Genomic DNA, 144,179 nt, shown 5'->3' on the forward strand with positions numbered 1-144,179 from the left:
CGCTTCCACTGCAGAGGGCACAGGTTTGATCCCTGGTTGGGGAACTAAGATCCCACGTGCCATGTGGCACAGCCAAAAAAAAAAAAAAAAAAAAAGAGAATAATGCCTGCCACGTACACATTTGGAGTGAAATCTAAGAGATAACAGATGTAGAGGTCCTCACTCTGTTTCTGGTGCTCTATAAACATCCCTGCAGCCTTCCTCCATCTCTAAGTGCTGCCGCAACACACAAACCTATGTGTACACATATGCCCAGCACACCTTTGCCAAGTCCTCATTGCATTTCCCCACTCCCTGCGAGCCCTTTCTTCCTGTCCTGTCCCCGGGACCAGTGTTCAGACCATCCCCTGCCGTCCCCTACACTTCTGGACTTTCTCTCCTGTTCCCCTTCCCTCTCCCCTGCACCCACACCCAGACACTCATCTTCCTTCTGACGCCTTCCTCCTCTCCTTCCTCCCTCTCTCCCTCCTCCAATAACAACTGTCTTACGTGACAGCCTCAACCTCCTTCCCCGCATCTGTAGTTATCACTGAAATGCTGAGCACAGCTTGATTTTCAAAGCCAATGGTTAACTGCAGGGAGCTAAGGGTGACCCAATGGCAGTTTCAAGTATTTAGAGTGTGAAGTAATGAAGATGCTGGTGAGCAGACAGCCTGAAAATCAGCATACAATCCCCTTGAATAGTTTCCAAGGGTTCTGATGAAAGTGCCTCTCCCCAGCTGGTAAGGCTTGTGCTTGAGCTGGGAGGCAGACAAGAGCCAAAGACCACCCCAGGGAGACGCACGGTGGGGAGGGTGCATCCTCAGACCTACAGGAGGATTTTGATAACTTCCCCAGTTACCATAGCAGCTGGGCTCAGAAAGGATTACACAGGAACTAAGCAGCAAAATCTTTAATGGGGTGATGACCTTGAGGGCCTAAGTCTCCCCTCACCAGACATAGTGGTCCCCTCCACCCCATCACCATTAATGAGTGACCCCATTAACACCCCTCACACAAAGAACAGGCCTACCCTCCCCCATGGATGGAGAGGGAACCTGATCAAATATGTCATATCCCAGCTGAGAGTTCTGAAAACCTTGAGAACAGTCAATCTGTGCCCCTATCATAACTTTCTTTGCCTAATTCACAAATATTCAGACCACAATGGGTAGATAATACCCAAGGAGTATCACCATATTACTCTATGGGCCATCATACGGTCGTATGGGTTTATCTGAATGGAGGGAAGTTTCCTGAAGAGTCTTCAACTTTTAAAATGCAGCAGTTTTTTAAGTATTTACTCTACGTCAGCCCTGGGGACAAAGCAATGAAAAACCTAAGGCCCCTGCAAAGAGTTCATCATCCAAGGAGGAGAAACAGAAACAAACAAGCAGTTTTAACAGTGAGGTAGGCCCAGGAAGTGTGGGGACTGGGGAATGAAGAAAAATGCTTACCTCGTGACAAGTGTTTGAGAAAAGATTTAATGTAAATGAATTTTTTAACTGTGGAAATCATCAATAACTGGAACAACACAACAAGTACCTTCCTACGACAGGGCATTTGCAGCTTCTGTTCCTCTGTTGGCAATACTCTTCCCGCAGTGACTACTGTATGAGTTTCCTGTTGCTGCTGTAACAAACTTCTATAGACTTAGCAGCTTAACACAACATAAATGCATTCGTTTACCGTTCTGGTGGCTGGAAATCTAAAATCAAGGAATCAGCACGGCTTCATTCCTTCTGGAAGCTTCAGAAGCAAATCTGTCTCCTTATCGTTACCAGCTCCTAAAGGCCGCCTGCATTCCTTCACTCCTGGTACTTCCTCACATCACTCCAACCTCTTAGTTTGGTTGTCATATCTCCTATGACTGACTGTGACCTTTTTGCTTCCCTTTTATAAAAATCCTTGTGATGACCTTGGGTCCACCAAAAAAACTCAAGATACTCTCCCCATCTCAAATCATTAATGACATCTGCAAAGTCCCTTCCACCAGGTAAGGCAGCATAGTTCCAGGTTCTGGGGACTAGGGTGTGAATATAATTGGGGGGCCATTATTCAGCTTTCTGAAACCCTCATGACTCCTGTTTTTGTTTTTGTTTTTTTTTTTGTGGTATGCGGGCCTCTCACTGTTGTGGCCTCTCCCGTTGCGGAGCACAGGCTCCGGACGCACAGGCTCAGCAGCCATGGCTCACGGGCCCAGCCACTCCACAGCATGTGGGATCTTCCCGGACCAGGGCACGAACCCGTGTCCCCTGCATTGGCAGGTGGACTCTCAACCACTGTGCCACCAGGGAAGCCCCATGACTCCTGTTCTTAACGTCTCTGCTTAGACACTACTTATTTCTGAGGGTTTCTTGGCCAGTCTAGCATCAAAGCAACATACTACCTGTCCCTATGGCACTCCCTTGTCTTCCTTACCCTGATTGATTTTTCCCCTTTATTTACTCCCATCTGAAATACTATGTCTTTACTCATTTATTATGTATTGCTCACTCCTGCCAATAGAATGTAAGCTGCATGAAGGCAGGAACCTTGTTGACTCTGAATGTCACCAGAGCCTAGAACAGTGCTTAGTACTTAATAAATATGTGTCAACTAAATGAAAGCCTATAAGCTATAGAGGAGATGGCACTGACGGTGAGGGCTAGTAAAGGGCTAGTAAAGGGCTAGTAAAGGGCTAGTAAAGAGAAAAGGGGGGTAGGGAAAGTTGCAGGCACAGAGAAACCATGAGCAAGGCAAGAAACATCATTAGCTCCAGAAGCATAGAGAGATTAACTATCACTCTAAGGTGGACAGTGTTGGTTGCCCAACAGTAATCCATTCTCCCATTTCTCTTCAAATGGAACCCCAGCTCTGAGCGTAAACCCATGACTCATATACGACACCGCACATACACTGACCTGATGCTTTGTCCTATGTCACACAGCCCCTGGCCCCAATGGGCTGCATTTCCCAGGTTCCCACATCGGCCATTGACTTGGCCCATGGAGGTGCTGGTAGGAGATAGGAAATGTAATGGACTATATTATGTCCCCTCAAACTTCATATGTTAAACCCTTCCTCCCAATGTGACTGTACTTAGAGGTGGGGCCTTTAAGGAGGTAATTGTGGTGAAGTGAGATCGAAAGGGTAGGACCCTAATCTGATAGGACTGGAGTCCTTATAAGAAGGGGAAGGGACACCAGAGTGTGCTCTCTCTCTCTGCACACACAGAGGAAGGACCATGTGAACACACTGTAGGAAGGCAGCAGTTTGCAGGCCAGAAAGAGAGGCCTCATCAGGAACCAACCCTGACAGCACCTTACTCTTGGACTTTTAGCCTCCAGGACTATGGAAATAAATGTCTGTTGTTTCAGCCACCCAGGCTGTGGTATTTCCCTTACGGCAGGCTGAGCAGACTAAGATAGGAAGGAAAGAGAAGGAAAAAGCCGGGATATTTCTCTCCCTTCTTCCCTGACCCAGACAGCTCTGTCTCATCAGGGGCTCCTGCTGGACAGGCCCACGTGGTCCCTGCTTCTGCCAGGTGACCGAAGCCCCATCTGTGGCCTTTGTCCCTACACCTATGACTCTCTGCTGGCTAATCTCTGGGTGGCCACATCATCCCTGGATGGCTTCTCAGCCCTTTTTTGCCTGTCTGATCAATTCCCTGCATTCAATCCCCTCTGATTTAAGAATTCACAAGGGTTCCTATTTTCCTGGTGGGACCTTGCTTGACAACTCTTATGGCACGTAAGGTGTGTGTGAAGGAAGCTGCACCAAAGGATGCTAGAGGGTATTGCGGGGGCTAGTTCACCAAACTCCTTGCCCATCAAATTGCCGGCGGCAACGTCAGAGCTCAAGGTGGGCTGTATCCAGGAAGCAATAAAGGTCAACAGAGAAGCATTTGTAGCAGGGGGAGGACCATTCTCAGGGCTCCATTTTAGAAAGATCATGTCACAAAAGTCATCTACCTGAAGCACCTGGAGGATTATTCTTCTCTGGGGCTTACATTTTCCACATGGTTTCTCGAATGCTGTAGAGACACTACCTAAGATATCTCTCCCAAAAGGAATGATAGTGCGCAGGAGAGGAGAGGCAGCACAATGATTAGAAGGTGAGAGCTGGCCCTCCCACTGTCTCTGGACCCAGGCATTCTGACTCGTAAACTGTGTCTAACTCCTAAATCTTGACTAAACCACAGCTGACATGGTCGGGCATGCAGTGGAAACAATAGTGTCCCCATATCCACCGTTCCTCCCTTTACAAACCCCGAATTCTTGTGCTTAAAAGCCAAGAACAGTAGGGGCTGAAAAATGCAAGCAAGAAACTCCCCGATCAGCACTTTGAATACAGGATTTATCGGTTCCAAGTAAGGGCGTCATATGGGTGATACAGCAAATACCAGCTGGTAGCTGTAACTCAAAGGGCCAACATTTTGATCTGTACAATCAATCACATGAAGCAAGTAGAGGCCTATTTGTTTTTTGTCATCCTTCAGCAAAAGTTCTCCAGTTGATACACTTTTCTCCCTCTCTTTCCTCAGCTCTTTCCTTCTCATTCTTTTCATTTGTTTGTTTGTTTTTTTAATATTCTTGGAAATGCTTTTCTGCCAATCACTGTCAGCAGCTACTCAGGCCTTGGTAAAGCAACAGCAGATGCACATGAGATATACAGACTTGGAAATGAGCTACGGAGGGTGCGTGGGAGGGAGTCTTCCCCACAAAAAAGAGCAGATAAAACACTAGAGGCTAATACAGCCTAAGACAAATTCTAATCTAATAAGAAACATTCTTCAGGTGCACAGATGGGCAGAAAACGGAATTGAACGCTTCATCATGCAGAACTGATTTCTTTTAATATTAGAAATGTTATTTTCCTCCAAAGGAAAGCTGCTGAGATTTATACGTATCGCTAATATATTTAAGGCAGAAGAGGACAAGACAACAGCCTTCAACAGGGTCACGGGAACTAAATGGAAACAAACAACATCAGAGCTCAAGGTGGGTCCTCCTGTCCCGAGAGGCCAGGAATCATCTGAGATGCTCTAATGTCAGGTGCCCTTGATTATCAAGGTCAGCGAATCCAGCTGGGGTGAAGAGATGAAGGAAAACAGGTTTTAAGGACATTACCCTATTTTAGAAATCAGCTACGGTTTAAAGAGTTTAAGAAAAGCCATGGATTTCAGAAAAAGGCTCAAAAGAAATCTGGACGATCTCCTGGTCCCTCTCACTCAACACCGTTCTGCATGAACCTGTTTGTCAGTGTACACGAGCCGTCCTCTGCCATCTACACCGAGCCACCCACATGCCGAAGACTCAACAGGGCCTGTGGCTAGGAGGTAGCAGGGTTGGGTGGACACGATGCCATTGGCCTCATGCTTGGACTCTTGCTGTCCGTCTCCAAACATCAGCGTGTCATAGTGTGTCCCTGAGATACACTCGCAAGACTAATTTTATAACCTGTTTTGGCATTTCATCATTTTTTAATAGAGATCATTGGGACTTCTCCTAACACCAAGAGGCCCTTGGTATCAAGGATTTGATAAAGTCTCATCAATAAGACCTGCATGTCCCAATGCCCCCCGAGAAGCAGATAAACCCAGACTTCTTTGATACTTTATGTACGAGGTCTGAGGTGGGTCTCCTTAGAATGTATGCTTGGGGTGGGAGTGGGAGTCTTTTTCCTGGAAAAAAAAAATGGAACCACTGAATCCCAAAGGAGAGAACATGAGGGAATAGGAATAATTCTTTTTTAAACCCCCAGAATTTCTATGACAATTTGTCAGACATCATCTCTGCTATCTCTACCCTTCTCTCTTTTCTATTCTCTCCCTCTCTCTCTCCCACACCCCTCCCGAAGGTCCATAGCCCCAGCCTCTCACTCTCTCTGGAATACTCTTCTAGCCCCTCTTTACCTGGCCAACTACTGCTTGTCTTTCCACCCTCAGCCCCAGGAAATCCCTTCCTCCAGGAAGCCTTCCCGACTTTCATAACAGCAGGCTCTCTGTGATACCACCTTGTGGTCTCCTATACTTCTCCTCCGTGGCTCTAATCACAATTGCAAGTCACTGACTGCTTACGTGACTAGTTGTTTAATGCCTGTCTCCCCCTCCAGACTGTCCATGCCAGGAAGGCAGTGTGGTAGCCCCTCAGGTCTCCTGCTGCAGGGAGGGTGAGTGACTGCTGGCCCCAGCTGCTGTGCTCATCTGCATCCACCATGGTGTTGCACCAAGGCCTCGCTTCCCATGGGCTGTTCCCAGCCACTGATCAAGGTCAGCACGAAATGCAGGTCGTCCCTGCCAGATGTGGGACTCCTCCGACAGACGACTTCACTCCAAGGGCTCCCTGTTCACCTGGCCAAAACTTTCTCAGAACCGGGCTGCAGTCCGAGACTCTTGCTACCCTGTACTCCCCACTGCCCTCTCCCATTCACAAGCCTATCGGAAATTTCTCCCCACCCCTCCAGCTCCCTCCTCTTCCTCTCTCGAAGGGCATCTGCTTCCTAAGGACCTGGAGGACTCGTACTGACACAGGCAGTAGTTCCTGCTTATTCCCCACTGTTTCCCCAGGGCCTGGAACAAGGCCTGGTGTATATATAACAGGTGCTCAAATACATGTGTAAAATGAATACATGCTCGCAGACGTGGTGAAGATCAGTTGAGAGAGTGTAGATGAATCAGATCATATCTAATTCATCCTCTGGGAAAACAACAACAGAAATATGCCCTATAGAATCGATACCAGTACCCCATTCCTCAGAGCCTTTGTGAGAGTGACCATACCCATGGCTGGAGAAAAAAGCTGTTATCAACATCAGCACCAACACTACATTTTACTGAGCACCTTGTATGTGTTAGGCATTGACCACACAATTTCTAAGCATTAATTTATTGCCTTCTCACTATAGCAGTACAGGGTTGCTCTTACTCCCATTTTACAGATGAGAACACTGAGGCTAATCAGGATAAAGTTTTGCTGTGGTGATAAAAACCCTCAAATCTTGATGGCCTAAAAGTATTGTATTCAATACAGAAATACAAGTTCTGTTCCTGACATCTTGTTCCTCCTTCTAGCCTTTCAAAGAAGGAGCTGATAAACCTTTTGAACCGTGCCAGGGGCTGTCTGGCCTCTGCATCCTGAGTTGTTGAGGTCCTGCTTAGCTTTGACCTCGCATCACCAGGGAATATCTGTGACTTACTTGCTGGAGTCGGGCTTCTGGGACCTGAGGTCATAGCGACAGACATGCTCTTGCACTGACACTCCCGGCTCTCACCAGTTCCGGCAAAACCAAATCAGTTGGCTTTCCATTCACAGTGCAAAGCCCACTTGCTAACCTTCCTTGTCCGTGATGAAAGCTGGCATCAGCCCTTCCAAAGACGAGGCATTTTTATTATTTTTAGTCTTCACATTATCGGTGACTGTATCCAGAATCCCCTTACTCTGAGCTTGTTGTTTTAGCCAGGCAACTAGGAAAGAGTCTACTTTTATTTCAGCCTTCCTTTGATAAACATTAAAATCTCCCTATCTCCCAACAATTTTTAGACTGACTAGTTATCCCAAGTGACCAAGAAAATTTGATTGAGCTTCCCTTTCGGCAAGTGCCAAGATGGGCAAGTTACAAAACCAACAGATTCCCTTTTTAATTTCCCCAAATACAAAATTAAACCATAATATTAAAAAGTGTCTTCAAAGTAAACCTAACACTCCCACTCCTCCAGCCCTGCTGGGGACACTTCTGGAGGTTCTGCTGTGCCCTCCCAGTTGGTTACTACTGTTCAGTAAGACTGCGATAGACAAATGATATTACAACCATCTAGATGGGAATCTATTTGGTTCCAGGATACTTCTCCGGAGAGACCACCTCAATACAGGCCACTCAAGGGACGGAAGAAACTAGCTCACGAAAGAAGAGACCCTGTTTCCACATTGCACAGCTTGCCTTTGACAGACTGCAGCCTCCCGACTCACAGCTCTGATGCTGCCAAACTTCTTTCGCCCTGAAGCAGCATCTGGTTTCCTGATTCAAGTCTCTCCTTTGTGAAAACGGGTTCTCTCCCAGCAGGGTCTCAGGTCCCTCTAATGCTTCTTAAGCCTAATTGGAGTCGGGGGTCTGAGAAGTCTCAGCCGCTTTGGAGAGTCAGGGAGTCCCCAGGAGAGACCTTGTCCCATTCCTAGGACCCGCCAGTCGTGGTGGCCAGAGTCCTACGTCCGTGATATGAGCCAATCCCATAACCAGTTTCAGTACCTCAGTTTCCCCACTCATAAAACTTAGCTCTGGGACTTGGGAGTCTTAATGAGCACTGGCCTTTCCTGGAGAAATTAACCAGGTGCCGGAAACATCTGTGGCTGGAAGTGGAGTCTGCTGTATAAACAGAATATAGTATTCTTATACACAGGACTGTAGCTAAAGCTCAAACACCAACTAAGCCTGACTTCATCCTAAGTCCTATTTAGTATGTCTCTTGGGAAAAGGCAATCTCTTCTCCTCTGGACTAGGTTATATTTGAAGAACTCACCTTCTCATTTAGCTCACTCTCTTCAACTCAGGACAAAGCATCTGCCGTAAAAAGCAGAGGAATCAATACTTTTTACATCACCACTTTCCATTTAAATCATGTAACAACACTCCAGAAATAAATACCTCCAAGAGAATGTGTGTTCCATATGGACATAGACAACATCTGTCTTACTTACCACGATATCTCCAAAGTGCTGATTCACAGAGGATACTAAAAAAGGATTTTTTGAACAAATGAATAAATGCACAGATAATCCCCCTAGAAAACTAATACTATATGTTTGCATAGGTTTTAGACTGCCTTTATGGCATCTCCTTCCATGCTGTCCTCAGCTTATGAGCTTATGAGGGCAGAAAATACTTGATAAAGGCTCAACGAAGGCTCAGAGAAGTCAACTTGACACAGCCAGTAGCCGATCAGGTCCCCAAATACCCAATTCTGACTTCTTGCTTTTACAACCCACTGCTTTTGTCTAAAGTAAGGGTCAGAAAACTACAGCCCTGGAGCGAAATCCAGGCCATTGCCTGATTTTTGTAAATAAAGTTTTACTGGAACACAGCCACACCTCTTCCTTTCCATATTGTCTTGAGGCTGTTTTCCCACTACAACAGCCCGAGTTGAGTAGTTGCCGTAGAGACCACATGGCTCACGAAGCCTAAAACATCTACTATCTAGCCCTTTACAGACAAAAGCTTGCTGACCTCTGCTCTCTAGCAAACTTCGCCTGGAATCCCGTCAGTCCTGGAGCTCTGTGGTCACACTGATTCAGTCACATAGCTCACACAACCAACTGGCCCTTCAGGAATGCTTGCTCCTAGGAGTGCAAAGAGCTTCACCCATGCTGACCTAAAACAAAGAGACCGCCAGTTATTTGTCCAGCAAAAATGGGTTTACTTGGGATCAACAGAGAATTGCAATTCTGCAACCATAGTAAGCTGTGTGCAAGTTCCCACATAGCAGGGAGAGGAGAACTCTTTTTAAACAGAGTTTTTTGAACAGAGTCCGTTGGGGCAATTGAGAGTTCAGAGTATAGCGGCTTTTCACTGGCTGAGCTGTGACAGTCTCTTATTGGCTGAGCTCCTGCCAGGAAAGAAGAAGTCTTTCTTCCTTTTGTTGGGCTCTGCTATCGTAGGGCTCGGCTAAGAGCACAGGATGTGACAGCGCCCTCTTCTGGCCTCCTGGCTCTATTTTTTTTTTTTTTTTTTTTTTTTTCTTTCTTTTTGCGGTATGCGGGCCTCTCACTGTTGTGGCCTCTCCCGCTGCGGAGCACAGGCTCCGGACGCGCAGGCCCAGCGGCCATGGCTCACGGGCCCAGCCGCTCCGCGGCACATGGGATCCCCCCAGACCGGGGCACGAACCCGTATCCCCTGCATCGGCAGGCGGACTCCCAACCACTGCGCCACCAGGGAGGCCCTCCTGGCTCTATTTTAAGTGAGGTTTCTACTCACTAATTTTTATACCCACATTATCCTATTTAATTTTCCCAACAATCCTATGAGGTATGCATTATTGTACAAGGACCTATTGTGCTAATAGCACTGGATTAAGCAATAAGAACTTGCTATTTTTTTGTAGGTCAAATACTGGCAATTTCAGGTAGGTCAAGCTAATACCATTATCTCCATTTTGAAAATGAGAACACAGGGGCAACTGGCCCATCCGCACTCAGTTAAGTGAAAGTGCTCAGATACTAACGAGCTCTCTGTCTAGGGCAGCCACTAGCTACACTGCCTCTTCTTAAAACTTTACACTTCACTTTGTGTATTAAAGGTTGTGCTAATACTGAAGTAAAAAACTAGTCTAAGGCTGTTTAAGCAAGCCTTTTTCAAATTTATTTGACCAGAAAAGTTCTGGGGTTCCCCCCCTCCCCTAAGTAGCACCTACGAATATCCCACAAAACCAGTCTTCCTTGGCAAAACACATTTTGGGAAACACCTCCACTCCCTCCATCCCCATCAAAGAGCCTGCAACACTTCACAGGCGTCGTCCTCTTCAGTCCTCTGGCTGTAGCCACCTCCTGCCTCCCCGGAATGCTCACACAACTGTTCTGGGCATGTGCAATTTGAGACACACTGCACCTTGCTCCACTGGCAAACTGAACTCCAATTTCACTAAAATAACCTGAATAGTTCTTGCTGTTGCTGCTGGTTAATTCCATTTACAGGAATAATGAAGCTCCATCCTTGTGTAGCGTTAGATGTTCATTTACTACACTTTAACCATCCCATACCTCCCATTTGTAATGCAAATAAACTGCATCTTCCATCAAAACTGCTTGCTCTCCCTCTAAATCCAAATTCTTCATAGAAGTTATGTGCCGAATCAGTTTCAAGCTTTTTTCCAATGGCAGTACCCAAAATCTGAGATTGCCTTTTAGTCCAGGTCAATTAAACAACGTGGTATATATATGCTTAGCGGGTTTATTTTTTTCCCTCCTTTTTAAAAGAAAATAATGGATGGTATATATAAAGTTTACAGTCAGGGCCTCATTTACTACAAATTTTCTTTAGGAATAATGTAAGTCCATAATTGTCATATGCATCCTCCCCTGCTCCCTCCTAAAATATTAATTTGGTGGGGAGGTTAGAAATCTATCATAACCAATGACAGACATCAGGGCACAAAAATAGCAAGTCTCGAGTTTAATATTTTATTGCCATATTTTGAAACAACTGGTTAAGCAGATGCTACTGTTATCTTCCAATTACTTCTCATTTTTCCAGAGTTCTAAATGCAAGCTGTGACAAATTAAATCTAAATTTCTATATGCTTTTCTTTGGGGGGGGGAAAGGCAATTTCAGAAAACACTGCAAAAAAAGATTTGAAACAGAGGGGAAGAAAGGGATATTGACAGCAAGCAAGATGAGAACTCTATTCTCAATGCCTCCAATGCTTTGTTTTGATGGCCTCAAGGGATGCAGATCTGCCTTCCCCACGCAGGCCACGCAGTCTCCATCCCCAAAAGATTCTTTGCACCTGAGAATATGCGGTTGCTAAAAACGCACTCTCCCTGCCGATTTTATAAAGGTGCTGAAGAAGAAATCTCAACACCGAATGCTGAACCTCTCCCATACTCTGGTGTAACACTCTACCAATGGTGCCCAAATATACAAGAAACCTCCCCAAAGATGTAATGGGCCATATTTGGGAGGTATCAGCTCAAACAGAATTGCGCATGATTTGGACTGACCACGGAGACAGCATAGTGTGATTATTTTTTTTCTAACATCAACGTGCTTTTCACCATAAACTACGGGGACGGTGTTCAGCAATTACATTTTTGCTAGAAAAATAATATATATTTGAATCGTCTCTGTTTTTTAAAAATCTGACTCCTTGACCCTAATTATGGGAGAGTTAGGGGTGAAGGTAGAAGGCAAAATGTCACAACTCCCTCTCCTTTCTGCTGCCGGGATTCAAACAGGTGTCAAAACGGAACTCGTGTCACTCAGCCTTCGCTCAGTTCAAGGCTGTTAAGTGGCACACGCTGATTTCCTTTCTCTGCAGGGTTAACACCGCTGCCTCTAGGTGGCTGCTGCCATCAGCAGTCAGGTAAACAAAGCCCTGCTGTAGCTATTGTCTCGGGCTCCCTGCGCACCTGCTTTGACATGCCAGTGACTCTGAAGAGAAGGCTCCCTGGTGCCTGCGTACAGGGCTCTCTGGAGGCGGGGATCCCTCCACCCTTCGCCTTCTCCAGCCCTCTTCCTCTTCCTCCTCCCACTGCCTCCTTCGCCTTCTCTCCCACCTCTTCCTCTGTGCTGGTGTTGGCCAAGTATGCCTGCAGGCCTGGCTTTACACTCTGTCTGGAATCCTTCTCCAGGACTTGACATGACTATTACTCTTAACCTCTAATAGCGGTGACTACTCTAAAATAATTTATTGCATTCTGTCCTCCCAAAATCAGCTTAAAAAAAGAAGACTCCCAGGCCTATTTCAGACCTGACTTTAAACTCCCCAGGCAATAATGACACACAGCCAGATTCAGGGGCCACTGTTCCAGAGCAATCTTTCACAAGCCTCTGAAACACCTGGGCACTTGGTAAAGCACCGGTTAGGCTCCACCCTCAAAGCTCCTGATTCTGTAAATCTGGGCGGAGGCCCAAGAATTTGCATTTCTGACAAGCTCACAGGTGATGCTCCTCCAGGGACCACACTTAAGAGAACCACTGCCCATGGGTAAGTCCCTTAGGGTCAGGACTGCCTGCAATTCCAGTCCCGGGGTTCAGCATCATGTGTGACAGGTTTGTCTGCTGAATGACCACCAGAAGGTGCTCCAACATTCATACGTATAGTACGGAGGAAAACACACAACAGTTACCATTTACAAAGTGTAAGCTTGTGATTCTACTTTCATCCCACAGTGATGCTCCATTTGCAAAGCTAAAACCCACTTGCCAAGTTAGACATAAAGAGAGACTCAGAAGCACTGAACTGACAAGAGTAAGCAACACTCAGTTCTTCTTAAGGAAAAATGCTGCTCTTAATTGGTTGGTTGGTTGACTTCTCTTCCTAGAAGTAATGAGACAAGCGTCTACTACATAGAGCATCAGGAGAAAAATCACCTTGTGGTCCAAGTGTGCTTAAATTGGGAGCAATGATTTACTGCCCACACTAAATATATTCTGAATCCAGGGAGGATTTACACGGCCAGCCTCTAATCACTTTCAGCAGAGCACCCCCCAGTCGCTACCGTCCACCCATACCAGACGGGAGACTGTCATCTGAGATGTGCCACATCAGGGCTTTGTCAAAATGCAAAATCAACACCTCCCCTTTCTCCTTCTCCTACCCCAGATGATTTCTGAATTTCTGTACATTTGTGAGTTCACAGAAGCATGTGCAGAATGACATGAACATCACAAATGCAAATGTCTCTGTTCCTAACAAACTGCTCCAGTTCCCCACTCCCCTAAATTTGGGAAGGGGAGGGAATGCACTCCACAGGTCATTTCATCCTAAGTTTCAAAGGCAGAGGAAAAGGTGAGTCACAGCATTCCAACATATTTTGTCAGGAGGATCTTTTAAACACACACATACACACACCCCATCAAGCATCCTTTTTTCCAATGCTGATTTGTACTTTGATAAAACTGACATCTGCATCTCTAAAGAAATATTTCACTGTCAAAAGAATCTAACTTAATTTTGTTTGCTTGCAATGTTTTCATCTCAGACCAAATTTAGAATACCCTGCCACCTGTTTACACCACCAATCTCCGGCAAAGCAGCGAAAGCTCATCACCTCTTCCATCCTCTTCCTAGCTGGAACAGTCGAGGAGATAAATTACAAAAGGGTTTTAATTAGCCCCTAACATCTTGTTCTTTCTCGACAGTGTGACCTTTGTGCTCCAAATGCTTCTGAGAACACACCTCAACTCCAGGGGGCATCAGAGAGCATCTCAAAAACAGAAAGGTTCAGCATGAAGGGATAACACTCAAGCTCTTGAAGAAATGCTGAGACACAGAATAATACAAAAGAAGAGTGAATGATCTAGGCTATTTTGGAAACAATATTTATAGCTCTTGAAGGCTGTTTCCTCATCGGTAAATAAGAGTGCGTGTGGTGCCACTGCTATGGATAACCAACAAGGACCTACTGTAGAGAACAGGGAACTCTGCTCAATATTCTTTTTTTTTTTGATATTTCCATCACTTTATTATAAGCAAGTTCAGTGAAGACGTTTGTCTTATTTGTCAGTTCAACATTAGAGAAATGAAGTGATTTCTTTCCAAGGATGTACATCTAATACTCTTGGCTGAAGCTTCAATCTTGTTTTGAATGCTTTCCCATTGAAAATGATACCTCTCTTTCAGCTCCCCCATTTCTGAGAAGTATAAAATCTTATAATTTATTATTACCAAAGGGGAAAGGTGGGAGGAGGGATAAATTAACAGTTTGGGATTAACACATTAACACACTGCTATGTATAAAATAGATCCTCTACAAGGAACTACTGTATAGCACAGGAAACTACACTCAATATTTTGCAATAACCTATAAGGGGAAATAATCTGTTAATCTGTTAATATTCTTTAACAACCTAATTGGGTAAAGAATTTGAAAAAGAATAGACACATGTGTATGTATAACTGAATCACTTTGTTGTACACCTGAAACTAACACAACATTGTTAATCAATTGTACTCCAATATAAAATAAAAAGTAAAAAAAATAAATTTAAAAAAAAGTGTGTGTGGTGGCCAACAGCTCAGGCTGGGTTCCCTCCTGCTCTAAAATGTCATTAATGTATTTGCAAAATAACTTTGATTCTTCTATTGCCTTAAGGCAGTACCTTCTCTAACCCATTCAGGCCTAATAGCAAATAAGCCTTAGTATATACATGAGTTGGATTAGGCATTTTTGAGGTTAAAAGCAACAGAAACCAACTCAAATTTGAAGGGGAAAAAAGGCAGTGTTATTAATTAGATTCAAAAGTGTTTTTCTAAGACCCAAGGGCAGGAACACAAACAGGCCTCAGAAAGGGACTGGAAACAGAAAATCCAAGTGTTAGAGGAACTTGGAAGCATTCTTCCACCTTTGTACCTCTCTTGCTTCTTCCCCTAAGTTCTTCTCTGCCACTCAGCCCTATATTACAAAATGGTTAACAAAGTTAGATATTCTCTTGGCAAGAAATGAGCCCAAATGGACACTGGAATCCCTTAATCTCAATTCTTATCAGAAAAGGGTCACTAATTGGGTGAGGTGTCCACCCTGCCTAATTATAAACATGGAGGTTGGGGGCTCACCACTGGGATCCTATGAATTTAGGGGTGGGCTGAATTAGAGGGCAAAACAGTTCGCCAAAATTGGTGGGAGGAGGGGAGAGAGTGGCTCACCACAGAAGTGAAGCTTTCATACAAACGGGAAGTCGTGCTGAACTGAGAACTATTTTCCTGGAGTTGTGTTAAGGAGGGAGATTGTGCCAAGTACTCATAAGAGAAATCAAGGCCTGAGCTCCAGTCCTGGTCCTGCCACCTAGCAGCGTGGGAGCTTTAGTTAATCACACCTTTCTGAAGTTTGGTTTCATCATCCCTGAGCAGGAATTACCAAGTACCAAACACACTGGCTTCATAACACATCCATACTCCTTTCCAATCTCAAATGAGAAAATACATGAGCAAGTACTTGGTGAACTGTAAAACAATGTATTAATGTAGGAAATCGTTCTTCAAAGAGCTGTTTCAAATGCAATGTAATTAGTCTATTCACTTTCCTTTCCAAGTATCTGGGTCTTTGGCCTCCCTAACAGGGGTCCCCTTCCGCAGGTATGGAATATCAGAGGGACTACAAGCCAAAATAATACCACCCATCAAGAACGATTTCCTACATTAATACATTGTTTTACAGTTCACCAAGTACTTGCTCGTGTATTTTCTCATTTGAGATTGGAAAGGAGTATGGATGTGTTATGAAGCCAGTGTGTTTGGTACTTGGTAATTCCTGCTCAGGGATGATGAAACCAAACTTCATGTATGTAGGCAGCACATGCATTTTGTATTTCTTTGGCCCACTGCCTCCTGAGAGTGCACTTCTGTTATAGTACGGTGGGCTACAAGTCATCAGCTGTAATTCCTCTCTGTATCTCATTAGAGGTCTAGTTTCCCACCTTCCATTAGTAGTAAAGGTGGCTGCATGCATCAAAGAGAAAAATAGACCCTCACCATTTTGATCAGGAGATGAGGTTACTGGGACACTTGCCTGCTTGACTGGACAATTATGACATTCAGAGACGAGTGATTCCATCAGAGAAAAAGTTAAAATCCTTGTAACTGTTTAAGAAAAATGAAATGCAATTTAAAAGCCTCAAAATGGAGAAGGGCAAGAATGAAAACTAAAGAATCATAGGCAGACTGAATCTAAGAATGAGTTAAGCAAGTGAAAGCCAAATGACAAGATAAACAAAGGCGGGGAAAGATTACCCAGGGGATCTGACAAAACAAGAACTGTTTCCAATACATACAAAGTAAAACATTGGCAAGAAGAGACTCCAGTGCAAGAAGAAAAGGCAAGGACCATTTACCGTCAGAAGCAGTAAACACTGCTGAAAAGTTCAACAAATACTTTGCCTCCAGGCCCACAAAGGAAGATGGAAGATGCCAGAAATGTCTGTGCCCCGGAGAAGGGTCAATGAAAAACAATATTACTGAAGGAAATAGAAATGACACCTGGGTTTATGTCTTGAGGTTGACACAAATGCTAGAAGCAATATTTTCCTACTGCAATCAACTTGACTGTAAATAAGGACACTTGGAAATTGGCCACCCCGCATTAAGGGTCTTATGAAGTGCTAGAGTCCTTCACTTTTGTCCAAATGTAAAAGCAGTAATTTTCGGATTACAAGAAGAGAAAAATCATTTTTACATTTCTTTACAGTACAGCATCCGTCAATTACAATTCTCCTATACTTCTTTTTGGAGTAGGGGAGAATGCACATGGAAACTAAACGTGTATCTGCAACCTACTGAAGAGGACTTCCAACAAGTCCTAGGAGTGAGCATGGATTCAGCACCCCACCTACTATCCACTCAACTCCTGAAGGTTCCATGGAATACTTTAAGTTAGTGAGACTCTGAGACTGCATCCAATCTTTGGTAGTCCGCTAGCCACTGATTCAATGAAAGGATTGAAAATGGGGTGCCTAACTCATAGTTTTAAGAAAATGCAATTGACCTCAAAATCAACCCCAGCAAATCAAATTGTGATTCTAATAAACTGATCATATGACAATTCATATGAGAACTTAGTCTCTGAGAACAAGGAGGATATAGGTATTTAAAGAAATATCTAGGACAGACCAAGCCCCTACAGAATGACCCAAACTCCCCAAGCTGGGGGTGGTGGCTCTTGGAAACCATTCCGCACCCGGGAACTGTATTCCTAAAAATCACTACTGAGGCTTCAGTATAGCCATTCTGGGTTATGCTGCAGAACCAAGCAGGCTTAAGGTACATTATAGGGAGTGTGCATCTATGTAAAAAGGAAGCTGAAGGCAACGGCTATCAGGCTACAGTTGTTTGCTCCAGCAAACGGTAATTTCCCAAGAGCTCTGGCTCCCCATTTCTCCTTCCCTATCTCAAGTAACTTGGCGTCAGATCAAACCCTTGTTCCAATCCATCCAAAGAGGTTCAGACTCCAATTTGGGAGTCACTGCCCAACAAGCAGGTTTGAACTCCTCCACTGCACATTCTTAGGCTGTGGGATGCAGAAACCATCTACTGCTTTTCTCTCATCTTTGTCAATATTAACAGACTCAGATCTTCAACCTTCCCTTCATTACATATCTACTAACCACTGCCCCCCACCCCACTTCCATACAGGCCAAATAAAGAAGGAATCCTCTGCTGGCAATGACAACTTGATTGTGCTTTCTATAGATGGGCACATGAGTCATTTGCTAAAATAAGCCTTTATAGGCATTTGGTTTGACCAATTTGAGTATTATCGGCCCTCTCTATGACAGAACTATCAAAGAAAAAGATGCCTAATGAAAAGAGAAAACTGATAAATGGTATATTATATATTTAATTTGAATGAGAAATGTTTACTAGAAGATGGAATTTACAACTTAAATAAAAAATTCTTTCATAACATTCTGATATCCACACCAGAGTTCAATGCCAGCATGGTTTGAAAGTAAAGCTGACATAGGTTTTCCAAAGAATGCTGTAAAAACATACTGTCAACAGTATAGTAACATTTTAGAAGACACTAAAACTTAAATATTCAGATGCTGCAAATGAGAAGTGACACTGAACTCCATTAATGACGTTAACATTAGATAACCACATCTCCATTTCCAAGCTTCAAAAAATGGAGAAAAAAGTTCCTTTAGTTTACCTCCATATTGAAAGAATAAGGTATTTGGGGGAGGCTAAAGATTCATTCTCAGGTATTTTCAATTAAAAATAATGTGACATTATCTAGAAACTTATAAAGTATTATCCATGATTATGGGGTTAAATATCAAATAGGTTTTACTTTTCTTACTTTGTAACATTTAATTTTCTATTAGGTTAACATGCTAGTTTTTTCTGTTCTTTTTGTTCTTGGGTAAGTGAATGATTTATCAGACTTGGTACTCAGTTTATGAGCTTTTCTCGTTTCAACGTGAGGAAACTGCAAATATTTATAGAAGATGAACCACATGTATTTGTTCCTGAAGGTTGTCAGAATATAGCACTCAAATCAAATGCCGAACAGAAGCTATTCCCTAACACTACATACTGTGGAGATTTAATTTCCATTGACATGTTTTCCTAAACAGTTTTTCCCACTACGGTAATTCCTAACTCAAAAACTACTGAAATCTTCTGTTAAGTGTGTACTCACATATTACTGAGTTATGAGGACCTAAACAGTCATACAGAATTCACAAAGAGCCACATCTTTAAAAATACAACTGAATACTGTTAAACATATACCATGAGGAAAACAGTATATAAGATTATGTTTGAACTGACTTGCTTTCCTTCTTTTTAGTTTGCTCTTTGATACTTCAAGGGCGCTTTGTGTATCCACAACAAAATTCCAAACCTAGGCAACCAGAATGCAGGGAAATGAACCAAGAGTATACCATCCACAAAGGCAGGGACCATGACCAGCTTTATCAATATATCCCCTCTGCCTAACACAGCCACACTCAGATGTGTTCACTCTACTAAGCAATCACCATGGGCGGGAGTGCAAATCAGGATAACCTCCCTTGAAGGCAATACAGCAACTAAAAGCCTTAGAATTATATATACCCTTTGACCAGTAAGTCCGCTTCTAGGAATTTATCCTAGGAAAATTAATTACATGTGAGCAAGGACTTGAATTCTAGGATGTTCGAGGGCCAGATCTTCTTAAAAGCAAAAACCTGCTAACAACCCCCAATATCCTGAACGGAGGGCCCAGGGCGCGCCCTGCGTCACAGCTCGCTCTGAGGCTGCTCCACACCAACCACGGCTCCCCGTGGACTCTGTTAGCGCCCACAGCACCCTACACTGGTCTCCTTCTCTCACCTCCTCTGCATGAGGACAGTGAGGCACAACGTGTCTCAGGGCCCACTAAAGGGAAAGGAGCCAGGGTGCGATCCAGCCGACTGATCCCAGAGCCCCCGTCTTGCCTCGAAAACAATGTTACTGCAAAAAAAAAAAAAAAAAAAAGGATTTCTCAACTCTTCTTACCCACCACCCATTCCTTTGATCATCTTCCTAGGAGCCGTGTCTTCAAAGGGAAAACCATCCATAAGAGTCTCATAGGCACACCTCTGCTGGCTGGTAAATCTCACTGATTTTGGGGTTATACAAATGGCAGGATTTTTTTTCTTTCAAATACAAAACTATTAAAATAGTCTTTTCCCCCCAGTGTAGCACTTGTCTCCCAATTCTTCTTTCCCCACTCATAAAACTTATTAGCATAATCATATTTCATGGTATAAAAAAATAAACATGAAGCCCTCAATTAAAAAGAAAACACACACACACACAGAATCAATTTCATTTTCACACAAAAACATGGTCCTTTGGTGAAATGATTTTTTTTTTTTTTAATTCTTGCACCCGATGAATGGCCTGTGAGCATGGGGACTGGGCAACCATCACCTGAAGAAATGAAAAGGTGGACCCATGGGAAGCACGCCAAGCAATTCTAGGCCTGGGGACCAGGTGTGCCAGGGCAAGCACAGAAAGCCTGGGGCTTCAGGGGCGCTCATTTGGGAGCGAAGAAGTACTAGATTCACAGTAGGTACCAGGGCCTCTGGGTCAGGCATCGGGACAAGCAGCGCTGGACTCGGTGGTTGAAACGTGGCACCACAGAGGATATATAACAAAGGTGATGAGTCTGTCGGTCTGAGCCTGGTGATGCTTCTGGTCAAGCCTACTTTATCTTTGGAAATACACAGGTACAAGCTAAATAAAAATAAGAAGCTGAATATAGTATGTCTAAAACCAAATGAGCAAGCAGTCGAGATTGTTTTATTATTATTTTATTATTTGCTAGAAAGACTTTTCAATATGCAAGTGTGTTTCTTCCGAGAATTGCCCCAATGTGATCTCAAGAGTCCACGTTAACTCCTTTTCTGGAAACTTCCTTTTCTTAGCTGTTGTATTCTTGAAGAGCCTGGGCCATGAAGAGTTTGCCTAAGTTTTGAGCAGTGAACTCCTTGATGTTCTGGCAGTAAGTGTTAATCTGGCCTGTGCATTTGGGAAAGTGAGAAAGACAGTCATAATGTTCCACAAACTGTAAAATTACCCAGAATACTAGTCAAACAAGAAAACCAGCATAATACAGAATCATCAGAATTTTATTTTGTTATGTTTTGAATCAAAAACAAAAACGAAACAGACACAGATATAGCAAACAAACTAGTGGTTACCAGTGGGGAGAGGGAAGGGGGGAGGGGTAAGATAGGGGTAGGGAATAATAAGAGGTACGAACTATTAGGTATAAAATAAGCTACAAGGCTATATTGTACAACACAGGGAATATAGCCAATATTTTATAATAAGTATAAATGGAGTATAACCTTAAAAAACTGTGATTCACTAAATTGTAAACCTGTAACTTATAATATTGTAGGGCAACTATACTTCAATAAAAATTTTTTTAAAAAGAGTTAAGAATTCTATTCATTCATAAGGGATTAATAAAGAATTTAAGTTTTTTTTTTTAAATAAGCTATCTTCCACTCTTGGTTACATGGATAATGAAGAAAAACGACAACTTTTAAAAAGATTATCAGCAGTTAAGCACATATTAGCTGTCAATCAAAATGTACTGACTGTGCAGACCAGACCAACACTGTAACTAAGACAAGTGAGAAAACTGCACTAGCTCTTCTTAGCCAGGTAGAAAGGAGATACCAAATCACAGAGCAGTAAACTGAACAGACCCACCTGACGCAGCCGTGCTCCGGAAATATTAACAGCCTCCTCCTACACCACCAGAGCCCAGACACAGCATGAGCAGGGAGCCCATGTGAAGAAAGGGCTCCACCACTGCCTTAGTCTTAAAACTAATGATCTAATCTGATTCAACAGTTACACATTTCTTGAAAGTATAAGAAATACAATTCTGCTTGAAGTGGCCCTTAAATAAGTACGGCGTCTCAGTTTCCCGAATCCCATTTATACAGGTACCAGAAAGCTTTAAGGAATTTGGAATTTCCCCCACACTAAAAATATATCAACAGAATTGAGAAATTGCAGAAGACCTGCTTTTCTCTGAGTTGGATTTTCACTCTAACAAATCTCTCAGACAACTGGCTGACTGAATCAAACAGTATTCAACAACATTCACACAGAAATAAGGTGATTATAGCTAAATAAGGGCATGAATGTTATATATTCAACATCAAGTCCTAGCATAGGACACAACGGCTCTACTACCTTAAGGTAGTGTTAAATGTTTATCCCCAGAGAAAGTCCATGTTGCATTCATGTTGCTACAATACAAGTCAAAGTAAGGGAAATACTTCTTTGAATCAAAAACTTCAGTTCAATTCAAACACCCACTTACAGACTGGGCTCAAAGCTAGGCTAGAACATCAAAAGTAAGGGGTTTGAACTCAATGGTCTTTTGCATTATGAGATGATAAACACTTTTTCTTGGTTTCCATGAAAGATGACTCACACAAAACCTTCCCATTTTAGAAAGTTTATATAATCCCATCTCAAAAGTGTTTGTTTATATAAACACAGAGTGAAGTACTGAAAGGACCTTAGAAATAACAAAGACTGACAAATTCTTAAATTTCAGAAATTACAGGTGCTAGGTTCAAGTCCATCATTTAACCATTTTAAATACACTAACTTTTAGATGTCTTACCCTGTGAATCTCTCACTGTCTTCTGCTCCCTAAAGAATAAAGAAAACCAGCCATGCTCTGCACTGGCTAACAATACCTGCAATGAGCAGAGAATCCATCCTGGCAGGGGGTTGATGTGGTTTGAAGAGTTTGGACAGATCCTCCTCAGGGAGCGGGGGTTCTCCTCGACTCTGGCGCTGCATATTCTCCTGCTGGCGACGCTGCTGATACTAAAATTCAGAGAGGAAATGATTGGGTTATTTTTCTCTACCTGGGGAGAAAAAAGACCTCCCTCACTTACGTGATCAGCAAAACTCCACTGCTTTGAACTCCAATCTCGGTTTTATAAATGTAACCCTTCATAACTCTTTGCTTCTAAGAGGCTAAATATGGTTAAGAGTCAAAGAAAACTTCCTTATTGTAAACTCTAGTGTCACTCCGAGCTCTAAGATTATATAACTAATGATTTAGAAAAACAAAACTGGTTATGTGAGAAACATGGGGCTTACAGGCAAAGAAGCTCAAGATTCATGAGCGAAAGGGAGTAACTTGACCAATTATGACAACGGGGTAAACAGCACTGCAAGTATGATTCATCTCAACTTGAAGAACTAAGTAATGAAATACCATATTGGGGAATTTTTTCAGCTTTATCCTTATTGACCAAAGTAACAATAATACTGATGATGTTACTATTATAACGTCACCATTCCTGCTATTATTATAACAGTAAATACTGTCAATTCCTAACAACAGATAATCATCTGTGCTTTAGCTCTACACCGAAGAAAGATTAGCTCAGATAATGCTTCAAAAACTTTCAAACTCTGGATTCTTAAGACTCAATGCAGAGAAAGTGGGGTTATATATATAGGTATATATCAACTATAAACTTACAGTTTAAACTATAATCAAGACGTTAATAGCTGTGGATTGCTTACGACAGCAATCCCACACACAATCCCACACACAGCCTTTAAAAGGTCAGGTAATGGGAAAAACCAGGGTAGGCTAGTAAAAATTTTAAGTCCTTAGATAAGGGAAGTAACTTGCTTTGCAAAAATTTCTACTCATTATGGGGTATGAGAGTAGAAGTGAGACAAATCTAAAAAGGGTTATGAATGGTGCTAAGTAGGAATAAATGTCAAATGCAAAAATATATGACATACTAGAATTCTAAAAAATATCGCCTAAGATTGGTTTCCAGAATCAACTGTTTCATTGGTGACAGATTTTCAATTGGATCCTCCAGTTGGGTCTTGTACCTACAGGAAGAACCAGCAGGGGGATGGGATCAAGCTGGTCTTATTCTCCCCAGTTTACAAGAGATTTTCACCAGCACCATCTTCACCACCATCTTTTCAGTTAGAACAACGATACTTTATAGATTTATATGTGTTTTTAAAATTCTGTGTGTATAGAAACACAGTATTTTAAATTTCACTAAATATATGAACATTGGTATTAAATTAATTTTTTAAATATGATATTCTCAGAACCACTTAGTTGTGCTTAAAATACTACAGTTACCAACATCTAGTTTAAAGTACATTTTAATGAACAGAGTAAACAAACACTCACATGTATGTACATTCTGGAATCAACTTATCTATGAATCAAATGCTAAGAACATTTCAGAGCAATATAGTCCAAAACAGTATTCCAGGAACTGTGAAAATCACGTGGCCTTCAGGCAACACTAATAAAGATGAAGATTAAATGGCCAGAGCAGTGTGGATGTGCATATGAGAATATCCAGGTAATTCCAGGTAAATCTGTATTATACTATCTATTTCACAGCAGTTGGTCTATTATTTCCTATCAAACTTGCTTGCTCTTAATCACAATTGCTCCGTTTTTTAAATGAACTGAAGACTGCTAACTGTACTGCAATGAACCACTAGCAAACCAATTATAGTCAGTGAAGAAATGAGCTGTGACCCTCTAGAATCTCTCTGCCTCTGATTTTCTCAATAAATGTATCTCTTGTTTGCATAACCTTGGCATTACAATCTGAACTTAATCTACCAGCTCTCTTCAAGATAGGTATTTTTAAGTACAACTTGTAAATAATATATTAGGAACATACTATATAAAGAATAATCTTTTAAAACATGATAGAGTTACTAGCTAAGAGTCAATGCTTTATCAAAGATAATTTAGATCGTTCTGAAGATGACTCTTGAAGCACCATACTTCGAAAGAAATTCTATGTTTGTTGAATTTTCCCATAATACCAACCTGATGTTTCTGCTGCTGCTGTTTACTCGTGTTCCTCATGTATGTGTTATATTTAACTATATCTTGGCTCATTTCATCCACTCTGTCCATCAGCAACTGGAGGGTCTTCCCCAAATGATTGCTGAAATATAAAGGAAGTATACTGACATGTCATACTTTAAAGTTATAGCTCTGCCACTGCTCTAAGTAGTTTTGAGATATTAAACTGATCTGCCATTTGCTAAAAAAAGTGAAAGCACACACATACAGGAAAGCAAAGGCAGAGGAGAGAATGAGAGTCAGCTTGTTATTAAACTTCCCATATCGAACCCACAACTATTAACTACAAGGGTATCTGAAATAGCTCAATTTCTTAGTGTCAGAGCATACACATGTCAGAGTAGAAAGAGTTAAACATATCTAGCAGGGTATCTAAAATGGGTACTTTCTGAACAACCACGTTTAACCTAGGCTCAGTACTTCTGAACCCGTTTCCTGAGCCCCACCTCCGCTCTCCCCAGTTGTGCTCCAGAGCATTCAAATCAGTAGCCACAGAAAGGAAGAACCGGCAAACAGACTGAGACTTCTGGCACATGACTTCTCTACCTAGCAGGTTCTGAAACAGTAACAATAGCATTTATTCTGCAAGGTCAAATGAAGAAAGAGGGCTCCTTCCCCTCTGCCCTTCCTAGAATCTGGAGTACAGTCATTCATCTTTCTTTTCCTCTCCATAAATTTCTACTGCAGCTTACTTACCAAAATCTTCTTACAAAGTGATGCTAATGGTTAGTACAACACCCACCATATTCACTGATTTCTGCCCACAGCTATCTCCTACCATGTTAAGGCCCACTACACGTATATGTACTCTAAAAATAACTAGCTGACAAATAGAACTCATTCATTCATTTCACACAGGTATCTACTAAACACCTATTATGTTCCAGCCTCAGTGTTAGCAAATAAGGAGACACTAGTGAATGAGACATTCCTGGTCTCGGTCTTCACTGAGCTTACAATCGATGGGGAGAGGGGAGGAGAGAAGAGGGGAGATAAGACACTTAGAGAGTGTGGTCAGAATATCTCTTTTAAAAGGTGACAGGCTGGAAGCACAAGATTAGAAGGAATCAGCCATGCAAAAAGTATTCTAGGTGAAAGAAAGCCCAAGTGCTGAAGGCCCGAGGTGGGTAAAAACGAGACAGGTAAAAAGAAGAGGCCTGGCATGCGAGGAGCACAGAGACAGGCTGGGGAGGCCAGACAGGCACACACGAGGAGCCATTCGCTGCCTCGCGCAACACCCCAACCACACGGTCACTTAGTGTGAATGAGAACCCACGACTCTGACATGAATCCCTGGTGACATGTCTTGCCTGAAATTTTAAAATGATTTAGCCTGGCTGCTATGCAGAGAATACACCAGAGGGTAGCAACTAGGAGACAGTTAAGAGTCCACTGTGGAGTGCTGGCAAGAATGTGGAGAAATTAGAATACTCGTACATTGTGGGGAGAACGTAAAATGGTGCGGCCACTGTGGAGAACAGTTTGGTGGTTCCTCAAAAAGTTAAACATAGGGTTACCATATAACCCAGCAATTCTACTCCTAGATATATACTCAAGAGAACTGAAAACTTATGCTTACACAACAACTTGTACATGTATGTTAATAGCTGCGTTATTCAAAACAGACAGAAATTGGGGGGAAAAAAACAAAAAGGATGAATGGATAAACAAACTGTGATTTGTCCATACAATGAAATACTACTGAGTTATAAAAAGAACAAAGTACTGATATATGAATGAAACTTAAAGGCATTATACTAAGTGGAAGAAGCCAGACACAAAAGGCCACTTACAGTATGGTTCCATTTATAGGAAACGTCCAGAAGAGGCAAATCCACAGAGACAGAAAGTAACTACTGGCTGCAAGGGGATGAGGGGAGGAGAAGTGACTACTTAGAGGCATGGGGTTTCTGCTTCGGGTGATGAAAATGTTTCAAAATTAGTGGTAATGATTGCACAATGTTGCAAACGTATTAAAAACCACTGAACTGGGGCCTCCCTGGTGGCGCAAGTGGTTGAGAGTCCGCCTGCCGATGCAGGGGATACGGGTTCGTGCCCCGGTCTGGGAGGATCCCATGTGCCGTGGAGCGGCTGGGCCCGTGAGCCATGGCCGCTGAGCCTGCGCGTCCGGAGCCTGCGCGTCCGGAGCCTGCGCTCCGCAACGGGGGAGGCCACGACAGTGAGAGGCCCGCATACCGCAAAAAAAAAAAAAAAAAAAAAAAAAAACCACTGAACTGTATTCTTTAAAAATGGTTAAAATGTTAGATTTTATTTTACATGAATTTTATTTTAAAACTGCACACATGCGCGCATACACACACACACACACACACAGACACAGAATCTACTGTGGCACTGCAGAGAGAAGTAGTGGCGGCCTGGAACAGCCCAGTGGCAGTGAACATGGAGAGAAGTGGGCAGAACTGAGAGAGGAGTCAAGGGCGACTCCCAGTTTCCTGGCTTGAGCAGCTGGTTGGTTACAGGACTTACAGAGAAAGAAAAGGCTGAGGAAGAAACAGACTGGGAATACTGGGAATGACTAAAAGTGAATCCAGTTAAAACATGGATTCCATCTGTAACCTGAAGAAAATAATTAGAAAGCTTTGGCTCTTTATCTTAAATAATAGAAAGAGCATAGGTGTGTGTGTGTGTGTGTCTGTGTGTGTCTGTGTGTGTGTGTGTGTGTGTGTGTGTAGATAAATTTATCGTTTAATCCCAGGTCTGGCACTATCTATCTTACCTCAATCCAGCAGCTTGGTCTAATGACTTAACTGAAGAATCAAGTGCTTTTTTCAAATTAAATTTTATTTCATATTTATCTTATTCCATTGTAATTTTGTGACTCATTTTTCACTATTAAATATTTCTTCTTTGGACATCAGATTAAGTATTTACTTTTCTGTTCTTTTCCAATTTCTTAATAGTCTGATTTTAATTCATCAATAATTTGAGCTGATGGTGCAAGATCGGGAATTTAAATGATTTTTTCCCCCCAATAGCTAATCAAATGTCCAGATCCACTGATTATTTAGTTACAATGCTTTCCAAGAAACTTCAGGGCTGAAATTTAACTATACTGTGTCCTCTCACATGCATTCTTTCAACACACATTACTGAGTACATACTTACTTTTCCAGTCACTCTGTTATAAGATACTATATTCAGTCACTCTGTTATAAGATACTATATAAGACATTGTTGCACTCAAAGCATTCTAGTGAGAAGCAAGGAACACAAAAAGAAATGCAACACAGTGGTAGTAGATTCTATAACAGAACAGAAGCATAAAAGATAGTTTGGTAGGATCAGATGAGACTTTCCAGATTATGTGACAGCTGAATTTTGAGTTTCTGAAGGAGCTGAAGATGGGAGTTGGAGACAAGGCAGATGCAGAGGACACTGCAGATACTGTGTGCAGTTAGCATGGTCAGAGACACTGGCATGAAAAGCAGGATACATCTGAAGAACTGCAAGTAACTCAGGCCATCAGAAGAAGCACCGGAGAAGGGCAAGACTGGGAAAAAAGAGCAATGAAACTGAAGAGGCAAACAGTCACGGTGCAAAGACTCTTGGAAGTTGGGCTATAAGTTTGGATGCTACTCCAAGGACAATGGGGGCTCAGCCAAATTTTAAGCAAAGAAGTAATATGATCATACAATTTGCATTTAGCAAGATCACTGCAATGAAAGAGGAAAAGGTAAGAAGCAGGAAGTTAGGAGACTGTGAAAGTAATCAGGAAAAGAAATAATGAGGCCCTGACCGAAGGTAGCAAAAGACAAGGAATAAGATGAAATCTCCCCAGGAATCACACACAGGAAGACAGACCCCAAGGAACACTGATATTTAGGGATGAGCAGAAGAAGGTTGACTGTGGAGAATGAGAAGTAACCCAGAAGTAACCCAGTGGTAGTATCCTAAACTACAAAGAAAGTATTTCAGGAAGAAGGTTTATCAACATATTAAATTTTCAACACTCTATAACATCCAGCAATATCGTGATAAAGTCATCTTTTGCAACTTCAGCGAGAACTCTAACAACACAGAATAGATGGAATACTAAGTGTTTAGGATAAGTGGAAAATGAGTAAATACAGACAGCAACATATAGAAAACCCTATTAAGAAGTTTGACTGTAAAAAAAAGGGGGGGGGAGAAAATGAAGTAAAAGGTTAAAGGAGATGGTTATTAATGGCACGAGGTCAAAAGGTGTTGTTTTTGTAACTTTGTTGTTTAAGATGACGGTGACTTTAAACAAGTTTAAATGGCCTTACTTACTCTTAGGAGATTCATATTCAAGTATTTAGGGGTTAAGTGCCACGTCTGCAATTTACTTTCAAATGGTTCAGGAAAGAAAGTACCCATTTATGTCTAGAGAGAGAAAGAGAACAGGTGCAAATGTAGCAACACATACACCTGGTGAATACAGGTCAATGTTTATGGGTGTTCACTGTATTACTTATTATCCTTTCAATTTTTCTCAACTGTCGAGCATTAAAAAAAAAAAAAAATTAATGGGAAAATCCAGTCAATAAAGGTAACAGAAAAGAACCAGTACAGAGAGGAACTGGAGATACCCAAGGATTGAGGGTGCAGAAAAAGACAGACCTGGATGAGGCCTCAGGGGAGACACTGATCCCTCATTTTCACCAGTGAAAGAACTGAGGCCCGAAGAACTATATTAAATACAAGAAATACTGTAATTAACTCCATGATTACTTGTTAAATAAGTCATTTATGTTCTTAAGCGCAAAAGAAATCCACAGAAGGGAATGATCACCACCAATCGAGGAGAGAGCAGTGACACTGGAGAAAGCCATTAAGAAGAGTTAACTGCCATTGCAGAGAAAGATCTATGGTTTTTTCCAGACCTTACATCTTGGAGACTGACTACACTGATTTTAGCAATGAGAAAGGCGCTACTAGAAGAGGACTTCCCTCTCTACTAAAAAGCGTCTTTAATGCAAAGTACTAACATTACGTGCTGTAGGTATATGTAATTATAGTGAAAGAGCACAAGCACAGGTAGGTGGACTTGAAACATTTCATAACATTTCTGTTACTACAGTGCTCTTCAGAAATCTAACCGATAAGAGATACGTGAAAATCTGCACAGTACAGGTCTTGAAGGGCAAAAGGAATTAACAATAATACAGAACTATTTCACAGATAACACTCATAGGAAATCAGGTCCACTACCAACAGCAATTTTATGGGCATCTTTTCAGTACCAGTTCAACTAGAATAGTGAAACAGGGAGTTATTGTTGGCAGTTTCAATAATATAGTCTTTTCTTTTACTGCCAAGGAAACAAAGAACTGAAAACAGATAACTTAAGCAGATGTGAATGGAGAGGTGCAGTGATAAGTCTGCTCTGGCTACAGTATCAAGTTGTCCTTATTATCCTTCATGTATGATGCCCACCCTTAGTTTACTTTTTTAAAGAGGAAATAAGAACAGAATTGTTTTTTCATGTGTGAAAAGCCAAAGGCTTGTGTAACAGATTTTTTAAAATTAATAAAGGCTGTTATGAAATAACCGTTACCAGAATTTCCATCTAATAATATTAAAATTAAGAATTAGAATTTTTCAAATGAAAGGGAATGCAGTATGTTTTATTCATAGCATAAAGCAAATTTATCAGGTAAATCAAAGAACTGGAACACACATATGGGTTGTGATAAGCAAGACCAAGCAAAATGTTTAAGGAGCTACTTCAGAATGATTTCTGATGCGGTTTCATAGAAAAAATTTTATGGCAAATGATGATTAGCATCATCATGTTACTAATGTTAGAAATTAAAATTTGAGAGGTACAAAGGTTACATTTCAGTCTTTTAAATTAGAACTATCAATTTGGGCCAATGTAACAGTCCATTCGTATAAGCACTGCTTCAAGGTTGCCTCTTTTTTTTTTTTCTTCTCCCAATAGGAACACCAATTTACCCTTTTAAATAACTTCACATGGAAAGCAAACATCTTCTCTTCCTATTTCATATAAAATACAGAAGATAAAAACTATAATAAAATATTTGTCCAGATCTTAGTTGCTATGGCGAACTGGGAACATTTTCTTGGCTATTCTAAATGCTGCTTTGGACAAACAGACATTACAGACCAGCTCGTTGGTAATGGGAAAGCAGAGAAGGGCTGTATTTGTTTTGTATCCTCAATAAAGGAAGCTTGGGGGAAGGTGAAGACATAAAAAATATGTAAGCAAAAGCTTTCACATAGTAAATTTAAAACTATTATATAACTATATACTTAATACATCAAATTGCATGCTGAAAAAGGTTCTTAGCTCAATGCTTTAAATACAGGTGTGCCGAGTGTGCTTGTGAAAGCAATGAAAAATATGACCTTCTAAAAGAGACAAATTAAAGGACTATTGTGAACATACGTTTGCAGTCAAACAGTACACTCTTTAGTGCCAAATAACCCTTGCAACCTGGCTGTATTACTGAGCACTTCGTTTACCATCCAGTTTCCATCTCCTTCCCCTGTTAAGACTTTCTAGTGGCCTCTGTGATGAATTCATGCAATGAAGGTGGCACTTCAACCACAGTCCCACCATCTCAGTGCATGGAGAAGAACACTGGGTACACTGGTCCTTCTGGGTTTAACCCTACTTGTCTTATACTGAAGAAGTACAAAGCTGCATATTCTTTTGTACTAGCTTCTATCTGGGATAACTAGAAACCTGATAAATGACTGAGCTTCTGTTCCAAACTGGTTGCTTTATGAAAACACACCTTGTTTTTCTAAGCCATTCAGCAAATGCATACTGATAGATTACCTACTTGCTATTAGCCTTCTCCTGCCACAAAACAATCACTAACATCAAGCTTAAGGGGAATTTAAGAGGAGCTAATACATGACTGTTCATATTTCTGTTAAAAGCAATAAATGAGGAGAAATGAAACATTAATTCCATAAAGGAAATAATCTGTTTTAGAACACCTCAGTCACCATTTTATCAATATAATAAATAATATCTTAGCAACTAGATAGCCAAAGCAGTCACGATGAAGCAAATGATGTCACCACTGTCTAAGATAGCAAAAGCCAGTGTGAGGTTCAGAAAATTCTAATTTTGGTTGAAAATTCAAATGGCAAGTTTACTGCTAATAGAGTCTACACATGAACAAGGGCAAATGCCACAGTAAAACAAAGAAGCATTTCTGGTTTTCTCCCAAGCATTATTAAATATCCAGACATAATACCATAGCCTCTAAGGACACTGTACAATAAATAAAGCTGAGCCAAATCAAAAAACCCCTCCCCTGTGGGCATGTACCATCTCAAAGCAAAAATGACACAGAAAAGGCAGCACAGGGCTCCTATAATAACAGGAGCTATTAGTATTCAAATACCATCTCACTTTATCAATAACCACGGTGTTTTTCCTGGGATTTTAGCAGAGCTGGACAAGTACTATGTCTTAAGAACCTCAAAATGTGCTTAAGTAATTTTCTTCTTGTTTCACAGGTTAAAGTCTAAGTAAAAGACTCTTTTGCAGAAAGTGATAAAAAGGGACTTTTCATTAGACAGGGCCGCTTACCTGCTAGCAAGACTGAGCAATTCATGTTTATCTGCTACAGCTGACTTCTTCTCAAGCTCCCACATTAGGACGTTGATCAGATGTGAATTTTTAATTACAATCGGCACTTCTTCAAACATGTGCTCAAAGGTGATATTTCCCTTTTTCAATCTGTGAAGCATGTTAAAAATACGTTAGTCTGGTGGTCAGAAGTAAGTGTTAAAGTGATTATTTCATACATTTTCCCTAATTACAGGCCCTCTTCAGGATTTTTGTTTGTCTCATTAGCACTCTTTTAAAAAGGGAGAGAAACTAGAGTTTTACAGAGTCAAGCCTAAGTCGAGTGATTTGAACAACTCTGAAAATGATCCGAGTTGGAGCTATAAGACTAGAAAATAAGACTCTTAGCAAAAGAAACTATTGTTTCTTCACAATCAGGTATCTTCAAAATTTCAGATACTAAAATGTAAATGCCATAGGAAATCATGCTATATAATCTATATCTAAAACATTTAAAATAGCTAGAAAAGAGAAATACTCTAGTTTTTGGAAAGTTCACTTTAAAGGCCAACTGAACTCAAGAGATTAACAAGTAGCAGGACACTCACAAGTTACTCCACACGCGGTGGCTGAGAACACGGCGAGAACGCAACTCCTCAGAGTCTAGTTATAACTACCATGCCCAGGAACTGTTCATGAGTTAGCTTTTCTTTTTAAATGCTTTGCATCTTAATTTCTTTAGGAGCCAAATGGTAAACTAGTAATGAATTGTCTGTCCTACATGAAGTCAAAAGCACTAACTTTAATAAGAAATAAAAATTCCTATACTTAACAGAAAATGAAAGAATTCTGAATTTTTTAATTTTTAATGTAAATATTCCAATGCCATTATGTAGGATCACAAAACAGCTTTTTCAATTAATTCTCTGCATACCTGTCACCCATAAAATATCCAAAAAATCCACATTCCTTACTGAACCCTATAAAATATTTATATCTTTCCACACACCCCCCGCCAATGAAACAGGAGGTCAGAAAATAAGACAAACAGCTCACAACTGTTCTGACACAGAACTTACAATCTGACAGCCACTGAACACTCACTCATCCCATCTCCCTTTATTTAATCATATATTTCTTCAAATCCAGTAGCTAATTAATCCCCACTCTAACTGAATTCACCCATGCTGAGAACAACAGATGAGACATTCCATAAAGAACAGTTTAAACATGGAAAGGGAGAAATCAAGTGGCACTCAGCCATGCAGAAACTTCTACCGTCCACATGGCAAAAGCATTACCACACCACCACCGAGGATTCAATACATGTGGCAAACTAATATCTTAAAAGAAAAACACCCGATCCTTAACATATGCCTTATAGGCCCCCAAACACTTACGCTTCGGGAGAAAAATCCTTCTCTTTACAAACTTCCATCAGTTTAGGAGTCAGTCTGTACGCCTTTAGTGAGAGAGACCCTTGGGCAGTTTTTATGGGATCTCAAATAAGGAAAAGAAAAAGAAATTACTAAGAATTCTGTCACTACCAGTGCCCAAATGACACTGGTTCTGGGCACATTCTGTTAATTATCATAGTCTTTGCAAAATGAAGATCAAAATAAATAATCAGAACACAATTTGAAGCAGATTCATACCAGCATAGCAAACAGTGAGTGAAAATGCAGGAACCTATCATCCTACTTGTAATAGGCAGAGTAACTTCCTCCCGAAAGTATAAACAGAAGATACAAAATAGTTATTTTCAAATATATTCCTCAGCTAGAACCAGCAATCTTGACAAAAATTAAATATAGCATATGTTCTATACATCTTACATACATCTTGTATAATTAGGAGGAAAATACTAATGAATATTAAACATGAAAATTCACTGGATGCATTGTGTAGTTCTTAGTCAACTAATTAAAATGAACAGCGCTTCCAAAATTTATCCATCCTAACAATCACTGTTCAAATTTTTTAGTTAAAGCAGATTCTAAAAACAAAACCACTAAAGTCAAAGTGCGATCACAAATATCTCTTTAGTTTTAGAGAAACTAATTTTGTCAAAGCTAACGCTTAAACACTCCGTGAATAACGGAGCTTAGCACTTGCTGCATAACGGCTCCGGCATGCCAATATTCGCCTAAAACCTGTGTTAACATTCATGTTGCCTGAAACTGAACACAGTGAAACTTTTAGCAATAGGTGATAAAATGAAAACCAAAATAGATTGAAACAAGTGGAAAATTCATCAAGGTCTGATGATGCAATGTTTCCAGCCAGTATAAGTACACTTTAACAACTTGTTCTTTACTGTAATCCAATTGTTAACATACTGAAACAATTTGGGGGCAGCTCATAAGATTGATCGTATTCATTAGTATTTTTTCTGACAGATACTCAGGACGTTACATTTACTTCTCAGCTGGAAACTATATGCAAGTCTGCCAGATATGGCAAACTGTGAGTGTTTGGGGAGGGGGAAGGCTATAAAGCTGTTAAATTGCCTACAGTTCTGATACAGCACAGAACATCTGGTCTGGAGAGCTTGAGGAAACACCATTAAATAGGCCGAAAAGAAAAAAATCTTTGTGCTAAGAAACAGTCCAGGTTTTGTACGCTGCTGTCAGAGGTATAAAAAAAACTTGGCACACTGTGTTATGATTGGTCAGTCACGTACAGAGCCAGACACTCTAGCAATCGGGGTTTGTTAGACATCTGGTCTAGTTCCACCAGCCCCTTCAAATGAGGGAGGGGAGATGGAGGAATAAAAATGAAGCAGCTACTCCAGCATTCCAAAATGTACACATCAGGGCTCTGATAGCAAGAAAAATAAACAGAAAGAAGGAAACCCTGTCTAGACTTAGCTGCTGCTGCGGCTGCTGCAGAAACAGGGTTGGTATTTACTTGAGAAGGCCTGCCAGGCTGCTCTTAGAGGCGAAAAGACAGAAAGCAAAAATAGTAGTAGTACTAATATTAAGGGAAGAAAAGAATAATAAAGGGAACTCCTACTAACCGTAAATGAGAACGACAGATTCTTCAATGGCATGCTGGTAACTGAACTGAGAATCCAGAAGCGCCCGGGTGACGAACGAGCCGTAGTATGTGGACTGGTACCAGCCCACGTGGAGATGGTCAATGTTTACATGGCGAAGGCTCCGCATCATTTCCATCTGATATTGCACTAGATGATGGGGACGAGGGGGACAAAAGAAAAACTATTTAATGACATTACCCATATTAAAAACAAGCCTTTTTGGAAACAAATTTCTACACAACTATTTATTAGCTAAAGGGAACAGGTTTCCAGATTTTAAATTCATTCGCTTCACATATAAAGAAAACAAATTAAGCTTTCAAATCATCAGGGCATTCTTTTTCTCATTAACAAAAACACATTTTGTAGAAACAGTATTAAAAATGTAATAATAATGCCTTATTCCAAACAAGTAATTATTTATTAAATGTGTCTCCACTTTTAAGGAAAAAATTTGTGTAATTACTAAATTGGTTGGTTGTAAGAAGTTATGTTTGAATTAATAAGTTGAGAGTAGCTATCAACGTCTTCAACACAGTTTTTAGAACTGAGAAGTTAAAACCATCAAGAAAACCAACAGGAAAACAATTAACTACCACATTATTTAAGTATGAACAGGACACAAGCTGTAGCTGATTAAAAATATAAGAATTCATTTTTGCCTTCAACTGGTGCCCCCTGCTGCATGTGCTAAATTTAGAAAAGAATTCTTTTTTCTTGTCTGTGTGTTCCTTTGTGTTAAGTAATCAACAGTATTTTTTTTTCATTAGAATAGTTATATTTTAATCGCCATGTACAGAATGAAACAGTTGGATGACTTTTACATGTCAAATTAATGACTATAACGTATATTATTAACTCAAAGCCGTATTAATAGAAAAATGGGTGCAGACACTATAGTAATGTATTCTAAAAAGCAATATAGCCCAATAATGAGTAGCAAATATGTAAAACAGGAGAAAATTTCATAGTTAACATAATATTCAAGCTATTTCTATTATAATAAAAATACATGACTGTGTTGAGTAAACATATTTGCTTAACTCAAAATCTAACCATTTCATTTTCACAACTCTTAATCAGGTTTTAGCAAAAGTAAAGTTAAATGTCTGTCATTTCCTTGGTTAGAGCACTACGGTTTTACAAAGCAAACAAAATTCAGGATCATAAAGTATAGAAGAACCTTCCCCCAGATGGACACGGTCTTTTCAACACTTGTTACTAGGTTAAGAAAGTATAAATCTGCTTATTCCAAGGAAGGTTATATTTCTTATGATAAAAGATGGCAGCCAACTCATCAACTGCTCAAGAATTATGTGTTTTTTGAAGTTTTCTTTTTATATACAATATGATGGCTTCAAGAAGCAGCAGTATAAAATGAACATGGTAATCTTGAATCGATTATCTTTTAGCTTAATTTTTTCACTCTCTAGCATGTAAGATATGCCCCTTCCTAGCCAGTTTAACAGATTCCTATCAACCACATAAAACTGGGATAGAACCATCACTATTGTCTCTTTCTGCTTTAAAATTTCATAACTCTTTTAAAGTAAAATCACTGATTTGGCTAGTAAAATTTAATCAAATGTAACTTACGAATGAAAAATTCTAATATCACCAGTAAAACAGGAGCCAGAACTAAATTTAATATTTATTTTAAAGGGACAGGAAAGAGGAGATGGGGAGCAATTACCAAGCAACTGACAGTACAAACACGATTTTATAGGATGAGTTTTTTAAAACTGGTACTTCTAAAACATCTGTCAATGTACAATTTAGCTATAATATAAGCAGAAGACAGATTCTACCAACTGGCAATAGTAGAAAAGAAGAAAAGACCCAGAATCTAGCAATCTAGGTTCTCGTGTCGGCTCTGAGATTTCTGCCGTGGGACATCTCGCTGTCCTTCTCTGATGCTCAGTTTTCCCATCTCCAAAAAGATCTGAGAGCTCATCCCAGTCAAAATGCAACGATTCCACACACTGTTCACTGGATATGCTAATTACAAGTAATGATTTTTCTATAAACTAAAGCAGGTAGCATGCATTAATAATTAAAATAAAAGTGCTTTCCTATGAAAAATATTCTGTAATCTTACGAAGTCAAACAGCCTGAATACAACAGATTTTATAATAGCACTTTCAGGATGCAGGAAGTAGAAAACTTTACAATCAGTAGCAAACCTCCAGATTCCTTCTTCATCCAGAGTCTTACCTATCTTTGCAGCCCCTTGGTAACGATAAGGAGGAAAATGAAGTGTTTCTCTCAGCTAGAGAAGAGACTAAAGACTAAGCCCATGAATGAAGCCTGTCGCCCTCGGAACTACCATTGTAGTAAATGCCAATGTATTTATTTCTGGGGATTGAGAGACGAAGAAATAAACCTCTATATTATGGGCGAGGTTGGAGGTGGGGGGAGCACTTCTATTTTCCTCTTCTACAGCTTAGAAAATCATGACATACAAGATTTTACGAGGCTTTAATAAAAATTTATTTTTAAGGTCATAAGAGTTTTCATAGGATGAAAATACAAATCTAAGAGCAATGGTTAAGAGCAATGACAGGTGAGTTAATAAAATTGCTTTTGAAAATCTACAATGAACTGGAATTTCACCATTGCACACAAAAAAAATACGTGAAACTTCAGGTCATTCTTCATCTAGGTTTAGACTTACCACCCCAATTTTTTAAATTAAAAAACACAACTTAAATTTTTTTAAATGAATGTCCTCTTGGAGGTATCAGAGAAAGAAAGGATCTAAAAAGACTACAAGTGATCCTTGAAAAGGTGAGGGTAAGGGTGCTAGAGATCCAAAGTGAAGTTGGGGTGCACTGAGGCCCAGTCCTTGCTGGAACTACACATATGAGGCTCCAATAAATGCACAGTTTAAAGAGGTTACTTCGATTTAATAAAAAAAATTTTTTTAAGGAAGTCATATTTGTTCTATTATATGCAAGCAAGAGACAACTCAGAAACAGCCAAGTGAATTTTTATCTCTGCAGTCTTTTAGGTCTATGTCCTTGCTCTAGTGTTAACACAGACATGTGACCCTTGTCTCCTTTCACAGTTTTTCCACCTCCTGCAACCCAAGTTCTCAAAAAGTACAAAATCAAACCCTACAAAAGCTTCCCGGTAAACCTACGTGGGGATAAGAAATGCACAGCAGACTGTCCCACTAACCTGTCTCAAAACTGTGCTCCCAACACGCCCATCAATCAACTGAGCTGAGCTGCCACACCAGCTGACACCCATTTACCCCCTGACAAGGAAAAAAAAGTTGTGATACAGTGACATGCCAGTAAACTTTACACAGGAAATAAGGAACGTTCATTCCAGATTCTAATCTCCCAGGCAAATGCCACTGCTTTAGTGGCTCTGCTAGTCTAGTCCCTCTCAGGAGTTATGCTGGAGGGAGAGGGGAGGGATACTGGGGGTGGGCAGGTGAGGCACAAACAAGAGACCCAGTTTAGCTAGGACACCGGGTAAACAGAAAGGGGAAGGGCTCGTGCTATCTGGAAAGGACTGTGAGGACGGACGTGTGTCCCAGCCCGCAGGCTCTGGGGAGTAGGGACTGGTGCTATTTCCTTCTCATTCCCAGCCATCCTCACTTACCCCCTCCCTGCCACCACCCACCGCCACCACCCACCGCTGGGTAGAAAAGATGTGGTTAGACAGATAAGGTTCACTCCTATCTCTGAGAAGGAAGAGAATTACAGCAAAAGAAACAAAAGAGAAAGGAGGAGGAAAAGAAAACCAAAGTTCCTTGATATAAAGTGCCACACCTCCCTATAGTTGAGGTAATGCAGATCAATGAAATAAGAGACAAGCATTTACTGGCAACTCTGAGGAGTTGGCTCAGGGTTAGAGACACTTTCATTTTTGTTCTAAAGTTCTCGTATTTAACAGAAGCCCAAGTGGCAATTTCAACCAACGATATTAACTTCTGAGTTAATGGCTAAATATTTCTGGAGAACTTTCCAAAGATGAATAGCAAGGGAAAACTTTTGGGGAGAAGGGGACTACTTTAAAATATGATAATATTCAGTAGAAAGGCTCAGAATTGTGTAGTGAGAAGTTTAGGAAAGAACATTTTAAACGTTGTTAGTTTAAAAAGCAAACCCCCTGCCGACTGACTGAGGAGAAACAGTGCACAGCAAATGAATTTCGAAGACAAACTGGTAGTTACTACCAAGCCAACTCAAATTACTAATACAAAAGCTACACTTAGATGCAATTGAGGTGGTGCTACAAAATTTGGAAGGATTATAAAAATGAGGTGAAGTTTTATAAATCTCTTCAACCTCTACAATTGCCTTCATTGCTTAAGCCGCTCCCAAGCAAAGGAGAGCCTGGTTTACAACAGTATCTGCCCGCAATCTGGCACCAGTGTGTTCACATTCACTTTTTCCAGATACCCTCTTTGCAAAACAGTCAATTTTAAACTGCCTAGAGCTAAACAGTCTTAACTGAGGCAGGCTGCCCAATAACTATTCCTTTCAAAAACCCACCACATTTGCTGGGCTTTCTCTCGTTTTATCTCCAAATATGAAAACAGTGAAAATACTATGCTGCCTTATTTTTAAATGCTGTTATCTGGACTCACACACTGGCAGACAATCGAACAAGAGTTTGAGATACGAGTTCTCCTTAAGATCACCGGGAAGGACAATGAATTCGAAGCTTTTCAGTTCAGCACAATAATTAATCAGCATTCTTTTCACCTCCAATTCCTCACCTTCATTTCAAAAACCATCTTTATTTTATTATTTTAAGTGAGCCCTCATGAAATGTAATTTATTGCCAAACAACAGGAACAAAGAATTACCACAGTTTGGCCAGGCTGAGATGAGCTGAAAGTAGAAAACTGAAGCTGAAGCGTACTCTAAAACTATCTGTCTGGCAGATTCGCAGGGCGGGGGCCGGCGGGGAGTGTTATTGATGTATTATTGGGGAATAATTAAAGGACCAAGTAATAAACTAATTTAAATTTTAAAAATTAAAAACAATTCAATGGATCTATTGTCTTATTTGACTACTTTGATATTGTATCAAACAAATCCAAATCATTTAAAAATATATTATAATAAAATCTTATTAAAAATATACATAGATATAGCCTGGAGGAAAAGGACAAGACTAAAGCACCAGGAAAGAAACTAGCACTTAGTGAGCACTTATTATGTCACACTTCCTGCCAAGTGGTCTACATATGTTATCTGACTTTATTCCTCACAGTAACTCCAATGAGCTAATCACGATTACTGAAAATCTTTTAGAAAAGCTGTTTACCACAGCTTGTAAAGTGGCAGGACTCAATTGGACTTTAGACTTTCTGACTCCGAAGCCCAGGCAACCATCCATTTACAGAATCTCATCCCTTCTTTATTAGTAAAGTGTAGAGTGAATTATTTCTGAATCAATAAAGCATAACAGAGATAGAGCAGAAATACACAATTTCTAGGTTTTCAGAAACCACAGCTTGTGCATGTTTGATCACTAAATTAACGAGTAATTTAGCACTATCAGTAAAATTTTAAGTGATAAAACCACCTTCCAAGATTTTTAAATGTCAAAGTTGAAATTATCACAAACATGTAATCAAACTCCTAAAACAATGCATTCTATGTTACTATTTGAAACTAAGCCCTGGACCCGATCAAAGATGACCTGCACAAACAGATCAAGAAAAGGAACAAAGAGAGACCAGATGTAGTTGGACATGCTCTTGAAACAAAGAAACAAACTAAGCTCAACCAAGAGATGCAAAGGGCTTTAAAGGCAAACAAACAAACAAAACCCCACAACGCTGAAACAAATCAATGATAACAACAAACATAACAGGAAAGTGGAATGCATCCAAATATATCTGTTCTAGCATTAGGGCTAACCTAAGGAGGGCTTTTAAGAAACTTATCACAACCCTCCTTCCCAGCAGCACCACGAGACACGGTGAATGCGGACAGGCTATGGACTGTGAAGGCTCTGCCTCACTGTTTAACAAGACGAACTATTCTGTGCTTTCCTCTTCATATCAGACTTTCTGCCAAGCCACACATACGTTTCAGACAATGCTCAAAGCTAGGAGCAGATGTAGATTTAAGCAAACAGAATGTGCATTTGAAAAAAGAATTAAATAAGAGTCTACTTCGGGTAGAGAGAACTGTAGAGTACATATTTCTTCAAACTTCCATATTCTCTTCACCCAGTCTGCATTACGTATTCATCCTTTTCCCCCCCCCCAAATAATACACCTGTTATTAAGGCCACGCTGGGACTGCTTAAGAACTATGGTAAGAGTTCAATTTCTCACAATATAGAGAAATATAGAGTCCAATATAAACTCTACTCTACCTAGATATTAACCTGTTCTACTTAAAAAGAAATAACAAAAATACTGCCTTTCTTAATCTTAAAAAGAAATGTTTTTAAAGTGTTCATTTGTCCTGGGTGGTTTAATTTCTTCTTTAAAGTGTTTATGAATTCTGACAAGTCATTTCTTCTGTATGCCAAGCTGGGAATAAGGAAAGAGGATGTGTGTGCTACTCTATCTTTTAAAACTAGTAAGAGCTTTGAAAATTATTGGAAATCAGGGTTTTTTAGAGGTTTTAATGTATCTCAAGAAGTCTCCTATGAAATAAACTGGATTCTTCACAGAAAATACTGTGTATATCCTGCAACAAATTCATATTGTATCTTCTTAACCAAATCATGAAACACAGCCAAGAAATCCTATTTCTTTGAGGTTACGAGCATTTTAAAAAAATATATACATTTATGTCCTTGGTCGTGAAAACAGATGCACATAAGTGAATGACAGAGAACAGCAACTAAGTTAATTGTATGTCACTTGAGATCTGTTTACACACACAAAGTAAATTCACTTTGATGGGAGCAAGGGGATATAGACCCCCTTTCCTTACCTATCACCATGAAGAATTCTCACTTAAAGAATAACCTACTGACCACTGCTACCACTTGCTACAATTAGGAGCACAGTATGTTAGAAGACCAAATGAGAATCTCCGGGTTTAGAAAAATATATATTTCATGCTCTTTCATGAGGACAGGTAATGCCCTTGTCATATTTACAGCTGTATATCAAGTACTTGTTTAATGCTGGCACAAAGTTAGGTACTAAAAGAAATATTTCAGAAACCTAATTGTTGTTAATGTACTAGAGAATGGTCACAATTATTAGGAAATTATAGATGGATAAATCAATCCATCTCCATCTTACCACGTCCACAAAGGACATGAAGTAGCGCGCATTAAAAAGCATAACCAGTAAAATCACATCTAGGCAAAGTATAAATTAGATTAAAGAAGGTGGAAACTGAAGGTGAGGCAGAGACCTGAACAAAGTGAAGCAAGCCACAGATATTTAGGTTAAAACACACAAATTTAGTTCTGGGCTCTGGCAATCAAATCAAAAAGGGAAACATGGTAATTTATATTATCCAAAGGGAGAAAAACATAAGATCCCAAAGTAGGTAAGACTTTTATCTAGTTCTTAAGCCTAAAATGAAATTTTCATGTGGGGTCTCAAAGGAAAACTATTGTACAGTTTTTTGAGAAGCAAAAGCATTTCTCTAATAAAACAATCACAACTGATTTACCTTTTTTATAAATCTAGGTTTTTAAAGGAAAACAAGGAGAGAATGGTTCATGAGTCTTAACACAGAAAACAGTTTGTACAAGTTACAAGCAGCAGCAGCAGCAGCAGCAGCAGCAGCAGCAGGGGAATAAAAGGAGAAAGGGCTACCAAAATGAATTAATAGTTTCATCCTGTAAGAAACTACCTATCAAACTCAGGCTGTTCAAAACACAGAATGGGATGCATCAGTAGTGAGCACTAAATATTCAAAATAGAGAACAAATGATCATTTTTTGGAAGAACTGTTTGCAGCATACAAGCACTGTTCATTCTGAAACCACTTACTGAGTATCACCTGTGCTGGGAGCCTGATAAAAGTTACAGTGACATGAGCTTTAAAGGTACCCCCTCTTCAATAGGAGCTGGTGGCCAATTAACACATTTATCTCTCTGAACCTCAACTTCCCCACCTAGAAAATGGTGGTTTCAACTTCCAACCATATGATGATGGCAATTTAAAAAACTTACCTCCAGTCCAGATGGCTGTTTGCTTAACAAGCATTTTTCGGCGCGAGTTCCATAGGTAAAGCACTCGGTAAAAGTATACACTGACTTTATCAATCCCACCCTCCATGCCTACTAACTGTTTTCTCCCTCAGTGAGAGGCCCTGAGTCATCAATCTTGTCCACCTTCTCCCACACTCAGCGCATATAGTCCTCTCCTTTCTTAGGAGCTCTCAAATCTGTTTTCTCCAAGGCAAAAATCATTTAGAATGTTTCTAAAAATTTTAACTGGGAAAATGCTCGTGAGATGCCAAGAGGAGGAAGAAAAGCAGAATATGTGAGTAACCTAGGTTGCTCCCTCCTCCGAAAGAGAAAAACTAGAAAGAAATATGCTAAAATGGTAATAGCAACAGTTCTCCGGGGAGTGGGATCATAGATGATTTTTGTTTTCTTATTTATTCTTACCCTTCTTTTCCATGGTTTTCAGCAAAAGAAGTATGCAATACATACAATACTATAGGAGTACGTACACAAGTATCAACAGCATTTTCTTTTGCTGGCCAACTTATTACATTTAACATGGTCACCAAATAATCTGGATACCAGAGCTCCTAAACTGTGGGAGCAGAGAACAGAATATGGTACCACACTATCCAGAATCTGAAGTAGCCAACCTGGTCTGAATACCATCTGCTATGGACTGAACTGTGACCCACCCCAAATTCTTAGGTTAAAAGTTTGACCCCCAATGTGATGCTATCTGGGGATAGGGTCTTTGGGAAGTAACTAGTTTTAGTTGAGGTCATAAGAGTAGGGCCCTCACAATGGAGTATGTGCCTTTATAAGTAGAGACACCTCAGGGCTTGCTTCCTCTCTCCATCCATAGGCAGTACTGAGCAATCAGGCTGTGTGAAGACACAGTGAGAAGGTAGCCACAACCCAAGGAGACAGCCTTCACTAGACATCAACCCTGCTGGCACCTTGACCTTGAACTTCCAGTCTCCAAAACTGAAAAATAAATTCCTGTTGTTTAAACCATCCAGTTGTTTAAACCATCCAGTCTATGGTATTTTGTTATGGCAGCCCAAGCTGACTAAGACACCATCTTTAACACATACTAGTTGTGTGACCTGTGACAAATTGTCTCAGCCTAGGTGTCTGCCATTGTAAGATGGGAATAAAAACAGTATCGACTTCATGAAGTAGTAAAGAGGATAAATGAAAGCCTTAGCAACAAGAGCTTGGTGCACTGAATAACCTCAAGAAGAGCTCAGTGGGTTTTCACCATCACCTATCATTCAGAAATGCTATTTATAATCTAGAGGTTATGGTATTTATCTGAGTCAAAGGAAAGTTTAGGTACAAATATGAATATGATTAAAAAACAGTCTACCATGAAAAAGGATTACAAAAGGAAAAAATACTCCTTAGATACTAAAACTATAAGCTAATTATTTTCAGTACAATAAAGAACAGAGTCAATAAAGAAAGAGACAAGCTACAGAAATTAGATTTCGAGAAAAGGTAATCTTGGGTGTTCTATTATTACTGGGTATATAACAATATAGCTTCATTGTGCTATATAAGTTTCTATCTCCTGATTGCATTTGTAACTCTTCCAAAGAAAGGAAGTAAGCCCCCTGCCCCCTCCCCAACAGGGGACTTTAGAAACTGTACTGAGAATACGGGTGGAAATGGGAAGGAAGGGTGAGCAGCAGTGCCCCCTTACACAAGGCACTGACTGAGTAAAGGTTACTGGAAATACTGCCCACCCAAGTGACGGAGCTAAACTCAGCTCAATAGAGCAAACAGCTTTCTAATGCGCCACCCATCACTTAGTGGGGTGATCTACTCCCGCAGCCTCAACTGCCGCAAGATAGTGCCCTTTACCTTCAAACATCAGGACAATTTGGATTAGAAAATCAGTATCAAAGGTGCTATAAGAAGAAAGCCTGAAGGACACGAATCTTTTAAGAGTATCCTTAACTGCAACGCAAAGAAGGGAAAGCTGGCAAGAATGGAAAGTGACAGGAGTTAAAGAAAAGAAAAGGTTAGGAAGAGCAAATAATTTCCTATGGATTATTTATATCATAGAAACAGAAGGACTTGTAACCACACTCTCCATCCAACCCTTTCTTACCCCCATCTCTTCCCCTACACACTCAGCTTCATGCAAACTTATTTTTATGAGGTAAGGAATAAAGAGGTCTATGCTGAGAAAATCAACAAGCAGAAACCTGCATAGCCACCACAATAAATCTGAGGCTTGATCCTTGTGGCTTGTTTTTAATGAGGCCATGTTACTTTTCCTGTTACAATCTCCTTTTCCCAAAACCATACAAATATGCACTTTTGTGGAGAGAGGGTGTAAAGCTTTCACTAAATTCTCAAAGGGGCTAAGATCCAAAAAAGAGTAACAAGCACTGAGATGCAATGGAGAACAAGCCAAATGTGGTCTTGGTTCTCAGGGAACTTCCACTCCTCTGTGCACATGTAGGGGGAAGCTGGGAAGGAGGCAAGATGTGAAGCAGTAATCAATTCAGTTCAGGGGCAGACAAACGGTAGCACAGACAGCACTGAGATCACCAAAGACACACCATGCAGGGAGAGTAAAAATGACAGGCCGAAGGTCCCAAGGAAACCCCAGCAGGACACCCAACAGATTGTCACTTTTACCCTTGTCCTACCAAGACCAGGAAGTCCATCACGTGGGAAGCTGGATGGAGGCTTCATCTAAACAACTCTGTGATTTAGATTAGTAATTCCCAAGAGAAAATACACTCCTTTACCGACCAGGTGATATGACCGGAGCTAGTAAGCTAAGACTGTTCTAAAGGCAAGGAGTGGTGATCCCAACAGAGAGGTAACCTTTCTCCATTTGAGAAGAATACACATTTTGGGGGAAAGCTGGTCTCTAGCAAAAATGTTATGTTATAAAAATACACTTAGCACAAATTGTATCCTGCTATGTTACAAACGTACCTTGAAATACAGTTCTACAGTCACACACTAAAAACCATCCTCAAGCAACTCAGTAATCCTGTTACCTTTTGGAGTTTTTACACAGAGATCTCTAGAAGCCATTACTGAGACTTGTCTAATCAGTCGTCATTATGTAATCTGAGGTTCCTGAAGATGCTTTTCTATGGCGGACCTCTTGGATTAGAGAGGAAGGTGAAATAGAGCATACAGGCGAGAAGTAAAAATCACTGAAAGGCAAGAAAAGTATTACAGAAAGATGCTGGAAGGCTACAAAACAGACCAAATAATTCTCTTCCGCAATTGGCAGGCAGGATCCTGCCAGATGTCTGAAATAGAATTAACCTCTATGGGCTGCACTGACAGAAATACACAGCACAACTATAAATAAATAAATATCTAGGGTAGCATAAATAACTATCTAGGAAAAGGCTATCTTTGTTTTACTTTCCCTGAACTTGTTTCAGATTGTTCACCCCCACTCAAACTGCCCAAAAAAACTGTCCCTCACTGCAGTGTCCAGATACAGAGCGAGCTGGGTATGCCGAGACTTGAAAAAAAGGTGCCATTTGCAATCTTTCAAAGCATTTTCAAACCAGGTAATATCACCTTAACAACAACAACAAAAAGTCTTTTATCCCCAAAGGATATATATCTCTTCCTTGCAGAATAGATTTTGATGGTCAGATAAAGACAATACAAACAGCTTACAGAGGCTTCCTCCTTATATTCTGGGGAAGAAAAATCTTGAACAGCAAATTCATACATTCATCCCTTCATACATTCACACAGCAAGTATTTATTTCAAGCTATAATGTGCTGGACTTTTAGGTGCTGTCCAGCAACAGGGCAAAGACAGAAAAGGTTCCTGCAGCTGACATTCTAGCAGAGAGGAGCAGGGTGACAGCCAGCATTCCTGGGTCTACTCAAACGCTTAATGTTCCCTAAAGGAAATATCTGGATAATCACATATAGTTCTCTGGGCCTTTAAAATGAACAAACTATCACTGTTAATAACAACCAGGAAATCAAGCTTGGGAATCAAAGGCCTGGCTTCTTACTTTGCAAAATAATACAGCACAGGAGAATAGTTGCAGGCGGAGAAAACAGCAGACCTGAAAGGCATGTTTGGCTTTGCCATTAAATACAATAAAATAAAGCAGAGGAAAACCTCTAAATAACCAAACTGCCCTTAAAAATACATTTTTAAAGTCATCTAATTTTTAATATATCTCAAATGAAAAAATGATTTGGATTAATGCTTATCACATGGTAATGGTGATCAAATCAGTAGTAAAATGGCAATGATTACCCTTGCGAGAAAACTGACATTTTTTTAAAAGAGTTAAGGCAGGGACCAGATAAAAATCCCCCATGAATAAAACTTCATGTGTTTCTTTGCTAGGTTTTGAAATTGGAATCAACTATCTCTATTGTGCCTTCAGCTGCTAATATTCCATAGATCAATGGGGGACAAAGTCAGTTTCACTAAAAACTATGATCTAGAAACCCAAACAATAAGAATGGTCAGAAGAAGGGGAGAAGCATAACAGGGATCACAGTTTAAGAAGTGACTAGAGTTCTAGACTACAGAGCACAAGTGGGTTCCTCACACAGGAAACAGGCCTGAGGCTAATCCCTGAAGGAAGAGGCAGCGGTTCCCAAAGCATCATTAGATTTTCCTCCCAACACAAGTTCAGTTCAGACAAACAAGCACTGGAACAACCTCTCTCACACGTGAATCATCTGCAGAACAGTTAATGGACATTTGCACTCACGAAAACCACTGATTTCAAGTTTTTAAGAAGTTATCCTAATTTTAATTATATAAATAAAAAGTTTTAATAAAATTAACAAATGCAACAAAACTGCTGTGTATCAGTGACAGAGATGATTTGCATTTACCTCCAGGGTTTAAATATACAGCCTGGAGATGGGTGACTTGGATTACAGGTTATATATCTAAGAAGGTTCTTTTCTCATTCTATTTCTACTAAATTAGCAGCTCCTTACTCAGACTTGTAGGTCTCATCAGGAAAAGCAGCCAGCATTGCGTTACTGTCAGATGATGCTACATATATGAATGAAATAGACTAGATTCTAACCCTTGATTTCATTAAGCTCTGGAGCTATTCATATCCTGCTGCACTATTTAGATGTAGTTTAGTATGTCTAGCAATCTCATCAATTTCTTCCTCTAATAAATTAAAATTATCAAGGCTTAGTAAAGTGGGAACACTTTCCTCATCCCAGTATCATAATCTCAATGTTAAAAACTGTGGTATTTTTACTCAAAATTAATACTATAAAGCTACTCAAGATACATGTTTAGCTAAAACATGCCACTTTAGCAAATTATTTGAAGGAAGGAATGAAAATAGCTTTTACTGTCACTAACTGTTATAAAGAAGGTACAAAAATGTAACCTCGGGCTTCCCTGGTGGCGCAGTGGTTAGGAGTCTGCCTGCTAATGCGGGGGACACGGGTTCGAGCCCTGGTCTGGGAGGATCCCACGTGCCGTGGAGCGATTAGGCCTGTGAGCCACGGCTGCTGGGCCCGCGCGTCCGGAGCCTGTGCTCCGCAACAAGAGGCCGCGATAGTGAGAGGCCCGCGCACCGCGATGAAGAGTGGCCTCCGCTTGCCACAGCTGGGGAAAGCCCTCGCACAGAAACGAAGACCCAACACAGCAAAAATAAATAAATTAATAAAAAATAAGAACAAACCAAAAAAAGATATGTATTTATTTAAAAAAAAATGTAACCTCTACTCTCATGTCAAAGATTCATACAGGTATCTTTACTCCTCACAGGCAGGTTAGAAAAGCAGGGTCAGATTTAATCTCTTCCCACACATTTTTCATTGAACAGATTCTAAAGATAAGTATTGAAAGACTGAAATTTCAATTTTATTATCTTCACTATTTTCTTACATACTAAATTAAGATTGAAAATCATAATAGCATTATTTCATCAAGTCTAAAACTCCACTAAAGCATAAGAAAGGAAAGAGAGCTAGCAACTTTAATTATAAAACACCATGGATTAAAAAGTACGTCCCATTTCATAGATGTTCAGGTGCAAAAACAAGGAGAGGAGGGGAGGAGAATTCTAGAGCCACTGAAGCTGTTCCCTGTAAATAAAGTAGTGTGTGGGCAGGCACTGTGGCAGCAATGCTTTTTTCTTGCCAGAAATACAACTGTACTCCATCAGTACTCTAACACACTTTTTCTAGTCTATATAACTCACAAAATAGTTATTAAATTAAAAACTCTTCTCTTGGGCTTCCCTGGTGGCGCAGTGGTTGAGAGTCCGCCTGCCGATGCAGGGGACACGGGTTCCTGCCCCGGTCCGGGAAGATCCCACGTGCCGCGGAGCAGCTGGGCCCGTGAGCCATGAGCCATGGCCGCTGAGCCTGCGCATCCGGAGCCTGTGCTCTGCAATGGGAGAGGCCACAACAGTGAGAGGTCTGCGTACCGCAAAAAAAAAACAAAAACAAAACTCTTCTCTTGAATCATGGATATTCCATAATGAACAAAACATCGCCTGGCACTTTTCCTTCATACAAGAATCACATATATGCTAAGGATGAATGCTTTTGTGCACATCAACAGTGAAGCTGAGTATCTAGTAACATGCACATTTAATAGGAAGTGCTTTTGCATATTCCATGTGATTGAAACTACGAAATATTAACTAACAGTAGTTTTGTAAAGGAAAGGATATAGGTACTCTGCTTTATCTCCAAACACAGCATTTTGTCATTAACTGTACAGCTGCTTTTAAAAGGTTATCTGCAATAGTGTAACTTCTACTTGTGTTATTTTAAAAAAAAAAAGTGCTACTTTGAATGATGCTCTGGTAGTTGGGACTCTTGTCCATCTTTAGCGACAAGATTCATTATTTTTGGAAATAGTTCTTTGGAAAGTATTACATTTGTCCTGGAAAAAGTTTATTGATTTATAAAAATTGTCATTGTGGTTTTAAATCACACAAATGTTTTGGTGGCACTGTGCCACCACTTGACAAAGTTTCTTAAATAACCAAAAACTTTGGGAACTAGGGGCAAATTATTCAAGAAGTCCATAAAACCTACTTTTGAGGCATGTGCCACAGTGATTCTTATTCACTTTCCTTTTATTGCTTGTATAAATCACCACATTCTTAGATTCTCATTCCTAGCATATACAGATAGATCCACATTCCACTGAGGCCAGAGTTTCTGCAGACATTCTGGGCCAGATAGTTCTTTGCCGTGGTGGCTGTCCTGTGCATTGTAGCATACTGCACAGCACCTCTGGCTTCCAGACACTGGATGCCAGCAGCGCTCCCCAAAGTGATAACAGAAAGAATGTCTCCAAACACTGCCAATGTTCCCTGAGGAGCAAACCCCAACTCTCCTCAGAACACTGATGTAGGCACTGGAACCCTGTTCGATTATCACATATTATTCTGAGACACAGTGATATTGTTCCTATTTTTACGATTGAATGAACCATTCCGCCCCCCATTTTTGAGATGGAATTACAATACAATAATAAGAATGAAAAATCCAAATTTGACAAACAAAAATATGTAAATGATGTAAAAGTGGTAACCAAAACAAACTAACGTATTAACTATCATCCGAGACACACTGACCAACTCACTATCCTTTAGAGCACACATACAAGCTTTAAGAACTTAACAATTACTAGGAATGTAGAGAAGTCTTCTAGGAAAGTCATAATCAACCTTGCACTTCAATATGGAAAATGTATATGACCACAATTGTTTCAATGCCTTCTCCTCTGAAAACACCAACATCTGACGGCAGAAAGTGAAGGATAAATTTTTTTAATGTTCATATTCGAAGTGTTTTAATATAAAATTCACTACTATCAAACTGTGATATAGGCCAGGGACATGAAGGACTTTCAATTGGTTTAGAAGAACTATTAACAAATACATGTGCAGTTGAGATCTGCAAGTTGGGGGCCAATTATGGCGATCATGCTTTCTTATAACTTGTCTCTTGATACAATACTATTTACTAACACTAATTATAGAAAGACCAGAGGGTGGGTAGACCACAAGTCTGAATTAATACAGCAGTACTAATATACATGGCAGACAAGGGAAAGGCTAGACATGTATTACTCACCTTTCAGGTCTTAGCTCAGAAACCCCTTCTTTCTAGAAACTTTCCAGGTTCCCTAGTCCAGGCTAAGTGCCCTTACTTTGTGTACCGTGCTCCCACTTTTATAAGATTATTCCACTACGCTACAATCACCTTGTTGTGTTTACATTTTCACAATAAAACCACTGTGTCCTCAGCACCAAGTACACTGCCTGGTACAAGTGGTGCTTTAGTAAGTCCTTCTTAAAAAAAAAAAAAAAACTCAGATAAATCCTATGATAGCTTTCCTTATGATATACAAAAGGAATAATAATAAATGCAAGTTTATCCAGAGTAATTAATACCAAGGAAAGAGAAAAAAAAAATCCTGAAAGCAATCTGAACACTGCAAACACTGGATTAGAAACCTCAATGAGCACTGTAGAAGACTGTCTCTATATTTAGAAAGAATGAATCGACGTTACGTAGCTAATTTACTTATGTCTTTTTCAGAAGAACATATTGTGGGAAAATAGAGATAATATTTAAGATTATGTTTAAATGGAGAATTTTACTCCATTGGGCAGACTATAATTCAACTTTATTTGTAATCAAATAAATTTGAACCAAAATATATCAATTTTCACCTGAAAAATACGTAACTTTAAAAAAATATGCACAATGATGGTGAAGATGTGGTTTAATTGCAGGGTGACATATGTTCCAAGTGTGGCTGGGCTCCAGTTTATATTTGTCCAAAGCCCACATTACTTGGCATAGGTTTGGAACTAAAGTTTCCCAATTTGTGTGTTAAAGTATATGGTCACACTTAAATGAGACTCTCATATACTACTGAGAGCAACATCCTTTAAGGAAAAACGCTGGCTCTAAGAAAAGCTTCTACTTACTGAGCACCTACCTGTATTTCAATCAATAAATCAGATACTCCCTATACTTTATATGTAAGGAAGATATTACTTTTTCCATTTGTTACATGAGTAAATTGCCCATATAAGAGGTAAGTGACCACCATGGCTCAAAGCTAGATGTTCCCAGCTACCAAGCCCACATTCTTTTCAATATACCAGAAAAATATTTATGTCCTTTAACTCTGATTCCTCTGCTGGAAATCAGCAAAAAGGCTATAATTCATAACTGGAGGGAGGGGTATGTTTTTAAATGATCATCAAAAACTGTTTATAACAAAAAATTAGAAATTGTCTAATATGTCTGACAATAGGAAGAAGTTAATTGTTGATACAGTTATGCCTTCGAAAGTTCACAGTACAGCTTTAACAATGGTGAAAAGCATTCAAAAACACAATAATATGCAACATAATATGAAACAGATACAAAAGGTAAAAGCACTCTAAAATTTAAAATGCTAAAGCATACTTTGAAGGAAATATACCAAATTATTAACCATCATTATGTTAAAGATAAAAGATGGATAATTTTTCCTCTTTTCCAAATTCTCTGAAATATTGTTCTATTAATTTTTTATAATTCAAAAAGCTTATTTAAAAAAGAAAAACTTAGCAAGGGCTAAAAGTTCAGAGTACATTCTGTTCTCTAATTCATAACAAAATTCACATGCTCACAAAAATGATAAGTTAAGTTTAAAGATATAGATAAGATAGGAAGAGAAAAAGCAAAAAAGAGATGCAAGAATTTGAGAAGTTCAGTAACAGAAGTATTTCAAGAGGTAAACCAGATGCTCCTATGGAACTGCAGTAGAAGGTCCAGGAGACAAATTCATAATGTCATAAGGCTATATCAGATCAAAGAGTATAAAAGTAGGGTCCATTACCCTGAAGAGATCAAGCCACACTAAGCTCTCAGCAAAACTCACAATTAAAATCAGTTGAAAGCTGTTGAGTAAGAAAGCAATGGAAAGATGCGAAGACTGCTTCCTCAAGCATTTCACTGGGAAAAGGACGCTTGGCAATCGGGTCAAAACAAAGCGGTCAAAAGCGTAAGTTAAGTGAACAGTGTCTCACGTGAGGCCATAAAAAGTTAAGCTACCAACAGTAATTAGCAAATATCCATGATATTTGCTTTCAGTGCCACAATGCCTCTCTCTCTAAGCATCTCTCTTCTGTTTTACTTTTCTTTAGATTAGGCAATGTTACTGTCCTTTCTCCAGGACTTCTCAAAACCAAATGAAAAACTCTTTAAAAAGATATTCCTGTCTTCAGAGGCAGCATGGTTCAAATGCCCTCACAAAACATTTTACAGGTCACATTTCAAGAGGGTAGAAGATGCATACTCTGGTGAAATTACTCACAATAGGTAAAAAGTAAAAATTATTCTAAGTGCTTGGTCTGTACCTAATAAATTTACCTTTCCTACAAAATTAAAATGGAATTTTATTAAGGACATGCAGGATGGTATGAAGCCAACTGAGCAGGAAATCCTTGATTTCTTGGAGGTAAAAGTCTTAGCTTCCAATTGCCTGTTACTTCTATTCAACAACCTAATCAAGAGAATATATAAAAATGAAATGTTGGGCTTCCCTGGTGGCGCAGTGGTTGGGAGTCCGCCTGCCGATGCAGGGGAGGCGGGTTCGTGCCCCGGTCTGGGAGGATCCCACATGCCGCGGAGCGGCTGGGCCTGTGGGCCATGGCCGCTGAGCCTGCGCTTCCGGAGCCTGCGCTTCCGGAGCCTGTGCTCCGCAACGGGGGAGGCCACAGCAGTGAGAGGCCCGCGTACCACAAAAAAAAAAAAAAGAAATGTTGTGATATGTTGTTTGCTATGGTTGTGGTGCACGAACTTTTCCTGAGACCTCTGCTTAGATGATAATCATCTGACGCTGAATTATGACTACTACATTAAGTGCCTGTCCAGAGAAAATCAACTAAACTCACATGATTGTTAAAGGTCAAAACATCTCAGAATACCTACCATCCACAAACAATAACATTTTACAGATGGTGTCATAAAACAAAAATTTCAATAGACATCTGCTGTATCAGGAATAAGGACAGAGCCATACCCCAGACATTAAACAGAATGCCTCTTCATTGTCACAATGCCCTATATGATGAATGTATCCCTTTAGTATGAGAGAGATCAACTTACCTCCTACCTAACTACTCCAATTTTGAGCTTCCCTTGGGCTGCCGTAACCAAATACCAGAGAAGTTTACTTCCTCATAGTTCTGAAGGCCGGGAAGTCCAAGATCAAAGTGCCGGCTCATTCAGTTCCTGGTGAGAACTCTCTTCCTGGCTTGCCAGCCTTCCCCCAGATGGCTTCACATAGTGAAGAAAAAAGGCGAGCAAGCTCTTGGTATCTCTTCCTAGAAGGACTCTAATCCTATCAGACCAAAGCCCCATCCTCACCATTTCATCTAACTCTAGTTACCTCCCAAAGGCCCCATCTCTAAGTACCATCACAATGGGGATTAGGGTTTCAACATATGGACTTTGGAGGGACACAAACATTCAGTCTATAACAACTTCTATTTAAATTTCTCAATTTGGCAATGGGGTGTGTGCATAGGGATGATGACATAAGCTAAAACTGTTTATTTAAATCATAACAACTTTTGAATACAAAAGGCTGATATTAATATTCATAAAAAGGACTATAAGAAAACAATACCAAAATTGGGCAGAAGCAAAAAATAAAAAATCTGGTTATCATGAAGATGCTGTTTTGTAAATGCTCTGGTCACAGCAGTATTCAGTGATTTATATAACCCAGGCAGGTTATATACATTGAATTCTTTTTAATTTTAGCCAGCTTTAGTTTTTTAAGCCACAAGATGAATAATAATAGCCTACATTGATTATTAGCCTACACACCTCACATGTATTTATGATAATCCTCCCAACAGTTCTATGGTGTAGGTACTATTATCCCCATTTTACAGACAAGGAAAGTGTAAGAACTGTCCATTATAGTAGTACGATTTTAGAATACAGAGTTTAAAAGAAGAAAATAAGACCTGTCTCTAATAATTCTCTATCTGGAAAAAGGACTATTCGCAAATCTGCAGCCTTTCATTTGACGGTTAATAAAAAGAGCCTGTCTTTGTTCTGTGTTTTAATCTCAAAGAGAAGCTATTATGCTACAACCACTGGAGAGAGCCAAGATGAAACTGGGCAGAAAGGATCAAGTTCTCACCAGATGGAAGTCTTGCAGACATGAGGGCTTTACCAAAATATTTGACTGAAAGTAGGAAGAAGGGAGAGTGTATCTTCTGAAATGCACTATAAAACTGTTCTTGCTGGATCCCCCCGCTACAGTGAAGATGTACAATGAACACGAAAAAAGCAAAGCTTCCAAAAGAAAAGATGCCAGGATTCCTCCCTTTCTTCAATTAATACACATTTTTCAATTACATTGCAGCTATTATATTCATATTATTCAAAAGAAACAAGATGATGTATTCCTCGATACTGCTACTTTTACAAAGTAATGCTTCTAATGTTACATAAAACTGCTAAACCATTATTGATGGGAAGGAAAAACACAGAAATTTGGAATATCGTGAAATCTTTTCCAGACTCAGAATTATGACTAGTGCTAAAATTCAAAGATTGAAGGAAACAGATAAGAAAATAATTCTTTTGAACTGTAAGCATACACTACAGGAAGTATGCATAGCATGAAAACATTTTATTGTTTTTTTAAATCAACATCCTGCAGATGTTATGATTAAGAATATCCACAATTTGTTCAATTATAAAATGTTTTAAATTGTCAAATTAGCAAGAAACTCGTATCTGCTTCAAATGCTTTTTTGGAAGGAGTATGTAAATCATAAATAGTTGTTGCACAATCAACAAAGAATACTACTTGACTGTTTATTTCATAAGAAATAAGTATATTGTTGAAATACATATTTTCCAAACCTTTTCAAACAGAATATACAGGCAATATCAATTACAAAATGTAAAATGTAGCTGCAGCACAATTTATTTGATATAATGCAAATCACTCAGTCTTTCAGGTTATAAAAGACTGTGCCTTTTCTCTTATTTATAAACAACCACAGTCTGCCTAAAATAAACTTCAAATTCTGATTTCTTATAGTGTTTGATACAAGAAACTAACCAGAAGTTTGCCCTGAAGAGAAATGGAACATCTGGTGAAATGAGTAACATGCTTCAGGGTCACATCTGTTGCTAAGGTTAGTATTCCAACGTGATGGCTGTAATCTCCATGCTAAGTGGTAAAAGCCTAACGGAGAATAAAAAGGTACTAAAGAGGCATCTTCTCCAACCCCAGAGTGCTTTCTTTTTCTCAGCAATGTTCTAACAACTGGGCCTCACAGAATACTTGGAGAACTATTTCTGTAATAAGTAAATCCTTCAGTTCAAAACACAGACCTATTCAATAGACTGCTTCTACCACGGGATGGCTGATGGCGTCCCTTCCCCCAAGTATATTAACCTAGGACATTAATCAAGACAAAATGTACGCTACTTCTTGTCTGTGATTCATCAATCTATTCTGCTTTTATTTTTCAATTCACCAATAAGAGAATCTGGAGTAGAAGAAATAGGAGAGGAAAACTGAGAGAAAGCCCAGGTGTGACCAGGAGAGATGGCATTATTAATTCAAAAAAAGCTGCTTTCACAAGCACACCATGCTCAGCAACCTTTCTCCTCCATTTACTTTTAACTTTCAATTTTCTGCCATAAACAGCAACAACAAAATTCTATGCTTACTACAGTATAAATTGCCTTACTTTGTGACACTTTTAAAAGCCCCTACTGTGCCATCAGAGGTTCCCAAACAAGGAAAGATCTGTACAGCAGGAGAGGAACCCACTTACATTTTCTAACAGCTGTGAAGGATCAGTCCCCTCGAGTAACAGAAATCAAATGCAAACTGAAAAGTGTTTAGAAATCAAATGTTTCCATCACCTCACACTATCAGCTACTTCCATTAGTATCCATGAAAGAGACATGGATTTTATACAGCATTTCAATACAATAAACTTTACTGACAGTAGAAAAGAGAACACAATTACAGACTAATCCTACTATTAAACACAGGAAGTCATCAATGAAGAAAATGAATACTCAACTTCCCATTTCTGCCGCTTCTCTACTGGACTAAACAACTAATCACAAATGCCTTAGGGAAGAGTTTACAAGTGTTATTTATGAAGCTTATCTGGGGTTCCATATTCTGAATTAAAACCATATTACTTAAAATATAAAACATTTAGCATCACATCAGGAATTGATTTTACAACAAGTTCAAAGTCAATGATAAGTCCTATGGAGGGAATTTTATATAATTTGTGATGGTTCTGTAAATATCTTGACTACCTACTAATCAGAAAGGATAATACAGTCTACATATCCTGGAAAATAAAAGATGAGTGACCAAATGGGCTCAGATCATCCATATTATGCTAAAAATAGGAGGATGTGAAAAGATTTTCAAATGTCATTACAGAGTGAGTCTCAACTCCAGTTCCAGATGACTTCTGCCAGCATTTCCTGAGCACCTATCTTTTTTTCTAGGCACTAAGGTAAAAGGTGACAGCCAGCCTTGAATCAAGACATAATCTTTGCCTTCAAGCAGTTCAGAGTAGGTAAGAAAGCCACATTAGCAATACCATACGATAAATTCAAGGTATATGGGTTGCACAGTTAACACAAAGGGGACTATGGGGATAGGGGCATAGGAAAGGCTTTGCGGAGGTTCAAAACCTGCGCTAAGTTTTGAAGGAAGGGTAAGAGCTTGCCAGACAGAAAAAGTAAGAGCTGGAGTGGAGCCTGAGGAAACCACCATGCAAGGCACAGAAGTGTAAGAGACTCCAAGTTTTTAGGGAACTCTATAAAACCATCTCATACCATATAATTTACACAGGAAAAAGAGTGAGAAAGAAGGTGGAAACCATATGCCTGAGGCAAATCTCAAAGCGTCACAGGCCAGGGAGACATGGACTTTACTGTGCAGGTACAGAGGTGCCAGAGAAGGGTTTTAAGTAGGAAAGTGACACTCTGAGACTTCTGTTTTTTTTGTTTTTTGGTTTTTTTTTTGCGGTACGCGGGCCTCTCACTGCTGTGGCCTCTCCCGTTGCGGAGCACAGGCTCCGGACACGCAGGCTCAGCGGCCATGGCTCACGGGCCCAGCCGCTCCGCGGCACGTGGGATCTTCCCAGACGGGGGCACGAACCCGTGTCCCCTGCATCGGCAGGCGGACTCTCAACCACTGCACCACCAGGGAAGCCCCACTTCTGTTTTTTTTAAGGCATCACTTTGGAGGGGAGAATGGACTAAAAAGGAAAAGACTTGGGTAAGGAAACCTGTTAAAAGGCTACCACAATAATTCAGGCAAGAGATGATAATGAAAGCCTGAAGTTAGGTAATGTAGACAGACTGAGCAGTTAACATGAAAAATGGAATATGCTCAGCAACTTTACATGGTAACTTTAAAACTAGCTTGTGCAAAAAGTTTAAATGAGCCACCAAGAAAACCAAAAGGCATTTTAGGTTGGGTACCACATTAAAGGAATACTGCAAAACAATTTCAATTAGTAGGAATCAACAAAGTTTACACATTCAAGAAAAGGACTAGAAATCCACATCGTGCCTGCTCCAACCTTGGTGCTCCAGCAAAAGAAACACTAATCACAAACTGGCATCACAAAATTCACAAATCTAAAGTGCAACCTGAAAGTTTCCAAATAAATAACTGCGATAATTTATGATTACATAATTTGTTACTATATTATCTAAAGAAACATAGATGTAGGACTTCAAGAGAAACTGATACAGCCATTTGATAGGCTTATGAAGTATTTTCTACTTGGCTCTTAATTTTTTCTTTTTTTTCCTTTTAAGAGAAGGGCCAAGAGACATTTGTTTAATCTGGGGGGCATTTTTACAGGCTTTTAAAACAGCATCATTTCCAAACTGCTTTTCCCATGACTGCTTTCATTTCTGGAATAATTTTCGAATATACTGAAAACCACCTAAATTTACAAAAACCTCTAACAATGAGGGTTGCTAAGTTATTTATATACTTCATGATTCCTTTTAAAGATACTTGTAATAAAAACTTGGTCACAAAAGCAATCATTCATTCAAGTAAGAAACCTAAAATGCCCAAGACACTAAGCTAGAATGAATCAGGTCTGACTACTGCCTACGTATACTTATAAAGTACAAGCTAAGGTTAGTTAAAAATATAGTACTTCAGAAGGTCAAGAGACACATTCCGACCACAGCTTAAATGCAACACAACAAAATGTTACTGTCAAGGCAAAGCAATAAAAAATAAAGATAAATACCATATTTAGTCAGCCCAATTTAACTCATAATTTCCCTCACTTTTATCCATATGATATTCATATAATGCAGAAAAACTAAAGAAACATCTGAATACCAAGGGAAAAGTTCCAAAAACTTTGCAACAAGCACCTACTGTCAAACTCACCACAAATATATTAGACAGTAGTGAAATGCCTTCTTCTGAATATGCTCAAGTATGAGCGCTAAACACAGAATGGTGTCTAATCTCTCTGGTATTCATGCCTTAAGGAGGAGTCATAAATGGTCAACTTTAGCATACAAAATGTTTTGACATATACAGTGCTTTTAAAAACCTAGAAATTTCACATAAAAATTGGAAACAATTCAAATGCCCATTGAGGACAGAATGAATGAATAAAATGTGATATATTCAAATAGAATACAGCAATAAAAAAATGAATGCACTACAGAGGACGAACCTCAGAAATATAATGCTGAGTAAAACAAGCAAAACATAAAGAAAACATATACTGTCATTACACTTATAAAGTTCAAAAACAGATAAAATTAAATTCATAATGCATAAAAACATACCTGGTAAAACTATACAAAATAAAGCTTCAGAAAAGTCAGAATACTAGTTACTTCTAGGGGGAATGCAAGGGAGTTATGATCAGGGAGATTCTGTGGTGCTATCCATGTTCTATTTCTTAACTAAAGTAGCAGTTATGTGGATGCTTGCTTTATAATTCTTCAACAAATTGCATTTGTTTTATGTACTTCTCCTGTAAACAGACGTAGGAATTCAAGAGAAACTGACTCAGCCATTTGATAAGCTTTATGAAGTATTTCCTACTTGGCTCTTAATTTTTTTTTTTTTTAAGTTAGAAGGGCCAGGAGACATTTGTTTAATCTGGGGCATTTTTACAGGGTTTTAAAACTGTATATATTCTTAAAAACTCAAATGTAGTCAGAGGCCCTATCACACTGAAAAGTCAGATCTTCTGTATTTTAATTAAACTATTACAGGTGAAATGAATCTCACCAATAGGAAAGTGTATATATTCCCTGGTGATGCAGTGGTTAAGAATCCGCCTGCCAATGCAGGGTACACAGGTTCGAGCCCTGGTCCGGGAAGATCCCACATGCCACGGAGCAACTAAGCCCCTGCGCCACAGCTACTGAGCCTGCGCTCTAGAGCCTGGGAGCCACGACTACTGAAGCCTGCATGCCACAACTACTGAAGCCCGTGCGCCTAAAGCCTGTGCTCCACAACAAGAGAAGCCACCACAATGAGAAGCCCGCACACTGCAGCGAAGAGTGGCCCCTGCTCGCCGCAACTAGAGAAAGCCCGCGCACAGCAAAGAGGACCCAAAACAGCCATACATACATACATACATACATACATACATAAAATTTATTTAAAAATAAATAAAGGGCTAAGAAATTTGAAAATAAGTTCTAGCTGAGCTAAGGCAACTTACTGAAAGGCTGCAGACACTGAAGCCCAGGAAAGGGTATACTGGATTTATTAATCCTTCAGACTGCTGTTAACATTCCTTTTTGATCCCAACTACCATTTCTAGGTTGACTTACACTGGGATCTAATTATAACCTACTTTGCTTATCATTCTCAGCGTGTAAAAGAAAAACGTCTAATATAATTGATACAGCAAATATTCAAAGATTAGTTCTGCTCTGTGTATTCATTTTAAATAAAGAGAAAATTTAAAACACCGGTAGAAAATGCTTTAAGTATATTTGCTAAATTAAGCAAGTGACTAAGAAGCAGGCCATTATACTCAACATATGAAAGGCTCTGACAATCAAATAAAATGTGAGAGCAATATGAACAGGTATCATGGCTAATCCATAGAATTTTCACCAAAATTAGTGACAGTGTTGTATCGCTGAGAGTACACTCAACCCCCATGCTCACTGTTCAGGTAAACATTGTTTCCTAGTGTTCTTAGATCAAAGGTGCATTTAATAAACAGCCTTAGTGCAAACATAGTTTATTACATTACTAAGCCTGATGGCAGCTCCTAATGACAGCAAACACTGCTTAAACTACTAAGAAATGCAAGAAAAACCTTCATTTTCCATTTATAAATAACAACCCATTTGTACACTGCATCCATGATACACATACATACTAACTACACTTTGAAAAAAATGCTAACAGTGCTAAGAGCAGACTCCAGTTCGAGGCCAAATGTCACCTTTTGGTTTTGACCATCACTCCCCCACCCCCTACAAACCTAGCATTTGGCTGGGGGGTGCGCTTATAAAGCCCCAAGGACACTCCAAATAATGTACTCAAGTGTTCTTTGTTTTGGTTGTTTAACATGTACTAAATAATCTTGCAATTCTTGCCTGCCACTCTATATGTACTCTTCAGTCATTTAAATTTTAATTTTGTTTCAAAACACCACCACAGGAACCTCTATTAAAAAGAAATAAAATGTTTAAAGCCTACAAAAGAAACGCCCTTCTATTTAAAAAAAAAATGAGGAGGGGGATGTACAAAGTCCCTATTTTCAATTTTAAGGTTTGGGAGATTAGACAAAATTACTTTTTATAATATTCCTCTTGGAACAGAGGTTTTTCTCATAACTAGTGAAATCACAAATATGAAATCCCCTCTTCCCAATGCTCACTTTTTTACACTGGCAGATAAGGTCTTGTGTTCTAAATTAACAACCTCCTAAGAAATACTCCCTAGCATCCCACTGTGGCACTACCCTCTTTACTTACTGGACTGAACTAAATCTAACAGACTACAGGGGTAAGCATAGAAGGATATACACATAATTTTGCAAGCACTCTGAAAGGCTCTCAAAATCCAATAAAAGTTTACCATGACGTCAATAATATGAAACAAACTGAAAGAAACTAGAGGAAAGAACCACTCCCTTTATAAAACTCACCCAAGAGTCCTCTTAATGGCAAATTCTCAGTGCATTTGAAAAGACTGTTAGATTTACAAACATAAACTATGCATTTTTTCATTTTTTCAGGACCTCGATTATACAAAAAAAAAATCATCAATGCAGTAAAGACCAATTAAATTCTGGTTTACAGAAAAGACCACCTTGCTTATTATCTTCTACTAAAAGTAAGTATTGCCTTAAAATCAAACCTAAGTGGAACTTAGGCAAAACATTTAGAGAATGTATTGGCGTAATAAATGACCAAGAATCAAGACAGGATTCCACACCACAATTAAGCAAGACTCAGGAAAAGTATTATCTGTCTTTCAAAAAAGAAATCCTTTCCTGCTACCCTCACTGTATATTCATCTTATATAGTGGCACTGAGATGTTTATTTACAAACACTCTTCATAATAATATGCTTAATGAGTTGAAAAGTAGGTGTCCCTCTCACTCCTATGTCCTCTGACATCACCACTCTTTCTGGTTTATAGATGTATCCTTAAAGAGGTAGTCTTAGCATATACAAGTCTGTTACACATAAAGATATATAAATTCACATATTTTCAACAAAATAGTAGCATGCTCAAAAAACAAACAACTGAAAAACGTACTCCCTTAAAAATATATCTGAGGGGTTCTCCACACTTGTTCATAAAGCTTTTCATATTTTTGTACAAACGTGTCGCACCCCACTGAATGGATGCACCATATTTTAATCATTCCCTTACTGGCAGGCATTAAGTTATTTCAATCTTTTTTTTTTTCTTTTTTTTTTTTTTTCTTTTTGCGGTATGTGGGCCTCTCACTGTTGTGGCCTCTCCCGTTGCGGAGCACAGGCTCCGGATGCGCAGGCCCAGCGGCCATGGCTCACGGGCCCAGCCGCTCCGCGGCATATGGGATCCTCCCAGACCGGGGCACGAACCCGTATCCCCTGCATCGGCAGGCGGACTCTTAACCACTGCGCCACCAGGGAGGCCCCTATTTCAATCTTTTGATATTAAACATCCTGTAATAAATATCCTTGTACATACATCACTTCACATACATGGTAAGGAGATGTGCAAATCAAATTCCTGTAAGTGAAACTGCAAGGTAAAGAACTGTGAGCAAACATTTCCATTTTTGATACTGCCAAACTTCTCTTCAGACAGTTTGTGCCAGGTTATACTCTTGTCGGTAATATATGAGTGTATCTGCTTCCTTACACAGTGTCTATCAAATTCAGTGCAGTGTGTGATAAAATTTTTTAATCTTTCCAAATCTGAAAGGTGAAAACTAGTATTTTCTTATACATTTTAAATTGCATTTCTTTCATTATGAAAGGTTGATTTGTTTATCTTTTCCTATGAACTGCCTGGCACCTTTGGTCCACTTTTTCTAGTGGTCTGTTTGTTTTCTTTTCTCCCACCATTCGATTTGTAAAAACAATTTTTATATAATTAAGAAATTAGTTTTGTCAGTGCTGAATTGCAAATACTTTCTTTCGCTTTGCCATATATATGTTTGTATTTTTATTCTTTGAATTATCAACCATTCATTTTATGCCTTCTGGGTTCTGTAACATACACAGAAAGGTCTTATCTAATCTAAGACTAAATATTAAATAATTCAGTTACATTTTCCTTTAGTTCTTTCATGATTTCATTTTTTTTGTTTTGTTGAAATCTTTGACCTATATATAAATTATTCTTGAGAAGTAGTTCTACAATCTCTCCTTAAAAGTTCCCCTAAATCATGTTCAGATCAGATAGAGATACTATGTGATGCTGATAGTTTAACCCTTCAAAGAAGGAAGCATGAGCTAAAACTGACTCATGAAGGTGTATTGCAACACAGTAACAGGGAATAAGAAAACAAAAGTTTCTCTCCGTGCATCCTCTATTTATCCCATAGCCATGCCCATACTGTCTTTAAAAACAAAACAGCAATAAGAAAATCCCATCTAATGCGAAGGTCTTAAAAACTAGGGTCAAACTCCTAAATTCTTGTGCCTTACTGTGCACAGGTAATTAAGTAAAAAAAAAAAAAAAGTTCACAGCCTGGCGGGGGCGGGGGGGGGGGCGGCGGGGGCGGAGAGGCAACGGTCCAGAGCAGAGTGTCAGAGCCCAAGAAGGTGAGCAGGTGTCCAATACTAAACAGAGTAAGAAAGGCGGCCTCACAAGGCAGTAGGTGGCATGGGGAGTCAGAGACTCAATAAAGTTGGGGGCGCGGGGAGCAAAGCAAAGAGGGCCAGCATCTAAGCAGGGTAAGGAATGCGGGGCAATCCAGGGACAGGTGGTCTGGCATAGGGTATCAGAGCCCAAGTGGGGTGAAGAAGGTCATGTGGGAGAAGGGGATGGAAGGTGGAGTCAGAGCCTGAGCAAGGTAAGGAGGATATAGGCGAAAAGGTGTGACAGCAGAGATAGCTGAGTTACGTGAGGGAGAGATTAACCAAGTAAGTAAACATATTAAGAATAGCAAAGGCCAGTGTTTTCACCATCAGAGAAGGGAGTTATAAATACGGAAAGGGAGAAACCTAAAATAAACTCTGTTGCAGTACACTGGAGTTGGTCGTTTCAGTGTGCACTCATGGTTTTCAATACAGATAAATATAGAAGTACAGATGTGAATGTGTTTTCTGTGTGTTATTTGTGCACTTAAATACATACATTCCCTAGATCTGCCAGCCTCAAAAGGCCCAGTGCTATACTCCAACAGCAATGAGTACACTCAATGCCCAGTTCTCTCTTCTAGACACCATTCTTCTCTACGAGGATATGGGGCTCCTTTGAGAAATGACTGATTCCAGAGCTGTGACAGGGAAAGTACAAAATGAGCCTGGAACATCATATTATGCCACAAAGCAATAAAATGCTCAATTAATTGATGGAGACATTGCTGAAGGACACAGCTACCTTGAATGATAACCTACTGATCAAACAGGATAAAATGAACATCAAAATAAAGTGACAGCAACATACAGTAACCCACTGAATAAAACAGGAAACCATGGAGTATATATACATATAAGGGTATATGAATAAGCTGAAAATTTTTTTAAATAGCATACTTTCAAAGTATCCCTAAATACTTGGAAAATCCCCCAAAATACTTGGAAATAAGATTTTTCCTCATACTACTCAAATTTTTCTAGCCCTATAATTAATAATCATGAATAATAATTAAGGCTTGATAAAAGATAAGCATATTTCATGACTACATCAAGAATCAGATCCCAAAGCACTACACAAATTGTTTCTGAAATAATTTGTTATTTCTGCCTAAAATACAGGGTTCAATGACTAGGGCTTCAGAATACTTACAATACAGGTGAGGGGGGAGGTGCTGTTAGCATGATATTGAATTTCTACTACATACTCATATATTTAATCCTTGTATCATGCTTAGTCTCCTTGAGAAAATAAATCAAAATACTTTGAGGGTAAAATTGATGAAGTGTAAATCTGACTACAAAATATGTAAGGCAGAACACCCTTGCTCCAAAAACAGAATGAAAAGCACAAAAACCAAAAAAAAAATTATTTTTAAGAAAACAAAACAAACAAAATAAAATGAAAACAGTTAAGGCAGTACATGCAGTCAAATAAAAAAGGCTAGGACACCAAGCCTGCCTGTATTACGATACGACCATTACAATAAGGGTACAGACATAATAGTCTCACTGTGGCTTTTCCAAGGGGTTCCAGATCACCCCTAAGGAAATACTGGGCCCGGATGAAATTTTTTTAAAAGAAACAATAAAAAAAGGATAGAGTTTTAGGATTTTAGAAAAGCTTTTTTTTTTTTTTAATGCATGCCTATTTGCATACATATGGACACCGAAGACCTATTGTTGCCTTCACCAACCCAAAGGCTGGCAAATTTGCTCACTTTCCTCCTCTGTTCTGCTATAGACTGGGAGCAAAGTGGAGTTCACTCCACCAGTGAGCTTGTGAATTAAAATGGAATGAAGATGACCACAGCCCTCTGAGTCTGTACTCAAGCCACTTTCCCTATTGCTTAAAGCCACTACCAAGAGGTGAGCCTCCCTCTGCATTATGTTACAACATTTTTTTACCCACTTTACCAGGAACCTCTAGCTGAGCCTGTCCTCCTCGCACTGAATTAGTACTAAAGGTTTATGTTTCTTCCCTCAGGGCCCAAACCTTTATTTGTTCCTATTAAATATCACACTGTTTAAAAATCTTCTAAATTTCAACTTGCCCTGGTTAGTTTGAATTATACAATGCAAATGAGACTACTCAATAAGGCTTGATCTTGAAATGTGATAAACATAATCTCAACTGATTAAGTTAAATTATGCTCCAGTAGAAGACAGACCCTACATGTTTCATATGCCTCCAAGCTATAATGAACTCAAAATTTTACCCCAAATGTACCCAAAGTTATGCTTTTGTGAAAAATAACAATACCTAACACTCATTAAGTGTTTACCATGAGTCAGGTACTGCTTTAATGTTTTACATGCATTCTTACTTAATCCCCAGAACAACCCTACAGGTATATGGTATCACCACGGTACAGATCAGATCACATTCAAACACAGCAAGAGCCTACCCCTGGACCACTACACTAGAGAGCTATTATCATGGCTTGGCTATTAGGTAGCTATTGTTTCACATGCAAAATAATTATAACTGCAGTAATTTTTACCTTTAGCTTTAACAAGTTGATCAATGTGATATAAAATAAATTTGACATAGCTGATTATTCAAAAAAGTAAACCTATACGTTTCTCATACATTTAATTCAAAACAGAATTTACGCTGCAATTTTCTAGATCATCATATTAAGTCTAGTCTGCAAGTCAAGTCAGCTGTCACTCACTAATGCAAATCACTCCTTTACTCAGAAGACATCAAATTTCTCGTATCTACCCCGGCTCTCATTCTCACCACCAGTGCTCAGACTGGTCTTAAAACAGATCTGAACACTGTCATAATACAAAAAGCTTTCATAGTTGCCCATTGTCAATGGTACAAAGGCCAAACTCTTGAACAAAATGATCAAAACTAATATAAATCTATGTTGTAGGTATCGACTGTCTCCACTTTACAGATGAGGAAAGTGAAGCTAAAGGACTTTTACATACTCCGCATCTATCTATCAGTACCTTGGTCATGTAACAGCCTCTATTTTAAAAGCTCTCCCCGCAATCAACCTCTTTCCCCATTCTTAGAAATCCTAATCTGTCACGTGAACGCCAATTCTTTAATGCTGCCAACCCCTAAATTTCATTGTTTATGATTTTTTTCTACTGAGATGCAAGACATTGTTAATATCAGTGGCTCATCTAAACAAGGGACAGCAGTGGGGCTGTTAGGAATTTATACATATAAATTTTACACACAGACATATATACATTTATTTGCGTGTGTATGCCAAAACTCACCAAGTTATAGGTCTCATTTTATTAATTCACATTGATTTGATAACATTTGCTTACATTTCCATCCATTTCATAATTCAATTTCCCAACAATTTTCGTCATCAATAAAACACGTGACATTTGACTCCTCTAAGCTCAACAAACTTTTTCCTTAACAGTTTATTTAAATGAACACATAGGTGCTCTGATTATTCTCTTCGAATGGCAAGGGCCCTTAGGATCAATGGCAAATGACAGTGTAGTTTGTTTTTAATGGAAATAATGAAATAGAAGACAGTATTTTAACAGTCTCAAGTAGCCAACGATAATCTGGCACTGGAGCAAGACTGCTTAACCATCTAGGGAAAAAAGCAGGTAACAAAACTCATCCTTACTGGGATGGTGGCAACTGCAGCTGAAACAAAAGATTATCCAATTGATTAACCAATTTCAATCTCCTGAAGTGTTCAACATCTTCTTAAACAAAACTCCTCTTCACTTTTTAGTCACTACTTAGCAAAAACTTACCAATGGTCAAATGCAAGTATGGTTTATTGTTCCTGTTTTTAGTGGATCAACCGACACTCTTTAAAAAAAAAAAAAGATTTATACAGTTTTAAGAGAAGCCAGAAACATCCATAAGTAAAACCGGCAACCAATATGAAGTTAAATTTAGCATGCTTGGGGTTCAGAGAGTCCATTTATATTGCAAAAGCTAGGTTAAACATAACATTTGTAACTTTTAAACACCTTTTTTGAGAAATGGGATGGGATTTTTCTATCACTGCTAATTTACTTAGAAATTATATGCTTTCCCAAGTTAAATCCACCCTACTAAATATAGAGTATGCTCAAAACATTCAACCAGCTATCATATAATAAGACTTCTGGCCTAAATTTATTTTGTTAAATTTCTTTATTCTAATCAGTTCTCCTTCAAAGCTAAGAAAAAAAATACTTTTTCTATATATGTTAAAATTAGGGAAGAATGTATTCTTCAATCACAAACAAAATTAAAACAAAGGAAACTAAAACAGTAAAAATTTTTGTCACATTATTCAATACTGCTAATACTATTCTGCTACCTAAAGGATCAAGTTTAACTAATTTAGCTTTGTGAGCAATTTACAATCTTTTTTTGGTTCTAGCCATTCAACAAATATTTTATTGAGCATTTACCATATGCCACTGTTCTACATACAAGGGAAACAATACATCTGTCTTAGTTCCTGAGCTCAATAAACATCCAGTCTAATAAAAGTGAATAACTGAAAAAGATAATTAAGATTAATCCTGAGAGTCCTCATAATATTTATTAATTACTGGGGTGTTTTTCACTTACCTCCAAAAATTCTTTGCTACTTGTTCCACCAGGAGGTGGAACTTAACTCCCCTCCTCTTGAGTAGTAACTCACTTCTAGGGAAAATAGTAAATATTCAGTGGAGAAACCTGGCAGTCACCCCCTAAACTGAGCGGCCAAGGTTAGTATCACCAGTACTAAAACACGTTGAGATGATGTACCCCCTGATATGATGTGATGAGAAAGGCACTTCTTTTGTATTCTTCCCCAAATTCTACAACCTCAATCTAACCACGAGAAAGCATCAGACGAACCCAAACTGACAGACAGTGGACAAAGGACCTGATACTAGTACTTTTCAAAATGTCAAGGTCAGGAAAAACAAGGAAAAGGCACAGAATGCAGGAGACTGAAGAAACATGACAACTAAATGCAACATGGTATCCTGGATTGAACCTTGGAACAGAAAAAGAACATAAGTAGGAAAACTGGAGAAATCTAGATAAAATCTGTACTTTAGTTAATGGTCCCAGTTCTTAGTTTTGACAACACCATGGTTATGTAAGATGTTATGGTTATATAAGATGTTAACAGTAAGGGAAACCTGGTGAAGGGTATACAAGAACTCTCTGCAATTTCTGTAAATCTGAAATTATTTCAAATTAAGAGAACAGAATAATCCCCTAACCAGGAAAAGACAGATCTTGGTTTGGGTAGAAAACAAGTGGTTTAGCATAGCTGGCATATTAGGGGGAAAATTGAGGGTAATGTCGCAGGACATGTCAGAGAGAGAAGCAGGAACCACACATCTTCAAGATCTAGTGCAAATTCCACTAGTTCCAACCTAGGGCTGAAGTGACTTCCTCTTCTGAAATCATTTCCTATACGAGCCATTTGTGTATAACCAAGTATCGCCTGGGAATAGTACAGCACTTACTTCATAAAGTAGTCATGGGGATTATATTTAATGCATACCAAATGCTCAACACAATTTTTGGCACTTGATAAGTGCTCAATAAATGTTAGCCATTACAACTGAGGTGTAATGTTATCATTACCAATACAATAATAATGATGATGGTGGTGATGATGATGACATTCAAAGATTATTGCCTCCCCATGGCTAACTTTCAAGATTTTTACTTTTTAGTGAGCTTTCCCAGTGAAAAAGAGAAAAAAGACAATTTCTTCCTACTAATAGCTAGGAAAAATACCTATTTTACTAATAATAGTAAAATCTTGGATGTACAATTGCTTTTTTCCCCATACACAGAAGAGTAATAAGGTTAGTCAACAAATATGAAGAGATACTTGGAGTCAATAATCAAACAAAAGTTTAAGAACTGCAGAAAACGGAAATCAAAGGAATGTCCCTAAAATTTCAATACAGGCAGGCTTCCATATCCCCCGTGTTCCACATCTGTGGATTTGATCAACTACAGATTGACAGTATTCAGGGAAGGGGGAAAAAATTCCAGAAGGTTCCAAAATAAGAATATATAAGATAAAAAACTTGAGGGCTTCCCTGGTGGCGCAGTGGTTGAGAGTCTGCCTGCCGATGCAGGGGACACGGGTTCGTGCCCCGGTCCGGGAAGATCCCACATGCCGCGGAGCGGCTGGGCCCGTGAGCCATGGCCGCTGAGTCTGCGTGTCTGGGGCCTGTGCTCCGCAACGGGAGAGGCCACAACAGTGAGAGGCCCGCGTACCGCAAAAAAAAAAAAAAAAAAAAAAAAAAAACTTGAGCATCCGTCGATTTTGGTATTCACTGTGGAGGCCCTAGCACCAATCCCCTGTGGATACCAAGGGATGGCGGTACATCCTTTCTTATTTTCTTAACTGGAAAACTCAAAAATTAAGTAGTTTAAAAGCTGAAATGGGGCTTCCCTGGTGGCGCAGTGGTTGGGAGTCCGCCTGCCGATGCAGGGGATACGGGTTCGTGCCCCGGTCTGGGAGGATCCCACATGCCGCGGAGAGGCTGGGCCCGTGAGCCATGGCCGCTGGGCCTGTGCGTCCGGAGCCTGTGCTCCGCAATGGGGGAGGCCACAGCGGTGAGAGGCCCGCGTACAGCAAAAAAAAAAAAAAAAAGCTGAAATGTTTCAAACATCCCAAAGAAAACACCAGCTATTTAAGGCTGGTTTTTAATGATTTCAAGCCTTTTTTCTTCACCTCTCAAACAATTTCATAGACTGTATAACACTGTGTAGCTCTCACAGTGGTAGTATATGCTATGTCAGTGGACAAAGTTGTGTTCACACCAAATGTAAAAGTTTGGCGAGTTCCTTTGTACAAAAGGCATTTTGCAGTGGATACAAACTATTGCCAATAACACTGCGTAGGATCACACATGGGAAATGATAATTCCTGCATCAAATATTCCTGATATTCAAGTGCTGATGAGCTACAATGAATGTTCTCCAACATCTAATTCATATTCTGTCAGAGATAGATCCCAACTGGCCTGAATGAATTTAGATACCCAATAGTATGTCTGAGATGGTACAGCATAAAAGTAAAAAAAAAAAGTTCATCTAAACTGTGCAAAGTTACATATTAAGGCACATAGTACATAACTCTACCCATGTTGTTTAGCTATTAAACTATTAGGAATAGAAAGTATAAGGAGAAAAGTTGAGTTGTTTCTTCCAAGAGAGAAACTCTAATTTTTCAACCAAAACATCAATGTCCTAAGGTTTCCATAAATTATAAAGACTTCCAAGACAGAGTGATGATTAAAAAAGGATATCAGACACCACCTGACCCATGTGACCAAAGTCAGCATCACTAGTGATGTCATGTGGATAACATTCTACCCTCCAACAGGATGTAATAAGAAGAGCACCCACCGTTGTAGGTTTACCCTTCAAAACTCCAGTCTAATCATGAAAAAATATCTGACAAACTCAAACTGAGGGACATTCTACAAAACACTTAATCAGTACTCCTCAAAACTACCCATATCATTAAAAACAAGGAAAGACTGAGAAATGGCCACAGACCAGAGGGGACTAGGGGGACACAACAACCAAAAGCAACGTGATGTGGTATCCTGGACTGGATCCCAGAAAAGCAAAGGACATTAATGGAAAAACTGGTGAAATCTGGATAAAGTCTGGAGTTTAGTTAACAGTAATGTGCCAAAGTTGGTTTCTTAGTTACACTTATGTACCACAGGAATGTAAGATGATAACATTAGAGGAAGCCGGGCTGAGGGCTATAGGAAAACTCTCTGAACTATCTTTGCAACTTTTCAGTATACCCCCAATTTTTCCAAAATAGAAAAGTTAATAAAAAATAAAAACTCCAGACAAATTTGTTTATAAAAGTTATCTAGTAGCCACAGATAAACTTTCTTGGCATAAACACTATCACCAATGCATTCAATCACCAAGCTGAGTTTTCATGAATATTTCAAATACACCACCAAGAAGAAAAATAAGTCTTAGATTAAGTCACAGAATTATAAAGAACATGACAGTCATTAACTCAACCATTAACTTAAAACCCCTTGCTGCTTACTCAACAAAACCTAAATTCCTATAAGGCTCTGAATGACATAGCCCCTTGTTTCTAACTCAGAAGGATTTATTCAGATGGCCTAACTTTCTAAAAGTTGCTAAACAATGGCAAGCTCATTCCCACCTCAGGGAGGCCTTCACACTTCGTTTTCCTCTACTCCTGGCTCTCACACACCTAAATACACCTCAGTATCAGGGACTCTGAAGAGACCCATTTAAGGTGGGGCACCACCCGCTAAATCTGTTTATTTCTTCCACACTACTTAACCCAATTTGTAATTATTTTATCTGGTTAACTGTCTTATGTCTCTCTCCTCAACGTGTTCATTATGTTATCCCTCAATATCTGCCAAAGTTCCTGCAGTAGCTGGCCCTCAGTAAATATCTTTTAAATGAATGAATGAGGGCTTCCCTGGTGGCGCAGTGGTCGAGAGTCCGCCTGCCGATGCGGGGGACGCGGGTTCGTGCCCCGGTCCGGGAGGATCCCACGTGCCGCGGAGCGGCTGGGCCCGTGAGCCATGGCCGCTGAGCCTGCGCGTCTGGAGCCTGTGCTCTGCAACGGGAGAGGCCACAACAGTGAGAAGCCCGCGTACAGCAAAAAAAAAAAAAAAAAAAAAAAAAAAATGAATGAATGAATCCACCAACTTGTAAAAACTATTCTCAAGACAGGACACAACTGTCTAAAGAATTCCATCCCATGAATGGACAGTTCTGTTGGAAGAGTGAAGTAAATCTACTTTACTCTTTATTTCTATTTTTAGAAGGTCTTAGTTCTGCCTTTTGGAGCTTTATAATAAAGATCAATCCTCTCTCCTTAAGACAGCCCTAAAAATATCAATCCACATCTATACCATATTGACTATTCCAAACAATGCGTGTACTTTTCAAAATGGCCCCGAAAGCTCCCTTAATTGAAAAATCTTAAATATTTAAATATTTTAGTAAAGCTCGTATTGCCCTGCCGGTCATCAACAGCTCATATTTACTGTACCCACCTGCTCTGTCATACATACCATTATCGCAGAACGGGTGCTGTTTACAAATTATTCAAGAGGAAAAGGGATGACAAACAGGATTTAATTCTTCTAGAATATGTCAGATATTAAAGCTATTTGATACATGAAGTCAAGCCCTCAAAATATGTGTATAGGGCCTCCCTGGTGGCGCAGTGGTTAAGAGTCCGCCTGCCGATGCAGGGGATACGGGTTCGTGCCCCGGTCTGGGAGGATCCCATATGCCGAGGAGCGGCTGGGCCCGTGAGCCATGGCCGCTGGGCCTGCGCATCCGGAGCCTGTGCTCCGCAACGGGAGAGGCCACAACAGTGAGAGGCCCACATACCGCAAAAAGAAAAAAAAAAAAAAAAATGTGTATAACCTTGAGCTCAACCTTTTACAATTTCTTCCATCTCTCTAGTATTCACCTTTTCATTCTTAATGCTACTGCTCACATTTCATTCAAATCTTCATTATCTAGACAAAAAATATTGATGTTATACCCTTACACCTCCTGCTGGGGAACTCAGAATGACACACAACTGTTTGAAGTCTAAGCCTGTTTTTCAAGCATTCCGTCTTCCATAATCTGACCCTATCTATTATTATTTCAGACCATTTCCCCAAAGTAAGTCTTTGCTCTAAGTGACAGACCTCACTTTCCTATGTTTGTATCACATGCTTGTTCCTAAATCTATGCCTCTTCATTTTGTATGAGTTCACCTTTCCTCAATGAGTCACAAACCTCTAAAACTTAAAAGTACTACCCTACTTTCTAAAAACAGAAAGTTACAAACTCTTGGTAAGCAATCTTTCCAATGCTCAAATCTCTTCCTATTTTTAACACTTTTCTCCTTTGTCTTATCAGGAAAAACAAAAAGGCTGTTGATTATCACTTCCATATGTCTTTCAGTACCAAGGGCAAATCAGGTATATTAAAAGAAGTCCATTACATTTTTAAGTGCCCTTCACCAGGCTTAAAAGTTACACTGGGACATGGAAACTTCAAGCCAAACTACAATAGCTGTAAGAGTTCTCAAAAATCAAGACAGAGGTCGGGGGCGGGGAGGGATCAAGACAGTGAAATTAATCAGCACATCAATAAATGTACAAAGCATTTTACATGTACATTTTCAAAACAGCACTTTTAATAATGATTATTATTACTATCATGCTAAGAACAACAATATCTTAAGTTATTAAATCTTCCCTGTCCTCCATTTACTAGTCCAAATGAATATTTATTTTCCTAAGCCAAAGCATTTGCTTAACTACAGGACAAAGATACTATTAAATACCTGAGAAAGACTATTTCTAAAATTAGTGGAAGGAAAGTCTGTTGATTTTGATGACTAAAAATTTCATTGATCTATATTAATGGGCTAGCTAACGTTTAAAATTTCAAGTTCAAAGACAAAGCAAGACAATTTATCAAACAAATTAAATTCTGTGATTAGTATAATTCATTCATTATGGGTGAAGTAGTTAAAAATCTTTCCATAAATTCTCAAAGATGCTCATCAAAACCACTTAATACCAGCTGAAGGGAAACCGATAGCAGTTAGTTACTACGTTCTCAAGACATGAAATATATATTTAAATGGATGTATTTATATCAAACAATAATTAATTGAATTACACCAAACAGCATTATAGTGCTCCACTACCACAGGATAAACAAAAGTGTAATTATGATCCAAGCAAAAAACTAAAGAGAAGCAAGGTCGGATGAACTTGATACTCAACTGCTGCACTTTCAAGCTTTTAATTTTGTTTAAAAGGTTTTCTCGTTCTAAGGTTCGCTTAGCTGTTGAACTTGCACCTCCCCAGAATCTCAGCTTGGCCAGAGCCTTTCTTTTAAAAAAATCTCTTTGCAGTGAAAGAAATTATGGTCTAAATCACAAAGATGACAAGAAACCTTAGCAATTTAAATAGACAAGCCTTGAAATAATATTGTGATCAAAGTATCAAGCAGCCTAATAAAACCCAGGTGGCTCAAGCTTATCATATACGGTACTCATTACCACAATTGCACTATTTAATCTACTTCCTGGTGTCAACAAAAACTTTCTGTTATTAATTCCCTCCAGTTATGGATCTGCTTAAGTTACTGCAGTTTTCTGATAAGACATCTCTTTGTCCAAAAAATTTTTTAAAGAGGGAGCAAGTCTCATTTTAAATGTTTTAGAACTAGAGCCATGGTTGGTAAAACCACAGAAACCACAGTGGCTTTGTATTATTAGTCATCTATATAAGGTTATGTTAATTACTAAGGAGGTACCAGATGACTCACGATTAACAGCTTCATAAGAGCTCATATGTTTACATCAAAAAGGTAACCATATGCACATACAAAGAACTGTTTTACAAGTTATAAGCCTCAAAGTCAAATAAGAGATTTACTCACTGACAAAGGTATACAGGATAGATTCTGCCAGTCAACTCCTCTTACCCATACACAACTTCTCCATCATTCATATGGTTGGTTCCCTGTTGGTTACAACTTGTGAGATTTTGAAGCAATTTTCCCATCTATAGGTCTTACTGACCTTTTTTAAAGTACTTAATTGTTTCTCAGGAAACTTGTTTTATGGCATAATTTGTTTCCAAAAAGATTCCATTTAGGCAACATAAAAATTCTAGCTAGCATTATTAAACCTACCTCAACAATGGTGTCAAACACTGAAGCAGCAAAAAGATTTTATCAAAAAAAAATAATAAGAGGCTGGCATGATCATGGTTACTATCCCTGGATTTTCTAGATGGTCTCAAGCATAGGTACCACAACATCTAAAAGGGGAAGTTGAGAGCTGAATGTATCGCAAGCCTCCAGTTTACAGACAGCTGGGTGTACTGGTGACAAAGGAAAATCACTCACTGCTTTGTGTTTCATGAGTGGCACCCAGTGTTCACACAGATTCCTTACAACTTACTAACTGATCCATTTCCTTTCCATGTTCTCTTCTCTCTCACTCTGCTTGCGCAGATGGCAGTTACAGCAGATTGGAAGCATTGCACAACATATCACTTAAGCATACTGTGTACTCAGTAAAGAAGGAAATTCACATGACAAGCTTTACCAGTATTGTCTGTTTAAGTCATCTGCAAAGCAATGTATTCTAGAAAGTCTTCCTGTGTCATCAGTCAGAGGCTGATCTCCTAAGTCAAATTAAACCATCTATTCAACCTATTGTTTGTAACTGCATTCAACAGCATTTAATAAGAACGTGGTTTTCCTCCCTTAACCCAACCAGATCAATGTATACTTTCAATTAGCTTCTCCATTCTTTCAGCATTGAAATGGTCTTAGAGTGCAGGAGGTGACTGTATATATTCAACTACCACTAATTTTCTGTTGACCTAAAAGTTAGAATTGCCCTTCATTTTAATTTAATACCTAGTATACAGGGAGAAACTTAAGAAACTTTCTGAATCTCGTGTTAAATTCAACAAACATTTGATTCCAGCTGTGCTGACAGTAAATGGTAACACCAAGAAGTCACTTTTAAGTAAATACATCATGCCTACAAGTCACAACTGCATGCATCTGTATCACTCACAGTGCTTTCAAAAAATACTGGCATTACTAACAACCCTCCTAAATTGTGGTGAATTACATATTAGATGGGCACGTTGGAATTTCTAGTTCTGGATTAGCCACTCATTTTAAACTTGGGCCTCTGTGGGCTTCAGTTTCCCACGTGCAAAAAGAATCACAAAAGTTCCTACTGTGATCCGCTCTGCAAATGTGAAACCTGAGGCTAGAGACAAATGATTACAATCAGTAATAAACCAGAACTTTACCAGAACTCAGTCTAAATTCCCTTCCTTTTATGCCTTTCAGAAAGTTTGCAAGAGCTGTATAAAAAATATTTTAAATTTTTTCTCAACTAACAGCTATAATGGTAAATGTGTACACACGCCATTTCCATATATATGGAATTGGCTACTACTTATTTTTTATCAGGCTGCCCATAGGATGAGGAGACAAAAACGAAATACAAATCTGGCTTATAGCAAAACATCATTCTCATGGTTAATCATGTCAAACATCTCCTAAAGGAGCAGGGAAGTAACCCAGACTTGCTTACTGTGATTTTAACATTTCACGATATGTAACATTTCACAGTATGTCTATACCACCCCATTCCTCATTCATTCACCAGAGAAAATGGCTAATACCCATAAAGGTGTTATATCACCACTCTTCATACAACCCTTCACTCTCTTCTAGTAATGAATCTTTTTAATGTTTTGTTTTATCTGTGTTTTCAAGGTAGGAGTGGTGAGAAGAGTGTTATGAGGAGGAAAAGAAGAAATTTCAAAATTAAGAAGAAATAATTCACCTCACCAAAAAAGTCTTGCTAACAGACTTTTAAAACTGAGTACATTTGATTATAGATTAAATTACTGACAGAGAAATTTTCATCTAAAGGTTTGGGAGTCCCTACCAAGTGAGATCAAAAATAAAATATTTCTAATATGAAAATAAAAAACATGATGAGTTTACAAATCTTTAGGGAACAAATTAAGTTACAAAATAATGGAATCACTCTGAATCACAAACTTGGAGACGTGTAGGCTTGCGGACACATCTTTATAAACCCAAGTCATTCTCCAACTACACAAAAAGTTTTCTAGACACTTGCACCTGAATAGCAACATAATCTTCACTTATACAATAATCTGGTTTCACTAACGTAATGTGCTAACAAATCTCCCCATGCTTCAAGTCAAACACATTGCTTAGAACAGCTAAGTTCTTCAACGAACACTTCAGAAAATATCCTTAGCAGATATAGGCACGAAATGGCCAGTGGAAATGCCTGGCACACAGTTCCCACTGAAATACTGACTTGATGAATGAGTAACAATGGAATAAAGAAAGAAAAGAAAAGGAGAAGGTAAGGTGAGAACAGAGGAGCCTGGAAGCTACGGTAGCGTGAGGACAACTGTTATTTGTGGAGTGACTGCTGCCTTTGCTGCCTGCTGGGGTCGCTGACACATGCCCCAAGTCCAGAGTTCCCTAACTAGGACTCTGCTGTCTGACTCTTCTAACCACTGTTGCTGCTTGTGGGACTAGTAGCCTGCCACCAAAAACCATGTCCACAAGGTCCTCACCTATCCAATTCTACAAAACAGCAACAAGACAGACACATTTCTGCAAAGACCACTGGAGTAATTTTGTGATCCTCTCACCGATCAAGGAGGGAAGAAAGGCTGTCTGTATATTAAGATGTCTGTAGGTTACATATTAGAGAAAACAAAGGATGAAGATGTATGGGGTGAAGAACAGGGGAGATGTAGGGTTGCATTATAAACCTATGCCATTATATTGTTACTTAAGCCAAAATAAATATTGTCTTTGTTCTCAAATGTATCAGAAAGCACCAAAAATGTACTGAGTAAAAATTACCAATTTAAAAAAAAGGCAGCAAATAATCCTCATGTTGAAAAGGGATAAAGGTATGAAAACACCAGTCTGAAACTGATAATAGGTAAGCCTTGAAGAGTAACCTCAAACAGATAAAAGTTTCAAGAGCTATGAAAATTTCACCTAGAGAGATGAAAACAAAACAAACAGAACACTTCACTGGCATGACTAAGATATCACTCTATATTAAAGGGCAGTTTGCAAAACTCAGTATTAGCACCAGAACGTCAAATCTAACTATAATCTATCAATCTATAAAACTTGCAGATCAGGTAATGTATTTAATTGGGGGGGTGAAGCCAGGTAGCACTTCTCCAGGGCAAGACAGGAAGCTTGAACTGTGATGGTTAGGACAATTTTTGGAAAAACAGAAATAGCAAGGATCTTTGATTACACACTGTAGCTGTGGCTTTTTGACATTTTAATTAGTGCCAAAACAGTTCATTTCTAATGGTTATTACCTTAAAGTTTAGTAATAAATTCAAATATCTATACCTAATGTCGTTGTGGTTCAAAAGTAAGGCAATTTTTATTTAATTAAAATTTAAACCACTGGGAATAGTAATTTAAGGATTACATTTTTAGACCTGGGAAACTTAGGAATTTTAAATACTATTTAAGTATTGTATCCACCTGTAATTTTCAAATCTTAAGGTATTACTTTAAGTCTGGACAAAATTTGAACAGGTTTTACTTGGCTTCTTTCCAAACCATAGCACTTACGCTTTAGGGACCAAGGGAGGGTACAGTGTAAAGCACTTTAATTTCTTAAAGCAGAAAAATCTTTTACCTTGACCACATTTTCAATAGTATATCCTTCCATGCACAGGAGTTTCTCATTTAAAAGGGGGAAAAAACCCTAAATTTTAAAACATGCAATAAACGCAGAAATATTTTTCAAGCTTTTAAAATGAAGTTAGACTTTGTTCCTACTCTTGTATTTAAAATCTTGAGACGCCCAAACTGAGAGAACAAAAAAGGCATAAAAATAATCAGGACTGATGCTTTATATTTGGATTCTACTTCTCATATTCTCATCACCCTAATAAGCCAAAAACTAAACATATAAAGTAAGGTTAAGGTTTTTAACTTAGTTTCAAATCACAAACTATAGCTTTCTGAGTGAGCAAAATAATTTAAGTAAGCAATAATCTAAAGTTCATTACCCTGAACATTCAGTGATAAATCACTCAATGTGAATGGTTTAACATTTTCAAAATACTACCATGAATAACAACAAAGACATCAGTACCCTGGAGAACTGTGCCATAATTCAGTGTACAGATTCTCTCTAGTTACCTGACTATACAATGTTTCATTTAAAATGAAATATATATGAAATAGGTTATTAAATATTTAAAATTTATTAAGTATCCTATTTAAATATTTATTAAATATTTTAAATAGAGCTAACTGCAGCATGGGTCTTGAGTTTCTATAAACAAGGCATTCAATTATTATTGTCAAGCATCTTTTTATGTATCAAAAGAGCCTAGATGTCAAAAACAACTTCTCCACCTAATAACAAAATCAGCAACAAAATCTGAAAAATATTATCAAGGAACATAATTAGCTCTGAACAATAAAGATGCCAAAATGAATATATATTAAATTCTAGAGATGCTTGTGTTATTTATGAGGGCCCAGAAATGTGAATAATTGGAACAAACTCACAAGACATAACTTCCTTAAAAATTACTTAAAATGCAACTAATAACCACCTACAAAATCAAACTTTACCTCCCCTGTGAAGTCATCCTCCAAAAGGAATTAGTAGCTCATATCTGAGCGTTGCCATCATTTTTTCCCTTCCTCACACTAGACTTAGATTAATTGTTTCACAATTCTTTGTTTACACACTTGTCTCTCCCACTTAAAATCTTTCAAAGCAGTAACTAGGATTTCATATCTGTATCTTTTTCACCACCCACTCAATGCAATTTTTTTTCACCACCTACTCAATGCAATTTGCTGGATAAAAGCTGAAAAGGAATTTTTTTTCTGATATCTGAAACATTATCATACCTCCACTTGATGATCTGAGGTCACAAAGTAAACATGCTCCTACTTCTCCAGTAAGTTTCAAAACACACTTCAAAACTATCTATATATAATATTTCCAATATTTCCACCAAGAAAAGTTCTTTGGGGGGGAAAAAAAGCAATAAAACAGTATTTTTAAAAAAACGAAATCTGTCGAACAGACCACAGTGATCAATGACTGTTCATACAGATGGAAGATAATACAAAATAATAAGTAAACATCATGTCTTTTTACAAAATGTCCCCATCTGTCTGAAAAAACATGAAAAGCTTTCTCCATTCTGACTCAACCCTTCCCTGAACTCAAAAGCAATACAAAATAGTGATCATCAGCTAGGGTTAAAGCAGTTTTGCACTCAGTGTGGGCTGCAAGCAAACTAAGGAGAAGGAAGGCGAGACTTCAGGAAGCAAGTAATTAAGCAGAAACTTTCTCCAGTGTAAAATATAGCTTACCTATGTAGAAAGTATTGCAAGTAATATAACTATACAAACCCACTCTCTCCGATCCCAGTGATAGAAAAATAACACCTATGCCATGAAAACTTACTGTGATTACATTTTATTTTAATTACATTTTTGCCAAGTTTTATTTTAGCCTTTGAAGAGTTCTGTTTAAGACGATACTACTTACTGCTCTTCTGTTGGTAGCTTAATGATAAAATGATAGCGTATAACACAGCCTTTAGTAGTGTTTCCTAGTCGAACACTAAACTTGAGTTTAAGAAAATAATTTTCAAGTGCCTGAAAATAAACAGAAAGGTTAAGAGCTATGTGCGTGTACATATCACTTCACTGTGTGGAATTACTTCAGTAATTACACATGCTGCACACGTCAATACTGTCTCAGTTAGGCATCACTTCATTCCCCTAACTGCATTTTAATAGCACAATACAGTCTTCGTGCTTCATTTCTGAAAGAAACTTATTTGAAGGCCAAGGATCATCCTTTGTGACTGACTTAAAAGAGCAAAATTTTAAAAACTGTCTATTCCAAATATGAAAATTATGGATGTGGCTCTGATGCAGAATAAAGTAAGCTTCTTGCATCACCTGCAATATTATATTGATTTAGTCTGCTGAAAAACAAGACAGTGAGTTATTGGATCTGTGTTTAATTCACTGCACTTTATAACATATTTAAGGAATTCAGTTGTATAAAACAGTATCTGAATCTTATCAGATGAAAATATTTTTCCCTTTTAGCATGTCTCGGGTTGCATGTCTAAAAAAACAAATTAGTCTCCAGTTCTCCTAAGCTTGATAATAGTGCCCCCTAATGGGAATTTTAATATGAGTTTTTCTACTTAATTTTTAAAAATCATATATTCTCTAACATGAGCATATTATCTCTCTAGAAAGTAAATTCTGTAACATAAAAGTTTATCGAGATTTAAACCTCTCAAAGGAGAAGTTATCACATATGCAAAAAAAAAGTGAATTCATGGAGAGAAACAAGAGAAACTTCATGCCACAACTGTTTCTTGTTTTCTGTATCAGCTTATTGTAACATCATCCATGGTAGCACTACCCAGAAAGTTAATCTCATAAGGAAATTATCCTTCAGCTATGTTCCCAATGTTCAGTATATAAGCAATTAATACGTGCTTGATGAAAAACATTAGCGAGTCAGATAAAAACAGGTTCAGAAGTGAATTATTCGGCGTCACACAGATCCTAAATATAGAGCTGAAATTTCCACCCAGGTTTTCAGGCCTCATACCACTACCTTTCCACAACACCTGGTCACAAGTCTACAACCATTAATTGAAAGCCTTTCTTCCCTGTTATCCACAGACAGTTCTCACATATATCAATAATATGTGGGATATTTTTGAAAAGAAAAATGCATTAAAATTAAACTAAATACCATTCTGATACTTTGCAGATGCACCAGAGAAACAAACACCTGATAATACCAGCATTTTCATTACAGTGCCCATAATACATTCTGGATGAGAGTCAATGTCAAGGGCAACATCTAGAAGAAATAAGTAACAAACAAAAAGCCATCAATTTACGATGAAAAGAAAGAACTATCTTTAACTTTTGAGAGCAGGAAAATAACAAGAAAAAATTATATATAAAAAAGAAGTGGTCAAACTTTCTTAAAGAACCAGACAGTAAAAAAAAAAAAAAAAAATTCAGGCTCAGTGCCCATATGGTCTCTGTCACAACTACTCAACTAAGCCACTGTAGCAGGAACACAGCCACAGAAAATACATAAGTGAATGGGCATGACAGTGTTTCAAGAAAACTTTATATGCAAAAGCAGGCCCACAGATCATCATTTGCCAGGCCCTAATTTAAAACGTCTCTCTTTTGGACCACAGATTAGAAATCTCAACTTTACACGAGGCACAAAAACACACAAACCAAAAAACCCAACCTAACACAACTTGAAATACATAATCACTAAGCTTATTAAATGTTCAGTGATTTTTACTTCCATAGGGTGAAAAGCATAGGAAAAGATCCTTCCCTGAATAAATATTAGTTTTAGCAAGCATATAATACCAGAATAGCAGTAAGCAAAACAACAGGCCTTTACTTTAGCATGATTTAAAATAATCAACATGCAGGACTATAATGGGAAAATTTAGCTTTTATCAAGGTTTGATAAACATCTAATGGTGACTGCATACCAATGCCCATTAAGATAAATAAATGGGGACTTCCCTGGCGGTCCAGAGGTTAAGACTTCGCCTTCCGGGCTTCCCTGGTGACGCAGTGGTTGAGAATCTGCCTGCCAATGCAGGGGACACGGGTTCGAGCCCTGGTCTGGGAGGATCCCACATGCCGCGGAGCGGCTAGGCCCGTGAGCCACGACTACTGAGCCTGTGCGTCTGGAGCTTGTGCTCCGCAACGAGAGAGGCCGCGATAGTGAGAGGCCCACGCACTGCGATGAAGAGTGGTCCCCGCTTGCCACAACTAGGGGAAGCCCTCACACAGAAACGAAGACCCAACACAGAAAAAATAAATTAATTAACTAATAAACTCCTACCCCCAACATACAATTTGTCTTGTAATCTATTCTACACACACACACACACACACACACACACACACACACACACACAGACTTCGCCTTCCAATAGAGGGGGTGCAGGTTCAATCCCTGGTCGGGGAACTAAGATCCCACATGCCTCTCCGCCAAAAAACCAAAACGTAAAACAGAAGCAATATTGTAACAAATTCAATAAAGACTTTAAAAAATGGTTCACATCGAAAAAACTTAAATAAATGGCTTAAGTGAGAGAACCTAAAATTTAAGACTACTACAGGAGGCTATGAAGAAATACAGAGCATTGTCTTACAATTATTCACATATATAAGGAAAATGGCAAAACCTACTAGCTTCCAAAGGCAAACCAAGAAAATCTAATTCAAATTCAGTTGTTTTTCCCAAAAACAAATTTAAGATATAGAATAATGATGCCCTGCACTCAACACCCTTTAATCACTGGCTTCTACTTCATTAAATTTCTAAAATCAACACCATTTTAGTGGGAAAATCATGGGATTTGGGACCAGGGACCCAAAGATCTCAATCCCTGTTCTACCAACTGCCAGTTAAATGATTTTGGACAAGTTGACCTCAGTTTCCTAATGTGGAAAACAGGACTGGTAAAACCTTCAACTATGTAGAGTAAATGATTATAGGAAATGCACATATAATACACAGCAAACAATGCCCTGTAAGTTTTTTATTATTATTTAACATTAAATTGAAGTCTGTTCTAATCTCAGTGTTATTAAAGCATTTTTTAATGAGCTTCTTAAAGCACATGTTAATGAAAAGGTACAAAGGCCAATTATCTCAAGTCCATAAAAGAAGTCAGCTTCCATGGAGAACAGTATGGAGGTTCCTTAAAAAACTAAAAATACAATTACCATATGACCCAACAATCCCACTATTGGGCATATACCCAGAGAAAACCATAATTCAAAAAGACACATGCACCCCAATGTTACTGCAGCACTATTTACAATAGCCAGGTCATGGAAGCAACCTAAATGCCCATCGACAGACAAATGGATAAAGAAGATGTGGTACATATACACAATGGAATATTACTCAGCCATAAAAAGGAACAAAACTGGGTCATTTGTAGAGACGTGGATGGATCTAGAGACTATCAAACAGAGTGAACTAAGTCAGAAAGAGAAAAACAAGTATCGTATATTAACGCATATATGTGGAACCTAAAAAAAATGGTACAGATGAACCAGTTTGCAGGGCAGAAATTGAGACACAGATGTGGAGAACAAACGAATGGACACCAAGGGGGGAAAGCAGCAGTGGGTGGTGGTGGTGGTGGGATGAACTGGGAGATTGGGATTGACATGTATACACTGATGTGTATAATATGGATGACTAATAAAAAAAAATTTTTTTTAAAAAGCAGGAAAAAAAAAAGTTAGCTTCCAATGATCAAGATCTAAAATTAGTCAAACATTTTGCTTTGTTCATCTACCATATTTGCACTGAACAGCTATTTCTTGCTCATATTCTAAATTGAGAATTTTATAAAACAAAATTAATTACCCGAGAAAGCCACTTGACAATGTAAACTGTTCAGGAATGGATTCTGCTCCCAACTGTGCCACTAACAAGGAAACTGAGTAAGTAACTTCAAATGAACCTCTCAGGCTCCTAACTTGTAAATCAAAGAAATTGTGCTAACAATCCCTGGTCTTCTCCCTTGTCTTCCAGGTCTAAAATAGTTATTACTGAATTATAATTAAGTATCTCCAGATAGGCTGGTGAATATGGGAATAGAGATAACTTAATACTGCCAAAACGGACTGAAGAGAAATCCCAACCATAATCCTATGTGAGTATTACACACATCTAATATTAATATTACAGTAGTTCAAATGAAACAAGGAGATCCTGACTGGCTTAAAATAAAACAAAATAAAATGCATATTGCACAAAAGTTTTTTAATAATGCTAATACTTAAGTGCCTAGAATAAAACAGCCTTGGTTAGTTTCTAGAAGTATTATCTTAATGAAAAGAAGATGTGTAGACCAAACTGCAATACCAAGGTATTAACCTCAGTAAGAATATACTTTGTGTTATTAAATGTTCAAGGTACTATGAGGAGGTGAAGTCAAATGAGATTAACATTTTATCAAAGTTAAAGTTGATCAATTAAAAGTTATATAGAAAATGAATGGTAAAAAGAAATTTAAAAGACAATCTCATTTACAATAGCACCAAAAAGAATGAAATACTTGAAATAGGAACAAACTCAACCAATGCGGCACAACACTTGTACACTGAAAACTACAAAAAGTAAAGACGACACAAATAAATGGAAAGACATCCAGCCTGTATTCATGGACTAGAAGATTTAATGTTGTTAAAATGTCCATACTACCCAATGTAATCTACAGATTCAACGCAATCCCTATCAAAATCCCAATGGCATTTTTTTTTTTTGCAGAAATAGGAAAAAAACATCTAAAATTCATACGGAATCCCAAAGGACCCTAAATAGCCAAAATAATCTTGAGAAAGAAAAACAAAGCTGGAGACCTCACACTTCTTGATTCCAAAACACATTACAAAGCAACAATAATCAAAAGAGTACGGCACTGGCATAAAATTCCTAGAAGAAAACACAGGGAAGAACCTTCATAACATTGGTCTTGGCAATGGTTTCTTGGATGTTACACCAAAAGCAAAGGCAACAAAACCAAAAATAGATAGGTCAAATTATATTAAAGCTTCTGCGCAACAAAGGAAACAAAAGAGTGAAAGGAACAAAACATCTACAAACCATATATACGAGGAGTTAATATCCAGAATATATAAAGAACTCCTTCAACTGAGCAACAACAACAAAAAAAATCCTAAAAAATTAGCAAAGGACTTGAATAGATATTTCTCCTTCTAAAGAAAACATAAAAATGGCCAACAAGCATATGAAGAGATGCTCAACATCACTATTATCAAGGAAATGTAAATCAAAACCACAATGAAAGATCGCCTCACACCTGTCAGAATGGCTATCATCAATAAGACAACAAATAACAACTGTTGGCAAGAAGATCGAGAAAAGGGACCCCTCACACACTGTTGGTGGGAATGTCAACTGGTGTAGTCACTGTGGAAAACACTATGAAAGTTCTACCAAAAAAATTACATATAGAATTATCACACGATCCAGCAAATCCCACTTCTGACAAGATTATATATCCAAGAGAACTAAAAACAAGATCTTGAAGAGACATTTGCAGCATTATTCACAGTAGCCAAGAGGTAAAAACCATCTAAATATCCATCAACAAATGAATGGAAAAAGAAAGTATAGTATATACATACAAGGGAGTATTATTCAGCCTTAAAAATGAAGGAAATCCTGCCGTATGCTACAACGTGAATGAGCTTTAAGGACCTTAAGCTAAGTGAAATAAGCCAGTCACAAAAAGACAAATACTGCACGATTCCACTTATAAGTGGTATCTAAAGCAGTCAACCTCTTAGAAACAGAAAGTAGAACGGTGGCTGCCTCGGGTTTGGGGAGGGCAAAAAGGGGAGGAGTTGGTCAATGGATATGGAGTTTCAGTTTTTGCAAAATCGAAGTTCTAGAGATCTGCTCCACAACAAATGGCATAAAGTTAACACTACTGTACACTTAAAAATAATTAAGCTGATAAATGTTATTTGTCTTAACTGCCATTAAAAAAAAGGTATGTACAAAATGAGTTCTGAGAGTTCAGACAAGTGAGAAATTATTTTCAACTAGATTTTTTTTTTAAATCCTTTAGGATGCTGACCTTGGCCTTTGGTATGAGCTTTTAACTATTAACCTTTGCTAACAAAGCAATTATACCTGTAGCACAAAAATAAAATGCTCCTGAAATACTTAAGGAGTGTCGTCTTTCTGAAGTAGATAGCTCAACTCATCTTTTCTTAAACAGTAAGCCAAACACTATAGTAGGAAATGGGTGTTGGACACAATGACAATCCCTGTCCTTCACAATGTACTTGGCAAGCTGATTCCATAATGGGGAAGTTAACATCAGCACAGCTCCTATCCAAATTATGAGAATCACAAATTCCAAATAAGTAAAGGCCAAACTAATGAAGTTTTTTATAATAAATCTTCATTTCAGAGAATTTGTATAATTTTTTTTTTCAAGAAACTCAGAACTAGGCTACCCTGATAGACTCCCAGTAACAGAATATCAAAGGTTATGGTGAACATTGGATTAATAACCATTTGTGTGCACTGCAAAGACACAGTAAGACGAGTACCCTTACCTTCATCAAAGTCAGCATCATCTTCAGTGTGCTGGGGGAAAGGAAAGCAGTTGGTAATTTCAAGCCGATCTTCGACAACAAGGCCCAAAAGCACTCCTTGAACCACCTCAGTTCCCTGTCCTTCTTCTTGGTAATGTTTGATGATCTTTAATACCACCTAGAAGAAAAAAAAACAGAAAGAAGCTTAAATGCCATCTTATAGTTTACACTTCCTTTATTTCAAAGAAAAAATAAAACTTGCCTAACCAAATTCCTTACAAATCATTTCCTTTACCCTTACATAAATAACAGAGTCTTAAATAGTCTAAATGTACATCTGAAACTCTTGGAATTTGAAGACATGTCAAAAATGTCCAGGGCTTCCCTGGTGGCACAGTGGTTGAGAGTCCGCCTGCCGATACAGGGGACGTGGGTTAGTGCCCCGGCCCGGGAGGATCCCACATGCCGTGGAGCGGCTGGGCCCGTGAGCCACGGCCGCTGAGCCTGCGCGTCCGGAGCCTGTGCTCTGCAACGGGAGAGGCCACAACACTGAGAGGCCCGCATACCGCAAAAAAAAAAAAAAAGTGTCCATGTATAGCACTCACAACCTTCAAGTCAAGGGTCCCTAAAGATCTGGCATCCAAGAGTTCCTTCAGTCAAATCAAACAACATCACCTCAACCTGAGATCATTACAAAGTGATCCTGTTAACCTTTGTTAATAGTAAGATAATTTCCTGCCACAGATGTTAAAAGTATCAATAAAACACAGAGAAAAAGACCTCAATTATCTGAACACCTAAAAGCAGAACCCTCTGACAAATTCTCAACACCTCAAGATGGTTCCTGAACAGAGCATCTAATTAATCAGAGGAAGCAACAATGGGAACATGTATCTAAGAAGAATCTGGTTGGTAACAGAGAACAGAAAGAGAACCCAGTCTCTAGCACTACCTAATTTTTCTCAACCAGAAGGACACACCAAATAATCTCTAATGGATTAGTCAGCTCTTACTATTACTCTCTCCTTTAATATTTCCATAAAGATAAAGAGGTAACAGGATTGAACAGGCAATTAATTTAAAAGTTCACAGTAACAGTAATGATTAATAATAATTCCTACAACATGAGACTGGTAATATATTAATGGGCTTTGAATAGTGCTTGGCACATAGTATTTATTAATAGTAGTCTATTATTCAGTACAAGCCCATGGCCTGAAGACTAAAGGGCAATACAGTCTACAATATAATGGAAAGTCCTCAGAGGGAAAAAATAAGTCTAACAACAAAATGATAATTAGTATCTTACTGATTAGCATTTAATTTAAAACAAGTATATTATTGACAGAAATAAATCATTGGTAACCAGTTAGTAACACAGGTTAAAATTATTGAACATCATGTGCCAGGCAGTATTCTGATTATTTTACATGTATTATCAATCACGTAATTCTCACAACTACCTTAGGGAAAAGGCATTATTATACTCATTTTACAAATACGAAAACTGAAGCAGAGAGAAGTAAATGACTAAAGATCACACATCCAGGAAATGGTACAACCAAGATTTAAACCAAGTCAAACTCCAAAGCTCATGTGCATACTTTAACAAGGACATGACTTTCATATCAGTAACTTAATAATTAAAACCATGAGTTAGGAACAGATACGAAGCAAAGACTCTGTGATGAACAGACCCAAAAAGACATTACACCAGTGTAAGATCCAGACCTCCTAAGAACAGCAAGCTGTCAGCAGGGAAAAAAGCTTCATGTAGAAGGACTGGAAGTACTAGTTGGTGTACTACCTCAATACTGTGAAGTGGAGAAAGTGTACAAACCTTACATATTCCTGTATAAAAGACCTCTCCACTTCTTGAAAGGCACAAAATAGGCTTAAGGGGTCATGCGGGAATAGGAATGATTTACAGCTCTAGCATTTATTAGCTGTGACCTTGGGAAAGCTATTTAATCTTCCTAAGTCTTAGACTTCTGACTTGCAAAATGGAGCTACTTCATAGCATTATTGACACTATTAAAAATGAGAAAATGTACAGTAAATACTTCACACAGGGTCTGCCATGTAATAAATGCTCAGTAAATCATCAATATTACTGACTTTATCAATAAAAAGAAAACAGAACTGTTTAATTCCTATTCAACTTGACTCTCTGCCAAGAACAATCATTTCACACACTTAAAGAACAGAAGAAACATGAATAAGAAGGGATAAACAAAACTGACAAAGAGTTATCACAGACACACCTACCAACTTGTGTAGTTTACCTAGTTTCCTGGATACTTAACCCTATTAATGAGATCACTGAACCACAGGTGAAATCAAAGTAAATGAGAGATGCTAGAAGATATCTGAGCTTAATGTAGATCTTTGCACAAATCCTAGAACTGATCCCTAACAGCTGGTTCCTGTGTGTGCAAAAAGCAGTATTGATGACTAGGGCCCAGCATAGTTTCACAAAAAGCCAGGCCAAAATAATCTTATTTCCTTTTATAAAGAAATGAGAAAAAATAATTATGTTTAAAAACAAATTAGCATAGTTTAAAAGTATCTTATATTGAAACACTGTCTTCACTCTTACCAAAGTGAACTGTAAAGGGGTTGGGAGCAATATAACCAAACAGCATAGCAGCCTGATATGCTTGCCCCAAGAATCAATGCAATTTATACAGCATCCACACAGCATCCACAGAAGTACAGTGCTCCAAGTAAAAGAAATTATTATCTCACTCTTTGAAGCATCACTGACCTGTTACAGCCAGTTCTCTATAACAATCAAGAGAAAATTTAACAGTATTCAATTGAGCAACGGGAAAAAGCACAGTGGTTTAACCATCGGCTAAACATGATCAACATGAATAAGTATACTCCAAAAGGGCTAATTATAAGAGAGAAAGTTTAAAACTCTGTGATGAGAACCAGTTCAATGAATTCAAATCTCTCTCCAGGCTCAGGACACTCATAAAGAGCACTTTCCATGGGCTTCCCTGGCGGCGCAGTGGTTGAGAGTCCGCCTGCCGATGCAGGGGACACGGGTTCGTGCCCAGGTCCAGGAAGATCCCACATGCCGCGGCGCGGCTGGGCCCGTGAGCCATGGCCGCTGAGCCTGCGCGTCCGGAGCCTGTGCTCTGCAACGGGAGAGGCCACAACAGTGAGAGGCCCGCGTACCGCAAAAAAAAAAAAAAGGGGGGGGGCACTTTCCAAATAGTGAAGCACTAGAGAATGCGTCTTACTTTGAAAGACAAACTAAGGACCACAGGTGACAGTTTCAGAAAAGAGTATTTCAATTTTAAAGATGAATTCTCTCTAGCATTTATGGCTGTCCAAAATAGAAGCCTTTAGGAAAGGCCTGGTGATCACTAAAATGATCTTGCCAATTTAATAAAATCTGATGAAATAAAACATTCAGAAAAAAAACTTTACCAAAACTAAGCAAACTCATTCTTCATTTTGACATTTTAGAGCCTTCCTATTTCTTATATACACATTAAAATCTCAATTCTTTAGTTCAAAAAATAATGTACTGGAATTGCATTACAAACTTCAGAGTAGGCTCACTTAGATGTCAAAAGGAAATTCCTGAGCAGAAGGAACCTACTGACATACAGGCTTCTGAAATTCTACACAAATAACCAAGAACTTACTGTATATAGAAAAATATTCCATATATTATTGGTATTTATAAGAATCCATGTACTGCTCACGGTCTCCCCTCTTAAATGTCCTCGTAAAAATGAAGGGATGTTTTTACTCACTGCATCTTCAACACCCAACACAGGTACTAGCACATAAAAAATACTCAAAATATATTTGCTAAAGGAATGAATGGTAAACATTTATCAGTCACTTATGCCAAGCACCCCACCAAGTGCCTCGCATGCAATTACTCATTTAATCCTCAAAATCACTCTACAAAGTTAGCAATATTATTTTCCCATTTTACAGAGGAGGAAACAGATAATCTGACATAGATTTATTAAATCAGGAAAGTGAGATCTGACTTCTGACACTAAGGTACATTTAATTACTTACTTCACAGTAACCGAGTAACTTTAGGCTCCAAATATGTTTTTCATAACAAGACTGAAACAGAATGCAGTGGCGACAGCTCTGGAAGAAGTCTCTGTAACTAAGTTGTAGACGCAGGGTTTCTGCATGGAGTAAGAAAAGTTCAGTGAAAGATTTACAGGGACCTGCAGCAAAAAGACTGAGGGAATGGTACTGGTGGTCACATTTTTTGTGCCCTGATAAGAAGTAGCATGAACAGGAAACTGCCACTGACTGTAAGAATGCGATTCAGCTCTTTAGTAGCACTATCCTCACAAGCCACAAGATGGGAACGTTCCACCACACATGTCCTGTTTCAGTCATGCTTACTAGCCTTTCATTTTTCTCTCCCTCCAACCAATCATATGCTTCTGTCCATAAAACAGTGCTGACATACTTTTAATTAATCCTGTTTATTGATGTCATGCTACCTGTTGTTACTCTTAAAAGCAAGATACATGAAAAACTTAATAGCTCCCCAAAACAAAAACATACTCCTCTATTATATTTTGTTTATAAGCATCACAAATGTTCTTAGCTTATCAAAATGACCTGGGGAGCTTTTTTAAATAAATGAAGAGAGGTCTTCACCCTGGCTACATATGACAGCCATCAGTATTTTTAAAATACTGATGCCTGAAACCCAATCCCTAAAAATCAGAGTTAGTTAACCTGGGTTGGGGTTCCTATACTGGTTTTTTGGGTTTGGGGTTTTGTGGGGTTTTTTTTTTTTTTTTGCTTTTTGGTTTCTATTTTTGTTTTTAGATTCTCCAGGTGATTCTAACATCCTACTTCATTCTAACTTTTAATGAGGTAGTATGGACCAGCCTTCCTTTTTTGTTCTGTTTTTTGTTGTTTTTTTTTTTAATGAGGTGGGTTTTTTTGTTTTTGTTTTTTTGGCTGTGTTGGGTCTTCGTTGCTGTGTGCAGGCTTTCTCTAGTTGCGGTGAGCAGAGGCTACTCTTTGTTGCGGTGCGCGGGCTTCTCACTGTGGTGGCTTCTCTTGTCACGGAGCACGGGCTCTAGGCGCACGGGCTCAGTAGTTGTGGCATACGGGCTCAGTGGTTGTGGTACATGGGCTTGGTTGCTCCGCGGCATGTGGGACCTTCCCAGACCAGGGCTTGAACCCGTGTCCCCTGCACTGGCAGGTGGATTCTCAACCACTGCGCCACCAGGGAAGTCCTTTTGTTCTGTTGTAATTTCTCAGGTGATTGCAACGCACTCAACTGGTTAAACCACAAGTTTTCTTTCCTGTTTTAAGACTCCCTGTGTTGCTAAAAAGTGAGTACACTGAGAAATACAAACCCAGGAATGAACCTTTTATTTATAAAAGCATAAAGAGAAACTCAAGCCCTACTTGAAAGGATCCCTACAATAAAAAAATGAGAAGATAGGTAATGTGAGCAGTTCATTTGAGAAGTATTCACATGTCTATAGCAGAGTAAAACTTACTTTTTATAGCTTGACCCCATATTTATGACTACTTATGAACTAGTGCCGACCAGGTTCCTTTTCCTATAAATTAGCAGGTAAATGAAGATTCTTCTACAAATTATGCCTTACGGGACAGAAACAAACTGGCCAGCAGAATCTGAAATTACCAAATTCTTCTACACCTCCCTAACATTGTCATATTCTGAGTCTAAATGCTTATTAACCTCCTTGACATGCCCTGCACAGTAAGTACTGTTCCTGGAATAGGTCAGCAGTCTCTAGAACCATCTCCTAGCTTTCTGAAGTTCGCATGTTCTCAGGATGGGCAAACCTTGCCAAAGAATCCCAACTTGCAAGACAGTAAACAGACTTCCTGTCTGCTGAAAGTACCCTAGAGGAACCATTTTTTCCTACTATTGTTTACTATTCAGTGAAGACAATTTGAAAATGCAAAGCAGACTATTTCTAATCTCCAATGAACAAAATACTATTTAAGTGTCTGACATTAAAAAAAAAAAAAAATGAAAACCTAACTTTGCCCAAAAGGCTAAAAGCAACAAAGAATTTAACTTCCAAGACAGAAAGTATTCTCAATACTATAGGATAAAATATAAATAATAATCTAAAATATCCAAATAAATTAGTTATACCAGAAGTCAATCAACCTAAACTTTGAGTTAATTAATAAGCATGATGGGTTAAATCTTCCATCCTTCCTGGAAAGGAACACTTAGCAGAATCTCTAATCAAAAGCACATCAGAAACTTTCAGTTCCATACCAGGGAACAATTTAAATCTGACCAAAATAAAGATTATGCTTTCTGATGAATTGGAGTAATTTCCTATCAAATATGATGTCTACAAAGACCCGTTACTACAGAAAAACTTGGAAGCCCTGCATAGAATCACCAGAATTCTGTTATTTTCAGCTTCTTTCATTCACTCATTAATCCATTCACCCAGATATTTGCTGAGTGACTTCTACAGGCCAGTTATAGCAATGCCAGGCCCTGTGAATATGAAACTAAATCAAATACATAAGGCCTTTACTTTCGTGGGGCTTATATTTTAGAACATCAGTTCTCACATATTTTAATCAAAGGGCCCTTATAACACTCTTAAAAACTACTGTGGACCTCAAAGAACTTTTATATTGACATTTACATATGAAAATTCAAACCAAAAATGTTCAAAATACCTTATTCACTTAAAACAATAAATGCATCACAAACTAACTTAAATTACATTTTCATGTAAAATAACTAATTTCCGAAACAAAAAACTTAACCAGGATACAAAAATGACATTGTTTCACATTTCTGTAAAACATTTACCTTTTCAAAAATAAATTTTAACCAGGATAGGAGAATGACACTGTTTTACAGTTTTGTAACTCCTATTAATGTCTAGTTTAATAAAAGACAACTGGATTCTCCTATCTGCTTCTGTATTCAGTCTTTTACATAACACATCATGTAGCATCTGAAAACCTCCATTAAACACTCATGAAATAATTAGAGTAAAAGTGACAAATAATGTTTATAGTTATTATTACGAAAATAGTTTAGATCTCGGACACCCTCTAAAAGAGTGTTGGGGATTCTCAAAGTTTAAGAACCACTATTCTAGAATGACAATTAAGAAAATTAACGTGCTTATACATTGTTAAAAGCACTATGAAGAAAACAGAGAAATGTGCTGTTAGCTAGGTTGATCTGGAAAAGGCCTCTCTCTGAGATGACCCCTGAGCAGAGAGCTGAAGAACAAGCAGCCAGCCCTACGAAGAGCTGGGTGAAGTGAACATTTGCCAACTATGGGTTTTAAACACTAGTTCAAAAAAATACTAATATTTGCTTTTCATAAAATATACAAGTTGTATCTTAAGGGAACAAAAAGGCCTAAAGAGGGATGAACAGTAGGGTGGGAGTAGTACACTTTCATGTTTTTACCAAAAGCTCTGGCATATAAATAATAAACCCGATCTCCTAGCAGACTCAGTTACATCCTAAGATACTACTACATAATTCAAAACTAACAATTTCATATCATTTTTGTTGATGAATTGTGAAACAATATATTAATAAAATCCTTTCAGGAAAGGTTTGCCATGGCTTTTATAATCAGCAATATTTCTAATACCACTGTCAAGGTTAATCTTTACCTGGTAAAGATACGTCTATGAAGTTACCACCCAAAATTCTTCTAATCAAGGTAGCAACTCTAATGAAGTTCAAAGTTAAAAAGTAATTTAAGAACTGAAGCTGGAACTTTCTGGCCTTGCAATATACGAATACAAAGTACCTCAACCCCCTCTACTCCTGTGCGCATGCAGAAATGATGAATAAGCTGCATTTCTGAAAAGCTTAACTCGACAGTCAACCAAGCTAGAAGAGAAAACTCACAGACCAGAGCATTAACCCTGTGAGTTAACACAGCAGTATCCAAAGGTACATCAGACCTAGATACAATCCCCAAGGGCAAGGAACTGCACTGCAGCCCAATCTCTGTCCTGGGTCAGCAGATGGGGTCTTGACTTGTTTGACTCAAGGAAGTGGAAACTAAGACCTTTCCAAAAAGCTAGAGCTCCATGAAAATTGTTGGTGGAAAGACAGAAAACAGTAATTGCAGTATCGTATAGTTAAATATAAACTTACTACATGATCCAAATCCCTACTCCTCAGAATTTACCCAAGAAGAATAAAAACATATTCACACAAATATATGTTCACAAATGTTCACAGTAGCACTATTCATAATAGACAAAACCTGGAAGCAACCCAAAAGTCTACCAAACAGGTGGATAAAAAACTGCAATAGGCTATCCATTCTATGGAATACTACTCAGCACTAAAAAGGAACAAAGTGGGCTTCCCTGGTGGCACAGTGGCCGAGAGTCTGCCTGCCAATGCAGGGGACACGGGTTCGTGCCCCGGTCCAGGAGGATCCCACATGCCGCAGAGCAGCTGGGCCCGTGAGCCATGGCCGCTGAGCCTGCGCTTCCGGAGCCTGTGCTCCGCAACGGGAGAGGCCACAACAGTGAGAGGCCCGCGTACCGCAAAAAAAAAAAAAAAAAAAAAGGAACAAAGTATCAATACAACAACAGGGAATCTCAAAAACATTATACTGAGTGAAAGAAGTCAACAAAATGCTATGTAGGGGCCTCCCTGGTGGCGCAGTGGTTGAGAGTCCGCCTGCCGATGCAGGGGACACGGGTTCGTGCCCCGATCCCGGAGGATCCCACATGCCGCGGAGCGGCTGGGCCCGCGAGCCATGGCCGCGGAGCCTGTGTGTCCGGAGCCTGTGCTCCGCAACGGGAGAGGCCACAGCAGTGAGAGGCCCGCGTACAGCAAAAAAAAAAAAAAAATGCTATGTATTATATGACTTCCTTTATATGGAATTCTAGAAAAGGCAAAACCACAGCTGATAAGCCGTTGCCTTGGGGCCAAGGTGAGGGGGAGGATACTGAGGGCAGAAGGTCACAAATAATTGTATAATTGTGGTTCCCATTATATAATTATTTACAACTACTAAAGTTCATCAAACTGTACATTTAAAATGAGTGGGTTTTATTGTATATAAATAATACCTTAACTTTAAAAAACTGTATGTACTTTTTAAATGTCTATATGATGAAGAAACAATTCATATGTACCCATTCCAAATTTCATCCCCAATTTCAGAGTTCAAAGATCCCCTGAAATGCTATGAGGCCCAAGGAACTAGATTAAGAACCACTGCTATATTCTGACATTATTTATATTTTATATGTGTATATATAAACTCAAGTTTAAAATAATTCAAGTTTATAATAAGCCTAAGTAATCAAAAATAAATCAAAATAAATCAAAAATAAATCTGTATTATTTTAGAAGTCCGAGTATAACATTCAGAATTTTTCTTTTAAAGTATTTTAGAATTTAATGAGATTAATTAGGTAATTAATATATAATTTGTTACCTAGAAAAATCTGTTTATGTAAAACTAATTCACCAGGTATGGAGGTTCCTTAAAAAACTACAAATAGAACTACCATATGACCCAGCAATCCCACTATTGGGCATATACCCTGAGAAAACCGTAATTCAAAAAGAGACATGTACCAAAATGTTCATAGCAACCCTATTTACAATAGCCCGGAGATGGAAACAACCTAAGTGTCCATCATCGGATGAATGGGTAAAGAAGATGTGGCACATATATACAATGGAATATTACTCAGCCATAAAAAGAAATGAAATTGAGCTATTTGTAATGAGGTGGATGGACCTAGAGTCTGTCATACAGAGTGAAGTAAGTCAGAAAGAGAAAGACAAATACTGTATGCTGACACATATATATGGAATTTAAGGGAAAAAAATGTCATGAAGAACATAGGGGTAAGACAGGAATAAAGACACAGACCTACTAGAGAATGGACTTGAGGATATGGGGAGGGGGAAGGGTAAGGTGTGACAAAGTGAAAGAGCGGCATGGACATATATACACTACCAAACGTAAGGTAGATAGCTAGTGGGAAGCAGCCGCATAGCACAGGGAGGTCAGCTCGGTGCTTTGTGACCGCCTGGAGGGGTGGGATAGGGAGGGTGGGAGGGAGACGCAAAAGGGAGGGGATATGGGAACATATGTATATGTATAACTGATTAAATTTGTTATAAAGCAAAAAATAAAAAAAAAACCCTCAGAAAAAAAAAATAAAATAAAATAAAACTAATTCACCAGAAATTGGATGTTTACATGTTTACAAACACACACATACACAACCCCCAAAAAAAAGACATGGCTAAAAAATATCCACACTACCCAAAATTCTACATTAACAAGTATACTTCTCCAAGTCCATAAACCCTAAAAGCAAACATTCAAACCTGAAGGTCACAAATGAACTAAGAACCTCTTAAAATCAAATGTAGTATTTTGTGTCTACATACTTAAGGGCACTTTCTTGGAAAAAAGGTCCATGGCATTTGCCAGATTCCCAGAGGCCCATGACACACAAAGGGTTAGAAAGAGTTTTAAAAAGTAGTAAAAAAATGTATTATATACGTGCAGTTATGTATTTATGTTTGTATGAACAAGAATGGTGTGGAAGAACATACCTTTTCTTCTATGAATCTTTGTATTATAAGCATGTATTTGTTTTTAATTCAAAAAACATCAAATAGGGCTTCTCTGGTGGCACAGTGGTTGAGAGTCCGCCTGCCGATGCAGGGGACACGGGTCCGTGCCCCGGTCCAGGAAGATCCCACATGCCGCGGAGTGGCTAGGCCCGTGAGCCATGGCCGCTGAGCCTGCGCTTCCGGAGTCTGTGCTCCGCAACGGGAGAGGCCACAACAGTGAGAGGCCCGCGTAACGCAAAAAAAAAAAAAAAAAAAAAAAATCAAATAAAGAAAAAATTAAGGGAAATGATTTTAAAATACAGCAATCACTGCAATTTACTGTATGGCGTTGCACAAAGAAGAGCAAACTAATTTAATTTCCTTTTTTGACAGTGCTCCTGAGTTGACAGAATGGTGTGGACATAATATATCTTGATTTTAGCATGTTCTTTCGGGTACATTAAAAAAAAAATATGGACTGAATGAAGCATGGTTAAGTGGCTCTGAAAGGAAAAGAAAAAGAAAAAATCCACACACTATAAGCCTGAGCACCTGCTGACTTTAAATTCTAATGTCTTGTTGATACGGTTACTCTTCAACTCAATTCACAGATGTCGCTGCACACATACAGAAATTACCAGAAAATATGCATATGTACACACCATCAAGGTGAAAGAGGTAACTTCCAGATACATAGACTGGTTTTCAACAAGCGAGATCTGTTTAAGAGAAGCCTAACCTAAGCCAATTATAAATCAGCAAAATATCAATTCAAACTTTGTGCAAACTTATGGCAATAAATCTTCACCGGGAAAAGCAGCAGGTTTCCCACTGTCTCTGTACTACACATAAAAAGGATCTGTTGAAAGCCCAGTTTAAATGATTTAGGACCTAAGTAGTTCCAAACTGTTAGAACTATACCATCTATCATTTTTAACCTTCTTTTATAAAGCTGAGCTCATAAGGACTGCTCGGAGGTTTCAACCTGTACTGTGCACCTAGGGTAAACAAACACTGAATCTATTTGTTCATCTTGTTAGAATTCACAGATAAGAAATGCTGACATTATTTAAATGTTTTACCATTAAACCGGATAATAAAAAAAGTAAAAGTAGTGGTATTTAGTGATCACAATATTATTTTAGGTAGGTTCTACTAAATATTATTAGTTATAGGAAGTGGCTTTCCTCTGGTTATAGGAAGATGCTATTATCTAAAATAGGCATACAAATCATTTATAACAGCACTTCTCAAACTACAAGCAGCAAAGAACTCATTTCCCTCCCGTCCACCACAGACCAGTATTTTAGTCAAAGAAAAAAAATTACTTACTAGAAAGTGAAAACATATTTTTAAAGACATAGAGAATACAAGCTCAGGGGTCACAAGCTTGGCTACAAAGCAATATTAAACTGCTGTCAAAGTTTCTAAAGACTCAGTCTGAATCCCGTGCTTGTCTCAGGCAGACCAGTAACAGTTCACACTTAATCAGCACTGGTTTATAGAACCTGTAACGTTAGGCAGGTACAGTTCTCTCCCAACTCCAGGAGCGGAACGTTGAGAGTTTATAATCAAACACTTCCTAATTTATGTCACTGATAACGAAGTCTCTCAAAATATAACATTATCTCAATAGATGTGGACTCTAAACTGTGTAGCTACCAAACCCATAGCTTCCCCCCAACCCCCGCTTGCTACAGGAGAGGACAGGCACTTGCTGGGCTCAGACCACTATTCTCTTAGTTTTGATTCTATTCTGAACTCTGTATGTTTAAGAAGGGTAAAAACAAACTCATTTCAGCAGCAGAACTCCACTTTGAATCGCATGCTCTGTAAGACAGAGGTAAGACAGTAAATCATTTATCAAGTGAGCGAGCCCAGCTGAAGCCCCAAACATGCAAACCTTGATTTGCTGTCTTCCATTTGTTGTCTAGTACACAGTAACTCTAGAATTAATCTTTATTTTTGTGGAAAAAAAATAATGTTCAAGTGAGAGAGAAAACTTCAGTAAAAGCTTAAAATTAATTCTTACAAGTACACACAAATGTGAACCTCTGGTCTGTACAAACAGGAAAACCATATAGCATAGTTCAGTCTGGGCACTAGAATTCAAAACTAAGCTCGAGCGCCAGCTCTGTGGCCTTAAGGTTACCTTACCACCTATATCCTATGGAGATAGTCAGTACCTATTCTCACAGCATAGTTACAAGGATTAAAAAATAACCCACCCAAAGTACCTATCACACTGCGCCTAGTAAAGCCTCAATAACCGTTAGCGACTATTACAACTACTATTTTACAATAAATATTTTACCTAATCTCTTTCATTCATCCATCCATCTATCTATCCCACAAATATTTAGTGAGTTACTAGAATATGCCAGATACCCTCATGGCACTTACCCCTGTCTCCTCAGAATGTTCAGAGTCTATTCCTCAGAGATTTTTTTCAGTCTTATAAGATATAAATATGACTTATTAAAAATCAGCCACTTAATGCCAAATTTCCATTTTTGTTTAGACTTACCAGGCATCTGTACCTAGAGCTATCTCTTATAACAACCAATACCACAGGGTTTTAGGACAGGATTTTTTAATCTGCATTAAAAAGTCAAGAGTGTGAGTAAACTGATTAATTGATTTATTCAAAATATTGTGTATATGTGTATGGATGGACGGATGTAAGTTTCCTTAAAACATCATTATCCTTGTTAAAAATAAAGACTAGATCCACTACAAGAGTTTCTTAAGTCTGAAATAAAAAGGTAAAGCCCAAACTGCACCAGTTGCTAGCCAGACAGAAGAGGTCAGACAGGATGCATGATTCCTAGCTGGCTTTATTCCAGTTTTGTAGATTCTGGGAAGTAAGGTCCACAGCCTGAATTTCTCACATCCATCACCGTCAAAGAACAGCTATTACTGTAGAAGAATTTTAGTCTCAAAGAAACTGTAATGCCACAGAATCTCCCCTTAGCATATTCTGTAAAGTCAATATCTAGACTTTCATTTAATTCTGGCTTCTCTCACTGACTGATCTGTGAACTTGGCAGTTTTCTTATTTGGTTAAGCCTGGATCATTTTTTCTAACACTGAACAAAGAAGGTAGTTACTGCCAAAATGTAAATTCAAAAAACAGAAAGCAGCATTAGTCTTAAATTTAACACATTTTATGGCTCAAGTGGGATGGGGTTCCATTTCATAACTGGCTGAGTCAAATAATAAATAGGATTTAAATCACTGCTGTTAAGTTTTGATGTGAAAGAAATTCAAGTAACTTCAATAAGAAAAAAAAAAAGATATTTTGCTCCTGACACATATGGGATTAGTTACAATGTTCCAATACACTTAACCAATATCGCTTCTATAATATTGCAGTTGAAAGACTGTATTTCATAATAATTCTCTTGGATCTAATGCTCATTGATGGTCCACAGATTTAAAGTTAAATCAACTATTAATTGTTGGGGAAAGGTGAAGAAGGACAACGCAGCCTCAAGAAATTCAACAGAACAGCTCTGCCCTCATCATAAAAATAAGTCATCACAAAGTACAATGATGCAATCAAACACACAAATGTGTAATTTCAATTAAATGTTAACTGAGAAGGATATTTAACTTAGAATATTAAATTTTTACTTTACCAATTCAATATACATAACCAATAAGCAAATTTTCCCACATATAGCTAGAAGATAATTTTCCTAAAGTAAAAGGCTTAGCTGGAACAAAATTCATTTCCCCTCTCACACAAAACAAACAAAATTTCAAAGCTGTTATGAGCTGTCTGCTTCCCAACACAGTTTAAGTTTATTATATTCAGGAGCATGAATCACTGCTTAATTAGAAGGCCTTAAGGTGATTTTTAGGTGCTTCGATTACAGTTTGTTTCTGCTTCCTTAACAGGAGGCAATACTTGCCAAAATAGGTCCAGAAGGAAACATTCAAAAAGAGTAACTGTGACTACCCCTGAGAAGAGGGTGGTTGAAGATAGGAATGGAAGTGACAGTTTCTTTTCACTACCTACTCTTTTTTGCGTTTTGATTTGTGTACCATGTGTACTCAGAGAAATGGCTGTTCAATTAAACAGGTTTAATCAATTAAAAGCACTTCAACTTTCCAGCATACAAAGTATACCACAATAATCCCAGGGGGAGGTGATTGATTATTCACCTTCTTTATCCTCAAGAGGTCCTTCAGAACAAAACTGAAGGTTATGCATTTCTGTACAAAATCTAAAATGGGTTTTCTTCTACCCAAAAGAAAAAGATGTTGGTTTTGTTTTAAAGGCTACCCTTAAACCAAACTTGAAAACAGTGTATCTACAAGCTCTCATTTGGAAGCTATAAACAAAAGGTAAAGAGGATCTTAAAAGTCAGGCTGTAAAGTTTGATTTTATTTTGTGTAATGAGGATTTTTCCAAGGAGTTTCTGCATTCTAGGACCACAGCTACTAAGTAAGTAACTTTAAGAGAATCCAAGGGAAACCCTAAGGAACAATCAAAGATAATACCAGAAGGCTGGGTGACTTGTGCAGATCTGTGAGTGTTATCACTATCAGACAAGAAATATTTACTGAATTGATGAACCACTGCAACAAGCATACTAACATGCATACTTAATTTTAAAAATAAAGACTAAGATTTTTAGAAACCCTAACTTTCAGGTGGCAATGGTGTCAAGAAACAGCACTCTATATTCTGTAAGTGGGAAAGCACACTGAACTATACAACTATTCTGGAGAGCAGTTTGGCAACATGCTTAATATGCTTAAAAATGTGCACAACCACCTTTAACCCATTAACTTCAACTATAGATATTTATTAAAGCGTTGATGAAACGCTAGAAAAGAAAATTCCAAACTCTTAATAGTGTATCCACCCTCAAGTTATGAGGGTATAAACTAATTTCCTTTGTGGTTTTTATATTTCTCCAAATTTTTCTTACTATGAATTATACCATTTTTTGTTTTCTAAAACATCCAATTTTAGCACATTACTGCTATCCCACAGATAAACAAACATTTGCTACTTATATCAAATGAAACTAGTTGGGGACAGGGATAGAAGGTAAAGGTATTGAGAAAAAAAAATGTTTCATATCATCAAGATACAATGAATACCTGTGGCATTTAGGTACTATTTGGGAGGAAAACAAATCCTTAAAATTTTATGCCAAAATACAGTTGATATTCAGACTCAAAGAGTAAAAAAGTTTTATATTTTGAGTAAGTTAATCCTGAGTTACCACTATTTTGCTAAATCCATTTTTTTTCCTTGTATGCTTGGGCTTGGTACCAACATCAATAAAATTCCAGAATACGGCTCTGGTATATACCAGTACGCACTTCAGCCCTTCGGTTTTGATGAAACAAGTACAGTTTGTCATCAAATAGATGGATATGTAAATTATACTATACTTTGCTATCAAGTCTAATCTTTACAGGAGATAACCATTTTATAGAACAATCTTCTACAAACAGTAGTTTGCAGGGGGAAAAGATAAAGCTATTTTCTCTTTCAGTATATTTTACCATATCCTGCCAAATGAAATAATATCCAAGTACCATAATTTAAATATTTTACAAAAACAAAATTATGAACTAATTTCCCAGAGAAAAGCAAATGCAACCAAGTTTTCATGTAGTGCTGAAATCAGGAACTTTTATCTAAAAAACTATCTAAAGGAGACCTCGTAAAGTAAAAGTGAGAGTATCTGACCACAAAAATAAGAACTGGCAAACACCGTCTTCAAAGCCTAATGATTTATAGAGGTTTTTCTCCCCAAAAATATCAGCTTTAAAGGCCCAGAAAAAGGTTGCCAAGGCTTAAAATATCTGGATAAACTTATGAAATCCTGGATAATAAGATCAGAACTTCTAATTATACAGGAGCTAGTTGAAGCCAAAGGTGACAAGAAAGCAAAAGATAAAAAGCCAGCAGTCTGATGTAAAAGACTTTCTGTGCCCACACCTTTTAATGTCGAAGCAGGCATTTGGGAAGTGATATATGCCATTTTATCTAGACTGCAACAACTACAGTTTAAATTTCTCATTATATTCCGTTTACTTGGTCAGGCATCCAGTTTGGAATCCCACTGTAACTAATACCAACTATTAAAATCAATCCCAGCTACTAAAACTGTTACGGACAATGATTAAACATCAGTAGGAAATTTTATATGTTAAGCTTTTATTTATTACAGTAGGAAGACCATACCTTATCCTCACATTAAAGCAGAAGAAAGTAAGGTCCAGAAATGCTACTTATTAAATCATCTCCATGTGAAATACCACATATGCTAAGCTCCTTCAATCATCCCCACAAAGCTACAAGGAACAACACTTAATGTAGCTCATCACTGATAGTGTATATGCCATAAACACAGGAAGCAAGCACTGTCATGAAGTTTTTTTAAAAAAGGAAATGGATTTCAACAAGCTTTCTCGCCTTAAGGGAAAGGAACAATGTCCAGGATGTCTGCAGGGTTATCCAAACCTTGGAAGCAACTTGAAATGAAAAAGTCAGATGGACTTAGGTTTGCCTACCTAAGGCAGGTAAACTACCTTACTTACGGATACCTACTAGTACTCCCCCTGACTCTCCTTAATATACAGTAAACCTTTCATTAACAGCATATGATTACACGCCAAGATGAGCAACACAAGCTGTCACCACAAAAAGTTCAGAAAAAGGAAGAGATCGATGTGGCCCAGAGCAGTACTACTCAAACATTAATATGCTATAAATTACCTGAAACAGTAGATCAGGAAAAATTCTGAAATACTATATTTCTGCATTTCTAACAAGCTACCAGGCGAGGCCAATTCTGCTTGTCTTGCCGGTCTTTGGATCATACTTTGAGTATCAAAAGTATAATGTACATAAGAAAGGTAAGATTCAGCCTGGTTTGGGGGGAACAAGGTGGGTTTTACATGAAAAGTCCAATAGGAAGAATTAGCTTGATCTTCTCTAGGAACAATGAGACCACTTGACTACAATGAAGACTCACTCATCCGTTCTACAAGGATATACTGAGCACGGACTCTGCACAATGTATAACAAAAGACACACTGACAAGCCTACTGAAATGCACAATTAAGATTATTGAGAGATATCATTTCACACAACGAAAACAAGCCATCTAACAGTCCATTAACATTTAGATGAGGAAAATTATGTTCTAGTCATACAATGAAATGCTATATAGTAATGAAAATGAATGAATTATAGCTCCTCACGCTAGAACAGAATAACCTCAAAATAATGGTATGAGATACGCATACGTATGATTCAAGACACAGGCGAACATATACTATGATTTAATTAATATTTCATTTTTTATTAATATAAACAGAACTAAACAAATTGGGAATACTCTGTGGGGTGAAGCTATAGAGAAAACTAAGAAATCACTGAAACAAAGCTCACAGGAGTGATTATAGGTTTCGAAGAAGGGATGGGAGAAAGGGATGAAACAGGGGAAGGGGCTTCAAAGATACTCATAATGTTGTTCTATTTCTCAAGTTAAATGCCAGGTAAGTGGATGTTTACTTTGTGATTATTTAAATTATGTACTACAGACACTATTTTGCATGTATAATATATCTTGATTTTTTTTTTTACAGTTCTTTGATAATGTTATCAATGACCTTTTTAAAAACTAAGTCAGGGACTTGGTGATAGCAGATTCTAGTAGCAGTTGAGTTAAAAAAAAGAATGGAAGACCACGAATATAGACAAATTCTTTAACCAGTGACTTCAAGGAAAAGAGTGGGGACTAAGAATGAACACAAAGTACTAAGTAAAAAGAGACAGGGCTCAACATTTTAATATGGGAAAGTCTGACAATGGTCACATGGTCAAGAGAAAGGTAACGTTAAAGATACAGAAAAAATTGATGAAACAGGACTAAAGCTTAGAAAGGAAAGGCTCAAGAAAAAAAGAAGAAAAATTGGCCTTGGCCATTACCAAGACACTGGAAACAAATGTGATTAAACATGAGGCTAACCAAATTAGTCCTGTGTGGCTGGAATGAACCGTTCCTACGTAGAAGCTTGGAAATAGTAGCAAATAAATGTGAACACAAAAGCAAGGACAACATCTTGGTGGGCCTTGAATTCATTGCAAAGTCACTAAAAACATTTCAAGGGGGCTTCCCTGGTGGCGCAGTGGTTGAGAGTCCGCCTGCCGATGCAGGGGACACGGGTTCGTGCCCCGATCCCGGAGGATCCCACATGCCGCGGAGCGGCTGGGCCCGCGAGCCATGGCCGCGGAGCCTGTGTGTCCGGAGCCTGTGCTCCGCAACGGGAGAGGCCACGGCAGTGAGAGGCCCGCGTACAGAGAAAAAAAAAAAAAAAAAAACATTTCAAGGGACTTCCCTGGCAGTCCAGTGGTTAAGACTCTGAGCTCCCACTGCAGGGGGCACAGGTTCAATCCCTGGTCGGGGGAACTAAGATCCCACATGCTGTGCAACACGGCCAGGAGGGAAAAAAAAAACCATTTCAAGAGGAAAGTTAACAAGGTCTGAACGTTCACATTAAGTGAATGTTTTAATAAAAGTATGCAGGCTAAGAAATCAAGTCAAGATGCCATTAAAATAATCTTTATAAAAGAAGATATCGGGACATGAAACAGGAGCAGTACAAAATTCATCAGTTTATCCTATCTATGTCAATTAACCTGTTCCGTTTTGGGAACAGAACAGGTGAAAAACCATAATCCGTGCGTGCCCTCAGTAGCTTACATTCTAGTGGGGGAGACAAACAAGAAAGCAAACAAGACAATTACAGGCAGTAGAAAATACTACGAAGGAAATAAAGGTGATGTATGAAGAGTGATGGGGGGGATGGGGCTATTTTTTACCGGGTTGTTAGGCAAGGCCTTTCTTGAGATGCTGACATTTAAGCCAATACCTAAAGGCTCAAAAGAAGCCACGGAGAAGGAAAAATATTTGAGAGAGTATTTCAGGCCGAGAAAACAAAATTCTGAAAGCTCACTGTGACTGAAGCCTAGAAGAAAGTATGAGGTGAGTCTGAAGAAAGAGACAAGAGTAGCAGGACCCTGAAGTCTGTATAAGAAGTCTGTATTTTATTGTAAGTGGATGTGGTTGGTGACATAGAGATGAGAAGCAGATGAATTTGATATATTTTGAAGGTGAAACAAACAATTTGCTGAGGGACTGTATGCTGAGGGTAAAAAAAAAAAGAACATGCATACATGAATCCCTAGGTTTTGACTTTTTCAAATGGAGAGATAGTAGTTCCATTTATTAAGATGGGAGAGACTGAGGTAAGATTAATGAGTGGGAGAGTCAATAATTTTATTTTGGACACGTTAAATTTGAAGTACCTATGAGATATCCAAACAGTGATAGCAAGTAGGCAGCTGGATATATAAGAGTGGCATTCAAGAACCAAGTCTGGCAAGAAATATAAATCTAGGAGTTATCAAAGTACAAATATTTAAAGCTTTGAAAAGGGGCCTTAAAGAAAGTCTACCACTGTAACTTCTACAAATAATACCAGTAGCAGCTAAAATTAAATGGTAACACGTTTTACCATTTAATTTACCAAGCACAAAGAGATTAAGTAACATGCCCAATGTCATTCAGCTAATTGTAGAGCTAGATTCCAACCCAAGCAGTCTGACTCCAGAGTTGTGCTTTCATCTACTTTGTCAAGCAGAGACCAGGTGGAAGGAAGCCTAAACCCAAATCCTGAGGCACTCCAATGTTCACAGATAGGGAAAGCAGAAACCAACATACAAGATATTTATTCCAATTACGCCGTTTCAGGTAAGCGCTGAACCACAGGCTCAAAAGTGGCTACAAAGTAAATCTCCACTTGTGAAGTTACAGATGTCAGATGCCAGCAGGGAAGCAATAAAGTTTACTCTCCCCTTCCAAAAGCCCTAGAGTCCTAGATCCTTCTCGACACCTCCGTCACCTACTTGTCTCCCAGAAGAGTCATCCTCCAAATAACCTCTCCCAAGCATCTCAAAACAAGACCCCAAGAATCTGTCACACACACACCCTAGCCTAGGTCCCCTTTCTCAGCCCTCACCTCCCCCATTAGATAGCAGAGAAGGCGGCCGCGTCTCCCGAGCAGAAAATGAAGATAAAGAAAGGTTTTAGGGAAAAACCTTGGCCCAGCCTCAGCAAGCCCAGAGGGGAGGCTGCCGGGAAGCACGTCTGGCGGAACCGGGCTGGGAACTGAGCTCCCCACGTGGGCCTGGGGAGACGGAACCCCACTCACCAAGCCATCTATCTGCACTTGCTTCACGGCTGAATCTCCGGACCCCCCTTTGCCTTTGCCTTTCGCTGCAGCGCCGGTGGTGGAGCTGGAAGAAGTGGCAGCAGAGCCGGTGCCTTCTTTGCGGGACGCCATCTTTCCAGCCGGACAGGAAAAGAGAGAAACGTGAGTAACCGGAAGCGGAAGTACAAGCTTCACGTGACGTCAGACGCAGTCTGGCGTTCGAGAGGCGGAGCTCTTAGGAAAGGCCGGGGCGCCTCCTTTCTCGCTTCCAGTCACCTTCGGCAATGGAATCCTCTGCACAGTCGCGTTGTTCGTTAGCGGCTTACAGAAAGCTTTAAGAAAGGAAAAAATGGACTTTTAAAAATGTTTTGCACTTTATGTTTAGTCGGTCTCCACTAGGCAGTTGATCATAACTGCATTATAGCTCGCATTTATGTAGCGTCCCATTCGTAAAAAATGCTTTCACTTCTAATTTTTTAAATTAATCCCCATTTCCAATCTTGGAAACTATGAAGAGCTGTACAAACTCCCATGTTAGGAAATTGAGACGTGATTTGTCTAACGTCATTCTGTTAATTAGTGGTGAGCCATATTGCAGTTTGTTTAAAATTTCTTTGCAATTTTTGTCCTTTTAAATATCCCACTAAGATTTTCCAGTCATGTATGCTAAACACACTACATGGGTTCTTGTAATCTGAACAAAGACAGTGTATGTGGGCCCTCTGCATGAAATAGCCCAGAGCCAAAAGATACAAATACAGAGAGAGAAAGAGAGCGAGCGAGAATGAAGTAGAATTTTAAACAGGAAATCAATATGATCACCCTAACTAGAAAGGGTCTAGAAGGAATGACATTCCTTCACTTGGATTCCTAGTTTCCTCCCTATCTCACTGACTGATCCTTTCTTCTCAGTCACCATTGCTGATTTCTTTACCCTTCCCTAATTTTAAAATTAAAATTAAGTTTTATTTTAATTAAATTAATTTAACTTAAGAACAGCAGCAGTGTTCAATCCTTGTACATCTTCATTCCCTTATCTTTACTCCCTATCTCAAGGCTCATCATGCAGTGCTGATGATTCCCAAATTTATATTTCCCCAGACCTCTCCACTGAACTCCACACAAGCATATCCATCTGTCTATTCAACATCTCCACTTAAATGTCCCACAAGCACCTCCAACTTAACCTTTCAAAAATTGAGCTCCAAATACCACCTCCCCTCGAAAACAATGTTCTTCCCACAGTCTTCCCTCTGTCATTTGATGACAGTGTTATTCTTCTAGTTGATAAGGACAAAGCCCTTGGGGCCATCTTTGACTCCTCTGTTTCCTTCACACCCTACCCCTGCTTCATTGGAAACTTCTGTAGGCTCCACATTAAAAATGTGGAGGGTGGGAGGGAGGGAGATGCATGAGGGAAGGGATGTGGGAACAGATGTATATGTATGACTGATTCACTTTGTTATAAAGCAGAAACTAATAAAAAAATAAATAAATAAAAGTTAAAAAAAAATGTATTCAAAATCCAGACTTCTTTTGGGAAGATGAAGTAGAAATATTTTTTCCTATTCCTCCCTATAAGTACAACAAAATCCCAGGCTATTATATAATAAAAGAAACATAAGACTCTGCAAGGTGAAGAGAAGGAGAAAGACTGGTTAGGGACATGGGGACCCAAGGAGCAACGCAGTGGTAATTTCCCAGTTTCTATTTGCCGCATATATCCCAGACTTGGAGCTGAAGTCCAGTCACCTGAAAATATCAACAGGCACAGATTTTAAAACTCCAACAAAAGTCTGTTCTCTGCACACTGCCAGTAGAGACCATGTGGGGAGCTTGAACTTTCACCCCCACCAGACTGTATGTAATAAGGCACCCACTCCATCCCCCAATGGAGTGATGTCAAAGAAGGCCTAGTGGAGACTAAGGATTTCACCACAGCTGGTAATGAAGCCACCCACTCCTAATGCCAGTGAAGGAAACAAGAAGAGCAGTAATGAAGCATCTCTACCCCTCCCATCCAGGAGATATAAGTTCACGTGTAGTGGGAGCTGGAACTCCCATCCTCCAGCAATAACAAGGAACTAGTTCTACCCCCAAGGGAATCAATGGAGGCTGAACGTGAAACTTCTATTTGTACCCTCCTAAGGCAGTGATAAGAAGGACTCCCTCTTCTTTCCATTGCCAGAGCTGTGTCAGAGGAAACCAGCTAAAACACATGTCTCAAGATCCAGTGTTCTGCATAAATAACAAATGTTGGCGAGAATGTGGAAAAAAGGGAACCCACATACACTGTTGGTGGGAATGTAAATTGGTGCAGCCACTGTGGAAAACAGTATGAAGACTTCTCAAAAAACTAAAAGTAGAGCTACCATATGACACAGCAATTCCACTCCTGCGTATATACCCAAAAAAAACAAAAACACTAATTCGAAAAGATACATGCAACCCAATGTCCATAGCAGCATTATTTACAACAGCCAAGATATGGAAGCAGCCTAAGTGTCCAAGAACAGATGAATGGATAAAGAAGAGTGGTATGTATGTATAATGGAGTACTACTTGGCCATAAAAACGAGTGAAATTTTGCCATTTGCAGCAAAATGGATGGACTTGGAGGGCAAGTGGTTACCAGTGTGGAGAGGGAAGGGGAAAGGAGCAATAGGAGTGCGGGAGTTAGAGGTACAAACTATTAGTTATTAAATAAGCTACAAAGATATATTGTACAACATGGGGAATATAGCTAATATTTTATAATACTATATATGGAGTATAGCCTTTAAAAATTGTGAATCACTGTATACCTGTAACCTATATAATATTGTACAGCAACTATACTTCAACTTTTTTTAAAGTTTAAGAAATAAAAAAAGAAGATCCAGAGTTCTGTAACAAAATACCCAGAAGTCTATGTCTCAATTTAAAAAAAATCACTCATCATCACATCAAGAACCAGGAAGATCTCAAACTGAATGAAAAGAGACAAATAGATGCCAGCACTGGAATTACAGAGATGTTAGAATTGTCCAACAAGGATTTTAAAGCAGTCACCATATAATGTTTCAACAAACAATTACGAACACACTTGAAACAAATGAAAAGAGTGTCAGAAAAGAAATTCAAAGTCTCAGCCAAGATATAAAAAAATATAAATAAGAATGAAACATAAATTTAGAACTTAAAAAATACAATAACCAAAAATAAAAAAGCTCAATGGATGGGCTTAACAGCAGAAAAGAAAGGACAATGGAAAAAAATCAGAGGACTGGAGATAGAATGATAAAAAGCACCCAGTCTGTACATAAATTAACAGAATATAAAATGGTACAGGCACTGTGAGAAAAAGTAGAGCAGATCCTCAAAAACTTATCATAGAATTACCAATTCCACTTCTAGGAATATACCCAAAAGTACTGAAAGCAAGGACTCAGGCAGATATCTGTACACCAGTGTCATAGCAGCATTATTCATAATAGCCAAAAGGTGGAAGCAACTCAAATGTTCTTCAGCAGATGAATGAATAAATAAAATGTGGTATTTACATACAAGGGTATATAATTCAGCCTTAAAAAGAAATGAAAGTCAGAGATATGCTGAACCTTTTCAACAAGGATGAACCCTGAAAACAGTATGCTAAATGAAATAAGCCAGACACAAAAGAACAAATATTGTATGATTCCATTTATATCAGGCACCTAGAATAGTGAAATCTGTAGAGAAGAAAAAGTAGAATAGCAATTACCAGGACTTGGAAAGAGGGAGGAAGAGGGAGTTACTGGGGCTTTTTGGGGGGGTTTTTTGTGTTTTTTGTGTGGTACGTGGGCCTCTCACTGTTGTGGCCTCTCCCATTGCGGCGCACAGGCTCCGGACGCACAGGCTCAGCGGCCATGGCTCACGGGCCCAGCCGCTCCGCAGCATGTGGGATCCTCCCGGACTGGGGCACGAACCCGTGTCCCCTGCATCAGCAGGCAGACTCTCAACCACTGAGCCACCAGGGAAGCCCTGGAGTTACTGTTTAATGGATGCAGGGTTTCAATTTGGGATAATGGAACAGTTTTGGAGATGGACAGTGGTAATTGTTGCACAACAATGTGAACATACTTAATGGCACTGAATTGTTCACTCAAAAAAGGGTTTTAAATATAAATTTTTATGTTATGTATATTTTACCACAACTTAAAAAAAGGAGACTGGAACAAAAAATGAACAGAGACTCAGAGGTCTTTGGAACTATAAAACTTACATATCTAACAATCCTGTCATTGACATCTCACAAAGACAAAAGAAAGAGAGCAGGGGTTAAAAGGTATTTGAAGAAATAATGAATAAAAACTTCCCAAATAGGGGAAAAGTCATAACCTACAGTTTCAAGAAGCTTGAGTGAATGCCAAACAGGGTACATCCAAAGAAATTCACACCAAGATATATTACAGTCAAACTTCTGAAAACCAAAGAAAAAATCTTGAAAGCAAGAAAAAAAAAAGCACCTTATATTGATATAAGAGAAAAACAATTAGATTAGAGTGGATTTCTCATCAGAAACCACAGAGACCAGCGGAAGTTGCATAATATTTTCAAACTGGTAAAAGAAAGAATTACCAACCCAGAAACCTATATCCAGCCAAAATATCCTTCAGGAATAAAAAGGAAATCAAAACATTCTTGGATGAAGGGAAACTAAAACAATTTGTTACCAGCAGACCTACCCCAAAAGAATGACTGAAAGAAGTTCTCTAAAAAGAAAAGAAGCAATAAAAGAATAAACCTTAGAACATCATAAGGAAGAAAGAACACAGTAAACAAAAATATGAGTAATTACGATAGACTTTCCTTCTCCTCTTGAATTTTCTACATTATTTTTGAGAATTAAAGCAAAAATTATAGCATTACCTAGTGTGGCTCTAGATATATGTAGAAGAAACACTTAAAGCAAATAAGGGCTGGTTAAGGGACATATAGGAAGGTCAGGTTTCTACAAGCCACTTGAACCGGTTAAATGACTTAACAGTAAACTGTGATGTTATTTTTATCTAATATAATACCTAGAGGAACCATTAAAAATGCTTTACAAAGGGAGACACTCAAAAACACCATAGATAAATCAATATGAAACTCTAAAGAATGTTCAAATAACCCACAAGAATGCAATAAAAAGAAAACAGAAATAAAAACAGAGAATTATAGGGGAAAAAATGAAGTGGCAGTCTTAAGCCTAAACATATCAATAACTAGATTAATATAAATGTTGTAAATACACCTATTAAAATACAACTATTGGAAGAATGGATAAAAACAACCTAACCATAGGCTGTCTAAAGGAAACTGATTTCAAATATAATGATATAGGCACATTGACATAAAATGATGGAAAAATGTATCATGCAAGCATCAGTCAAAAGAAGAAGGACTGGCTGTATTAATATCAGATAAAAGAGAATTCAGAGCAAAGATAATCACCAGAGACAGTGGGAAATATATAATGATAAAATGGTCAATCACCAAAAACACACAGCCATTCTAAATGTGTATGTCCTAGCAACAAAGCTGAACTTATGTTGAGAAAAAACTCACAGGGCTCAAAGGACAAATAGACACACCCACAGTCATAGTTAGAGATGTCAACTCTCCTCTCTTAACAATTGATAGAACAACTAGAGAGAAAATCAGCAAGGATATAAAGGAATTTAGCAATGCCATCAATCAACAGTATCTAATCAATATTTATAAAACATTCCACCCAACAGCAACAAAATACACATTCTTGTCCAATCCCCATGGAACATAGAGATCATATCCTGAGTCATAAACCAACCTTGACAAATTTAAAGTAACTGAACTCATTCAGAGTATGTTCAGCAACCACTATGGATTCAAACTAGAAATCAAAATATAAAAGTAGCAGAAAATTTTCCAAATACTTGGAAACTATACAACATGCTTCCAATAGCCTATGGATCAAACAGGAAGTCTTAAGAGAAATTTTAAAACACACACAGTAAACTGAATGAATAAGGAAATATAAAATGTTAAAATTTGTGGGACACAGCTGCGTCAGTACTGAGAGGAAAGTTTATAGCTAAATGTATACATTATAAAAGAGGATATATCTCAAATCAATAAACTAAACTTCCTCTTCAAGATCCTAGAGCAAAGTAAGCCTGCAAACATGCAGAAGAAATTAAATAACAGAATACTGAATATATTTGATCACCCAAAGAAGATTGCTCACAACCATTAAATTGTACTTTAGCCGCCCTCCAAAAGGCAGTTTTGATGTTGTTGTTGTTAATTTCACTGTGGATATTCATATACCGGATAAAATAAATTTATCCTGTATTCCCAATAATTTGTTCTTCATTCTCTCTCTGTCACTGGAGCTAAAGTTTTTAGCATACTTCTATATTTGCTGGAAATATTTCAAATTTAGTCAGAGGCAAAAAGAGAGAGGATGGTAAAGGCCTTCCAAAGCAAGCTGTGGGCCCTGTCCACGGTGATTACCGCATGAGGACAGGAAGCAAAGGATAGCCTGCCATGCCTGAGTGAAAAAATGAAAAAATAAATAGTCTGACTAGTTCTGCTTTTGTGGCATAGTAACTCAACCCATTCGGAAAACACAGCCCAGTAAATGTCAGACTGTGACCAGTCCATGCCTTAGACCCAGCCAGTACTAGAGCTGTTTTCCTTCACTTGGCTAAGATTTACCTAAATCCCTTTCAATGCAATAAAATAGAAGAGTCAAGACACCAAAGATGAGCCAAAGGATTTTTTAAAATGTCACTTTATTCCTATTCAGTATTCAGATGAGCCAAAGGATTTTTTTTTAAATGTCAGTTTATTCCTATTCAGTTGTTGCCTTCTTCCAGACCTCTATGGAAGGCAAGGTTCCTTTGGACATCTTGATGGTCTGAGTTGAGCTCAGGGTTGGCAGGCAACCTCTATAGGACCAACTTAGCATCGGTTCTAGCCTTGGTATGAAGGAAGAGGGTAGAAAGTCATCTGACCTTCTATTTACTGTCCCTCTGGAAAGTAACCACGCGTTCATGACATACAAGCGAGGAATTGTTCTGCTTTAGTACCCATTAGAAACAAAGGAATCAAGGAAGCACCATTTTCAATGAAAGCCTATAAGGGGTGTATGTTCTTATCTCTTCTTTGTAGATTATTTTTTAGGAAAGGAACACAAAGATCCTTTTTTCCCCTTGAGAAGGAGATGCCATTATGGCATGGTGACAGGATCTCCCCAAACATCAGATTAGTCACTCCATTGTCAGGGAGTCATAAGTAACCAGGTATAGAGAGAAACAGGAAGCCTACCTTCCAATAATATTCACTCATAAGGAGGGGATCAGAAACTCCCTACTCTATAGAAACAGGAGGAAAGGGCAAGAGCCGTCCTATCTCCTCCTCTCCAAAAGAATCTGCGGTGCCATCACAATTCATGCACAAGGCCTGGGACACAAAAATTAGACATCAGCAGAACCAGAAGAAGCAACATATAAATAGGGCAAAACTCAGGTTCTGAATTAAGTTCATAAACTCTTTAGAAGTCCACAAATATTCATTTGACCAAAAGAAATCATTTGGCTTAAAACACTAAATGCTTTCCTTAATATTTAACTGGAATGGAAAAGATGCCTTTGGGAGATAGTTGAAAGCAGCTAACAGCAACACTTAACTTTGCATCCCAGCCGCTTCACAATGGTGTGTAGGATAAAACAAGAACATATGCAGAACACCTTAAACTTCTTTAAGGCAAAATATTATACAGGTAATACTATCATTTTCCCTTTAAAAGTACATTTTGTTGCATAGATTTCACAAATATTCCATCCGTTAGGATGCTTTGGGCTACAAGCAACCAAAAAAAAAAAGTAAACAAAAAACAATTTAAATTATTTGAAACAAGAAGGAAATGTATTCCATCACATAACTAAATGTCTACAAGGAGGCAGACTCCAAATGAAGCAGCATAAAGACTCCAGTTCTTGACTCTGTCTTTTACCGTGTTTTGGTTCTGTCCACAAACTGACTGGCTACCCCCATAACTTCAAAATAGCTGCCAGTAGCAAAGAACACAATGTGCTTCTTTTTTAATGTTTATTGTAAGAAAAAGAAAACCTCTCCCCCTAACCATGGGGAAAGAGTCTTTCTTTTAGTCTGGGATCAATTTAAGTCATATGTCTTCTTCTGTGTACATACATACTATGTGAGGTTATACTTTGAAGAACTAAGTGATTTGTTCAAAATTATGAAAAGTCACAATCGAGAAAGCCAATAAAAAGAAAATAATATTCATTTATACCTATGACTCAGCATGTGGGTATTTTCTATATGTTTGCTAAAATAATAATTTTTAAAATGACATTTGATCTTCTCATCCCAGTATTTTGATGTATGACTTATCACCTAATATTAAAAGAAAGTGATCTCACATTGAAAACATTTGCACAGATTCTAAGAGCGACTTTTATTTGGTATAATATCATGTAACTAATACCTTGTATTGGTGTAATTCAATTATAAATACAAGACTTTGAAATAATATTCTACTGAATTATTGAAAGCCTTGCCACCAGAAGTTCAGTTTCTGCCCTGAAGTCCTCCTGCTGCTTAAAAATATATACGAAACCATGAGTGAAAGTGTTGTCTTCAACATTTTGTTCAATATAAATAAATAGTGTTTTTAGGAACTCGTTTAATGCCATAATCTGACATAATTCTCAATCTTTAAACTCCTTTAAGTAACAGTAATAATATTTGTTTACTTAGAGTAATTTTACAAGGATTCATTAAGCTTCTAAAAATGCTTTGATAGGTTAAAAATGAATGACCCCATACAGTATGAGCTTCTCTACCAGTTTCAGTTATGATTTAATTAAATTTCAAAGGGCAGTTTGTTATGTATGTATCAAAGTAAAACATTTTGCACATTGCTACCACTTTTTAACTTTTCTTTTTTCTCTACCATTGTATGTTTTTACTACTTTAATTAATGCCACTGAACATTTTGTAGTAAAATCCCAATGGAGAGCACTATTCAGATCTATTGTGTAGTAATGAATTCCTTTCAACTTACCTCACATGGCAGTATTTGTTCTCTGTATAATTTCATTCAAATAAACTATTTAGCAAGCAAATTTGCTAGTCTAATTTTACAGCCATCTGACAACAGTCATCTGATAACCAATGGTGAACTACTTCCTGATCACTGTCTTGCTTAGAAATATCCTTGACAAAGAGCAATCCCTCGAAATTTTTTTCCAAGAGACAGTTTCTCCTTTGTCATTTAAGGAAGAGCCCATTGGTACTAGCTGGGCCAACAGACAGAAATTCTGCTCGCTTTCTTTGATTGACAACTAACATTTCCTTGATGTTTCTTGCCCAAGCAGCTGGGGTTCTTCATATTTAACTAACTTTTCCAAACAGGAGATATATCCCACTGACATTCTCAGTTCACATCAAGTTGTTTATACGTTCAAAAGAAACAAATGTCAAGATAACTTCTAAAGTACGTAAAAAGGATTTAGTTTATTTTACTTTGAAAAAGTCTTTTACCTTTCACAGAAAACTTATAAACTAGGATTTTGAACCTGTTCAAAGAAAGGGTAATTGTATTGGCAAACACTAACCAACATCAAACTTTTATCAAAAACATCTGCCAATAAAAAATTCTCTAATTCTGGCAAGTAGTTTTAACATACTCTGTCAATTAAGATTGGGTTTGGCTGCATATAAAAGAAACAATTTATCAATGTAGGTTCCTTCTTGGTTGAAAAAAGTGTACCATTTTGGTGAGTGATTTTTTTTAATGAATTTATTTATTTATGGCTGCATTGGATCGTCGTTGCTGCATACGGGCTTACTCTAGTTGCAGAGAGCAGGGGTTACGCGCGCGCTTCTCTTGTTGCAGAGCACGGGCTCTAGGTGCACAGGCTTCAATAGTTGTGGCATGTGGGCTCAGTAGCTCCACGGCATATGGGATCTTCCCAGACCACGGCTTGAACCCATATCCCCTACATTGGCAGGCGGATTCTTAACCACTGCACTGCCAGGGAAGTCCTAAGTGATGTTGATAATGGGGGAGGCTATGCATGTGTGGAGGCAGGGGCTACATGGTGAGTCTCTATATCTTCTTTTCAATTTTGTTGTAAACCTAATACTGCTCTAAAAAAAATACAGTCTCAAAAAATACAAAGAAAATAATTTTTTTTTAACTAAAATAGAAGTTTGTTTTTCTTCTCATGTAAAACAAGGCCAGAGGTAGAAAGTCTAGATTTGGAAAGGTAGTTTCATAGTCACTGATGGCCCAGGCTGCTTCTGTTATCTGCTTTGCTAGCTTAGCACATGGCCTCTATCCTCAAGTTTACTTCTTGGTCTAAAATATGCTGCTAGGGTTCCCTTCGTCACATCCAAATTCCAGGGAGTGGTTAGAAAGGCAATGGAAAAAAAACAAAAGTGCCCATCACCAAGTTAGGTTCCTTTAAGCAGCTTTCCCAGAAGTCCCTTGTCACACTTATACTTACATACCCTTGGCTAAAACTTAATCGTATGACTGTACTTGACTGCACAGAAGGCTGGGAAATGGATTCTCTTTTCTGGGAGCACTATTGTCCAGAATAAAATTAGGATCCTATTACTAAAGAGAAGAGATATTGAGCATCGATTTACAGTCTGTGTCACAGTCATTATGTTAAATGTGGTGATTTTGTGGGAAATTTCATGCAGCCATTAAAAATAATGAATAAGAACTATGCCAGTTGACTTGGAGTATGTGTGGAGAGGATTTCCACAAGGATTGTTGGGTAAGAAAAGCAAAATGTACAGAAGTGATAAAATATGATTCTATCTTTGAATAACATAGAGTGACAAAAATCTCTACATATGTATGCATATATGTAGGCAAATAAGTATATGAATATTAAAAAAATTACAGAAGTTACACAGTAGATTAACATGTGTTATTTGGGCAAGGAAGAGGAGATGAATGTCCTGTGCTGTTCCATTGTTCCTCTTGTTACAACAGGCATGTGTTATTTTTGTAATTTGAAAACTGTAAGGATGATTTTTAAAAACATGGCAGCCTCCAGAACCAACCTTCATAACACCTTCCCCTATATAGAAAAACTCACAGTAAGCAAGTCCCAGATGGAGTTTATCCTAGGGGATCTTAGTGAAGGACTAATCAGCCCTCAATACAAACCAGTTTACCTAAGTTGTTTTAAATTATTTATTTAAGGAAATTATTTATTTAAAGAATATGTTAGGGCCTCCCTGGTGGCGCAAGTGGTTGAGAGTCCGCCTGCCGATGCAGGGGATACGGGTTCGTGCCCCGGTCTGGGAGGATCCCATATGCCGCGGAGCGGCTGGGCCCGTGAGCCGTGGCCGCTGAGCCTGTGCGTCCGGAGCCTGCGCGTCCGGAGCCTGTGCTCCGCAACGGGGGAGGCCACAACAGTGAGAGGCCCGCATACCGCAAAAAAAAAAAAAAAAAAAAAAGAATATGTTAGCTGGATAACATTAGGGAAAATGTTGTATTCCTTTGGAGCTAATGGATGTTAACAAATATTTATAAATATTTAAATATGAATATAAGGCAGAATAATATCACAATAGATATCTTTGCTGAATTATTTCATATACTAGTATTTATGAAATTAAACAAAATAACCTTTATGAATTGTATTTAATATTTACCTATTTAATTCCATTTAGGACATGAATCTTTCATGAAAATTCTTGTTTGGGAATTAGTCATACCTTGCAGGAATAAATCATTTTCAGGTCAACTTGGCTTCATCAAAATTTCATGAAGAAAGAACTTCAAAATCATGTACAACAACATCATATTATAAATTATATTTGATCCAGATGTAATAAAGAATATGAAGAGTATAAAAAAATAAAGAAAAATAAATTAATCCCCTACCTCAACTGAATGTCTGTTTGGCCTGGAAAATATCCTGACCTGAGGAAAAAAATAGCAGCTAGCAATGCTGAGACCTTACTGTTCCTGCACTCTAAGGTCAAAAAAATTTTCAATGAGTATTAAAAATTTTTTAATTAAAAAATTTTAATAATATTATAATAATTTTCAAAGTAAAATTTCAGATTTAAACTTATATCCAAATAGTTTCTCCAATAATGGCAATATTTGGCTTCTGCCTTTGTTGTGACCAAATATTGGTTTTCCAATACTAGGTCATTTGGCATCAGGCCAAAACGTATTCAGTGGACCATTTAATGAAAATGTCCCGTTGGGTAAACAGTGATGCTTTACTGCAGACAGTCCTTCTGGAACACCAATATGCATAATAAATAACTTGGGGATATTGTAATAAATGTCACTTCCTCTCTGATTAGTATTCCTCTCCCTCAGTACTTGTTTTGAATCAGAAATGGGCATATTAAACAAGCACACTAAGAACTTTTCTGCATGTCCCATGATCATGTTTTGAGAAACACTGCTGTAACAGAAAATTCTGTTTTAAACTTGATAATCAGCAGTATAGACTGTCTTCTTATTTGTGAAATAAGGGTCAGTTGTGTAAATAGCACTGTCATATACATAGAGCTTGAAAAAAATGCTACAGTCCAGTAAATTAAAAAAAAACAACAACTAGAGTATGACTCAAATCCCTAGTCCTGAACCTCATTTTTCTTAGTACTGAAACGTGGCTAACAGGATGGAGCTGGTAGATAAATCTGTGAGCCTGTTTTTAAAACTGTTTTAACTGTTTTGCAAGGCTGGGATAGTATATTTTCTGTCTTTGGTGGGATTATAGTCGGAGTGGGGTGTTGGCACACAGGGATAAAGAGAGTATTCAGATTGGAAGGTCATGAGCAATTATACTCAAGAACCATGAATCCAATCCTACAATAACTCTTCATGTCTTCCAATTCCTAAATTTATTTTCAGTTAAATGAAAGCAGTCATCTAAGGGATGTTGTGCTGTGAATCAAGACAGAGTTAACATTATAGAAGATTTTGGTTCCAATTTCATAAACCTATATCTTCAAATAAAACCCCAAATGCAAATAACACATCTCGATCACTTTGTAAGTTATTTTTCTGCATTGGTTCTTTCTCTCAGTCTTTAGCTAAAATGAGAGCTGGGACAGGTTCCAGGCCAGAAGAAAAAATGCAAAATTCCATACTCCCCATTCTTTGGTTATTTTGCCTAGAATTGAAGTGGATATGTGACAGTTAGCCACGGGGGAACTCAAAATTTTCAGATTTACTCTCTTCATTAATCAAGTTGACCAAGTAATTTCTAAACTTTCAGTCAGCTTTGTACCTCCCAGTATGTCGTTCTCCTACCTCAGAGACTATAGACATAAAAAGCGTTCTTAATAGTCATCTAGTCCTGCCAACCTATTTGACAGCGAGGAAGCTGAACCCAGGTTTCTTGGGGAGTTGCTCAAGGTCAAATGGCTTGGGTGAGGGGCAGAATTAGCACTCTAGTTTAGGAACACTGACTCTTGGAAAACGAAGCTCTTGAATAAGTCCTCCGGAAACACTCCTTGCGAGTGATTTAGGATGGTCTCCAGGAGAAGAGGAAATGCAAAACGATGGGGACTTTTTGCCCTGACATTTGTCTTTTCAGTGGGAGTGGTCCTATGGCGGGAATGTGTGCGGGAGGTGAGGGGGAGTGCAAGAATATTTGAACTTCAGGCAAGCGACCTGAGTTCCGGTGATAGTTCTGACACTTAAGAACCACGTGCCCTTAGTAAACGTGCTTAACTTCTTTATAGGAAGGCAATCACTACAAACCTGCCCAATCATAGTCGCCCAATATACTTTGGTCGCTTTCTTCCCTTATTTGAGAATTATTAACATTAAAGGGAAAAATATAAGGTATATTACCTAGAACAGTGACTAGGACATATTAAACCTCAATATTTTCACTGATTATTATTATACCGCGGATTTTTCAGATGCCGTGCCAGGTAACGCGCAAGAGGCAGTGTGTATTTTTTTTAACCTGGGCCATGACTGCGCATGTGCGCCTCTAATCGCGCACTTAGTCGGTTTCACACTTACGCGCAAGCTCCGCCCCCGAGGGCGTGTCCCTTAAAGCGCGGGCACCGGGTAAAGCGCGCTCTCGTTTGGGAGTGACGTAAACCAGGCCCACTGATGGGCGTTTGCTTCCGGGGCCAAGGGTTCTTCATTTCCGGGAGAAGCCAGTGTTGCCGATAGCGGGCTGTGTCGGGGGAGTTCGCTGCTGCTTTCTGGTCCGGTGGCTCGCTCCGGGAAAGCCAGGCATGAAGATCACGAGGCAGAAACACGCCAAGAAGCATCTTGGCTTCTTCCGCAACAATTTTGGGGTCCGCGAGCCGTACCAGATCCTGCTGGACGGCACCTTCTGTCAGGCGGCTTTGCGAGGCCGCATCCAGCTGCGGGAGCAGCTGCCCCGCTACCTCATGGGGGAGACTCAGCTGTGCACCACCAGGTGGGCCTGGCTGGTCCGGGTGGAGGCGCGGGGGCCCCGCGGGTGCGGTAGAGGCGAGGCCGCTGCTCGCAGGCATCCATTGGGAGCCCTCGAGGGGCAAAGCGCGCCGCCCACGAGTTCAGCGGGACTGCTAAGGAGGGTGGGCGAGTATCTACCAAGTAGATAGACAGTATAAGATCCGGCGAGTATTCATCTTAGCCTGAAGGATAAGAGCACGTGCTTTGTCTTTCGACCTGGTTTCCAGTATTGGGCCCAGTTCTACCAGCTTTGTGATTTCGGGCAAGTTACTTAACCTCTCTGATGCTTGGATTACTCATTTGTAGAAAAAAGCTCGTAACTACTTACAAACTTGCTATAAGCCGGACGAGGTATAGTATATGTAGAGCGTTTATTGGTATCTCAGACCTGTATCCTCTAAGTGATTGCTTGTTGTTTGCATAGCTTTTCCCAGTTTAAGAATTTTTCAAGCTTCACAACTGCCCCATGATGTAATATCTTTCGATTCCCAGAAAGATGTTAGGACTCTATGTTTCCTAACTTTGTGCAAGGTCATTTGTTTATTCAACTGTGTTTATTGAGCACCAGCCATACGCCAAGCATTGCTCTAGCCAGAGGGTAACTTGGTGAACAGGATGATCTCCCAGCCCGTATGGCCAGCAAGGTGCATAAATCAACCTCTAATTGGTGTGTTTTGACCCCTAGTTTCCTCACTTCTTCAAAGTGTGGGAACACCTAAGATGGAATCTTGGGGGGTTGATTGGAGGAAGGATGGAATCAAGGAAGGTTCCACAGAGGAGATAACATTTGAGCTCTGTCACGGTTCAGTTCTGAGGGGAAGGACATATTTTGAGTGAAAGAAAAGAGAAGTGACTTGTAGGGAGGGACCTCTTGAACAAAGGAGTGGAGTGGAGTTGTGAAATGCTAGGGAAAGAGATTAGAGCACAGCGTATATTTGGGAAAGAAGCTGGGAAGAAGATAAGTTGAGGCTGCATAATGAAGAACTGCTATTCATGAACTTAGTTTTGTTTTTTTTTCCTTTGTAGAATATTTCCTTTAAAATGTGAACAGAGAAAATGTAAATGACTAAAATACCACACCAGTGACTTACCACTGTAAGCATGTGGTGTATCATCCAGTTCTTTACACACACACACACACCAATGGGCTCTTACTCTGCATGTGATATTAATGGCCTGCTTTTCTCACATAACACTACTCCATGAACAGCTTTCTATATTCAGAACTTCATGTGGGTTTCATTCAAGCAGAGCCTCAAATGGGTCATAGATGCCCCCTAAGTTTTGATCCCCATCTCCTTCAGAGCTCCCAGACAATTTCTCAGATGGTCTGTGCCCCAGAGTTGATTGCTTCTGGCTACAAGCCTTGTCCACTTACCCCTGTCTGCCATAGAAATATTAACATTTTTAATACAGGGCTGTAATATGAAAAAGGTTGAGAGGTACTGCATGAAATTATATTCTGCAGCACTTTTCCCCCTAAAGAATCTATTTTAACTTCTGGGATATTTCATACATACACAAAAATAGTATAACGAAACGTCTATCACACAGTTTTTGCAATTATTGACATGGCCATTCTTTTTTTTTTTTTGGCTCCCTCGGGTGGGTCTTAGTTGCAGCATGTGGGATCTTTCCTTGAGGCGCGCAGGCTTCTCTCTAGTTGTGGCTCGTGGGCTTAGTTGCCCCACTGCATGTGGGATCTTAGTTACCTGACCAGGGATCGAACCTGCGTCCCCTGCATTGGAAGGCGGATTCTTAACCACTGGACCTCCAGGGAAGTCCCAACATGGCCATTCTTATTCATTTAAGAATAAGTTACTGCTAGTTTATTTTAAAGCATATTATTGTCAATTCTTAGTGTGTATCAAGAGATAAATGCTATCAGACCTGATAAGTATCTTCTAGAAAAGGTAACTGCAGCCATGTGAGGGGTAAGTTGGAGAAGCAAGAGAATGAAGACAGGCAAACCCGTTTTGTGGTTGTCTAGTCAAGAAATAATGGAAGCCTGAACCTGAGAGAGGAGAGGTGGGAACTTCACAAGGTGACATTACAGAGGTAGATACCAACAGCTGAGATAGGACTACCGCTGATGGGGTAGGGGCAGGGGTAGGAGTGAGGAAGCAGAGGTTAAATAGGATTTCTGACTTCGAAACAGTATCTGAGAAGATAATAAATTCAAAGAGATAGCAAGCCCTGGAGAAGTCTGGAGGCAGGAAAGTAGTTTGATTTTAGACATCGTGAATTTGACGAAGAGCTGATGGCGGGCCATCCACAGGAAATATTCAATAAGTAGTTGGCAATTTAGGCCTGAAACTCAAAATGGAGTTCAAAATGGATGACTTTAGAAAGGAAAATATCTTTAAAAAAGCAAAAACTAATGGTGTGATAAAGCGGGTGAGGCAAGGTAGAGTCAGGCAAAGGCTGGCTAAGGTTGAGAAATCTTTGACTCAGTAGTTCTCGTAATTTTTAAGAGGAAGTACCTGGGGAGCTTAATAAGATGCTAATGTTTGACTCCACAAGGAGTTCAGCTTTGGGGATGAGAAAGGAGCTAGAAATTAATATCACTGTGTCATTCCGATAGGGGTAGTTTATAGATGACACTTTGAAAAACGTTGCCTGATATTAATATGAAAATGCAAAGTGAAAGAAAGTTGTGATTGTTTTTAAACACGCTGGTGACTTGAGAATGTTTACTTTTCTAAGCTGAAAATATTCTGAAGGTGCACCGATTTGCACTTGAAGGAGAAGCCTGTAGCACTGTGGTTGGTGCAAAGCATCTATCATCAAACTACTTAGATTCACATTTCAACTCTACCTCTTATTGTTTGAATTTGGGCATGTTACTTGAAATCTCTCAGAATGAGGTGTTCTAAAGAAAGGATAATTTTACACTAAGCTACCCTCATACTGTACAGCACAGGGAACTAACTCTACCTTATGCACTGTGCTAATCTGAACGGGAGGGAAGTCCAGAAGGGAGGGGATATCTGTATGTGTGTGGCTGATTCATTTTGTTTTGCAGTGGGAGCTAACACAACATTGTAAAGCAACCATACTCCAAGAAAAATTAATAAAAATACATAAATAGAATAAAAGTAGAAAAAAACATAAAGTAAACTGCCCAACTTTGTACGGCTGTTTTGAGATAAGCGAGAATTTATGTAAAGGCAGTTAGCATGCTGCCTGCACATCATAAATGCTCAGTACATGTTAACTGTTTATTATGTTCCTTCTACTTGGTGTATGCATTTTTCGGGTCTTTTAAGAGTAAAATGCTTAATGTATGGTTTGTAGTTTAAAAAGAAGAATTGAGTTTTTTTAATATAATTTATGTGAACAACAGATATGCGTCTGTTATAATTGTGAGCTGCTAATAACTTTTTTTTTCAGGTGTGTGTTAAAAGAGTTGGAAACATTGGGAAAGGACTTATATGGGGCAAAGCTGATTGCACAAAAATGCCAGGTTCGAAACTGTCCCCATTTCAAGAATTCAGTGAGTGGATCAGAATGTCTGCTTTCCATGGTTGAAGATGGGAATCCTCACCATTATTTTGTGGCAACACAGGTGATACCACTTATAAAACCAGAGTCAATCTTAATCATTTCTATTTATACTCCATATGGAGCTACTTATCATTAGGAAAAATTAGGTGGAAGTGGTTTAAGTGTTTCAACTTTTTAAAATGCACACTTTCAAGTTAATTTGTCGTCAACAAAAGCAATTGTCATTTGAGAATTTGAGGAGACAACCTTAAGCGTAATGATTTTCTTCTAAATTACTGAAGTTTCCTTTTGTAAAGTAAAAATTATTGACAGATGTGATGATATGTTTTAGGGCTCTTGAAGGGAAGGTAAGTAGAGCAAAGATTTTACATTTTATGTTTATGCATGTTTTTTCACGTTCCTGTATTTCATATTATTTCTTAGAAAGTTGTGTTTCATATTGTTTGAGGCTATACCACCAGTATGGAACTGTTTCAGGCTTTTAAAGACTGGGAAGCAGGGGAGGAGAGACTCTCAGGGTCGATATTAATTAATAAGCTTGCATACATACATATTTCCTTAAATTTCCTTGTAGGATTATAAAATTACACAATTAGAAGCAGAGCTGAGTCTAGAATCTGAATCAGCTCATTCCTACTTTATTTCTATTCTTTCAATCTCTGTGAGCATTCTTGACCCTTTCTGAAACATATCTCAGAGTAGAAATGAGGGACATCACCTAGTATATTTACCTTTGCATTAGTTTGTAATTCAAGGTCCTAGAAAATTTGTGGTCTTAGAATATTGATCAATATAAAATATTGATACATCCCGTTCACATTGTTGCAACTTAACTGTTTGTGCTCAGTTTTTATGTTTTTCTTCCTTTCTTTATCATAAAATATACTCCCATTAGTAAGACATACTGATTTGAAAAGTAAAACCTGGGATCTCTTTTATTTTCAGTATAGCCCTCTTTAAGTTCTTAGAAATCTCTTTAAGGCATCTGATTTAATTGATATATTTGAACTAAATAATTCAATTTTTGTTTTTAATAGGATCAGAATTTGTCTATGAAAGTAAAGAAAAAGCCCGGAATTCCTCTTATGTTCATTATCCAGAACACTATAGTCTTGGACAAACCTTCTCCAAAAACAGTTGCATTTGCTAAAGCAGTAGAGTCAGGTCAGCTTGTCTCAGGGCAAGAGAAACAAAGTATCAAGCAACTCAAAGAGGAACAGGGCTTAGTAAAAGACCCTGAACAGAGAAGAAAAAAAAAGCGCAAGAAAATAAGTGGCCCTAATCCTCTTAGCTGTTTGAAGAAAAAGAAAAAAACACAGGATACAAACTCATCTGCCTCTGAAAAGAAAAGAAGAAGAAAAAGAATCCGAAACAGATCTACCTCAGAAGTACTTTCTGAAAAGCAGAATGCAGAAGGATAATGAGTCCTTTGGACGCTCTTAAAGACATGCAAATATGAAAATGAATTTCTTTTTGAAACTGTGGAAGTACTTATGTTAAAAAACTAAACTTATTTTTGTAAATGAATATTGACCCACAAGCCTTTGTATAAAATTATTTGTAAAAAAAAAAACCAGAGTGGATGGATTTAGGTGTGATCATGTTTACTTTTCTTAGAGAATTTGGTGGTTGTTTTCTGTTTGTTTGTTTTTGCGGTACGCGGGCCTCTCACTGTTGTGGCCTCTCCTGTTGCAGAGCGCAGGCTCAGCGGCCATGGCTCACGGGCCCAGCCGCTTCGCGGCATGTGGGATCTTCCCAGACCGGGGCACGAACCCACGTCCCCTGCATCGGCAGGTGGACTCTCCACCACTGCACCACCAGGGAAGCCCTGGAGGCTGTGTTTTAATGTAAAACTGTTGTCTCTTTCTGTCTTACTGCTGCCCCCCACCCTCCAACATTATATGCAGAGAGTTTAAAAAAATCATATAGTGACAAAAAAGAGGTAATCCCTTTTTCACATTCACAGAGGAAACTTTCAACTCATGTAGTGGTTGTAGAATTTACCTGTATATTTCCAAATAATATGAATCTGCTGCTACCTTTGGATCTGCCCATTATTTATTGACTTCCTACTAGAAAGAGTGGAAATTTTGCTTACTTATTTTACTACACCATTTTTCTAATATATTAATATTTCAATCTTTATACATCCCAAATTCAGTATTTTCATTTTAATGGTGATAAACTCTGTTTACCGCTAAACCAAGTAGCCTGCTATGGTTGAATTTATTTTTTATGTTACTTTTTTGTTATTCCAGAAGTTAATAATGGTCTCATTTTCTTCTAGCCTCTGACTTGATCTTACCATATTCTCCAGTAACTGGAAAGGATCTCATAATTTTCAATATAATATCAGATCATTTCTTACCCCTGGAATACTTCTGGAGCCAGCCTTCTGTCCTCCAATGTGGAAAGGTTTTCTGCCAAGCATGTTGCTCAGCTATCACCCAGGCATTTCCTGTCCTTATCCAGAGAATCTACTTTGTCACTTCTGTAGCCTAGATTCTTCATTCTACTCGTTCTTGATTTCCTCTTCTGCTGCGGTGGAGCATAAGAGTGTGTAGGAGGTACATTTTTTGAGGCTCAACCAGTGTGTCTAAACCTATATTTGTTGCACTGATAATCTAGCAAGGTAAAGAATTCTTTGCTGAAAAATCATTTCTCTCAATTTTTCTTGAGAACTTCTTAATTGTTTATAAGGTCCTAGGGGGAAAAATCCCTTTTTTTGAGTTCTGGAGGATGATTTTCTTTTAGATGTAAATGTTAAATGGCAAAAATTCCAAAATAATACTCTTTCAGGTTGGCTTTAAATGTTACTTTAAAAATGTCTAAAGGGGGCACTTCCCTGGTGGCACAGTGGTTAAGAATCTGCCTGCCAATATAGGGGACACGGGTTCGATCCCTGGTGAGGGAAGATCCCACATGCTGTGGAGCAACTAAGCCCATGCACCACAACTACTGAGCCTGCACTCTAGTGCTCGCAAGCAACACCTACTGAGCCCATGTGCCACAACTACTGAAGCCTGCGTGCCTAGAGCCCATGCTCCACAATGAGAGAAGCCACTGCAATGAAGAATTAGCTCCCCTCGCCGCAAATAGAGAAAGCCTGCACGCAGCAATGAAGACCCAACACAGCCAAAAATAAATAAATTTTAAAATGTCTAAAGGGTTCATTCAATTAGGAATTGAACAATCAAGCTTTTCTTTTTCGGCCCCCTCCCCAATTGTTTTAATCATCCTTCAGGCCAAAATTAAAGTAGCACTGGAAGTTTGAAGTATAAAGTTGTCAGATTGATCAGTAGCTCCAGATTTTCAGCTGCCTGTGATACCTTCAAATAGTGGTTCGGATCTGTATCCCTAGAATATCTTGATCATGTATGAAGTACTTCATGAATAAGTTCTTATTTATGGCTAAAATAAATAACTTTTCCTAAATATGAGAAAATTCAAATTTATTCCTGTAGAAATGTCATTCTCAGTTGAATTCAAGAGGTGCTGTTTTGGTGGAAAGTGGAATTTTAGCTTTTCACCAGGAGGACCACACAGGCTATATTACCTGTCAAGCCAGATGAGTGTTTTCTATTGTCATTTCATGATTCTGGTTTAAATTCTTAATGGTTGGAACATTTTTTTAAAAGGAAAGCAAAGGTACTGGAAAAAAGTGAATATAGTTCTGTAGTTCTTGTGAGGAGAAATAACATTTGTCAATAATGACGAGTTAAGATTAGCAAATCAAATGTAGATGAAGTGATAAAGCAAGTGAAATGTATACTGACGATACTTGTTTCAATATCCTCAAATGCACAAATTTTAGGTATTTTTAACAAGGTTTATATTTATTCAGTGCTATTTGATTGCCTATTATTAGAGTCCAAACTGGAGAGCTGGAAAAGTCAACTCACTTTTATAAAATAGCAATTTTTAAGTTAAAATATAAAAGATAAAATGCATGGACTTCCCTGGTGGCGCAGTGGTTAAGAATGCAGGGAACATGGGTTTGAGCCCTGGTCCAGGAAGATCCCACATGCCGCAGAGCAACTAGGCCTGTGCGCCACAACTACTAAGCCTGTGCTCTAGAGCCCATGAGCTATAACTACTGAAGTCCATGTGAAGCCTTCCCCAAAGGGACCTGTGGCCATTTTCTAGAGTGAATGTGCTTTGGGGAATAGAAATATCTAGAACTTTTGGAGATTACTACACCCTGACTCTGAACTGATGCTGATTGCTAGGGTTTCAAAATGCAACTGGTCCAACATTCAAAATGGAGGTTTATGGTGGTCAGGTGATAAATTGAGTTACATGCCAAGTTTGAATCACAGTAGGTCCATAAGCCCACCCTGTGTTTTTTCTCCAGTTCCAGAATGTGCAACTTAAAGACATACTAGGCAACTGATTGTGTCCCTGTATTAGCTCTCTCATGTATGAAGGGTCATTAGGGTATGAAGGTTCAAAGGGAAGCTATTGGAATTTCTCTTCCCTACCAGGATAGTAAACCAGAAGAATAAGACATCTTTGGAGGAATTGCAGGGATTACTACCATCACCAAATACTTGAATGATGCAGAAATGTTGATTCTTAACTCATCTCCATTTAACACATCTATTTGGTCTGTCCAGAAGACAGATGGATCTTGAAGCATGACTAGATTATTTTAATGTTAATCAGAGGGTAACTCACTTGCAGGACCTCTTCCAGATGTAATATCTTTGCTGGAACAAATCAACACAGCTCCCGGCACCTCATGTGGAAAATCCTTTTTTTTCTCCTTCAATTTTTAACAATTTGCTAGGACCACCACCAAAATTCAGTTTGCTTTTCCTTGACAGGGTCAATAGTGTACCTTTACAGTCTTGTTTCATGCTAAGTCAGCTCATTTGCTTTCAGCCATAGTATAGTCTGTGGAGATCATGAGCATCTTGATATTCCACACAACGTCACTGACCCACTACATTGATGGGATTACGCAGGTTGAATCTGATGAGCAGGAAGGAGCAAGTACTACAAACATGTTAGTCAAGTTAGGGACTTGGAAAGAATAGGATTGGAAGATTTGTGAGAAAGATGTCTGGTGAAGAAGTATATAGATGGATCTTCTAGAATGGGCACAAAGTATGAAGATAATTGTGTCCCATGTGAAAATCCATCAATAGACATTCACAGCAGAGGAGGCTCTCAAAAATCAGGTGGACAGAATGGCACTTTCTACAGATGTCAGTTAGATGTCTTTTCCCACCGCTGAGTGCTTGTTCACTGGGCCCATGAAAAAAGTGGCTATGGTGACAAAATGGAGACTATGCATGGGCTTCAACGACATACCTGACCTAGTTATCACTACTGCTGAGAACAACACTGAGCCCACAGTAGGGCACCATTCTGGTGGGGAGGGGAAAGGAACCCGTCAGCCACCTGCTGGCAGGTTGATTACACTGGATCCTTTCCATCATGGAGGGAATAGAAATTTATCCTTAATGGAACAGAGCCTATTGTGTATATGGGTTTTCTTTTCTTTCCCATAATGCTTCTGTCAGTATCACTTAACAAAATGCCTGTTTGCCGTCATGGTATTCTGCCAATACTGCTTCTAATCAAGGAATTTGTGGTATTAAATGGTCTTGCTATAATACATCATTATGTAAGTAATGCCAGTTTGGAGACAACACCTTGAAAGGATGGATATTCTCTTACAAGATGCAGTATAAACTTTGAACCAGAGGTCAATATATGGTGTGTCTCTTCCATACCTAGAATACATGGGTCCAGGAATTAAAGGATAGAAATGGGAGGAGCTCCTCTCACTATTACATTTTATAACCCACTCAGAGAATTTTTGCTTCCTCCCCTCACAACTTTGAGCTCTGCTGGCTTGGAGGTCTTGTTTCTAAGGGTGAAATGCTCCTACCAAGGATGCAACAATAATTCCATTCATTTGGAAGATGAGACTGCCACCAAGTCATTTGGGGGTTTCTTTCTTATGCCTCTGAACCAACAGGCAAAAAAGAGAGTTACTCTACTGGCTGGGATAATTGATCCCAATTTCAAAGAGCAAATTGGATTCCTGCTACAGGCTGAGAGTAGGGAGGACTATTTCTGGAACTGAGGAGTCTCTAAGATGCCTCTTATTACTTCTATATCTGATAGTAAATGTTAATAAAAAACTACTACAAACAAAGGCAGAACCACAGTGTATTCAAACACTTCAGTAATGAAGGTTTGTGTTGCTTCACCAATTAAAGAACAAATTGAGGTTCTGGCTGATGTCAAAAGAAACATGGAACACATAGTTGCAATAGCCAGCCTCCAAGATGGTGCCCCCAAATTCTCACCCCCTGGTATTCATAAGCTTGTGTGTCCTCTTCCACACTGGATAGAGCTGACCCATATAACAAATAGGATACTAATACTATGGAAATGATGGATTGTACCTTCTGAAGCTAGGTCCTAAAAAAGCGTAGCTTCCATCTTGCTCTCTTTTTTTTTTTTTTTGCTGTATGCGGGCCTGTCACTGTTGTGGCCTCTCCCGTTGCGGAGCACAGGCTCCGGACGCACAGGCTCAGCGGCCACGGCTCACGGGCCCAGTCGCTCCGCGGCATGTGGGATCTTCCCAGACCGGGGCACGAATTTGCGTCCCCTGCATTGGCAGGAGGACTCTCAACCACTGTGCCACCAGGGAAGCCCCATCTTGCTCTCTTTTGGATCACTTGTTCCTGGGGGAAGCCAGCTCCCATGTCATGAGGCTATTTAAGTAGCTCTATGAGGAATTCCACGTGGAGAGGAAAGGAAGCCTACTGCCAACAGCCCACATCATCTTACTTGCAATGTGAGTGAGCCATCTTGGAAGTGGATCCTCTAACCCTGCTCAAGCCTTCTGATGACTGCAACTCAGCCAACATCTTGACTGTGATTTCATGGGAGGCAGAACCACTCATTTAAGTCACTCCTGAATTCCTGACCCATGGAAACCATGTGAGATAAATGTTTGTTGTTGTAAGCAACTAAGTTTTGCAGTGATTTGTTATGCAGCAATACCACTAATACAAAAATGGAGAAGTTTAAAATATCAAATATGACCTGTGACCAATTACATAAATTATATCTCTAACAGCTATATTTTCTTCCTTGTTAGGTGTATATGTATCTATAGCTATATGCATATATGTATATGTAATATACATATGTACACATATATTATGTAAATGTTATACATATATAAATATATGTGCATATACATTATATGTACAATATATATTATGTATAAAAGAATCATACACTCACACATATATATTATTTTCTTTTTTTCTCCTCCTTTCCCTAATCATTTAAACAAGTGTTTTTTATGTTTTTTGTTTTTTTGGCTGCATTGGGTCTTCATTGCTGCATGCGGGCTTTCTCTAGTTGCGGCGAGCAGGGGCTACTCTTCCTTGCGGTGCGCGGGCTTCTCATTGTGGTGGCTTCTCTTGTTGTGGAGTGCAGGCTCTAGGTGCGTGGGCTTCAGTAGTTGTAGCAAATGGGCTCAGTAGTTGTGACTCATGGGCTTAGCTGCTCCACAGCATGTGGGATCTTCCTGGGCCAGGGCTTGAACCCATGTCCCCTGCATTGGCAGGCGGATTCTTAACCACTGTGCCACCAGGGAAGCCCCAAGTGGTTTTTAAATTTTTTTTTTCAAGTATAGTTCATTTACAATGTTGTGTTAATTCCTGCTGTGTAGCAAAGTGACTCTGTTATACACACATATACATTCTTTTTTATATTCTTTTCCATTATGGTTTATCCCAGTATATTGAATATAGTTCCCTGTGCTATGCAGTAGGACCTTGTTGTTTATCCATTCTATACATAATAGTTTGCAACTACTAATCCCAAACGCCCAGTCCATCCCTCCCCCACCCCCTACAAGTGTTTTTTATTTGCAGTTAACTTTACCATTTGGTCTTCAGAAACAGAATTTCATCTGGGACTGAGATTGAAATTGAGAGGTAATTAACATAACCTAAAGACAGCTACAATGACCATTAGGATTTTGCATCTTCTCATTTTGTGAAGAGTGTGAGAATACCTTCATTTGTATGAAGGACAGTTGCATCCTGTTAGGTGAAACAGGGAGTTAATTGTTTGAAAGTTTAAATGTGTAAAGAAGGGTGCCTACGGATGCTGAGTAGCCAAAGGGGTGGACTGTGCCAGCTCCAAGCCCACCTTTCTATGCTCTACATTGTGGCACTGGAGCTGGAACTCTGCAAACCACAATTCTCTGGTGGCAGCTTTTTTGTAGATTCTGCCACTGAGGGGAACTGAGGCAGGACCTGGAAGGAGGAAGGAAGAAGAAAGCACATGCTTCTTCCTGTGAGCTTACTGTAGACTCCCTGACTGCTTGGGGTTCTTGCGAGGGTCACTTCTTCACTCTAGCAGCTGCAGTTTCTTACTAACACGGTCCCTGAACCCAATTTGCAACACTTGCAGAAACAGCTTTATTGCATCCACCCCTCTCCCCCCACCAGAGAGCCAGACACCAGCACTAAGGGGCTGGAGCCCATTCTGCTGAGATGTGTGTGGGTACCAGACCCATGGGGCCCCTCCTCTGAGCTGAGAGACGTCTGCACCAATGGATTGGAGTTTGCCTTCTCCGAGGTTTCAACTCCAAGGGCTGCTTCTCCACACTTCTGTTTTAGTAATTCTCACCTCTTCCGTTTTATCCCCTTGCTTTAAGGGCAGAAGCTGCTTCCTGCAGTTGCTATACCTTTAGGAGCTTTCTGGTTCTCTTTCTACCTATTTAGGGTCCTGGTTAACAAATTGATACTTAATTAATACATGCTTATATTACATTATCTCTTTCACATGACTGGTGTGGTTTTCGGCTCCCGACTAGGCCCTGTTCTAATACAACGATTCCAATTAGCCAGGCCTGATTCAGGTGTTCATTCTGGCGCTAGGGGGGAGGAGGTCAGCTCTACTCAAATTATATAGACTGAGAGTGGATAAGGGATAGTCCTCATCAAAGAAAAAAAATGGGGTACTATTATAAAGAGAGGTGAGAAGGGATCAGGCAAAAAAATCACATCTAAGCATTAACATAATCTTTAAAGATTATAAAAGAAGAAGTTTTCACAACCTTTTTCTCCCCTACAAAAACCGCCCAAATAAAATTATTGTGAAGGTGAAAGGACAAATGGAAATTACATGCCATTTCATACCCACTAGGATGGGTTATAATTAAATAGACAAGAAATAGCAAATGTTGTCAAGGATGCGGAGAAATTGGAACCCACATACATTGCAGGTGGGAGTGTAAAATGGTGCAGCTGCTTTGGTAAACAGTCTGGCAGTTCCTCAAATGCTTAAACATAAAATTACTGTATTATCTAGCAATTCCTTTCCTAGGTATATACCCAAGAGAAATGAAAGTATATGTCCTAGATTCCTTTAGTCTGGTGAGAGATCCAAGCATTTGTGTAAATTAAATGTTCCTCACGTGTTTCTAATGTGCAGCCAGATTGAAAACCTCTGGCGTAAAAAGAAACTTGGGTTTGGGGGTCAGGCAGTTCTAGGTCCAAACAAATGGGGCTTCTCTCGGCCTCAGTTTTTTTAATGGGTAAAATAGGGTAAATATGGATTGTAAATAAGATAGTGTCTGGCCTTTAGTATATGTTCGATAAATAGTGCACAGCTTATAATGGAATACCATGCAGCCAATAAAACTCGTATTTTCGAAGGCTACTTAATGATCCAAGAAAACAAATGTTTGTTCCCTTGCCCCCATTCTCTCTCTTTCCCTGCACTGCCAACTTCTGCAGGTACATGCCTGGGTCCTACCTTCCTTCCTAAGGACAACACAATTCAGAGCAGTCTTTCTCATCTCTTGGTTGCAAATTTTTTTCTCATGAGACCTTTCAGAAAATCAAATGAGAATCTCTAAGGGAGGTGCCTGGGCTTCTGAATGTTTTAAAAGCTCCCCAAGTGATTCTAATATGAAATCAGGGTTCAAAAGCACTTAATGGAACAGTGGATCTCAAACTCTGGTGTGCATAAGACTCATTTGGAGATTTTACTAGAACTCAGATTTCTGGGTCTTAATCTCAGCGAGTCTGATTCAGTAGGTCTGGGGTAGGGCTCAGAATCTGCATTTTTAACAAACTCTCAGCTCCGAAGACCAGGAGCATCAGCATCAGCATCAGCTGGGCGCTTGTTAGAAATGAAAATTGAAGAGCCCTACCCCAGAACTACCAATCAGAATCTCTGGGGGTGGGGTCTAAGAATCTCTATAACAAGCTCTCCAGGTGATCCTGACCCGTGGTAAGCTTTAGGAGCCACGCCTTAGATGAGGAGAGAACGCCAAAGCGAGACGAAGGGCACCACCAGGAATCTGGGAAGGTCACCGAGACTTCAAATGTCCAACGTGGGAACCGGAGTCTGAGGCTAGAGCCAGAGAAAACACAAGGAGTAAGTACAAGGGAGAAGTGGGTCTTCTAAGGAAACTCTGGTGACATTGCCAAACCAAGGGGAACAAATGTTAGATAAAAACATAGCTATCCCCTACAAATATGGAGGGGAATGTGGAATTATGGCGTTTGTTTCTGAGGATGAAACAAAATGATGCAGGCAAAAGTGTTCTTTAGTGAGTGTCTGGCACATAAGTACTTAGTGAGTTATATGAATTTTTTTTTTTTTTTTTTTTTTTTTGCGATACGCGCGGGCCTCTCACTGTTGTGGCCTCTCCCGTTGCGGAGCACAGGCTCTGGACGCGCAGGCTCAGCGGCCATGGCTCACGGGCCCAGCTGCTCCACGGCATGTGGGATCCTCCCGAACCGGGGCACAAACCCGCGTCCCCTGCATCGGCAGTCAGACTCTCAACAACTGCGCCACCAGGGAAGCCCAAGTTATATGAATTATTTTTTATTAAAGTAGCATTGGGGGCGGTCAGTTTAATTATATTAGGAAATATAGTCTTTGTGCTTTATGTTTCAGGTGTTAAAAGTTTAAAGAAAATAATTTAGGTAATACAAACTTTAACACCTCGTGAAGAGGACAGTCCCCTTTTGGAGAACTGCAAAATGGGGTGAAAGGCAGAAAACATTTATGGGGTAAAGAATAAGGAACAAGGAAGAGAACAATAGAAAACATCTGATTGGCTGGGACCACTTACTCGACCTTGTTGGGGGTGAGAAGGAACAAGGAAATAGTATAGAGCCCAGAGTTGGCTTGGAGTTGGGGGTTGGCTGACTGGATATACTGTGTTTCTGGTCAAGCAGAACATTTACAGGGACACAAAAATTATCTAAGCTTTGGTTTGCTGACGTGGCACCCTGGGAAGGAGCCACTCCATCTTGGACCTAGAAATTTATTTCAACACTGGGTTTTATGCTTAGGTAGGTATGTTACTGACCAGGGTTCTTTGCCTCCTTAGTCAATAGAAATTGATCAGAGGCCAGACAGGGAATTCAGGCAAGGCTTTGTTGGGACCCCTGCTGCAGCAGCGGGGACCTAGATCAAACAATAGGTTCCCTTGCTTGCTTGCTCCCCGAGAGGGGGGCAAGCTTGTTCATTATATGCGGTGAGGGTAGGGGTGTGTCCAGGGGGTTTGCCCACCCCTTAGGTGGTGGTGTGTGCAGGGGGCATGTGCAGTACCGTGCTTTTGCTGCTGACCCCGTGTTTTGCTCCGAGCTCTTGAAAAGTAGCAGTTGGGTTTTTTGGTCTCTTTCTATCTGTTGTCCAGAATTTTCCCTAACTGCACAAGCATGCAGTTATTTTTAGTCCCACATAATTTCCTTGTATTTTGTTGCTCGACGTGTACCCAGGTGCAAGCACTGCAGCAAAGGGGCCCAGGTCCCAGCCTGTCTCAGGTATACTGGCCATCTCAAGTTAATTTTTGTGTATGGAATGACTTATGGATCAAATTTTATTTATTTTTTTCTATATAGGTATATGTAGTCGTTAAAGCAGCCTTTTAAAAAGACTTTCCTCATTAAATTTACTTGACTGCTATTTTCCCTTTTTTTTTTCAGTTAGCAGTTTTTCCTTTTATTGAGGTATAGTTGATTTACCATATTATATTAGTTTCAGGTATATAACATAGTGATTCAAAGCTTTTATAGATTATACTCCGTTTAAAATTATTGTAAAATGTTTGCTATATTCCCTGTGCTGTACAATATTTCCTAGTATCTTATTTATTTTATACCTAGTAGTTTGAACCTCTTAATCTCCTACCCCTATTTTACCCCTCCTCCCTTCCCTCTCCCCACCAGTAACCACTAGTTTGTTCTCTGTATCTGAATCTGTATGTTTTGTTATTAAATTCACTAGTTTTTACTTTTTAGATTCCACATATAAATGGTAATATACAGTATGTGTCTTTCTCTATCTGACTTATTTCACTAAGCATAATACCCATCCATGTTGTTGCAAATGGCAAAATTTCATTCTTTTTTATGGCTGAGTGCTGTATATATATGCACCACATGTTCTTTATCCATTCATCTGTTGATGGAAACTTAGGTTTCTTCCATGTCTTAGCTGTTGTAAATAATGCTGGAAACCAGGACTATTCTTCTGGTAAAAGAAGAGGCACAAAGTAGCCAGCAGGCCCCATAAGGCCCAGTCTCAGAACCAGCACACTGTTGTTTCTACCTACGAAGAAATCACATGCTGAGCCCACAGTCAGAGGGTGGAGAATACTCTCTGCCCATGATGAGGCCATGGAAAGGATGTGGGTATAAGGAGGAGTGAAGGGGTGATTGTTTAATCTATCACAACAAGACACATTTATTTCTTTCATCTAAATATCCAAAGGTTGGCAAAATTCTCAGGAACTCAGGCTGCTTCTGTCTTTTTTTTTTTTTTTGGCTGCGGGGCTTGCAGGATCTTAGTTCCCCGACCAGGGATCAAACCCAGGCTCCCGACAGTGGAAGCATGGAGTCCCAACCACTGAACCACCAGGGAATTTCCTGCTTCTGTCTTATTGCTCCTCTGAGCATGGCCTCATTGTCAAGGTTAACTCATGGATTAAGGTGGCTTCTTTAGCTCTGTATCAGGTAGGAGGAAGGGACAAAGAAGAAAGGGAACAAAGGGCACAGGCAAACCATCATTTAAGAGAGGTTCCTAGAAGTTGTCACATGGCACTTCTACAACATGTGGCTACTGTTGGTTGCAGGGGAGACTGAAAATATAACCTTTATTCCAGTTAGCCACATACCCAGGTAAATCAGGGCATCTGTTACTAAAGAAGAAGAATGGATATTTGGGACAAGACAATAATTTGTACATATAGCCTTGTTCAGAGTATGGATGCAATAAATATTACTTTTAATTTTTTTTACATGCCGTGAAACAGTGGTTGTTAATTTTTTATGGGAGAAAAGAGTAGCTATTGTCAATAATAAAATAAGAAAAATGTGTTTTTTTAAAATTCAGAGATTCAAATTTGTTTGGCATTGTAAGTGCTTACTTCAGGTCCCACAATTACAACTGACTGAGAAACATTTTTTTTTGTATAAATAGCAGTATTCTCTCTAAATCTCTAGACTTGACTCATTGACTTTAATAGTATTCAAATCAAGGGATTAAAACTAATAAAATTCAAAACCACAGCGAGGTACCACTATGCGCCTATTAAAATGATGAGATTGAAAAAGCAAACACACAAATGGTAGCAAGGATATAGCACAGTTGGAACTCCTGTAGATGCTGGTGGAAATGCAAAATGGTAGAGCAACTTTGGAAAACAGTTTGGCAGTTGCTTGTAAACATTCACTTACCATGAAACTCAGTAATCCCACTCTTAAGTATTTACCAAGGAGAAATACAGGCATATGTCCACACGAAAACCTGTATGCAAATATTTATAGCATCTTTATTCATAGTCACTAAAAACTGAAAACAACCAAATGTCCATCTATAGGAGAATGGATGAAGAAATTCTATTATAGCCATACAATGGAATTCTACTCAACAACAAAAAGAAAGGAATTACTGAAAAACTTGCAGCAAGATGAATAAATCTCAGAATAATTATGCTGAGTGAAAAAAGAATCAAAAGGCTACAAGCTATGTAATTTCATTTATATGACATTTTGGAAAAAGCAAAATTATAGGGACAGAAACCAATTAGTGGTTGATAGGGGGCTTGGAGGGAGAGAAGATTAATAGTAAAAGAGCATAAGGGAACATTTTGAAATAAGGGAAATATTCTTTATCTTGATTGTGGTAGTAGTTACAGAATTGTATTCATTGTCATCTTTCACAGAACTGTACACCTAAATATGAATTTTACAGTATATAAATTACATCTCAACAAACCTGACCCCCCCAAAGATTCCTTTTTTTTAATCTTTTTTTAAAAATTGAAGTATAGTTGATTTACAATATCGTGTTAGTTTCAGGTGTATAGCACAGTGATTCAGTTATATATATATTCTTTTTCAGATTTCTTTTCCCTTATAGAGTATTACAAAATATTGAGTATAGTTCCCTGTGCTATATAGTAGGTCCTTGTTGTTTACCTATTTTATATATAGTAGTGTGTATCAGTTAATCCCAAATTCCCAATTTATCCCTCCCCCCCACCCCTACTTTCCCCTTTGGTAACCATAAGTTTGTTTTCTATGTTTGTGAAAAATACTGTTGATTTTATCAAAAAATAAGCAATACAAATTTGATAAAACTCAGGCGGAAAAAGTGATTGATTTAGATTGGTGTTTGAAATTATCTATTATTAAGAAAATAACAGTCATTTATTTCTATAGTCAAAAATTCATATATAGCCTAGAATTAAATCTAGCTTCAAATAATTAATTACTTTTACATTTTTAATTTTAGTCCCATATCTGCAGTTGCTCAGTGTGAAACAGATAAACGCATTTAGGAAAATGCTTCTCTCTCAGCCTTGTTCAATAGTGACTCAGGTTACAGTACACTGGGTATTGAAGGGCTAAAAGGAATTGTTTTTATAATGTAAAATGGCATATCCTGGGGCCATGGAAATGATATGAGAAAATTCTACAAGAGTAATTGTTCTGTTCTGGTAAAAGAAAAGAGTAATAATAGCTCTCTCACAGATTGAAGATGCTATGCTTTACTTTCATTACCGCCTAGGCTTACTAAATATGAGAACCAAAGATTTTCCTGAGGGAGGGCTGAGGACACCTTGGTGTGAAGAAATAGATCCACCTGAGTGGAGATAAGAGGTGTTAAGGATGGGCTGAGGGGATGAAGGAGGTAAAGGAAGAAAGTTCATCTCAGGGAGGGGCATATCCTCAAAAGGCTGAGGTCTGACTCTAGAGAAAGACACACTGACAAATAAGGCAGTAAAGTGTAACAAGTGAACAGACATCTTTTTATTATTATTTATTTTTGGCTGCGTTGGGTCTTTGTTGCTGTCTGTGGGCTTTCTCTGGTTGTGGCGAGCGGGGGCTACTCTTTGTTGTGGTGCGTGGGCTTCTCCTTGTGGTGGCTTCTCTTGTTGTGGAGCGTGGGCTCTAGGCGCGTGGGCTTCAGTAGTTGCAGCATGCGGGCTCAGTAGTTGTGGCACATGGGCTTAGTTGCTCCGCGGCATGTGGGATCTTCCCGGGCCAGGGCTCGAACGTGTGTCCCCTGCATTGGCAGGCGGATTCTTAATCACTGCATCACCAGGGAAGTCCCGGACAGACATCTCAAGTTCCATGTCAGGGGGCCTTGGAGGTCACATGGCTTATGTGAAGAGGAAATTCTAAAACTGAGGCAAGAAATAGAGGAGTGAGTGTTCCATGTAGCTGAAGTAGTTGAGCAGGGTGGGGAAGTAGGGAACGCTCCAGGGTAGACAGTTGTGTGGGGTTGAGGTTTGGAGAACAAATGGGGTGTGGCTCTAGAAGGGGTTGGTGTATTTGGGGAGATGGGCAGGAGGCAGCTCTGTGAGTCCCTGTAGATTTTCACCTCCACTTGCTCCTATGGGCAATGGAAAGCCAGTGTGGAAAGTGATATATACAGATGGTCCCCAACTTAGGATGGCTCAACCTAATGATTTTTAGACTCTGTAATAGTGCAAAAGCAATACACATTCCATAGAAACCGTCCTTTGAATTTTGATCTTTTCCCAAGCAAGCAGTATGCATTCTGATACTCTGTTGTGATGCTGGGCAGTGGCATTGAGCAGAGGCCCCCAGTCATCCATGTGATCACAGGGGTAAACAACCCATGCACTTACAACCATTCTGTACCCATATAATCATTCTGGACCCATATGACCATTCTGTTTTTCACTTTCAGTGTGGTATTCAATAAATTCCACGAGATATTCAACATTTTATTATAAAATAGGCTTTGTGTTAGATGATTTTGTCCAGCTGTTGGCTAATGTAAGTATTCTGAGCATGTTAAGGTAGGCTGGGCTAAGCTATGATGTTTGGAAGGTTAGGTGTATTAAATGCATTTTAAATTATTTATTTTTTTTATTGAAGTATAGTTGACTTACAATATTGTGTTAGTTTCAGGTATAGAGTACAGTGATTCAGTTATACATACATATATATATATATCTTTTCAGATTATTTCCTTTATAGGTTATTACAAAATATTGAGTATAGTTCCGTATTAAATGCACTTTTTTAAACTTTATTTTTTAAATTTATTTATTTAAAAAATAAATTTATTTATTTATTTTTGGCTGCTGGGTCTTTGTTGCTGTACGCAGCCTTTCTCTAGTTGCAGTGCGCCGGGTTCTCATGCGATGGCTTCTCTTGTGGAGCACAGGCTCTAGGCTTGTGGGCTTCAGTAGTTGTGGCACATGGGCTCAGTAGTTGTGGCACGTGGGCCCTAGAGTGCATGGGCTTCAGTAGTTGTGGTGCATGGGCTCTAGAGCACAGGCTTAGTAGTTGTGGCACACGGGCTTAGTTGTTCTGCGGCATGTGGGATCTTCCTGGACCAGGGATTGAACCTGTGTCCCCTGCATTGGCAGGCAGATTCTTAACCACTGTGCCCCCAGGGAAGTCCCTAAATCAATTTTTGACTTAATGATATTTTCAGTTTATGATGTATTT

General features: G+C 38.9%; 2 protein-coding genes across 2 annotated transcripts; one reads left to right on the forward strand and one right to left on the reverse strand.

Moving 5' to 3' along the window:
• Positions 1-20,432: 20,432 nt before the first annotated feature.
• On the reverse strand, positions 20,433-109,374 carry EIF3H (eukaryotic translation initiation factor 3 subunit H). Its single transcript, XM_060115803.1, has 8 exons — positions 109,209-109,374; positions 88,385-88,541; positions 35,105-35,272; positions 33,486-33,585; positions 32,107-32,256; positions 24,510-24,630; positions 22,366-22,498; positions 20,433-20,656 (listed from the first exon to the last, which is right to left on the reverse strand). The coding sequence occupies exons 1-8, from the start codon at positions 109,338-109,340 to the stop codon at positions 20,559-20,561; spliced, it is 1,059 nt and encodes a 352-aa protein (XP_059971786.1). The 5' UTR covers positions 109,341-109,374; the 3' UTR covers positions 20,433-20,558.
• A 14,010-nt stretch (positions 109,375-123,384) lies between these two features.
• Positions 123,385-130,584, forward strand: UTP23 (UTP23 small subunit processome component). The gene is made up of 3 exons (XM_060116356.1): positions 123,385-123,655; positions 127,066-127,240; positions 128,217-130,584. The coding sequence occupies exons 1-3, from the start codon at positions 123,468-123,470 to the stop codon at positions 128,598-128,600; spliced, it is 747 nt and encodes a 248-aa protein (XP_059972339.1). The 5' UTR covers positions 123,385-123,467; the 3' UTR covers positions 128,601-130,584.
• The last annotated feature ends 13,595 nt before the right edge of the window (positions 130,585-144,179 follow it).

Source organism: Mesoplodon densirostris, chromosome 13 (assembly GCF_025265405.1).
Source record: "Mesoplodon densirostris isolate mMesDen1 chromosome 13, mMesDen1 primary haplotype, whole genome shotgun sequence".
Lineage (NCBI taxonomy): Eukaryota > Metazoa > Chordata > Mammalia > Artiodactyla > Ziphiidae > Mesoplodon > Mesoplodon densirostris.

Bases quoted from the DNA above. Each gene is read 5' to 3' on its own strand.
- EIF3H (XM_060115803.1), bottom strand. From the start codon at position 109,340: ATGGCGTCCCGCAAAGAAGGCACCGGCTCTGCTGCCACTTCTTCCAGC. The intron at 33,586-35,104 runs GTTAGTAGGAGT...TCCTTATTTGAG, and splicing joins ATCTGTCGTTCTCATTTACG to ATCCCATAAAAACTGCCCAA. The intron at 24,631-32,106 runs GTAAGCGGCCCT...TTTATATTTCAG, and splicing joins TTGCTCAGTCTTGCTAGCAG to CAATCATTTGGGGAAGACCC.
- UTP23 (XM_060116356.1), top strand. From the start codon at position 123,468: ATGAAGATCACGAGGCAGAAACACGCCAAGAAGCATCTTGGCTTCTTC. The intron at 123,656-127,065 runs GTGGGCCTGGCT...TTTTTTTTTCAG, and splicing joins ACTCAGCTGTGCACCACCAG to GTGTGTGTTAAAAGAGTTGG. The intron at 127,241-128,216 runs GTGATACCACTT...TGTTTTTAATAG, and splicing joins ATTATTTTGTGGCAACACAG to GATCAGAATTTGTCTATGAA.